At 37.5% G+C, this 142,491-nt stretch overlaps 15 protein-coding genes, 1 long non-coding RNA gene and 1 pseudogene across 28 annotated transcripts; 3 read left to right on the forward strand and 14 right to left on the reverse strand.

Moving 5' to 3' along the window:
• Positions 1-1,722: 1,722 nt before the first annotated feature.
• LOC116197667 (leucine-rich repeat-containing protein 1-like) lies at positions 1,723-2,805 on the reverse strand. The gene has a single exon (XM_031527861.1). The coding sequence runs from the start codon at positions 2,803-2,805 to the stop codon at positions 1,723-1,725; it is 1,083 nt and encodes a 360-aa protein (XP_031383721.1).
• Positions 2,806-9,079: 6,274 nt separating this feature from the next.
• Positions 9,080-10,135, reverse strand: LOC116197680 (ctenidin-1-like). The gene is made up of 2 exons (XM_031527880.1): positions 9,930-10,135; positions 9,080-9,477 (listed from the first exon to the last, which is right to left on the reverse strand). The coding sequence occupies exons 1-2, from the start codon at positions 10,036-10,038 to the stop codon at positions 9,080-9,082; spliced, it is 507 nt and encodes a 168-aa protein (XP_031383740.1). The 5' UTR covers positions 10,039-10,135.
• A 1,636-nt stretch (positions 10,136-11,771) lies between these two features.
• On the reverse strand, positions 11,772-16,749 carry LOC116194655 (TMV resistance protein N-like). 8 transcript variants are annotated; one of them, XR_004154492.1, is made up of 5 exons: positions 16,421-16,749; positions 15,810-16,321; positions 14,178-14,381; positions 13,506-13,546; positions 11,772-12,105 (listed from the first exon to the last, which is right to left on the reverse strand). XR_004154492.1 is itself a non-coding variant. In XM_031523518.1 (4 exons), exons 1-3 carry the CDS (start codon positions 16,610-16,612, stop codon positions 13,540-13,542), a joined length of 711 nt encoding a protein of 236 aa, XP_031379378.1. In that variant the 5' UTR covers positions 16,613-16,749; the 3' UTR covers positions 11,773-12,155; positions 13,502-13,539. The 8 variants fall into 8 exon arrangements, 5 of the variants coding, with proteins under 5 accessions (XP_031379378.1, XP_031379379.1, XP_031379380.1 ...); XR_004154490.1 differs by having other exon boundaries at positions 13,502-13,546; XR_004154491.1 differs by having other exon boundaries at positions 11,772-12,155; positions 13,502-13,546.
• Positions 16,750-18,188: 1,439 nt separating this feature from the next.
• On the reverse strand, positions 18,189-19,406 carry LOC116197683 (putative adenylate cyclase regulatory protein). Its single transcript, XM_031527883.1, has one exon. It carries the CDS (start codon positions 19,404-19,406, stop codon positions 18,189-18,191), a length of 1,218 nt encoding a protein of 405 aa, XP_031383743.1.
• A 3,759-nt stretch (positions 19,407-23,165) lies between these two features.
• Positions 23,166-23,828, reverse strand: LOC116197702. The gene has a single exon (XM_031527911.1). The coding sequence runs from the start codon at positions 23,826-23,828 to the stop codon at positions 23,166-23,168; it is 663 nt and encodes a 220-aa protein (XP_031383771.1).
• A 2,237-nt stretch (positions 23,829-26,065) lies between these two features.
• On the reverse strand, positions 26,066-27,787 carry LOC116197705 (leucine-rich repeat-containing protein 40-like). Its single transcript, XM_031527915.1, has 4 exons — positions 27,776-27,787; positions 27,394-27,667; positions 26,443-27,333; positions 26,066-26,298 (listed from the first exon to the last, which is right to left on the reverse strand). Exons 1-4 carry the CDS (start codon positions 27,785-27,787, stop codon positions 26,066-26,068), a joined length of 1,410 nt encoding a protein of 469 aa, XP_031383775.1.
• A 5,246-nt stretch (positions 27,788-33,033) lies between these two features.
• LOC116197719 (TMV resistance protein N-like) lies at positions 33,034-39,706 on the reverse strand. The gene is made up of 3 exons (XM_031527950.1): positions 39,348-39,706; positions 34,587-35,694; positions 33,034-34,501 (listed from the first exon to the last, which is right to left on the reverse strand). The coding sequence occupies exons 1-3, from the start codon at positions 39,704-39,706 to the stop codon at positions 34,379-34,381; spliced, it is 1,590 nt and encodes a 529-aa protein (XP_031383810.1). The 3' UTR covers positions 33,034-34,378.
• A 9,748-nt stretch (positions 39,707-49,454) lies between these two features.
• LOC116196275 (toll/interleukin-1 receptor-like protein) lies at positions 49,455-53,972 on the reverse strand. 2 transcript variants are annotated; one of them, XM_031525921.1, is made up of 3 exons: positions 53,463-53,972; positions 52,809-53,329; positions 49,455-51,998 (listed from the first exon to the last, which is right to left on the reverse strand). In XM_031525921.1, exons 1-3 carry the CDS (start codon positions 53,616-53,618, stop codon positions 51,989-51,991), a joined length of 687 nt encoding a protein of 228 aa, XP_031381781.1. In that variant the 5' UTR covers positions 53,619-53,972; the 3' UTR covers positions 49,455-51,988. The 2 variants fall into 2 exon arrangements, with proteins under 2 accessions (XP_031381781.1, XP_031381780.1); XM_031525920.1 differs by having other exon boundaries at positions 52,809-53,332; positions 53,463-53,971.
• A 2,433-nt stretch (positions 53,973-56,405) lies between these two features.
• Positions 56,406-58,442, reverse strand: LOC116196276. Its single transcript, XR_004154796.1, has 4 exons — positions 57,711-58,442; positions 57,220-57,466; positions 56,918-56,995; positions 56,406-56,834 (listed from the first exon to the last, which is right to left on the reverse strand). It is a non-coding gene; the product is annotated as an uncharacterized LOC116196276 (long non-coding RNA).
• A 5,057-nt stretch (positions 58,443-63,499) lies between these two features.
• On the reverse strand, positions 63,500-72,684 carry LOC116196274 (TMV resistance protein N-like). Of its 2 annotated transcripts, none has more exons than XM_031525918.1 (5): positions 72,350-72,684; positions 71,739-72,271; positions 65,892-66,996; positions 65,513-65,800; positions 63,500-65,423 (listed from the first exon to the last, which is right to left on the reverse strand). In XM_031525918.1, the coding sequence occupies exons 1-5, from the start codon at positions 72,536-72,538 to the stop codon at positions 63,933-63,935; spliced, it is 3,606 nt and encodes a 1,201-aa protein (XP_031381778.1). In that variant the 5' UTR covers positions 72,539-72,684; the 3' UTR covers positions 63,500-63,932. The 2 variants fall into 2 exon arrangements, with proteins under 2 accessions (XP_031381778.1, XP_031381779.1); XM_031525919.1 differs by having other exon boundaries at positions 63,505-65,423; positions 71,739-72,250; positions 72,350-72,683.
• Positions 72,685-73,413: 729 nt separating this feature from the next.
• LOC116194714 (phosphatidylinositol/phosphatidylcholine transfer protein SFH3-like) lies at positions 73,414-77,778 on the reverse strand. Of its 2 annotated transcripts, none has more exons than XM_031523601.1 (15): positions 77,625-77,778; positions 77,435-77,493; positions 76,808-77,063; positions 76,614-76,713; positions 76,252-76,518; positions 76,033-76,110; positions 75,832-75,933; positions 75,692-75,741; positions 75,490-75,589; positions 75,307-75,399; positions 75,102-75,173; positions 74,858-74,984; positions 74,350-74,606; positions 74,015-74,092; positions 73,414-73,931 (listed from the first exon to the last, which is right to left on the reverse strand). In XM_031523601.1, the coding sequence occupies exons 2-15, from the start codon at positions 77,457-77,459 to the stop codon at positions 73,887-73,889; spliced, it is 1,650 nt and encodes a 549-aa protein (XP_031379461.1). In that variant the 5' UTR covers positions 77,460-77,493; positions 77,625-77,778; the 3' UTR covers positions 73,414-73,886. The 2 variants fall into 2 exon arrangements, with proteins under 2 accessions (XP_031379461.1, XP_031379462.1); XM_031523602.1 differs by having other exon boundaries at positions 73,414-73,914; positions 77,625-77,758.
• Positions 77,779-81,952: 4,174 nt separating this feature from the next.
• On the reverse strand, positions 81,953-85,076 carry LOC116194838 (protein HYPER-SENSITIVITY-RELATED 4-like). Its single transcript, XM_031523736.1, has 3 exons — positions 85,023-85,076; positions 83,841-84,922; positions 81,953-83,598 (listed from the first exon to the last, which is right to left on the reverse strand). Exons 2-3 carry the CDS (start codon positions 84,858-84,860, stop codon positions 83,221-83,223), a joined length of 1,398 nt encoding a protein of 465 aa, XP_031379596.1. The 5' UTR covers positions 84,861-84,922; positions 85,023-85,076; the 3' UTR covers positions 81,953-83,220.
• Positions 85,077-85,923: 847 nt separating this feature from the next.
• Positions 85,924-86,598, forward strand: LOC116197735 (annotated as a pseudogene).
• Positions 86,599-92,480: 5,882 nt separating this feature from the next.
• LOC116197741 (GDP-mannose 4,6 dehydratase 2) lies at positions 92,481-95,178 on the forward strand. Of its 2 annotated transcripts, XM_031527974.1 has the most exons (4): positions 92,481-92,708; positions 92,824-93,325; positions 93,900-94,182; positions 94,522-95,178. In XM_031527974.1, the coding sequence occupies exons 2-4, from the start codon at positions 92,856-92,858 to the stop codon at positions 94,891-94,893; spliced, it is 1,125 nt and encodes a 374-aa protein (XP_031383834.1). In that variant the 5' UTR covers positions 92,481-92,708; positions 92,824-92,855; the 3' UTR covers positions 94,894-95,178. The 2 variants fall into 2 exon arrangements, with proteins under 2 accessions (XP_031383834.1, XP_031383833.1); XM_031527973.1 differs by having other exon boundaries at positions 92,481-93,325.
• A 16,948-nt stretch (positions 95,179-112,126) lies between these two features.
• On the reverse strand, positions 112,127-113,280 carry LOC116194303. Its single transcript, XM_031523085.1, has one exon. It carries the CDS (start codon positions 112,938-112,940, stop codon positions 112,242-112,244), a length of 699 nt encoding a protein of 232 aa, XP_031378945.1. The 5' UTR covers positions 112,941-113,280; the 3' UTR covers positions 112,127-112,241.
• An 11,814-nt stretch (positions 113,281-125,094) lies between these two features.
• LOC116198123 (40S ribosomal protein S25-2) lies at positions 125,095-126,801 on the forward strand. The gene is made up of 4 exons (XM_031528467.1): positions 125,095-125,240; positions 125,359-125,433; positions 125,727-125,861; positions 126,438-126,801. Exons 1-4 carry the CDS (start codon positions 125,238-125,240, stop codon positions 126,549-126,551), a joined length of 327 nt encoding a protein of 108 aa, XP_031384327.1. The 5' UTR covers positions 125,095-125,237; the 3' UTR covers positions 126,552-126,801.
• Positions 126,802-127,962: 1,161 nt separating this feature from the next.
• Positions 127,963-130,681, reverse strand: LOC116194366 (GDP-mannose 3,5-epimerase 2-like). 2 transcript variants are annotated; one of them, XM_031523173.1, is made up of 7 exons: positions 130,639-130,681; positions 129,793-130,206; positions 129,578-129,671; positions 129,317-129,446; positions 129,087-129,219; positions 128,662-128,869; positions 127,963-128,568 (listed from the first exon to the last, which is right to left on the reverse strand). In XM_031523173.1, the coding sequence occupies exons 2-7, from the start codon at positions 130,203-130,205 to the stop codon at positions 128,410-128,412; spliced, it is 1,137 nt and encodes a 378-aa protein (XP_031379033.1). In that variant the 5' UTR covers position 130,206; positions 130,639-130,681; the 3' UTR covers positions 127,963-128,409. The 2 variants fall into 2 exon arrangements, with proteins under 2 accessions (XP_031379033.1, XP_031379034.1); XM_031523174.1 differs by having other exon boundaries at positions 130,671-130,678.
• Between the last annotated feature and the right edge of the window lie 11,810 nt (positions 130,682-142,491).

Genomic DNA, 142,491 nt, shown 5'->3' on the forward strand with positions numbered 1-142,491 from the left:
GTCTCAGGTACCCCTTTGAACTCCAAAACCTCTTCTACCGTTGCCAGCCAATCTAGAAACTCTTCTGGCTGCAAACCCCCTTGGAATTCGGGAATATCGGTCCGAATGCATGTCTCCCATCGCTGCCTGTCTTCCTCGATTGGGTCCCTTTGCCGTCTTGGTGGAACATCAGCGAAAAAATTCTCCCTTTCCGACCCCGCTTCAGTTTCCTCTCGATCAATGTCAGAATTCGAATTGGGGTTTCTCCGATTCTGATTTTCCATAAGTGCAGCCACCTGCTGTGTTAGCTGCTCCATCATACGATCCAGCCTCTGATCCCTCTGCTGATTCCTCTGATCCTGCTGATCCAGCCTCTGCTCTAGATGTCGCAGATTATCACGGTCATAAACATCTTCCACACGATCCCTCCTCCTAGGCGGCATCTTTGATCCAAGAACGAACGCGGCTCTGATACCAACTGACGCAGCGTACAACGCGAGTAACCGTCACAGACCCGTTGATTCGCGCACGAATACCGGAACTACGACCCTCTATACCTGTTGATTCTACGAATACCAGGAAATAGGCATCAAACTCGAATTCAAGGTTGGACAAAGCACGAAAGTTCTGAATTTTATTGATAATTCAAAAGACGACTCTCTTGCCCTAGGGCTTACAGAAAGCTTAAATAGGGTATTAATAAACCTAAATTGCATAAAAGAACTAAACTTTTCAAAAATTGCAAAAACACCATAATTAACATAAATTGCCTGTTTGAGGCCCTAAACGATGGAATTTGCCTTAAATATCGAAAAATCACGGCGAATCTGTGAGTTTTGCTCCGAAGGCCATTTCCTTCAAGATAGGGCCGTCATAACCTATTTTTTTTTCAAGTACCGACTTGTCAGGTCTTTTGCCGCATCACCATACCCCTGTGCTCAATCGAGTCGTAAGAGCAATTGAATGTCTATTTTGACATATTTACACTCATAATTGTTGCAGGCTTTGAGGAATCAAGAATTCAAAGCAAGCTAATGTTTGAATCCCAACCTTGAGACCACAAAAGGTCTCTGATTTTCCTTGGAATAACATGAATAACTGGAAAATAAAATTGCCGAAAGTGCAACTGCGGAACGCAAATGGGTTTTCAATATCCTTAGGAGCCAATCCATGTCAATGCCTAGTCCACCAGGCCTCCACATCATTTGTTTGCTTTGCTTGGTCATGGATATCACCATTGTCAGTATCTGTTGTATTGCGGCTGTTTGTTCCTCTGCTTCAAGAAACTCACTCATCAGAGCGGAGCTAGTGTCAATAAAACCATTTACAGGAGAAGCACATAATTATGGTGAAAGATCTACATTTGTCAACTCGATTCACTCTATAATCTGAGTAATAAATAAATCACAAATCGTGTCCAACAAGGTTAACTTTTAGATTAGACAGTTGTGGTATCTCTTGTTTTTTGGTTGAAAATGAGCCCAATCGCTTATAGGCCAGGTGGAAATTTACAAGAATTTCTTGGTTATCAGGTGGAGACACGTTTAAATTAATTTTTAGACTTATTGTCTCTGACTCTTGTACTATACATCAATTCAACGACACATATATGTATATGTACACACCCTGATGTCGATCTGAATAAGAACAGAAAGTCAAACGCATAAATGCCTACAGACATAAAGACAACTAAACTAGTTAGATACCCTGCCCCAGTTGGTATCTTATCTCCGATAATCAGACTCATAAGAGTCTAAGAGTCGAATCCTTATAGATCTGCAGCCCGTTACTCTGCTGCTTTGAAAGATCGGGTAACTTAAGTGCCTTGCATCCAAAGGTGTTCAACTCCCGTAGACTACTCAGCTCTTCAAGTCTTGGAATTTCCACGATGCTCTCACAATCTCTCATATTGAATCTCTCTAGCCTCTGCAAGTTTGATAGGTTCGGTAACTTCCTGAGCGATCGGCACCTGTTTATATTTAACTCTTGCAGTGACTTCAATTCTGCGACCGCCTCAATTTCGCTAAATTGCACGCAATATCTAAGGAATAATTTCTCCAAAGAGTGTAGTAGTTCGGGCGAGAGTTCGAGCGAGCTACAGTTGTCGATACATAACATTTTCAGGTTTAGCAAACTGCTGAGTCCTCCAATCTCAACTAGCTTCCTGCTACCCCGTACACTTAGGGACTTCAAGTTCTTCAACTTGAATAAGTTGGGAAGTCGTTCAACTTCAGACCAAGCGGCGGACAAAGCAGTTAAAGACTTGAGCCTCTCCGACTTCGGACGGTCTAGCTTAGTTAGAGGGCAATAATCTGTACGCAGATCCTTCAGGGACAGGAGATCGCCAAGACCTTCAATTTCCCTGAGCTTGTGGCACTGCATAACCTCTAATATCAACAAATTCTTTAGGTTTGAAAGGTCTAGCAACCTCTCAAGTGAGTTGCACGTCCCAATTCTCAAAACTGACGGACTTGAGGGAAGTGTGGGGAGGCTTTTAAGTTTGTGCCAATAATGAATATCAAGCTCTTTTAGATGACGAAGAAATGCACCTATCTTTTCTGGTAAGGTATATATCTTCAGTGAGTGCAAAGTCATTTTCTCAAGTTTCCTTAGACTAGAGATGCTGTCCAGCTCTTTGAGCTCTGAGGCCTCAGACAAATGCAATGTTTTTAGATTCACTAAGTTCGCCAGATTCCGGGAAGTCAGCTTCGACGAAGCTTCAACTGTTAGACTAATTAAGCTAGATGGAAGCTCAGGGAGGGTCTGAAGATTCTGGCAGTCACCTAAATGAAGGGTCTGCAGGCGTGAGAGTGCACTCATACTCATCGGTGTTGGAAGGATGGATCACTCACTGATCCATGTTAATGTCTGTCTGTATTTTTCTTAGTTATGTTGTCTGTAGGTTGGTTATTGAAGTCAGTTGGTCTCTTGTAGACAGTTAAGTGGATGTTGTGTTTTTGAATTTTTAAATGTAACTTGCCGAGAGCAGTTACTACCAAGTGTGTTATGTATGTTCTGTCAATGAATGATAGTCTGTGTTCATTTTTCTCCTCTATCTCTCTCTTGCAGTATATTGATCTATGCTACTGCAGAAACCGAAATCTATAGAATTCTGGTATGCTTAAGAGACCACAGATCTCTAAGTGCATTTGAGTGTGTGAAGTAGACTTATATTCGAGAGTAAGAGAGTTATCTGTTTGAGGGAGCGTTAAAGTTCTTAACAGTGGTATCAAAGCTTTAAGAGGATCTTAAGGGCAGGGTTGATGGATACGACAGTGGCAATGCCCAGTTTCTCAAGTATTACTCCACCAGTTTTTGATGGAGAAAACTACCAAACATAGGAAGTGAAGATGAAGGCTTTCATGGAGGGTGCAGACCTATGGGATGCAGTGCTGGAAGATTACGAAGTTGCTCCCTTGCTTGCAAATCCTACTCTTAACCAGATCAAGATTCACAAGGAGAGAGTTACTAGAAAGGCCAAAGCTAAGTCATGCTTATACTCTTCTGTTTCTCCTACCATTTTTACTCGCATCATGAGGCTTGAATCTGCAAAAGCCATATGGGATTATCTGAAGGATGAATATGAAGGAGACGAGAGAATAAGGGGCATGAAAGCACTGAATTTGTTGAGGGAGTTTGAGAAGTTGCAGATGCAGGAAGGGCAGGGAGTGAAGGAATATGTGGAGAAACTGGTGCAAATTGCGAACAAAGTGAGAATTCTGGGATCCAACATAAGTGATGAAAGGTTGGTCCAGAAAATCTTAGTGTCTGTGCCTGAGAAGTTTGAGGCAACAATTGCCTCACTCGAAAATACTAGAGAACTGTCAGATCTGAAGCTTTCTGAAGTTCTTAGTGCATTGCAAGCACAGGAGCAGAGAAGAATAATGAGAAAGGAGGTGCCAGTTGAGGGTGCCCTGCAAGCAAAAGTGAACAGGAATGCTGTTGAGAAGCAAAAGAAGTGGCAGCAACAGAAGAAGTTTGGAAGTGAAGCTGGGAAGCAAGGAAACACCAGAAATTGGAATTAGGAGAGGAAGTGGAGTTCTGGTTCCTGTAGGCATTGTGGAAAGAAAGGTCATGCTCACTTTAGGTGTTGGAAAAGGTTGGATGTTAAGTGCAGGAAGTGTCACAAGATTGGACACATGGAAGCCATCTGCAAAGAAAAACACACTGAGCACCAGGGAGACAGTCACAATGCTGCAAATACTGAGCTAGAGCAACTCTTTGTTGTGACTTGCTTTATCTCAAAATGTTGTAAAGGATGGGTGGTTGGTCGACAGTGGATGCACTAATCACATGACTAGCAATGAAGCTTTGTTTAAAACTCTAGACAAGTCTGTAAAGTCCAGAGTAAGGATTGGAAATGGAGAGTTCATAGCTGTTGAAGGAAAAGGTGATGTGATGCTCGAGGGCCCAACATGCACCAAATTGATTTCTGGTGTGCTACTTGTGCCAGAAATAGACCAAAACCTGCTAAGTGTAGGTCAGTTGGTCGAGAAAGGCTGCAAAGTTGTGTTTGAGAATGGGAAATGTGTGATTGGTGATGCTGAGGAACAGGTTCTATTTGAGATTCCCATGAGGGAAAAGTGCTTCTCATTCAACCCTCTAGAGGAGAGACAGGTTGCTATGTCAAGTTAGGAAGATGAGGAAGAGATTTGGCACAGAAGGCTTGGTCATTTCAACAGCAAAGGGGTGAAGTTTATGTAGCAACATGGAATGGTCGAAGGGCTACCTTCACTGCATAGAGAACTGAAGAACTGTAAGGTTTGTATGGAAGGAAAGCAAACGAGATTGCCTTTCAGGAAGAACCACTGGAGGGCTACTGAGAGGCTTCAATTAGTTCACACTGATGTTTGTGGGCCAATGTCAGTCAAGTCTCTGAATGGCAGGAAGTACTTTGTTACTTTCATTGATGATAAAACCAGAATGTGTTGGATATTCTTCATGAAGGTAAAGTCAGAAGTTAGTATGGTATTTCTGAAGTTCAAAAGGCTCGTGGAGAAGGAAAGTGGATGCAAGATACTTGCTATAAGATCAGACAATGGAGGAGAGTATATCTCAGCCAGTTTCAAAGAAATCTGTGAAGAGGCTAGTATCAAACACCAGCTCACAGTCTCATACTCACCACAACAAAATGGGGTGAGTGAAAGGAAGAATAGAAGCATCATGGACATGACCAGATGTCTACTGCAAGAAAAACATGTGACTAAGAGTTTTTGGGCTGAGGCTGCTAATATTGCAGCATTCCTGCAGAACAGGTTGCCAACTAAGGCAGTGGAGATGAAGACACCACTGGAGGCTTCGAGTGGAGTTAAGCCAATTTTGAGCAACCTAAAGGTATTTGGCTGCATTTGCTATACTTACATTCCTTCTGTCAAACGAGATAAACTCGACTAGAAAGGAGAAATGGGAGTATTTATTGGGTATAGTGAGCAGTCAAGAGCTTACAGAGTTTACTAGCCAACAAATGGGAGAGTGATCATCAGTAGAGATATCAAGTTTCTTGAAGATGAAGAGTGGAATTGGAATGTAGGTACTCAGCAGAAGTCAGAGTTGAAGAAAACTCAATTGAGTGTGCCACAGATCACACTTACTGAGACACAAACTGAAGGAGCTTCAGTCGAGGAAACAGGTGATGATCCACCAGTAAGAGGAACAAGGTTGCCGACTGATGTTTATCAAAGATGCAATGTGGCTGTGCTTGAACCATCCAGTTTTGAGGAAGCTAATGCAGATAGGAGATGGGTTGCTGCAATGCAAGAGGAACTCAAAATGATTGAAAAGAATGAAACATGGAAGTTGGTTGAGAGACCTCAGAACAGGAAAGTCATTTGGGGTAAAATGGGTTTATAAAACCAAATTCAACTCTGATGGCAGTGTAAACAAGTATAAAGCAAGGCTAGTAGTCAAGGGGTATGCTCAGATATGGGGAATGGACTACTCAGAAACGTTTGCACCAGTTGCAAGACTTGACACAATAAGGCTTCTCTTGGCTATTGCTGCAGAAAAGAACTGGAAGATATACCAGTTGGATGTGAAGTCTGCTTTTCTAAATGGGGTGCTCAAGGAAGAAATTTATGTTGAGCAACCAGAGGGGTTTATAGTAAAAGGAGCAGAGGCAAGGGTCTATAAACTCAAAAAGGCCCTTTATGGTTTGAAGCAGGCACCTAGAGCTTCGTATAACAAGATAGATACTTATCTGCAGAACTTGAAGTTTAAGAAGAGTCTGAGTGAATCCACACTGTATGTGAAGAAGGAAATGGACAGTAAAGTGATTCTCTCGTTGTATGTTGATGATCTTCTAGTGACTGGTGAGAATGAGGATCAGCTGGTAAAACTGATGAATGATCTGCAGAAGGTGTTTGAGATGACAGACTTAGGAGAGATGTCCTATTTTTTGGGAATGGAGGTTCAGCAGAAAAAGAATGGGGTGTTCATCTGTCAAAAGAAATATCTAAGGGAGATTCTAAAGAAGTTTCAAATGGAAGAATGCAAGAGTGCCTCGACTCCCATGAACTTGAAAGAAAAACTGAAGAAGGATGATGGATCAGAAGCCACTGATGTAAACAGATACAGAAGTTTGATAGGGTGTCTGATGTACTTAACTGCCACAAGACCAGACATCCTGCATGCGGTAAGTATGCTCTCGAGATATTTGAGTTGTGCAAGTGAAATTCATATGGTGGCAGCAAAAAGGGTGGTCAGGTACTTGAAGGGAACTCAATCATTGGGAGTGATGTTTTGCAAGAGTGACCAGTTTAACTTGCATGGTTACTCTGATAGTGACTGGGCTGGCTCAATGGATGATATGAAGAGCACATCGGGTTATTGTTTCTCTTTGGGATCAGCATGTTTCTCATGGAGTTCGAAGAAGCAAGACATCATTGCCCAATCCACTGCAGAAGCAGAATTTGTTGCAACAACTACTGCTGCAAATCAGGCAATTTGGTTGAGAAAGTTATTGAATGATTTAGGTTGTGGTGCAGAGGAGGATACTACATTGTATGTGGACAACCAAGCTGCAATAGCAATCTCACAAAACCCAGTATTTCATGGGAAGACAAAGCACTTCAAAGTCAAGTACTTCTACCGAAGGGAAGTACAGCAGGAAGGTGAAGTTAAGCTGGAGCATTGTAGCTCAGAGGACCAATTAGCAGATATGTTCACTAAGGCTTTTAGTGTTGGTCGATTTAATCATCTCAGACAGAGTATTGGTGTTTGTATCAGCTCCTGATCCAAGGAGGAGTGTTGGAAGGATGGATCACTCACTGATCCATGTTAATGTCTGTCTGTATTTTTCTTAGTTATGTTGTCTGTAGGTTGGTTATTGAAGTCAATTGGTCTCTTGTAGACAGTTAAGTGGATGTTGTGTTTTTGAATTTTTAAATGTAACTTGCCGAGAGCAGTTACTACCAAGTGTGTTATGTATGTTCTGTCAATGAATGATAGTCTGTGTTCATTTTTCTCCTCTCTCTCTCTCTTGCAGTATATTGATCTATGTTACTGCAGAAACCGAAATCTGTAGAATTCTGGTATGCTTAAGAGACCACAGATCTCTAAGTGCATTTGAGTGTGTGAAGCAGACTTATATTCGAGAGTAAGAGAGTTATCTATTTGAGGGAGAGTTAAAGTTCTTAACAACCGGAAGGCTCTTTATCCCTCGAAATCTCAGGACCCTCAAGGAGGATAGACTCAAAACTTCATCGGATATAGGTACTTCACGAGAAAGCCATCTATTCCTATTACCTGATAGAACTTCAAGCTTCTTCATACCTCTTGATATAGGTACTTCTTCCAGTGGTGTATCATCAATGAGAAACTCGATTAGTGACTCCAAGGAGTCCAACTGTTCTGGCAACTTCTTCAAGCTCCAACAGTTCCTCAAATTTAGAAGGATCAAATTCTTCAAAAGCCTTATGGATGGATCAACCCAAACCAGCAGCTGGCAGGACTCGAGAATCAAGCTCTCTTAGCTCGGAAACGCTGAGAAGTCAGGAGTTCTGCTTATTCAGCACTCTGTGAGATTAAGAACTTTGAGTTTCGACCCGAACTGAAGTACACAAAAAGAGATGTAAGTAAATTATTTAAATGGAATAATATTGATAGAAAGCATTTATTGTTGAAAGTAAGAGGAGAGACCTCGACTGAACTCTAACCGATCTAGTTGTCATGAATTAAGCTCCTCGACAGATCAAGAACAATTAAGTTCCTCAGAATTAAATTTGTCGGCGGACATATGTTCTCTCTATGCCAACTCAACCATCTCAGCTGATGGAAAAGATGTTGAAAGTTCCCTTGGAGTATTGCACGGGCGAGTTCAAGAACTCTTATCCTCGGCAAGTTCCTAAACATGTCAACATTAAGACTATCTTCTTCCTCCATGAAATGATATCCTTCTAGACTGATGGCTTCACTTTTGATGTTCCCTATACTCATCAAAAAGATCAAAAATGGATGTGGTTTCAAACAAATTTCGTGATCTGAAAGCCGATCTAAAATACATCAAAAATGTCATGCCTGTTGTCCCACTAATACAATCCCTGCATATTCACCGTGCCACAGCCTGCTTCGCTGTCCCGGTTCTTTGTCTTCTTGCTCAACGATACTTCTGCCGAGATCTCCGAGGTGATCATGCATTCATATCGTATAGTCCTCCCCGATTTTAATCAACGACTTTAGTTGGAGAATCTCAAGTCCCACTTCCGGGGAAAATTTAGCATCTTTTCATCTTGACAAAGACTAATTACTCAAGGGATTAAGATTCTTCTACACAAGAAAGTTTCAAGACATCTCTAAACAAGAAAAATTTGAGCGCTTCATGGACTCACTACATAATTCTCGAATTTTCGATCTTATCATGTCCGGGACTGGGTCATCACTAAAAGAAAAGGAAGTGCTAACGAGCGCTTAATATTGAAAACCTGAATTACTTCAGTAGACTGTCTCCATGCATGCCAATGGCATTACAGAGCTTATTTTACCATACAAAGGCCTTTTATGAAACCACATACGTCACGGGCACACAGAGCACATAATACCAACTTCCATCACTCCTATGATTTCTCATAGATGGAGCTGGAAATTTTTGTCTCATACTTATTTATTAGTTCCCGGCTTCGGTTTCCTCCGCTGCACCGTGGCTAGGGTGCCCGCCGTGCCCACCGCCACCATGCCCACCGCCACCGTGTCCACCGCCATAGCCACCACCGCCATAGCCACCGCCGCCGTGCCCACCACCACCGTGTCCACCGCCATAGCCACCACCGCCACCGTGTCCGCCACCATAGCCACCACCGCCATAGCCACCGCCGCCGTGCCCACCGCCACCGTGTCCACCGCCATAGCCACCACCGCCACCGTGTCCGCCGCCATAGCCTTCGGTTTCCTCCACTGCACCATGGCCAGGGTGCCCGCCGTGCCCGCCACCACCGTGCCCACCGCCACCGCGCCCACCACCATAGCCTTTGCCCCCGCCATATCCACCATGTCCACCAAAGTCGTCTACAAAAGTCAAATAACAATATGCAAGAGATGTCATATAAATCTTCGTGTATCAGTTTCGTTGCACTTGTTTCCAGTCTAGAATGAAATTTCACATATACGCAAGAGATGTCATATAAATCTTCGTGTATCCGTTTCGTAGCACTTGTTTCCAGTCTCGAATGACATTTAATATGTGATGCTTTCTTCACTATATACATGTCTGACTGCGTCAAGCGTTAATTATGTACAACGGCTACAACCTATACCCGAAGCAGAAGTACTATCACCACTCCCCGTCATCCACGAGTAATATTCGACCACTTGATGATCAAAACTCGATTGTGAATACATTTATCTTAATTAACTCCACCACGCCATTAGATAATAATGATTTCACAGGTGCAGGAGGTGCATGCGTATTCATATGCTGCATGTATATGATATCCTGAGAAAGGGAAAATGTAATTTACCAGTCTGGGTGGTTTCAGCAAGATCACGAGCATAGACCGCCTTAGATGAGATGAGAACGACCGCGAGGAAGGCGAGGCCGAGGAGAAGAATGACCTTTGAGGAGGCCATTGCTAATATTCTCTCAATCACACAAGGGGGAAATCAAGAACTAGAAGTAGTAGTAAGAGCTAGCAATGCGAGATGTAGTGATGCAAAGTGATGGAGGTGCCTGCCCCTATTTATAGAGAGATCACTGAAGAGAGAAGATGTCGGATAGAGATGTAAGTCCAAAGTGTTGGAGTGCCAATAGTCAAGGTTTGCATTACATGTGGGCCCCAACAATCTTGTTTGTGTCTGATATTCTACTTGTCATATCTTACCTGCATTCCACTTTGCCTTAATTTACTAATTTTCACATAGGACTCTTATCCGAATGCACCAAGTTCGAATGCTAAACCTATGTATATAAGTGTTTGTGCGTTGCTATATATATACATAAATATATTAATTTCAATGGAAGCCATTTTTCACACTGTCAGTATTATATTCAACAGATCATTTAGACAGATGCCAATGACGCTTTAACACCACGCGTCGCCATTCTCCATAGCATACAAAACTCAAATTCATGAAATTTTCTTTCGAAGAAAAATAAACGACATACACAACGTGCGATAACTCCATGCACATTTAGTTTATGAAATTGGATCAATCAAGGCAGAGGCTATATAGGCTCGGATACCAAATGTGGGAGTAAACCCGAAAGTCTCACTGAATATATAGAGCATAGGATTAATAGCGGAAGCAAAATTTAGGATTACCTACAGTCATTGATTCTAACCATGGTATTCGAGAGATCGAATTGTAATTTGCACAGTCATTGAATTGTAATCTTCCAAGCTCTCGATCATCTCACATATGACCTCATGATCAACTGATCTTGGTCAATACATATTTATAACCATATAACCACTCTCCCATCAAAGTGGTAATCACTAGGTGAGTTGTGGAGAAAATAATGGGCAATTATGGATCGAGGGGTTACTAAAATTGAGGTGCCAATTCAGTTACAAACGTGGGTTCTAAATATCGAGAGAAAATACTCATTTATCCCACTTAATTGCATGTGGGAATATTTAAACTCCAACAGTTCCTTCATATATCAAATTGTTCCTTCTACACATCAATTTAGTCCCTCCGCCTGTAATTTCTCCGCCACGACATCCTCGTCGCTGTCTCTCCCTTCACCTCCTCCTCCGGGAAGCTCTGTTATCGTGAAAACCTCTTGGGCAAGTGGTTCATCGTCTACTTATTACCTATTCATGTAAGTGAGTTACGTAGAGGTTTGGCAGTCCACGAAGTGATTGATTTTTACTTCTTCTTTTTTTTTTTGTGTGGGTATGCCTTTGAGATCGTTATTGGCGGAATGGAACTGAGTGTCCGCTAGTTTTGGCTGATTTGGAGAAGGGTTGAGGTTTTCAATGAAGCGGCGGTGAGTTTTGGAGGGGTTGAGGAGGTTGGTATATTGAAGGGGAGTAATAGTGTGATAAGCTTCCGGGTCAGGTTCATATGGGAGTGTTCCAGCATTCTACTTTGGATGTGTTTGGTCCAGTTAGGGATAGATGGGGAGCTTTGGCACCCTTCTTCCTTAACAAGGTTTCAAATCGATTGTCTCACTATCCATTGCCCGTCGTCATCCAAGATCCTTGCAGTCGCCAGTTGCAGCTAAGCTCCGCTGGAGCCATTTGATAACAGTGTGAGCATGACGGACGCTGGGAACTTGAGCATAGACGATGATGAGGCTGAGAAGCTACGATGAGTGATATGTTCTCTCAGCACATGAATCCTCGCGGAAGATAACAAGGTAATAATTTGTTGTCACGACCTGAAATTTCAGCTGAATTTCCCCTATATTTTCTCAATATCCATTATCACATAAACTATTCATATAAAACCTAGTTTCCATAACTCTCAACAACATATCACCAATCTAGCTAGCTCTCTCACACACACACATATATTTATATTCTAAGAGAGCCACTTCACTAAACCAACTAAACAAAAATTTCAGGTCGTAACATATTCAAATACGTTATATACAAAAAGAATACTTATCAAATAACTAAGGTCCCTACTTAGTTCTCCGAGCTGATCCCCGATATCAAAAATGGTTCTCCCGCGCAGCTAGAAGCTTATCTGGAAAATATATGCAGGGTGTGAGCTGCATCTCAGTGAGCAAAAAATTCCTGAGTGAAATGAATTATTATTAACTAAAAATATTTTTTAAAATAAACAAAGATAATATTAGCATACCCAAGTCTATCATTTAATTCACCAACACAGCATATTATGCAATACATACAAATAATTACCAAACTCATTCGTAACCAATCAATTATCTTTATAACCATATAATAATATTAAAATTAACTATTAACTCGGCATCACCTAACAATCACACACTAACTAAATCAAGCATTAGCAAACAACACGATTTTCACATAACAACTGTAGATAATCTCAACAATCATCATATTTACAGCAATCAAACCAGACAAACAATATACAACACAACCAATCAATATAGCCATAGGGTTGCATTTCCTCGCAACAGAATTATGACAGTACAGTGACCCTGCACATCTCATTCATATCATCCCCAACTCCCAATATCCATGTCTCATAAGCGAGGGCCGCCTATTAACCTCTGGCGGTAAGAGTTGACCTCAATTTATATTCCGCCGGTCAAGCGGCCGATCAGGCCCCTTTTTCTATTTCACCGGGTCCAGTGGCCGATTAAACCCCTATTTATATTCCGTCGGGTCCAGCGGCCGATCATGCCCCTATTTATATTCCGCCGGGTCCAGCGGCCGATCATGCCCCTATTTATATTCCGCCGGGTCCAGTGGCCGATTAAACCCCTATTTATATTCCGTCGGGTCCAGCGGCCGATCATGCCCCTATTTATATTCCGCTGGGTCCAGCGGCCGATCATGCCTTATTTGTATTCCGCTGGGTCCAGCGGCCGATCTGTCCCATATTTATATTCCACTAGGTCCAGCGCCCGATCAGACCCATTTTATAATCCGTCGGGTCCAGCGATCCCATGACTATAGTTAAACAACAATAGAAGCATAAGCAATTGCAACATGCATTCTCACCTCATATATCATCATACACAACCACAAGCCCAATCACATTACAATGGTAACATGTTATCATAACATATTTCATACACAATCAACATACACAATCAAACTGTATATCTCAACTCAAGACGAAACATAAAAGGGCAATATCTCTCAAATCAATTCACACAACATAGCAAGACCGATTTCTTAACCTACCTATCACAATATTCTTCTTAAATAATTTATATAACTATAATACATCATTTCACAAGGGGATAGAGTACTCACATAACATATATATATATATATCATTTCACAAAGGAATAGAGTACTCACATAACATATATATATATATATATCATTTCACAAAGGAATAGAGTACTCACATAACATATATATATATATATATCATTTCACAATAGAATAAAGTACACATAGATAGTTCCCAAAAATATGCTCACCCACTTGAGTCATCGGAATGCAAAGCCTCTCAGCCTCCTCAATTCCTAACATAATTAATATAACAAAAAAAACCCAAATTATAAACAAATATCACATCATTATATCAACAATCATGCTCTTTGACAATCCATTTGTTCCCCCTAAAATTACAGATTCGCAACAAGACTTAACCTGAACAAAAATAAATTATTCATAACTCACTCTCCCCAAAGTTTTAAATACTAAAACAATAAAAGCAGGTAACATCATTCAATAAGGAATTTAACTTCAATTTCAAGCAATACTAGATACGCAACAAATTTCTTCTTAAGTATCACCATCCATGAATAATATACCCTTATTTCGAAAAGAACCTCAAAGTCCGCCAGATGGACAATGCTGAAGATATTCTTTTGAAACAAAGAAAAGTTTCTTGTAAAACATTCATGGCTTTGAAGCCACGTACTGAGGTGTTCATTGTATCACCGATACCAAAACACAATTAAGAACCCCTTTTTTTTCTTTTTCGAAAAATACTAATTATTCCCGAAAAATCCAGAAAATTTACAGAAAATAGCAAATTTCGATACGAATTCATAGGCGCAAAAGTCATTCAAATTGGAGATCGGAGCAAGCTGAACAAGCCCTACAAAATGATTGTTCGCTGCGCAGAATTTGCAGTTGCAGGTAACTCACAATCTCGACTTCCTGAGCTTGGTTCTCCCTCTCCTGACCTCCAAATTTAGTGATTTTGGTGTCTATAGAAACCTTGGATAGCGAACTCTACATTAGAATCATAATCTTGCAAAATGATGAACAAATGAGGTCGAAACATTGCTCCAAATATCGCTGTTCATCAAAGGATGAAAATGAAATCCCTTCCTCCTCTCCTCCTTATGTCTGTGAGCGTGAAAATGATTCATCAGAGAATGAAATCCCTATATTTGAAGAAGCATTTTAATTCTTACCCATAATACTTTCTCCTTTTCCTATTAATACGTTCGCCAACCAATTTTAACATTGAGTGACTAAAAATTCCTTCCAAGTATTCTGCCCGTTTCAATTCTTCCTTTCTCTTTCTCTCACCTGTTCTCTCTTCTATTTCTATCTTCTACAATTCTAGCTAGAGCTGCAGTAAAAATCCCTTTTCCTCACTATCTTTGTTTCCCATTGTTCCCGTTTCCGAAATCCCAACCAACAAAACAAAAAAATGTAAACCCCCCCCCCCCCCCCCCCCCCCCCCCCTTCTTCTCTCTGTTTTCTCTATTTCTCTAATGCTATGTTTCTTCCTTCGACTTACCCAGCAGAAAACAGAGCCAAGGAAAAGAAGGAAGAAAGAAACAAAATTAAATGGAATAAGAAATGGCGGTGGCCGGATGGCTTAAAGGGGAAATGAGGGCCACGTGGGGCCCTTTTCACCCATTTCTTTTTTCTTTTTCTTGTTTTTTTTATCTTCTCAGCCACATAAATTTAGTACGTGATATGCATGTATATTACGTAATCATGTATATATATATATATGTATATATACATGTCGGAAAAAAAAAATCAACCCGTGTCTCACATTTGTCCACCTAGTGATAGTCCAGTCCTCCTGGCTCCGAGTTTGCTCATGGAGGTTATTTACCTTTTTTCTTTTGATATTTTTCTTGTTACGTTCATTTTACCCAATGCATTTCATCATCATTCGATGAAAAAGGGGGTGGTGGTGATGGTGGGCGCGAGCTAAGGAGTTGAGCTCGTCAGCAAGGGAGGAAGGAGGAGGAAGGGAAAAAAAACTGGAGGAGGTCGGGCTGGTCAGTGAAAAAGGGGCATCCTCCTCCTCCTCCTCCTATGCTCTAGGTTGCAATTTGCAATTTCTTTTAATATATCTTCATGTGGGACCAGAGACATTGCCCCACCCGCCAACAGTTAGGTGCACAACATCACTCTCGATCTGAGACCAAGAGATTGCTCGATTTTCACCGGTATGACTTCTCATATCCTTCTATTTCTCCTCATCCTATTTATTCGCATCAAGGCCATAAGTCTTCTTTGTAATTCAAGAAAAGAGAATGAGACCTTATTCAATTCAACCAGATAGAATATTCTGGAACCAACAAGGAGTTAGACTTGCTGGTAAGCTGATAATAAGTAGTAGGCCAGGTCCAGGGTTCGATTCTCTCGGGGGTCGGCATTTGGGATTTAATTGGCGGGCCCCAAGCCATACGATACACCGTCCGGTGGACTAGTCGGTTGCTACGGCGCCGGACATCATCAACAGCAAAAAAAAAAAAAAAGATAGAATATTCTGGAAGTGAAAGACTTTAAGCAGCAGCAGAGAGTTACCCGTTTGCCACTTTATCCAGTTCAAGACCCTTCAGCTCCACAACTTCCTTCAGCGCATCCCTCCATGCTTGGACCTTCTCCTGACCAAACCTCTCCTCGTGCTGGGAGAACGAATTGGCATAAGTCCCTGTCTGGTGTTGGACGTCATCGGGCGTAATGTCCAGGAATATTGGCATGATCAGCTGTTTGCTCTCCTTCATGCACTTCACCATCTCCGCAACCTCCATGAGGCACCACTTGCTCGATGCATAATCTGCGGAGAAGATGGGGATCCCAATCTTTGACTGCTTGATTGAATTCATAAGGTTGGGGCAGATCTCCTCCCCTACATGGAGCTCCTCATTGTCCCTGAAGGTGCAGACCCCTGCGTCGATGAGGCTATGGTAGAGATAGTCCGTGAATGTCTTCCTGATGTCAGTTCCCCTGAAGCTCAGGAAGACTTCAAACTCACGACCCATCTCAGTGCCATCCGAGGACGAGGATGATGGATCAGTGCTGCTTCCATCTGTCTCCTGCAGATAGAGGACGTCACGCTATACCCATTGAGATTATGTTTGGAGATAGACATACCAAATCGAACTGAACACAAATATATGAGTGAAATCTCATACCGGTGATATATTCTCGGAGTTCCTGCCAGAACTAGGATTCTGCTGCCTCTTCTTGAAGAAGAAACGGGTACCAATGAAAGCAGAGATGATCACCGATGCTATTGCGCAGACTGCAATAGGCAAAGTGTTGCGCCGAGGAGAACGCTTATCCATAGCTGCAGATGCAAATGGAGTTCTCGTACAGCAAAACATGTATGTGACTATTAGGGAATATTTTCTAATTCCCTAATAGTGATGATACAGAAAACAAAGAGTTGGGGATCATGTCATTTGGTCAGTTATTTAAACTCCACATTAAAATACGAAATCGTTGTCCTCTTCTGATATGTAGTGGGATATACAGTACTTTATATGACGAGCTTATCCTGTGTTGAATTCGTGCTAAAAGATCCTTGTTTTCATCTTTGCTTTTCCTGTCATGCTTTTCCTTTTTGAAAAGCAAAAGTGGGGTAAGGCATAACATTTTACCAACATATGATCCAGCGATGGTAAGCAGTTGAGTGGTTATAGGAGTGGACACCTTTGTGAGCTTCGTGGACTGTCCACGACTTGCCTACACTAGCTTTTGTATGCCTAGGACGTATAAACCATGGAATGATTGAAAACTATGTCCCTTATGATAATAATCCGCAAGAATCACCTTTGTATGGAAACCCTTCTAAGAGATCTCATAAAATAAGTGGAAGATCTCAAGTGAACTCGATTGCTGAAGATGTTCTGGTAACATTTATTTCGTTCTTGAGACTAGTGAAAATAGAAGTTCTGGTTTCAATTTATTTTTATTTTGTATTGCCAATTCTTATCCATCTAGATGTCAAATGGTATCTTGCCTTGTCTGTCTCCAGAAAAAAACATCTGATTTTCCTTGGAATAACATGAATAACTGGAAAATAAAATTGCCGAAAGTGCAACTGCGGAACGCAAATGGGTTTCCAATATCCTTAGGAGCCAATCCATGTCAATGCCTAGTCCACCAGGCCTCCACATCATTTGTTTGCTCTGCTTGGTCATGGATATCACCATTATCATTCTCTGTTGTATTGCGGCTGTTTCTTCCTCTGCTTCAGGAAACTCACTCTTCAGAGCGGAGTTAGTGTCAATAAAACCATTTACAGGAGAAGCACAGAATTATGGTGAAAGATCTACATTTGTCAACTCGATTCACTCTATAATCTGAAAAAATAAAAAGATAAAAACAAGAGATTTCTTTATTGAGTAATAAATAAATCACAAATCATGTCCAACAAGGCTAACTTTTAGATTAGATGGTTGTGGTATCTCTTGTTTTTTGGTTGAAAACGAGCCCAATCGCTTATAGACCTGGTGGAAATTTACAGAAACTTCTTGGTTATCAGGTGGAAATAAGTTTAAATTAATTTTTAGACTCATTGTCTCTGACTCTTGTACTATACATCAATTCAACGACACATATATGAATATGTACACACCCTGATGTCGATCTGAATAAAAAACAGAAAGTCAAACGCATAAATGCCTACAGACATAAAGACAACTAAACTAGTCATACACCTGCCCCAGTTGGTATCTTATCTCCGATAAACTACACAATAAAAATACACATTTCCCAATTCAAAAATTTTAACTTTAACTTTAACTCAACACACTACACAACAAAAACACATGTTTCTCAATTCAAATTTGTAATCACATCTCATTTGTCATTTTCCACAATCAAAATTAAAATCAAAATCAAAGTAACTTTAACTATGAATCCAAACGGCCCTTTAAGAGTCGAATCCTTATAGATCTACAGCCCGTTACTCTGCTGCTTTGAAAGATCGGGTAACTTAAGTGCCTTGCATCCAACGGTGTTCAACTCCTGTAGACTACTCAGCTCCTCAAGTCTTGGAATTTCCACGATGCTCTCACAATCTCTCATATTGAATCTCTGTAGCCTCTGCAAGTTTGATAGGTTCGGTAACTTCCTGAGCGATCTGCACCTGTTTATATTTAACTCTTGCAGTGACTCCAATTCTGCGACCGCCTCAATTTCGCTAAATTGCACACAATATCTAAGGAATAATTTCTCCAAAGAGGGTAGTAGTTCGGGCAAGAGTTCGAGCGACCTGCAGTTGTCTATACATAACATTTTCAGGTTTAGCAAACTGCTGAGTCCTCCAATCTCAACTAGCTTCCTGCTGCCCAGTACACTTAGGGACTTCAAGTTCTTCAACTTGAATAAGTTGGGAAGTCGTTCAACTTCAGACCAAGCGGCGGACAATACAGTTAAAGACTTGAGCCTTTCCGACTTCAGACCGTCTAGCTTAGTTAGAGGGCAATAATCTGTACGCAGATCCTTCAGGGACAGGAGATTGCCAAGACCTTCGATTTCCCTGAGCTTGTGGCACTGCATAACCTCTAATATCGACAAATTCTTCAGGTTTGAAAGGTCTGGCAACCTCTCAAGTGAGTTGCACGTCCCAATTCTCAAAACTGACGGACTTGAGGGAAGTGTGGGGAGGCTTTTAAGTTTGTGGCAGTAATGAATATCAAGCTCTTTTAGATGACGGAGAAATGCACCTATCTTTTCTGGTAAAGTATATATCTTCAGTGAGTGCAAATTCATTTTCTCAAGTTTCCTTAGACTAGAGATGCTGTCCAGCTCTTTGAGCTCTGAGGCCTGAGACAAATGCAATGTTTTTAGATTCACCAAGTTCGCCAGATTCAGGGAAGTCAGCTTCGACGAAGCTTCAATTGTTAGACTAATTAAGCTAGATGGAAGCTCAGGGAGGGTCTGAAGATTCTGGCAGTCACCTAAATGAAGGGTCTGCAGGCATGAGAGTACACTCATACTCACCGGAAGGCTCTTTATCCCGCGAAATCTCAAGACCCTCAAGGAGGATAGACTCAAAACTTCGTCGGATATAGGTACTTCACGAGAAAGCCATCTATTCCTATTACCTGATAGAACTTCAAGCTTCTTCATACCTCTTGATATAGGTACTTCTTCCAAGTGGTGTACCATCAATGAGAAACTCGATTAGTGACTCCAAGGAATCCAACTGTTCCGGCAACTTCTTCAGGCTCTAACAGTTCCTGAAATTTAGAAGGATCAAATTCTTCAAAAGCCCTACGGATGGATCAACCCAAACTAACAGCTGGCAGGACTCGAGAATCAAGCTCTTTGTTAATTCTCTTAATTCAATCCTCACAATAGACCAGCATAACTCAATTTAGAGAGAATGAGAGAATGCAGATTTGACAGAGAGAAGGAAAACTATCTACTACTGAAAACTTCAATACAATGCTCTAAAGAAAACCAGTTAAAGCTTAAACATAAAGCTGAAAAATAACTGCACCTAATGTGCAAAAACTAAGCACCTAAACACCAGTTAACTGACTCCTTAAAAATAGCAACTAAGAAACAAACAAAACTGACATTTGACTAACAAAAGACAAAAGCAGCTCTGATGCATTTATCTCCAACACTCCTCCTTGGGTCAGTTGCTGCTGCACACACCAATCTTCTCCCTTAGAAACTCAAATCTCTCAACATGAAATGACTTGGTAAAGATGTATGCAAGCTGCTCATCAGTTCTGCAATACACAAGCTTCACTTCACCATTTTGTTGCACTTCTCTGAGAAAGTAATACTTCACCTTAAAGTGCTTTGTCCTTCCATGAAAAACAGGATTATGAGAGATAGCTAAAGTAGCTTGATTGTCCACGTATACTTCAGTTCCTTCCTTTGAACTCAAATGCAAATCTTGCATCAACTTCCTTAACCAAAGTGCTTGATTGGCTGTTGCTGTTGCTGCTATGAACTCAGCTTCAGCAGTGGATTGAGCAACTATTTCCTGCATCTTTGAACACCAGGAAAAACATGCTGAACCAAGACTGAAACAATAACCAGAAGTGCTTTTCATGTCATCTGCACTTCCTGCCCAGTCAATGTCTGAAAAACCAGACAACTTCAACTCCTTACTCTTTGTGAACTTAACTCCATGACAAGATGTTCCCTTTAGATACCTTACGACCCTCTTTGCAGCAATCATGTGAGATTCTTTTGCACAGTTCAAGAATCTTGACAGAACACTTACCACATACAGAATATCTGGTCTGGTTGCTGTTAGGTACATGAGACAGCCGACCAAACTCCTATAGTGTGCTTCATCAGTTAGTTCTGTTCCATCCTCCTTTTGCAACTTTTCTTTGTAACACATAGGAGTCTTCACACTTCTGCACTCCTCCATATTAAATCTCTTTAAAATCTCCTTCAGATACCTTCTTTGACAGATGAAAATGACCAACTGAGTCTGCTTTATCTCCATGCCCAGAAAGTGGGCCATTTCTCCAAGGTTTGTCATTTCAAAGACCTTCATTAGATCTTGCTTCAGCTCTTTGATTAGATCTTCATCATTTCCTGTCACAAGTAAATCATCCACATACAAAGAGATAACAATTTCACTGCTGCAAGCCTTCTTCACATATAGAGTAAACTCACTCAAACTTCTTTGAAAACCCAAATTCCTCAAGTACTCGTCCATCTTGCTATACCAGGCTTTAAGAGCTTGCTTCAAACCACATAGTGCCTTCTTCAACTTGTACACTTTGTCTTCCTGATTCTTGACCCAAAAACCTTCAGGTTGCTCAACATAAATTTCTTCTTTGAGCATACCATTAAGGAATGCAGACTTAACATCCAGCTGGTATACTTTCCAGCTTTTCTCTGCTGCAACTGCAATTAATAATCTGATGGTGTCAAGTTTGGCCACAAGAACAAAAGTCTCTGAGTAATCTACTCCCCAAACCTGTGCATAGCCCTTTACCACAAGGCTGGCTTTGTACTTGTTGACAGAACCATCAGAATTTAATGTGGTCCTGTACACCCATTTCACTCCTATGACCTTCCTGTCTTGAGGCCTATCAACCAGCTCCCAGGTTTGATTCTTTTCTATCATACTCAGCTCCTCTTTCATTGCAACCATCCACTTCTGATCTGTCTTGGCATCTTCAAAACATAAAGGCTCGAGCACTACAACATTGCATCTTTCATATATCTCAAATAATGGTCTGCTGCCCCTTACTGGATAATCATCAACAAAGTCTTTTATCTCTACCATTTTCTCACTTGATAGTTGTGGTGACCAGCACTGTTGAGTCACACCCTTCTCACCCTGACTACCTTCTTTCCAGTTCCACTTCTCCTCTTCCTAGAAGGTGGCATCTCTGCTAATTATCACCTTCTCAGTTTGAGGTTGAAATACTCTATAGGCCTTAGATTGTAGGCTATACCCAACAAACACACCAGGCTCAGACTTCTGATCTAGTTTCCTTCTCTTTTCCTGAGGTACATGTGTGTAGCATACACAACCAAATACCTTTAAATTCTTCACAAATGGCTTCATCTCGTGCCGAGCCTCATATGGTGTCTTCTTCTCCAAGGCTTTTGTAGGGAGCCTGTTGAGCAGAAAGACAACAATATTTGCTGCCTCTGCCCAGAACTTTAGTGGCATGTCCTTCTCCTGCATAAGATACCTTGCCATTTCCACTATAGTTCTATTTTTTCTCTCACTTACTCTGTTTTGCTGTGGAGAATATGTGGCAGGAAACTGACGTTCTATGCCTGCTTCATCACAAAGGCACTTAAACTTGTTTGAGGTATACTCAGTACCATTGTCTGATCTGAGTACCTTGATCCTTCTACCACATTGATTCTCAATCCAGCACTTAAATTTCATAAACACCTCAGCAACTTCTGACTTAGCTTTCACAAAATAAATCCAACACATTCTAGTGAAGTCATCAATGAAAGTTATAAAGTACATGCTTCCATTTAGAGAGGCTTCTGACATGGGACCACACACGTCTGAGTGCACCAGTTCAAGCTTCTCAGTAGCTCTCCAGCTTGCTCCCTTGAATGGAATTCTTGCTTGCTTGCCGAGTAGACAGATTTTGCAGGTGGAATCTTGTTCCTCCATGACTGGCAGCCCTTTAGCCAATTCATTCTTCTGCATATACACCAGGCCCTTATTGAGATAGTGCCCCAGCCTTTTGTGCCAAATCTCTATAGCTTCAGTTTGTGTCTTGAAGGCAACTTGCATCTCTTCCAAAGGATTGAAAGAGAACATTTATCCTGCATAGGTATTCTGAACAGCTCCTGGCCACTTGCATCAGAAATCAAACACTCCTTTCCTTCAAACATGACCTTATACCCTTTCTCAACCAGCTGACCAACACTTAATAAGTTTTGGTCTATCTTGGGCACATAGAGCACACCTGTGATAACCTTAGCACCAGTATAACCTTCAATCACCACAATTCCTCTTCCCTTCACGGCAAGGTAATCTCCATTCCCAATCCTCACTTTTGTAGAAAAAGAGCCATCAAACTCCTTGAACAAGCTTCTGTCACTTGTCATGTGGTTTGTGTAACCACTATCCACGAGCCAACCACTACCTGCAATACTTGAGGCATAGCATGATGCAACAAATAAGTGCTCAACTTCCTGTGCTGCTTGAGCTTCATTTTGTTGCCGTGTGCTCTTCTCCTTGCAGAACCTGTCAATATGGCCCATTTTATGACATTTTCTACATTTTACATCAGGTCTTCTCCAGCATCTGTAGTGAGGATGATTTGTTTTCCCACAATGCTTGCAAGTGGTCTGCTTTCCCTTCTTGCTTTGATCTTGAGCACTGGAGCCTTCTGATCTTGCTACTGACTTGAAGCCTTCACTTTCTCCTTTTCTTTGGTTCCATTTCTTCCCTTTGCCTGCAGCATTCAGCTACAACTTGGCCTGCAATGCCCCTTCTATGGGCTCTCCTCTCCTTATCATCCTCCTTTGCTCTTGTGCCTGTAATGCACTGAGCAATTCTGCCAATTTTATTTTTGACAGATCCTTTGTGTTCTCTAGAGAAGCTATGGTAGCCTCAAATTTTTCAGGCAGAGAAATCAATATTTTATGCGCAATTCTATCATCCTTTATATCTGTCCCAAGCACCCTTATCTTATCAACAATCTCAATTAGCCTATTTGCATATTCCTTCACAGTTTCTGCATCATCCATTTGCTGCCTCTCAAACTCTCTCAAGAGGTTCAGCACTTTCATTCCTCTCACCCTCTCATCTCCTTCATACTCAGACTTAAGAAAATCCCAAATAGCTTTAGCTGATCCATACCTCATTATCCTTGTGAAGATTGTTGTGGAGACAGCTGCAAAAAGACAGGACTTTGCCTTGGCTTTCCTTGTTGTCCTCTCTTTATGGTATTTGATCTGATTCATGGTTGGGTTCTCAGGAAGTGGAGCCACCTCATAGTCATTCTCCACTGCTTCCCATAAATCGCACCCTTCCATGTAAGCAGCCATCTTCACTGCCCATGCTTGATAATTTTCTCCATCAAACACAGGTGGCACCATACTAGGGAAGCTGCTTGAGCCTGATTCCATCTTTTTCTGGCCTTCACTGGATGCAAAGACTCTCGACCAAGCAACTCACAACCCCTTAAGATCAATTGCGGCTCTGATACCACTGTTAATTCTCTTAATTCAATCCTCACAGTAGACCAGCAAAACTCAATTTAGAGAGAATGAGAGAATGCAGATTTGACAGAGAGAAGGAAAACTGTCTACTACTGAAAACTTCAATACAATGCTCTAAAGAAAACCAGTTAAAGCTTAAACATAAAGCTGAAAAATAACTGCACCTAACGTGCAAAAACTAAGCATCTAAACCCCAGTTAACTAACTCCTTAAAAATAGCAACTAAGAAACAAACAAAACTGACGTTTGACTAACAAAAGACAAAAGCAGCTCTGATACATTTATCTCCAACACTCTCTAAGCCCGGAAACGCCGAGAAGTCAGGAGGTCTGCTTATTCGGCACTCTGTGAGATAGAACTTTGAGCTTCGACTCAAACTGAAGTACACAAAAAGAGATGTAAGAAAACTATTTAGATGGAATAATATTGATAGAAAGCATTTGTTGTTGAAAGTAACAGAAGAGACCTCGACCGAACTCCAACCGATCCAGTCATCTTGAATTAAGCTCCTTGACAGATCAAGAACAATTTAAGTTCCTCAGAATTAAATTTCCCAGGGATATGTTCTCTCTACGCCAACTCAACCATCTCAGCTGATGGAAAAGATGTTGAAAGTTCCCATGGAGTATTGCACCGGCGAGTTCAAGAACTCTTATCCTTGGCAAGTTCCTAAACATGTCCTCATTAAGACTATCTTCTTCCTCCATGAAATGATATCATTCTAGACTGATGGCTTCCACTTTTGATGTTCCCTATACTCATCGAAAACATCAAAAATGGATGTGGTTTCAAACAATTTTCGTGATCTGAAATCTGATCTAAAATACATCGAAAATGTCAAGCCTCTTGTCCCACTAATACAATCCCTACATCTCCACCGTGCCACAGCCTGCTTCGTCGTCCCGGTTCTTCTTGCTCAACGATACTTCTGCTGAGATCTCTGAGTTCATCATGCATCCATCTCGTATTGTCCTCCCCGATTTTAATCAACGACTTTAGTTGGAGGATCTCAATTCCCACTTCTGGGGAAAATTTAGCATCTTTCCACATTGGACTCACTAGCCTGACGTCCATTCCGATGAAAAGGCATGCAATGTCAAGGAATATTTCCTTTTGCTCACTTTCCAACGACTCATAACTTATCTTGGACGTTGACCATGTCCAGTTTAATTTTCAACTTCTCTACTGTACCATGCCACATAATATTGATATTTGACCCTGAATTTTGGGGTTGGATTTCTAATTTCTACTTATTTTTATAGTAATTAGGAGAATTTGATTTAGGTATATGAATAAATGGTGTTCTATGACGACCAGCAGCTGTCTTCTAATTGTAGGGGAGAGTTATTGATGGAGAAGATGAATTATATTGCTTCGATGGTCATGGGGGGTGCTGCTTTCTGTTTCGAGAGTTAAAAGTATACAGCGTATCTCACGATTGCTTATGAAAAGTCTTCCTCTCTGTAAGGAAGATCCTCCACATGATTGAGTTTTGGTTACAATTAATTTAATCTTTCATGGTATCCTCTCTGTTTAATTTAATTGGTTAGTTAGTAGTATGTTCCTATATTTTAAGTGTAATATGTTGAATGTCATTAATGCTAACTACCCTTTAAGTTAATCCAAAAGAGAACAGGTGCCCATTGTTACAGGTTCAATTTCTGAATTTCTGATTTGTTCAAGACCGTGACAGGTATGTGATTTATTTTAACTTACAAAAGAACTACGTGGGCTCTAATTCTCGGAAAAACAAGATACGTAGGCACCCCATTATTGTGGAGTTCGAGTCCAATTATTTTACCAACTCGATCTTTTGGTTATTGTTATTCAAGATTTGCATATGATTCGTATGAATATTTCCTAATCTATTATTGTTGAAGGTTGCTTCACAGAACAGCCCATACTAGAAGAGATTGCGGAAAATCCAGTATTTTTGTAGGTTGATGAGATTATTGAGAAGGGGCACTGAAACCACATAAGAATCGGATTTATATAATCCAGATAATTTTGTTCGTAGAATGTAGACAGATGTTTTACCTTGAAAGAAACATTATGAGGATTTATGGATTTAATTCAGGTTTATTTATCTATTTATTTGGGGCCGTTATGCAATGGTAACAATTTGAATCGGTCCTATTTTAGGATTAGGTTCGGAGCGTTACACTCTGCTGCTTTGAAAGATCGGGTAACTTAAGTGCCTTGCATCCAAATATGTTCAACTCCCGCAGATTACTCAGTTCCTCGAGTCCTGGAATTTCCATGATGCTCTCACAGTCACTCATGCTGAAAAGCTCCAGCCTCTGCAACTTCGATAGGTTCGGCAACTTCCTGAGCGATCTGCAACTGCTTATATCCAACTTTTGCAGCGACTCCAATTCTACAACCACCTCAATTTCACTAAATTGCTCGCAGCCTCTAAGGGATAACTCCTAGGGTGGTAGCTCGGGTAAACATGTGAGCGACCTGCAGCTGTCGATACATAACCTTTTGAGGTTGTGCAAACGGTCGAACCTCTAGAGACCGTCCAGCCTCATTAAAAGGCAGCCATTTGTATTCAAATCCTTCAGGGACAGGAGATTGCCAAGGCCTTCGATTTCTCTGAGCTTCAGGCAATCCATAACCCATAATTTCGACAAATTCTTCAAGTTTGAAAGGTCTGGCAACCTCTCAAGTGAGTCACAACACCAGATACTCAAAAGTAACAGGCTTGAGGGAAGTATGGGGAGGCTTTTAAGTCTCTTGCAACCCTCAATATTCAGATGTTTAAGACGACAGAGAAATGCACCTATCTCTTCCGGTAAGGTAGATATCTCCACGGAGTACAAAGCCATTCTTTCGAGCTTGCTGAAGCTAGAGACGCTTTCCAGCTCCTTGAGCTTCCAATTCTCATCCAAAATCAATTCTTTTAGATTAACCAAGTTCGCAAGGTTCAAGGAAGTCAGTGCTGATGCCAGTCGAACTGTTAGACTAATTAAGCTAGATGGAAGCTCGGGGAGGGTCTGAAGATCCGTCTTAAAAAGATAAAGGGTCTCGAGGCATGAGAGAGTGCTCATATCCGCCAGGAGGCTCTTTACCATGTTAAGTTTCAAGACCCTCAAAGAGGATAGACTCAAAATTTCATCGGAAATTATTTGGTATTCTGTTGCCATCAGTGGAGACCACGAGGCATCGAGAACTTTGAGCTTCTTTAAGCTTCCTAGGTTACCCGGTAAACAACTGACATATGTTCCATCGATCATGAGCAATTCCAAATCATGTTGATCTCCAACGAAATCCGGCAACCTTCTGATGTCAGTTCCCGTCAAGATCAGTTCAACCAATGAGGTTAACTGCCCAATGGAGTTCGGAAGTTCCTCGACCCCACTATGCGATAACGAAAGTCTCCTGAGATTCACGAGGGATCCAACAGATGCTGGAATTTCATGAAGATGTCTACATCTATCAGCAGATAAAACTTAAAGCTTTCTCATACCTCTCAATATAGGTAATTCTTTGACCCTTGTATCATCAATAAGAAGCTCGACAAGTGACTCCATGGAACCCAATTGCTCAGGCAACTTCTCCAGTCTCCAACATCTCCTCAAGTTTATGAGGATCAGATTCTTTAGAAGCACTATTGAATCAACCCAAACCAACTCCCCGCAGGACTCAAGAATCAAGCTCTCTAAGCTTGGAAATGCTGAGAAGTCAGGAGTTTTGCTTATTGAGCACTCTCTAAGATTGAGAACTTTTAGCTTCGACCCGAACTGAAGAACACAAAAAGAGATGTAAGGAAACTATTTAGATGGAATAACATTGATAGAAAGCATTTATAGAGTTAAAATTAACTGGTCAAACCTTGATTGAGCTCTAACCAATCCAATCATCACGAATGAAGCTCCTTGACAGATCGAGGACAATTAAGTTCCTCAGAATTAAATTGGTCGGCAGAGATATGTTCTTTCTATGCCAACTCAGCCATCTAAGCTGACGGAAAATAAGTTCAAAGTTCCCATAGAGTCTTGCACCGACAAGTTCAAGAACTCTTATCCTCGGCAGATCCCTAAACATGTCATCGTCAAGAGTATCTTTGTGAGACCTATCATTTTTATTTTAAATAGCATACATATACATGTACTTACATATATGTATCTATATATAAATTATAGACCTGTTGCTGGAGTCAAAGGAAAAAAAACAAAAAGAAAAGAAAAGAGAGAAAAAAAAAACAAAAGGAAGTGGTGTCATGGACGTGGCCCATCATTCTTCCCCCAGCACACCCCATTTCCACCGCCATGCCATTTTGCCATTTATTTCTTCCATTCTTCCTTTGTTTTGTCCTGCTCTGTCTTCCTCTACCATTGTTCTGCTGCTGGAGAAAACAGAAAAACAGAGGACGAGAGAAGAGAGAGGCAGAACAGAGTGAGATGAGGAAGAAATCAAGGAGGAGAGGAAAGCTAGGCTCGGGTTCTTGAAGTAAGTTGATTCTTCCCACCTTCGACGTTCCTATTCATTGGTTTAGATGCGGATTAGGCCATTTCCCTTCGTTCTAGCTCGGTTAGGACCTACGACTGGTGATGCGGGTTTTGCTCTAAGTTAGCTTTCCACGGTCTTGATTGACATAATTGCTAAGTTTAGTGAAGTCTAGGATTTTCCTCTTCATTTAGATTGAATATGGTTGTCTTAAAATGAAGTTACTTAAGCTTATAGGGATCAATGGAGGATTTAGTTCGTGTGTTGAATTTATGTTTAATTATTCTATCTTGATGTGCCGATCGGGATGAAAGATAGATGTATCTATCGGTTTGGCTCTATTTAAATTTGTTTTGGGGAAGAATTTGATTAAATGAGATTATTATGCTTTATGGGGGTCAATGGAAGAATGAGTTATCTGCTAATTTTTACTTGATGATTGATGATTCCAATTGATATGTTTGCTTAGGTGCTGAGTTGAAGAAATTGGTTTAATAGTTGATTTTAGGATCTCTAACGGTGGTTAAATGACTAATATAAGCCGACCTTTGTTGAGTTATTTAGCTTTCATTTGTTGCCATAGATTGGGTAATATTAGTTATGTTATTAAGTTGGAGGTTGTTGATTGATGATTTAATTAATCATGGAAATGCTTTATTGGGCTTGATGATAGATTTAATCTTTTACTGACCTAGCTGTCTTAGCAATTTAATCTCCACTAACTAATTGTTTGACATTGTGAAATTAAAATGATGATTTGAGGAAATGATTAAGTCAGTTATCGATTAGTTCTTATTATTGCAAAAAGAATAATGATGGGAAGTAAATAGGATGGAATGGAGGTAGAATGATTGGAAGCTATTGTAATAAGTTCCTAAGCTTAAGACTTCTATTTTAACTTGGGTGAGTTTATAGGATTTCAGTATGTTGAATTATAATGATTGAGCTGTTAAGTTCATTGAGAAGAATTTGCCGCCTTAATATACCTTTTGATTTGTTAACCTTTTTATTGATTATATGATCGACCATTATAGCTGCATAAGTGCTTAGAATTTAAGAGCAAATGGGTTTGAATCCCTCTTCTCTTGAGAATTTCAAATGGTTAGGCATGCGATATATATATATATATATATATATTATATGAGATATGATCTATTTTCTTGTTATGCTTGCAATTAATAGGGGCCGAGGACACCAATATTGTGCATCCTGAAAGTCAAGTTTGATGAACCATTTTGGATGTTCGATGAGTACTTCATTCCATTATTGTCACAATCCGAAATTTCAGCAGAACTTACCCTAAATTTTCTTGATACCCATTATCACATAACGATTCATATAAAAGAAAACCTACTTTCCATAAACTCTCAAAACATATATATCACCAAACCAGTAAACTCTAATATGTATACATATACTTCTCAATAGATTTTTTTTCTCCTCACATCAATAATTCAACTAAATAAAAAATTCAGGTCGAAACATATTCAAATACATTCTATACAAAAAGAATCCCTATCAAATAACTAAGGTACCTACCTAGTCCTCTGAGCTGATCCCCGATATCAAAAATGGTTCTCCCATGCAGCTAGAAGCTTATATGAAAAAAAATATATGCAGGGTGTGAGCTGCATCTCAGTGAATACTAAATTCCAAGGCAAAATGAATTATTATTAAATAAATATTTAATTGCAAACAACCGAATATTCAAATAAATAATACAATCATATCCAATCCAACTATCAGCTCACCCAACATACATACACTGTATATATATTCATACAAACTATAATAATAATTATATCCAATATAATAACTAAATTTAAGTTCTACTAACCAATACACACAACCTTTCCAACCTTTTCCCTAATATCCAATATTACATAAACGTCAAATATTCATTCATTAGCGTTCCATAGCAACTCACAACACAATCAATTGACAGAACAAGCTCTAGCAACAACACGGCTTTCATAGAGCAACTTCAAACAATCTCAACAATCATCACATTATCAACAATCTCAACAATCATCACAACTCCAACAATCTCAACAATCATCACATCTCCAACAATCATACCAGCCAAACAGTATACAACACAAACCAATCAATAGAGCCATAGGGTTGCATTTCCTCACAACAGAGTTATGACGGTATCGTGACCCCACATATCTTACTCATATCATCCTCAACTCCCCATATTCATATCTCATAAGCGGGGCCGCCTATTAACCTCTGGCGGTAAGAGTTGACTCAATTTGTATTCCGCCGAGTCTCAGCGGCCGATCAGGCCCCTTTTTCTATTCCGCCGGGTCCAGCGGCCGATCCGGCCCCGGTTTATATTCCGCCGGGTCCGGCGGCCGATCACGCCCCTATTTATATTCCGCCGGGTCCGGCGGCCGATCTGGCCCATTTTGTAATCCGCCGGGTCCAGCGGTCCCATGGCTATAGTCAAACAACAATCACAATCATGATCAATTGTAACCATACCATCTCACGTCATACATTATTATTCGCAAGCATAATCCCAATCACATCACAATGGCAGCACATTACCATCACATAGCTCATACACAACCAGTAAACACAATCACACCGCATTATCTCAACTCAAAGTGAAACAGACAAAACAATATCTCTCAAATTCCATCACGGAACATAGCACGACCAATTCCTTAATCTAACTATCACAATATTCATCTTCACAATTTATATAATTAGAACGCATCATTTCACAAAGGACTGGAATATTCACATAACATACATACATATATATATATATCATTTCACAATGGAATAAAGTACTCACCCAACTTCCAATATAATATTTAAGAAAGACAGGCTTTCAGAATGCAAAGTTCCAGTTTCCTCAGCTCCTATAAATCATAAGCATAATAAGAAACGATTACAAAATATATTCGTTTTCTTTATATATTCCTTATAACAAGCAATACCGCATTTGAACCCGAAAGAAAGAATTTATCCAGACTTAATTGCCCCTGAAAACCTCGAAACCTAACTGGCTTCAACTGTTATTAATATGCAACAATTAAATTATTCCAGTTAAAAATAATCTTAGAGCAGTAGCTAGCTTTTTTTTCTAAACAATTAACTAACCTTATCTAGCTAATACAAATTAAACAACAATCATTATTCTTCATCTACCTCACCAACTCACTGCTAGCTAGCTCCCAACTTCCTCAAATTTCCACCTCAAATAACCGTCTTTCTAAAACTCGATTTTTAATCCATTTCATCTAATTCCCCATATTCGTTAATTCATTCAAATAATAACGCTCAAGCAAATGCAAAGTGTTCTTAATTACTTCACAAACACAACTTCAATTTTAACTTAATAAACTAACTATAGAACACTAAAGCTGCAGCTAGCAACAAAGGAAAACCCAATGCCTCAAAGGTCCTAAAACCCTAAATCAACTATAAATCCGACTTATTAACTAACTACTTGAACATATATATATATATATATATATATATATTTTACTTCATAGCCCACATAAACAATTAAGTAAAATAAAGATCTCACCAAACAAAAGAAAACAGGAATTCAGCTATATACATACCCAAACTCTGTCAATATTCAACCGAAATGCAATACCCACTCTTGCTTGTGAGATGACTTCTATCTCTGTAGTTCTCTCTCCCTCACTGTTTTCCATTTCAATAAGACTAAAAATACTTCCATGAAAGGTCCATTGCCAATCTCTACTATGCTTCTATAACAATACAAATAATAAGAATGAAACTTCCCCTACCTTCCACTAATCTATTTACAGTACTTTATCTCAAACAAATCTAAAAATTGCTTCTTGCAATAACCAACCAAATTAATATCTAACTCACAAATTTCAGCATCATCAATGTGGCCTAGCTTAGTTCACTAAACGTTCAAATATACTAGTCTAAGTTACTTCATCAATTTCTCTAATTTACTCATCCAACTAACTTGTTTCTAAATCCATAGCAAGGACACAATCAATTAAATAAGGCTCAATCAAGAAAAATCTGCAACATACCTAAGCTAGTCCGTAACAAACTCAACCCAGAATGCATGCTGGAGAAAGACGAATTCGAACAGAGAGAAGAGAAGGGTCATTGACAGAGATGGGGCAGAGGACAACGTAAGACCATCGCCATCACCCTCACCGTCATCGTCCCTCTGATCTCCCTGCTTTCCGAAGCTCCATCTCGAGCTCTCTGTTCCTCTATTTCTCTCTCTCTCTCTCTCTCTCTCTCTCTCTCTCTCTCTCTCTTTCTCCCTCTGTTCTTCGATTTCTTCAGCTAACCCCGAACAAAGAAGAAAAAAAAATGAATTACTAAAGTAAAGAAAGAAGTCAATGGCGGTGGCAAAATTGGTCCTTAGTGGAAAATTTTTGGAACACGTGGGGGGCCATGCCAATTTCCTCTTCTTCTTTTTTCTTTTTAATTGTGTAATGCTCAGCCACATAAACATGTGGTATCTAATATACATATATAAGTGTAGCTATGTATGTGTGTATATATATATATATGCATGTTTAGTAAAATCAATACCGGATCTCACAATTGTGAAATGATATATATATATATATATATTATGTGAGTACTATATTCCCTTGTGAACTGATGTAGTATAGTAATATAAATTATTTAAGAAAAATATTGCGATAGTTAGAAATTAAGAAATCGGTCTTGTTATGTTGTGTGAAATGATTTGAGAGATATTACCCTCTTATGTTTCATGTTGACATGAGATATGCGGTGTGATTGTATATATTGATTGTGTATGAGATATGTGATGATATTGTGATAAATTGGGAATAGGAAATTAGTATGGATATATGAAGTGAAATGGCATGGGTGCAATTGTTTATGCTTGTGATTGTTGTTTAATTATAGCCATGGGACCGCTGATCCGGCGGTATATAAATAGGACGTCTAGACCGCTGATCCGGCATATTACAAAAATGGACGCCTAGACCGCTGATCCGGCGGGATACAAAAATAGACGCCTAGACCGCTGATCCGGCGGGATGTAAAAAAGGACGTCTAGACCGCTGATTCAGCGGGAAAAAAAAAATGGACGCCTAGACCGCTGATCCGGCAGGATATAAAATGGACGCCTAGACTCCTACTGCTGGAGGATAATGGGCAGCCCCCGCTTATGAGACATGGATATTGGGAGTTGAGGATGATATGAATAAGATGTGCGAAGTCACGGTACCGTCATAACTCTGTTGCGAGGAAATGCAACCCTGTGGCTATATTGATTGGTTGTATTGTATATTGTTTGTCTGCTATGATTGTTGGAGATGTGAGAGTGCTGGAGATGTGATATTGTTGAGATTGTCTGAAGTTGTTCTATGAAAACCGTGTTGTTGTTAGAGTTGAATCTGTCAAGTGGTTGTGTTGTAAATTTCTATGGAATGCTAATGAATGGATATTTGATGTTTATGTGATATTGGATATTAAAGAAATGGTTGGAAGAGTTATGTGTATTCATTAGTAGGACTTAATTTAGTTAATATATTGGATATAATTATTAATATAGTTTGTATATATATATATATATTATGTGTGCGGTGAGTTGATAGTTGCATTGAATGTGATTTTATTATTTATTTGAATATTTGGTTGTTTTCAATTAAATATTTATTTGATAATAATTCATTTTTGCTTTGGAATTTAGTACTCACTGACATGCAGCTCACACTCTGCATATGTTTTTCAGATGAGTTAGGAGCTAGATTAGCAGTACAGGAGAACTCTTTTGATATTGGAGATCAGCTCGGAGGATTAGGTAGGAACTTTAGTTATTTGATAAGTATTTTTTTTGTATAGAGTGTATTTGAATATATTATGACTTGAAATTTTTGTTTAGTTTGGATTAGTGATTGATTGAGAAAAGAAAATTACTCTCTTTTGAGATGTATATACATATTAGAGCTTACCAGATTGGTTTTATATTTTTGAGAGTTTATGGAAAGCCAGTTTTAGGCGAATAGTTATGTGGTAATGGATATCGAGGAAATATAGGAAAAATCCAGCTGAAATTTCGGGTCGTTACAATCTTCTTCCTCCATGAAATGATAGCCTTCTAGACTGATGGCTTCCACTTTTGATGTTCCCTACAATCATCAAAAACATACGGAAGCAGTTTCAAACAATTTTCATGATCCGAGAGCCGATCTAAAGTACCTCGAAAATGCATACCTGTTGTTGCACTAATACATCAAATGCATCTTCACCGCGCCACAGCCTACTCCGGTGTCCTGGTTCTTTATCTTCTTGTTCAACAGTGCTTCTGCCAAGATCTCTGAGTTGATCGTGCATCCATATTGTATTGTCCTCTCTGATTTTAATCAACGACTTTAGTTGGAGGATCTCAATTCCCACTTCTTGTGAAAATGTAGCATCTTTCCACATGGGAATCACTAGCCTGGCGTCCATACCGATGAAAAGGCATGCAATGTCAAGGAATATTTCCTTTTGCTCACTTTCCAATAACTCGTAACTTATTTTCAACTTATCTCGGACATCGACCATGTCAAGTTTAATTTTCAACTTCTCTATTGTAGCATGCCACATATCCTTCCTTCCACCATAGACGGATAAGAATGATCCCATAACCTCAAGAGCTAGAGGAATCCGTCCAGTTATGTTCACGATCTGCAATGCTTCTTCAGCCAAGTCAGGTCTGGGAGACTTATCTCTGAATGCGTGCATGCAGAAGAGCTCTAAAGCATGACCTTCTTCCAGTAATGCGACTTCATACAAATCTTGCACTTTAAATTGATCCAAGACTCCCTTTTCTCTGGTCGTGATGATGATCCTGCTTCCTCGGCCAAACCAACCAACGTCTGCTGCCAGAGCTTTAATCTGGTTGATGTGGTCGACATCATCGAGAAGAATCAGGACTTTCTTATGGCAAAGCCTTTCCCTAAGCACATTGATTCCTTCCTCTACATTAGCATAGGCCTGCTGCTCACGCCTTATTATGTCAGAGACCAATTGACTCTGTAAGTTTTGAAGGCCTGTATGATGCCGGGACATTTCCTGGATATCTTTAAGGAAAGAACAACTTTCAAAATTGTCCACGATTTGGTTGTAAACAAACTTGGCTAGAGTTGTCTTCCCTATGCCGCCCATGCCCCAAATCCCGACGACCCGAACATGATCATCTATGCCAACTTCTGACTTTTTCAAAAGTTCTTCTGCACGATCTTCGATTCCAACTAGGACAGTACCCACTTCCAAGTAAGACTTCTTCAGTTCTCTAACGACGTTTGCAACGACTAATTTTATAAATTCACCTTGATGTCTGCGAAGACATATTATGTTGTCACTTGTACGTATATAGTTAAAAAAAGGCCGATGCATGAATTAAAAAAAAATACAAAATATTGCTGAACTTAATTAATTTTTATGGATTCACTTACCTAAGAAACTTTCGCAACTTTCATATATATATATATATATATATATATATTTGTACATATAGTCTATTAATATCCATAATCATTTCTGAATATATTCGATTCCAAGTGGATTTTATTTTATGTTGGAATATAAACAACATTAAAAAAGAAAATGTAAGCATTATTTTTATTTAAAAAAATTCTATAATTTTATTTTTATATTAAAAAATTCAATACTGGACTTATATATGTTCAATATATATAGTTTGCATGTGTATTTCATAGATACTAACCCGTATGGTGCATTGATTGTACTTTTCAATGTGAACTGTAAGCAATATTCTACCTACACAAAAAAGAACATGTAAGCATTATTTTAATCTTTCCATATCTCATTATCCTGTCAACTTTTAAGAGTAAAAGCATACAAATGTATCAAATTAACTATAAGAACATCTATTACTTTAATAGATATTTTTCCATTCATGCAATTTCTTACATAGTAATAACTTTTTGAATAAAATGTGTACATAGTAAACATAAACTTAAGATAATTTGTGGTTTTGGATGAAAAGTAAAATTCCATAAAATTTATAAAAATAGACTTTGAAAATTATTAGTTACTTCTAAATTACCAGTACTAATTATACTAATCATGTTAATCCATATATTCAAATTAATTTATACTTTTCCCTATCAATGCCCCTCATTAAATGCACAATTCTCCTTTACTTATGCACCAGTTTTTTTGTCTGTCCGATGCACGGATTATTGGTTAGTATAGTTATTCTTTGATGAATTTTTAAAAATTTCGACACCAGAATTTAAATGTTCATTAAGTTATATATTTTAAAATTTAAACCATTCAAATATTAGTTCGTACAATAACAAACTAAGGATATTTAGAAATGAATTATAATATGAAATATGAATGAAGAAAACGATATTACTTAGAAAACATATTACATTTTATAAAAAATCAAATTCGAAAAAAATTGTAATAGAAAACTTCCATATATATTGTATAAAAAAAGAAGTGCAAATAATCCACTTTTAATAATTTTTAAATAAATTTATCTTTTACTATTTCAAAAATGTTCAATATTTAGAAATGCTTATTGCATACTAGTGGATTTTTCTTTTAGTTATTAATTATGTCAAAAATTTTTTATAGATGTTTATTTTAAGAAATTGTACTTTTTCTAAATAAATTTTATAATTGCATTTTTTAAAAATAAAAAATGTTCTTGTGTAATAAAATTATTAAGAATTTAATGATTTAAATCCATTTGCTAATTTAATCCTAATTGTATGCACATTGAAGTTATTTGTTTAGACATAATAAAATTATGAAGTATTTCATTATTTATATGCATTGATTAATTTAATCCTAATTGTATGTATATTTATAATTGTTTGTTTAGAAATATAAAACTATTAAGTATTTAATGATTTATGTGTATTTACTAATTTAATCCCAATTATATATACATTTATAATTTTTTATTTAGACATTTACCTTTATGACTTTATTCTATATATAAAAAATACGTTTTGATATTACATTTTTTTTGGATCAAGAATGTGCTTGTATAATGAAATTATTAAGTATTTAATGATTGATATGAATTTACTAAGTTAATCCTAATTGTATACATACTTATAAGTTCTTTTTAAAGATAATGAATTTATAAGAATTTAATGATTTGTATGCATTTACTAATATAATTCTAATTGTTATATAGTTATAATTGTTTATTTACACATTTACTTTTATGGCCTTATGTAATATATTAAATTACTTTTCTACCCCGGGGCGATACAACTATATATATATATATATATATAAATAGATAAGAATTTAGAGCAATGACATTTATTATAAATCAAGTCATAATTAAGATTGACTTTTATTTCCATGAATACTATCTTAATGGCGCGTGCGAGTATGGCCTTTTACTTTTCAATGCAAATGCAACATTATTTTTCAGGTAGTGTCTAGAGCTATTTTTAACTTTTACATTTTTGTTCATTCATTAGTTCTAATAACTTTTATAAGTATAAAGCATGCAACTATGTAAAACTAATTATAAAGATATTCAATTCTATAATCCCAATACAGATGTAGGTCCATTCATGCAATTTCTACTTGGTTGTATAAATTAATTTTATAAGTAATAACTTATTTACTTAATTTTTATACTTTTTGATAAAATATTGTTTATAGTAAACAAAAACTTAAAATAACATGTCTGAACAACAAATAAAATTTCATACAATTTAAAAATAATAGTCTTTAAAAAGTATTAATTAATTTTTAAACCAACAATGTTGATTATGATATTTCAAACTATATTCTTCTAAAGAATTTCTAATAGTTCATAAAAATACTCTTAAAAAATTATTGACAAGTTTTTAAGTCACCAGTACAAATTATACAATATTATGATATATTCTTCTACTCTGAGCGCCAATAGTAATTATTATAATTTTCAGGTAATATAGTACATGTGAACCTTGAAATTTCTTATTATTGTTACTTATTTATCAATAAAAGAAATGGGAAGAATAAGGAAATGGAAAGAAATGAATTGATTGGGCGTTTCATTTCCTAACATTACATTTGCCCGCACCTAATCCCTCTTCTGTCTCCTTTTCTCCACTGCTATATTAGTTGTTTTGATACCAGTTGTAGGAGATTCCGAACATTATACGAGTAATTTTTGCTTTGGGTGTAGTGGGGTGAAGAAATAAGAAGAAATAATATTTGTTAATTTCGATAATATTTATACAAATATATGTCAGTGAATTTTGCGGCCACATTCCATTGCCCTAACCTAATGCTTCCATTACCTTCGACTTCTATCATCTTCTATTGCTTCCCCATATTATTTTCCTGTCTTTCTTTTCCTCTAGATCTTTCCGGTTAATTCTACTATAGTCCTCATACTATCTAGATTTTCCTCCCTTATTTTCTAGCCTTTTCCCAAATAATATTTAAGATATTATATATTCCGTAATTATCTTCTCCTAGATTTTTCTATATTTTTCTAGACACTTTCTTAATAAAGAATTAGTCTTGATTCTAAACACTCCTCTTCAACACTAACTCTTTATACATAAGTCGTCCATGAATATGGTCACTTCCTTGCACCAAAGCCATACAGATGTCAGATTTGGCTTCCTCTGTCGACTTGATCTTCACAGCTATGATTGTGGCTCTTCCTTTGGTTTCTCTTCTTGTGAAGTTTCTTTTTCATCTCTCTATCTCTAATACGCACCAATTTTCCATGGATTTGCCTTCTTTTTGAGTGATTGAATTGCTGATTGTATATCTTCAACTTCTTTCTCTTCTGGTTGCTTGCCCATCTTTTCCTCTACCCAATCCTTCTTGCCTCTGACTTGGGTAACCCCAAATCTTCCCGGCATCTTCTTAGCATGTAATATATTTTGGCATACTTCTGCAAGGTGGTGGTTCTTCCTTTCTGCCACCTCGTTTTGCTGAGGTGTACTTGGACACGTCAATTGCCTCCGTAACTTGCACCATCATAGATACTTCGTGAACTCCTGGGATATGTATTCTCCTCCATTATATGTTTGTAAGCACTTTATCTTCTTGCCAATTTTGGCCGCAACCGTCTCCTTGAACTCCTTAAATGCTAGGGTCTCCGATGTCTCTTTCATGAAATAAACCCTGACGTGCCTGGAGTAGTCATTGATGAAGGTCGCCATGTACCACAAGACTCCAACTAACGGTTTTTTCAAATGCCCGAACACGTTTGAGTGGATAAGCTCCAAAGGGTCATTTATTATGGCCAAAGACTCCTTATATGACAATTGATGAGCCTTCACGTAGTGCCATCGTGGATACATCATATCCACGCGCATCTGGAGCTGAGGCAATCCCTTCAACATTGACTTGTTCATCATTATTTTCAGCTTACGATAATTCAAATGCCCGAGTTTTACAGGCAACAGATCTGTGGTCACATTCTTCTGCACTTTGTCTGCATAATTCTTCTATGCTGACATTACGTAGACAGAGTCCGTACGCTGTCCATCCATGATTGATGTATCGAAAATCCTTATTTTTTGAAAATCCTTATTTTTCGATACACTTTCACGCCCTTTTTTTCCAAACACCACATAATTGTTGGTTACATCAATTGCGTTACTGAAAGTAGGTTCTTCTTCATACCTGGAACATGGTAGACATCCTGGAGCTGCAACTTCTGCTAGTTCCACGGGGCTAACGGAAGCGTAAAAGGAACAGAAATTCAAAATTTCCTACCCGTGAAACTAATTCCAAGACCTACTAGAAGAGTAAGAGTAAATAAAAGCGTACCTGGAATATTTAAAGTTGTCGACCGAGCGTCCCACGCGTGACGCCTCTACTGGTATCCACACCGACTTTGTCGACGAGTTTTCGAGATCGGCGGTGCTAGCGACCAACACTCGAAAGAAACACCCCGATGCGACACCCGAAATTTATTAGACTAGTAGGATTAATTCAAATTGAACAATTCAACTTGAATTTCCTTACACTTATACACGTACACCCATATACATGTATATATATATCTCTTATATCTAAACATGCATGCTGCCCCTTTTATAGGCAATATGGGGAAGACAAATTCAAAGCCCCACCGATGTGGGATTAAGGAGAATCAAGGCTCCAAGTGACATGTGTAAGTCTAGGTGACATCATTTAATTAGTCCATGTGTATAGCTAAGTGTTATCATACAATTGGCCCATGTTTCTTTCTATAATTGGCTCCAAGTGGTTCCATAAAAATAACCACTTAGCACACCATTAAATCTAATAAATCGGGTCTAATTAATCGGCAAATTTAATCTCATTAAATATCCGATTAATCGGTCGCACCATAAATCATCTAATCTTTATTAGACAATTTTGTTGTTTCAAAATATCTCGTCAAGTTAGTCGTAGTGTGTGACCCTGTAGGTTCCCAATTACGTTGATAGTAATATCGAAATCTCTATTTTAATATTACAAACAGTGAGCGGCATCTAGCAATGCATCACTGTTACTCAAGTAATCGGAAAGTCAATTTCTCGACGAACCTCGTGACCTATATTACCGTGTAATATAATCCATTGTCCTCTATATCTCTATTGAGCCCAAGGCATGGTCGATGACATCCTTGTATGGCTTAATATCTCTCTTTCTTGATTTACCGGGTAAGTCTATCAGAGCAAATGAGCTCGATATCATTATATCGACTCATTTGGGTATGCATACACTTTTAGACTTAACCACCAAGTGGCCGTGAGATATCGCTCCCGTTTCGTAGGAGGGACAAATCCTATCTTGATCACTCATATTCCTCTCCATGCTCTATGATATACCCAATAACTGTCTTTATAACCAGCCTGTTACGGTGGCATTTGACAGTATCAAAGTATATGACATTACATGTAGGAATCCATGGTGACCTCAAGTCAAAGGACCATTACACTATAGTCACTTTGAGATATGCTAATGACAGTCACGTAACAACCCATGTAGCAATCTCATGGCGGATCAGTCCAATACACATTACTCTTAATGTATACATGTGGTGTGATTTGATATCTCCATATCCATGACCTATGAGATTTGGTCATCAATCAACACTCACACTAGTCTAACCGTATTACCGTTGTCCTAATTAACGATAATACTTTGACTATGGACATTTAGGAATAATGTTCAGTAATTATAGGATCTCACAATCAAGTCACACTTGATGCCTATTGAACCTACTATTCCAAGGACATTATTGTGTAAAATCATATTTAGCGCAATCTACACAATAACAGATATGCCTCGTTTTATAATGAAATAGATATCATATTACAAAACTGATTATAGATTGCCTCTAGGGCATACACCAATTCCCAACAACTTCTTCGTGCTGAACTTTGGAGAAATCTCGGCCTTCCTGGAGTTGGCAATAGGAAGTTTTGTGTTGTCTGTCAAAACAATGACAACGTCACCTCTATAGGTCAATGTACTCTGAAACTTCTTCTGGTCGCCACTCATGTGGCTGGAGCAGCCTAAGTTAATGATCTAGTCATTGCTATAATTGACCCCATTGGTCTTTGGAGCCATCAGTGCCAGCTTCTCTGCTCCCTTTGCCACTATTCTCATCGTTGCAATTACTTCCTTTCCTTAGGATGACGTTATGCTATCATCATCCCAGTGTTCCTCCTCTTCATGGCCCGTAGTTGCTGCATAACCTTCAGTAACTTTCTTGTCGCAATTGTAATAGACAAGGTTGCACCTCCTAGACACGTTCTCTTTGCCTTCTTTCAATGTTGTGGTCTCTTCGAGCTTGGCCTCGACAAGCTCCTCTGCTAGGAAGCTCTTTTCGTAGCACCTTGGTTTGTAGTTCCTCCTCTTATTGCCATATGATGCTCCTCCTTCATTTTCAAAGAAATTCTAGCCATTTGTTGTGCTAGAGTCTCGTGATTTGCCAAAAGATTTTCCAGATCCTCCTCTAATGGCTAGGAGAGAGAAGGATGGAGATGTTGTGATTCGACCAAAGGATTCGGTAAAGAAGAAAATGGGGGAGCAACTAGAAGAGAAAGAAGTTTAAGATACAGAATTACCGGTAAATCACTCAAGAAGAAGGTAAATCCATGAAAAACTGGTTTGTATCAGAGATCACGAGATTAAGAAAAAACTTCAAAAGAAGAGAAACCAGATGAAGAGCCGCAACTAGAGTTAGAAGATCGAGTTGACAAAGGAAGCCGAATCCTGAGTATGTCAATATGCTTTGGTGAAGGTTTGGTGAAGGAAGTGGCCATCATCATAGAAGACCCCCAGTACAAAGAATTAGTATCAAGGAGGAGTGTTAAAAATCAACACTATTCCACCTACTGGGATTGATTCAAGTAGTTCAGCACTTATTCTTCTTATGCAAGTTCTCATGTTCGAGTCTATTGAATAGAGAAAATGAGTTTTATCCCTTAGTGGACTGATTCAGTTCGAACATAATTAGTCAAGGTCCATGAAAAATGAAATCAATGCTAATTCTTAGATATTGCTTCGGAAAAGCCTAGAAAAATAAGGGAGAAAGTCTAGATATTATGAGAGCTAAATTAGATTAACTATAGAAAGCTGATCTAGAGGGAAAATTAAGAGAAAGAAAAAAATTAGGGGAAGCAATAAGATAGTAGAAGTAGCAGGTAACGCAAGAATCATGTTAGGGCAATGCAATGCTGTGGTGAAATTCAACGACATATACACCTCTATATATATATATATATAGGCGGTGTGTATAAATTTTTTGTCTAAGCACAAAAATGTGAGAGTAATAGGCAAGTGTCAGAGAGTGTGCTCCATTTGTGAGTGAGAGTGTGGGTGAGTAAATATTTTAAAGACTAATAAAAGTTTTTCTCAACGCATCACACACGAAAAGACTACACGAGTAGTGTTCGGGAGCTCCTACAAGTGGTATCAGAGTCCCTAATATGGTTTATAAATATATTAAATACATATATATACTTGTTTATTCGAAAATTAATATTTGCTTAACAGTTCGAATGATTACTACTGCTTGAGTTAACAAGTATATTGTGAATTGTATAAATTAGCTATACGCTAATGAGATAAGTGGGTTCTAAATTCATTTGTGTGATTTACATAGATATCTATTCGTTTTATAATAAATATCCAAGTAAAAGGCATTTTACCCCCTGACCTTTAGAGTTAAGCAACCTTTGCTTCCTCTCCTTTAAAAATTTGCATTGTGCCGCCTGACCTTCAAAAGGATAGGCACTTTGCCCCACGATCGATTTTCCAGTCAAATTGAGTCACGTGAGCAACATGCGACATTTTCAAGGGAAAATTAAGTCATTTGACCTGATTAATGAATAATCAAATAAAAAAATTTAATTAAAAAAACCTAATAGAGATCGGAAAGGGGTATACTGCTCCGACGGTTTGCTCAATCTCTACCTCTAAGCAGCAGATGTTCGACAAATTCGACAAATTCAAGAGGTTGATGCTCTATGGCCAAGTTTCTGAAACCAAAAACCCTCAAACTGAACAGGTCGGTGCCCTAAGACAAGCTCTGAGTAGGAGTGAACCCCTCCACCGTCACCAAGATCCAAAATTCCGAAACCAGGAAAGGAAAGAATCAATGAATAGGGCAACCACCATTCAATCGGGAAGGAGGGATGTAGGTAGAGTCTCCATAGTTGTAAGTGTTGTAGCTTGAGATGTCCCCGTACATCTTCCTTCTCCTGATTCCGATCTCCTCTATCCATTCCTCCCCCAGTTTTTTTTTAATTTATTTTTTTATATTTTTTATGAGATATAATGACAATTTTACCCTTGAGAAATATCATATGCATGGCACATGACACGATTTGGCGGGAAAATTGATTGAACGGGGTAGAGTGCCTATTTTTCATAAAGGTCAGGAGGCATCATGCAAATTTTCAAAGGTTGGGGGTAAATGCTTCCTACCCCCAAAGATCAGGGGCAAAGTGGCTTTTACTCTAAATATTGATTTGATACTTCATTTTATTTTGAAATTTTGCGTTCATGCAGTTCAGTCTCTGCATATGATTCTTTTTTTTCATATAAGCTAGAGGACAACCTAGCTGCATGGAGATCCACTTTTGACATTGGGATTTAGCTTGGAAAACTCTTTAGCTAAACATTTTTAATATACACATATAATATATATATATATATATATATATTCATGAAGTTGCATCCCCTACATTAAATAAGGCCATAACTGTAAATAATTGTACAATATATATAAAAAATAATATGAACAGTTATAATATATAAAAGAATAATATGAACAAGTATATAAAAATAGATAATAAGTAATGGACAAAAGACAAAATTTTAATATAATATATGTTTTCATACTATACAAATTTTAATACAATAAAACGAACATTTGCATCCTCAATAATCCTATTCAACATAATGTTTTTTCAGTTAACAAACAATATGTTGGATAAGAATTTGGTTCTTGGACTGAGGAGGGATTGAATGATTGTTAACTGGACAAGAGGTTGGTTCTTAGACCGGACCGTAGGGCACAATTACATGGTTATCCTTTCCAATTAGATTTTAAATCAGCCAATTCATGAGAAGGTAATCAAGAGGAAACTTTTCAATGACAATTAATTTTGGGGCAGAGAGTAATCAAGAGAAGAAAGATAATTTTATCTCATTCCCACAATCAATCCACTATTAATTGGAAATATCCGGCCAATATAAGACTAGAAAGATAATTTTATTTCCTTCCCACTATTAATCCACTATTAATTGGAAATTTCCGGCCAAATGGCCCAAGTTGGCAATTTCCAGCAAAACTAAATTGGAATGGGATTTCCTTCCCAAAGCCGATTTCCTTTCCTTCCAACAATTAAATCGGTATTAATTGACAATTACTGGGCAAATTAAATTGGAATAGGAGCAATTTTGCCTAATTAAATTAATTGCGATCAGATTTATTACTATAGGTAATTGGATTTAGAGATGTTTCATTCAGATATTAATCCTAATACATTGGGCAAATTGTAACGTAAGCATTTTATTTGGGTGGCCGCGCTGCTGTTTGCAAGCTTGGTAAGATCCTTCTCATGGTACTCGAAAGCCATAAATGACGATTTTAGTTTTTCTGAAACATTTCCAAATTATTACACGAATAATGTCCCATTGAGATTCTTATTCCGTTACCATTTTTCGCATTTATGCAGTATTTTTGCAAGTTAGTTAAGGGTAATAAATGTTGTTGCAACGGGTTCATGTGCCAAAATGTTTAAGGACAAGGAACCTTGTAGACCTTTAGCTCCACTTTGCAAGGATGGCTAAATCCAATTTTGTGATTTTCTTCTGTAGACTTTCATATTGAAAGTTCAGACAGTAATAGATCATGGTTAATATTTGATTGGAACCACCAGGATTCTTGGAGAAGTCCGGATTTGAACCAATAAAGAGGAAACACCCTGCAATCTCTTTGGATTTAAATTATTTGCCTATGAGTTATATAAGTTAAATTATCTGTTGAATTCTTGATGTAAGTTAAGTTTGATTTATAATATTATCCTTTCAATGTTCAACTTTCTTCTCGTCATCGTTACATGTATAAGGAACCAAATCATCTTATACAAATGACAAGATTATTCATGTAAGTTAAATTTGCTTTATAATATTTTTCTTATTTTATCATTTGCTCACATTAAGTTGTTATGTGTGTATTTTTTTTTATAAAGATTTTGTCGCATTACTCTTTACAGAAATACACCGAGTCGAAATCTTGAAGACCAATCGCAAAGAGAACAATAAAAATTTGGATAAGCAAGTGGAAAGGATGATAGCTACTAGCTCTAAGATCAATGTAATTTTCGTTATAGATCCATTAAGAATAAAGTACTTTTTTCTTTTGTATTCAATTTTATGTAGTACATGATACATATAGCGGAGTATTATATATAGATGATATATATTCCATTCTTTTATGCATTACCATATTGTGTTAATTATGCATTAACTATTTTATGATATAACATCTTTCTATTTTCATTTTAGGTGATGATGCTAGATTTAGCATATAAATTTTGTAATTAATTTTTTTATAATAAATTATATCATCATTTAAATATGGTGAATTCCATAATTCAAGAGGTAATTTAGAAAATATAGTACTTTTCCTTTAAATGCATAGAATAATCAAAGTACAATCTTAAAGAAAAAACGTGATAAATATGATGCAGGAAAAAACTTAATTTTGAGAAAAAGGACATTCCATACAAATATAGAGACTTAAAACTTAATTTCAAAAAAACTTCATTAATGATATTTAAATATATGATATTTAATAGTTTATTTTGAAATTAAATTCTTAAAACTTTAGGTTGAATTAATTTTCATATGTATATTCTTTTATCATAGTGTGCATGTGCATATAAAAGTTATTATATAAGAAAAAATCTCGTGCATCACACGAGCAAAAAGCTAGTATTATATAAGAGAAGTTGTAAACTTGAAAATTTATTTTAGTAACTCGGGATGTTGTGAGAAATATGTTGCAATTTCTTCTGGAGATTCGATATTTCTCAAGTAATCTATGAATGAGGTGGCTATTATAGTTGTCAAGTCTTGAAGATTTTTATGGAAATAGATATTTAGCAGGTTTGCATTATTGAAAATTTAGGGCAAATATATTGTCTGGATTTTTATCTCCGACACTCAAGTCACTTAGGGCAGGTTTGGTTCGCACGAAATGATAAGGAACGGAATACCTATTTGGCACGGAATTCATAGGGAATTTGAAAGCCCCCCTTGAATGTCCGGAATAGCCATTGCTTATCCGGAAATAAATGCGTAAAGACGAAAATGCCCTAACAATTCCTCTGAAATTTCAATCCTCTGCCATCGCTTGTCTCTCTGTTTCCCCGAAATTTTGTTTTGCAACCCTCTGTGATTCCTCCTCGAAGCCCTAGCTTTCTCGAGCCCTCCTTCGACTGCGATTCCTCCCTCGAAGCTCTGCGCCTCAATGACTCAACTCATCGAAGCTTTGTGCCTCTCCCTGAACTGGGTACAGCCCACCTGGGAATCCCACTTCTTGTACGCGGAGAGTAGGTCGGTGAACGGGTCCGGCGTGGAATTAGGGCCAGAGAGGAGGGCCGGGTCCATGAGGGAGGGGAAAGGGGCGGAGAGGGAGGGGACTTGGAGGAGGTTGGAGAAGAAGAGGGAGAGGAACGTGAGGGAGAGCATCAGGGTGATGGCGCTGGAGTTCGGGGCTTCAAGGGCATGGTAGAGGGGAAAAAGGAGAAGAAGGAGACAATGGAAGCTGGGGTTAGATCCTCGATTCTTCTGTTCGATTGCTGGTTCCGTTTCCTTGTAATTTGGGCCTGAATTCCTCGGTTTTTCTCGGAGAAGATGGCATCTTGCACAACTCAAATCAATTTCCAAGGTCTAACTGAAGCTGGGTCATCCTCCAAGATTCCGAAATCAGGACGAGAGGTGGCGTCAGAGGTCGCCATTGGAAAAGTAGGAGTCAGGATCAGAGTGCGGAAGCTGTGAACTCTAGTTTGAGTTCCCGAAAAAGATGAACAGTAACTTCTTTTATTTTCTTTTTATTTTTAATTTAACATACTATTTTAATCATTTTATTTTATGTTATTTAATATAATAAGAAAATATTTTTTTATTAAGAAATTTATTTATTAATTATTTAGATAATTATGCTTATTAATTTATTAAAATAGTTATTTCTAATAATTACAATTAAAAAAATAATATTATTAATTCATTATTAATAAACATTTAAATATTAATAATTTTACTATTTTTAATTAAAATAATTAATTTTATTAATAAGCACAATTTTCAGTAATTTAATTAAAATTATTTATTTATAAAATTTATTTACTTTTGAATTATTTAAAATGTTTATTTTTTATTAATTATAAAAATTGTCATTAAAGTTATCTATTTATCCTATAAAACCTATTAGATTTAACATGAGGGGCATTTTTGTTTTTTCGTCCTATATCTGTTTTTTCCATTCATTATTCAAGCCAACCAAACATCAGAATTATAATTTTCAGTTTTGTTATTCCCTCCAACCAAATAAAAAAAAATATCAGAATTTCTATTCTATTATTTGTTTATTCTATTTCTTGTCTATTTTATTCTATATCAATTCCATTCCAGCGAACCAAACATAGCCTTAGAGCTTATGAGAGGCAAAAATGTAAGTAGTTGGATTAATGAGAGTATGTGCCTTCTTATATACAGAGAATTAAAACATATATGTGGTTACCTATAGGAGATTCGCATATCCATATGGGTCGGTAATTAAGAAAATGAATAGGTCTTCTAAACGGAGAAAATCCACGCTATGAGAGCTTTATTCCTTAGTGGGCTAACTAAATTTGACTAGATTAGTCGAGACTCAATTGAGCTTCCGAATACCTAGATCCATACCCAGAAAAAGAAAATCTAATTCTTACTTCCAAGATAGATGAACTTATATAATGAGCTGCGTCTCATGAGGCCTCGTGGGTCGTGGGTCGTGGGCCGCGATGGGCTTAACAAGCCCAAATGGAACTTAGCCAAAATCCAGCCCCTAATAAATTTCCTTTTAATTGGGGATTCGATATTTTTTGAGATGCTCATGAATGAGTTGGTTGTTATTTGTAGAGCAAGGAGATGTTATGGAATATTTACTTTTCGTTTATAAAGGTGGTATATGGGTCTTGTACAAGTATATGAAATTAAACAAAATAAAAAGATGCATAAACGTTCTAGTGGTGAGGATTGAACTCAAAACCTTTTGGTCCCAAGTCACATCTTGGCCTCTGCATTAAGACTCGTTCCTCTTTTATGGAAATATTTAGCAGGTTTGGATTATTTAAAACTAGCAAAGTACCCGTGCGTTGCACGAGGAACCATAAAAATAACTTCTTAATTATTTGGTAGAGAAAAATATTATAAATATTGCATTAATTAAAAACTAATTAAAGAAAATTGAGGAAAAGAACAAAATTGAATTAAAATATGTGAGCAAATATATCAATCAAAAGAAAATAAAAATATTCTCATTCAAATGCAAAAAGATGAATTGAAGAAAATAATAATTTCTCAGAGCAAAATATCATGATAAAATAAGTGAAGAGAAACCTAATGAATCCTTTTTGAAATGATCAAATTGGCATACATCGATTGGTGTTGGTAGTGGATGAGCACGCAACACAATTGTAAAATTCTAGAAATTATACAATAAAAAATCGAGAAATACACGTAAATTTCCATACAATTGAGGAATATTCAGAAAGTTACAAATGCGACCGAACGAGTAAAAATCCCGATAAATGTCAAGAAGTCACTGCTAATCTAACCTATAAAACCACTGATAGAATATATTTGGGGGTGAGCTTGACGCTTAGTAAATAACCACAACCTAAATTAGTTAGATTATATCACGAGTTCAGTAATATCATAAAAATATCATCGACATTTCAAGAACTCAGATCATTCATGTGCCCCTTCCCAGCTCCAGACCACAGTTTCGGCTCCACATTGGCAGCCTCACTGCTCCAGTCAACACTTTCATGCTACTTCGCTTACGACTGGCTTAGGGCACCGCATGACTCACCAATTTCCATCGATCTCAAAACTTCAGTATCTCTTTTTCAAATATCGTAATCGATAGTATAAAATACAATGCATTTCTGAAAATACTAATATAACGATAATAAAGTTTAAAAATAGGTTACTCACCATAACAAATCCCAAATCCCAGAACATCCAACAACAATCTATTTCTAATTTTTCTCCCCTCAAATTACTCTCACTCTCTCCACTGTTGGCCCCTTTCTCTTTGTGTTGTGAAAATTGGACTAAGGAATGCAATGGCCGAGGGAAATAAAATGGGATTTTAAACGGAAGATAAAAGTTTGGCGGTGGAAATGCGTTGGCAGAACATTAAACAATGAAGCATGCTAAGCTTTCAACCGAAAAAAAAAAAATGAAGCATGCTAAGCTTGACAAATAATTTGACACCTGGAAAGCAACTTGCTCCATCATATCCAAAAATTATAATAATCAACATTTTTTTTATTTTGTTTTTAAGAACTATAAGCACCGAAATTTAGGATGCTAACCAAATGCAGTGAAGATTGGTAAAATGGGAAAGGACACTCGAAAAATCTGGGATGTTACAACGATATACATACAAAGTCCATAAAGACACCAACACGTCTTTGCAAACGATAATATAATGCTAAAGGCTTCGGTTAAAAGTGCGTCTATATATATGTGGCTCCAATATAATTAAAATCTCGCAAAAGAAAAATCTTCCTTTACCTGCCTCTTTTTGTTCAACTCATGCAGTAGGTGTGTATATATATATAAACGACAATATAAATAAACAATATTATATACATGGGAATTTGATTATGGCTAATATTATAAGAATATATTTGCCCATAATGCAATATTGCTTTCCAACTCTCAACTTTGCTACAATATATATAAACAGGCTATAATATAAAAAATTTCCTAAATAGAAACTAATATATATAATATAAATTTTGTTGGGGTACATGCAAATAATATATATATTTTACAGCATAATATATATATATATATATATATATTTTTAATGTGACGGCGTGAAAATTCGGCTCGGACTTTGTTTTAATATAGATATATAGATAACGATAAAAAATTTTTTTAATACATGAGATGACATAGCAAACAGAGAGAGTTCCGATTCTTATTTTTTATGAAGTGTCGACATGAGAATTCGGCTCGGGTTTTGTTTTAATATAGATATATAGATAGATATATAATTTAGGGGAAATGGACCAAAATTTCATATTGAGGCAGATTTATAGGGAAAATAAAAGGGAAAGATTGAGAAAGAATTTTATTTTCCCTCCTCTCTATTTCTTTGATGAAACAAGGGAAAATGTTTTTGCGTAAATCCACCCTAACGGAACTCTTTGTTAGTGCATAGAAAAAAACGCTAAGGTCGAGGTTTCAGAAAAATGACGGTCTTTGATCCTTTTTCTCCAAATCCCTCATATTGAGATGTGACTGGTATTCAGCTAGGAGTGTAAATGAGTCGAGTCGAGCTCGAGTACAAGTAAACTTGACTCGACTCTTTAAAAAAATGCTCAAGCTCGACTGGAGCTCGAGCTCGGTCGAGGTTCAATATGGAGGCTCGAGCTCGAGTAATACTCGAGTAGCTCAAACTCGGCTCATTAGAGCTCATTTGATTGCTACAGGCTCAAAACCAAGATTAGCTTGATTGAGCTCGATTGAGCTCGGCTCAAGATCGAGCTCGACTCTGTGGCATCTTGGGGTCACGGACTTGCCGAGCATGAGAGAAAGAGAGAGACGATTTCTATTTTATTTTTAAATTTCAATTTCTATATTATTGTAAGAGTTTAGGCTAAAGAGGATAATGAGAAAGCCCAGTCCAGTCCATGAATTATGGGCCTGGGGCCTTAGTTCACTAATAAAAGGAGATATACGTAATTTTATGTAGAAACTTGTATGCTCGTGAGCTGAACAAGCCGAGTACCACCGAGCTTGATTCGGCTCGCTTGGAAGAAAAGCTTGGCTCGAGCTAGACAATGTCGAGTCAAGTTCGAGTTATCACCGAGTCGATCTCAAGTAACTCACGACTTGGCTCGTCTCATTTACACCCCCCTATATTCAGCAGCGAATTAGAAGATCCAAATATGATAACAAGATTGGACGAAAAAGACAAGTGGCAAGATCACAAATTCAATTGAAATTATATTTCTTATTTTGTTGGGACTTCATTATATCTTTTAAATCTTTAAATTTGAGATAATTCTAGAATATTTTAAAGGGAGAAATATCCTAAAATTGTATTAGGATATCTCTAAGATATCAGGAAAGTGTTGTATCTTTAAGAAAGTTTTATGTAACATATCATATGTATGATCAGGAAATCAACTATAATCCTTGGGGTCTTTTTCTTAGAACCGTTTCAAAGAACGAGAGTGAGAATTTAGAAGATTGTGAGGTTTTCCTCACATTGGGTCTTTGTAACAGGTGTTAGGAAACACGAGTGTAATTTTGAGTGTGTCATCTCCGGTTTATTTATCTAGTGGAATCTTCATGCTTTGTCCTAGGATGTTTCCTTACTATGCAAGTTTTACCACATATATTCCGGTATTCTTTCTTCTCTCTTCTCAATCTATATTCCTCACCACCTCCAAATACAGGTGAGTTGAGATTGATTCTAGGATATCAAACCAGGCCCCTTTTTGAAAAAAACGGGGTTCTTTGCAATGGCATCATCACTTTCTATGTATAGGATCAAGAGATCTTGGGTTTAATTTTCACCGGTGTGATTTCCCATGCCCTTTTATTTTCCTTATTCTATTTATCCCTATAAAAGCCTAATTGGAAAAAAAAAAAGACTGTTCAATTCAAATAGTAGAAATAGAATAGCCGAGAAGTGAAAAACTCGAAGCAGCAGAGAGTTACCCGTTCGTCACTTTATCCAGTTCCAGACCCTTCAGCTTCACAACCTCCTTCAGCGCATTCCTCCACGATTGGACCTTCTCCTGACCGAACTTCTTCTTGTGCTGGGAGAGCAGTTTGGCATAATTTCCCGTCTGGCGTTGGACCTCTTCGGGCGTTACGTCCAGGAATATTGGCATGATCAGCTGCTTGCTCTCCTTCATGGACTTCACCATTTCCGCCACCTCCATGAGGCACCACTTGCTTGATGCATAATCTGCAGAGAAGATGGGGATCCCGATCTTTGACTGCTTGATTGATTTCATGAGCTTGTGGCTGATCTCCTCCCCTAGATGAAGCTCCTCATTGTCCCTGAATACGCGAATTCCTGCATCGATGAGGCTATGATAGAGGTAGTCCGTGAAGGACTTCCGGATGTCGGTCCCCCTGAAACTCAGGAAGACTTCATACTCATGGCCTATCACTGGATCGTCTGAGGATGAGGACGACAGTACATTGTGGCTCCCATCTACCAGCTGCTGTTGCTGCTGCAGCAGGACATGTCATAGTAAATACGAAGACATACACATGACATCGAAAGGTTACAGAATCAAAGCTTTAAGTGGTTTTCAGCATGAAATCCCCAATATCTACCAGAATAAATATAGACTGCAATACCTGCGAATCGTTCACATTTATCCTGCTGGAAATGCCACTTTGCCATCTCTTCTTGCGCCGGAAATGAGCTCCCAAGAAAGTAGTGACGACGATCAATGCTGTCGTGCAGATCACAATAGCCAAAGCAAGGTAGGTGGGATGCTCGTCAGATGCCATAGCAGTATTAGTCCTTTAGTTTCCTCTTCTTCCCTTTCTTGTTACCAGCAAACAGATAGATGGGATGGCTCGGGACTCGCTCTGACAGCAAATTGTGTATGCTAGGAGAATGAAGTAGATGCAAATTTGTTTTCTGTATCATCACTCGCCCCATCGATGTTTGCCAAAAATCACGCAAGAATCTCCCTCGCCACTTTTTCTTTTTCTTGCTTTCTCCCTCGCCATTATTTGTCGTTCCTGCTTTCTTTCAGTGAAGGTGAATGATAAAGACCGACACAAACAGAAGAGTTCATTAAAATTCCAAAACATCTCATGGCAGCATATTATTAATGCGACTCACGGCTCGGAGAGCTTTGGTTTCACTTCTATATCTAGATAAGGAAGTTGCCAGCTTTTCGTTATTTTCAAATAACACGAAAGAAAAAGCAATAGACAAATCACTTTACTTTATTCTCCTTAACCAGACTAATCACTTAAATTGATCACCTTATTTTACTCGCACGTCACTTTAACACGCATTAATACTTTTAAACTAGGATCTTGCACTCTCTTCTTGAAGAAGAAACGGGTTCTGATGATAATAGAGATATTGACCGAGGCTATTTCACGGACCGTCTTTCCATAATAGCAGATGCAGACATAGTACTCGTACGGCAAAACGTGTATATGTGATGATACAGAAAACAAAGGGCTGTTATCGGATCATTTGGTCGATTATTTAAACTACATCCTAAAGTGCGAAATCGTATGTCGAATTCGCACTAAAGTGTCCATCTCTTTCCCTGCTTTTCCTGTCATGCTTTTCTTTTTTGAAAAGCAAAAGTAGATTAAAACATCGCATTTTCCCAACATAGCATCCAGCGACATCATACTTCCTGGGAAAATTCTTGTATTTCCTGGCTGAATATTCCTTCGTGCCCCAGTACAAAACGTTTTCTGCCGGAGCTAGGATTTTGTAATCTCTTCTTGAAGAAAAAACCGGTTCCAATGAAAGCAGAGATAACAACCGAAGCTACTGCACAGACTGCAATAGGCAAAGTGTTGCGCCGAGGAGAACGCTTATCAGAACCTTCCATAGCAGCAGATGCAAATGGAGTATTCGTACAGCAAAACGTGTATGTGATGATACTGAAAACAAAGGGTTGTGATCATGTCATTTGGTTGATTATTCAAACTACATACCGAGTGCGAAATCATTGTCTGCTCCTGATATTTAGTGGGATAGATAGTATTATATATGAGGTGTCCATCCTGTGTAGAATTTGTGCTGGGGAGTTTGGTTCGGCAATTGTTAAATTAGGGGAAATGTGAAGATTACAAGGAAAATTTAATTACGAAATCAATTTATGTCAGTTAAAGGTCGAAAAGTAAGATTGTTGGGTATATATTGAAATACATGGGACGCGAATGATAATATAATGTATGATTTATTTTTATAGAGATAAAATGTGGAACGATCCATGGCCATAATCCGAGAATACCACGTGTTTCGACAGTGAAAACTTTCCCAACTGCACCTGTAAAATCCTAATCCGGAAAAATGATTTCCTAACCACACATGTAAAGACTTTACGTTCAAACGACCTAAAATTATGGATCGTAATCTTCAAATTCTCCTAGGAATATCCGAAGAATTCATCGATCCAAACGGGGTCCATCTCTTTTCCTGTTTTTCCTGTCATGCTTTTGCTTTTTGAAAAGCAAAAGTAGAGTAATGCCTCACATTTTCCCAAGATAGGATCCAGCGATATCCTACTTTTGGACTTTTTGTAACCGGTCGAGTGGTTAGATGAGCGGAGAGCCCACGACTCGCTTGGATTCACCAGCTTTTACGCCGAGGATAACGGAAATGTCCGTTAGTGGGGGGACTAAAAAGAAAACAAATGCATTCTCCCTCAACAAATTGAGCTTTCCTTGCTTCTGCTTCCTTCAGTTGCCTCCGTGTACACGACAGCAAACTACTGTCTGTTCGTAAATTTTGCATAGGAGTTCAGCAAAAAACGAAAAGGCTCCAGATTGAAGAAGTTTCAAGCAGAGCTTTTCGTGTCTCGAGTCCCCCTGATTGCTTCATATTTTTTAATTTCATTGTATTTGATCAATGGTACCCATTAATACGAAGTGCGATGAGTTATTGCAAGTTAATAGAGTTTGGTGGACATAGTTCACACGTATGGCTTCAATTTTGCTGAAGCTTTTTTCACCTGGTCGCATCTTAGTCAAGGGCTGTATAAATTACATGATTGAAAACTATGTCCCTTTAGGGTAATAATCCACAAGAATCACCTTTGTACGGAAATCCAACTGAGAGATCTCATTAACTAAGTGGAAGGTCTCTAGTGAGTACAATTTCTAAAAATGTTCTGGTAACATTTATTCCGTTCTCGAGTCTAGTGAAAATAGGAGTTCTAGTTTTCAATTTTATTTTTATTTTGTATTGCCAATTCTCATCCATCTAGATATCAAGTGGTATCTTGCCCTGTCTGTCACCAGATAAACATTGATCCGTCGACGATGAAACTCCAATTATGTTGTGCCACTGAGGAAAGGAGGCTACTCAAAAGTGAGGTGAATTCAAAATGGGATATGAATTTCCCATTATAACATCTCTGAGTGGTTGAGAATGTGTGCACATAGTAGTTTGCAGCAAATGCCGAATCTGTCTCAGTATCACATCCAACAGGGAGGAGAAACGCGAAAAAATAAATAAATAAAATACCAACTGAAGCCAAAAGTTTCACGAATCCGGGAAGTACCAGAGACAACATAGTTACTTATGTCCATATTTTCTCAAGATTCAAAACCCGTCTCAGAGTACAAGATTTCATTGATTCCCGCTTCATTTCATAAATACAGAAATTAGAGTTAAACCAGACCTCTCAAGCAAAACCAAGCTACAGCTATTATAATCTTGCCCCACAGTTCTAGAAAGACTGTAGTCTTCTCTCCTCCATGGAGTTTCACCATTGGAAAGCTCACACGGAGCAGCATCTCATTAGAGCATCTCTCGGACTCACTTACATGACAATCAATGTCAGCATACATGGAGATGACGAAAGTTATCGAACATATCAGGCATGGGTTATGGGGATGATCACCACTGTTGCAGAGAATTTCGGTTATTTCTAACACGAACATGGTGATGGGCTAGTTGAGTGGGAGTTCCCCCAGGTTCTACGCCGCCTTACTTGAACGGGGTCCTCTGCATAATCCAAAACACTGCAAAGCATGATATACTCTATGGTTGATTTAAACATAAGGGAATAAAATTAGTGCCGAGCGAGAGGTGCTTATTGACTCACCAGCGAACCCTTCTTCTTTTTCTTCTTCTCGAGGTATGCTATGAGCTCCTTTTGCCGAGCCATGGAATTCTTGAGTGCCTGAATACAAAAGACTTGTTAATGCAAAGAAAGATCCTGAACGGGGAAGCGGATATTAAACCTTTTCCTGCCAGTTCTGCATCATTTATATCCGCAAATGAATCCATTTTATGTAACTTGATGCTGTAACTAACATGTTTCGGACTAGTATAAATTGACCTTTAATTTCAAGCCAAAAGACGGGTTCATGTTAGAATCTAATCAACTTCTAATCATGGAAGTACCTTTTGAGCCTCTGCTCCAGAGCTTCCATTTGGCTCATTGCAGAAGACAGTATCTGCTCCTTATCGGTAGGTATACCCGCCTCTTTCTTGCTAAGGGACACCATCCTCACTTCCAACTGAGCCATACGCTTGACCATTGTCAAGAGCTCGGCACCCGATATGGCTGGGCCCATCAGTTCAACTTGAGCACCCTTGCTCATTGCTGACGTATCGACATAGAAGAGCTTGCTATTGCTGAGGCTGCCTTCTGCGGTTCGTTTTTTCAAACAAAGTTTAGGATGGAAAAACCATTGCAGCAACACTCAGTGCACTCCTTTTAACATTGGACACATTGCAATTTCATTGATGAGGAATTCTCACTAGAAGTAATCAGTGAACTTGCGGAAACACATTGTTCCAAGCTGGTGTTGGTGCAGTATGCGAGTAGCTAAATAGAAGATGCTAGAACTCTGCATGGAATTCCAAGTGTTCTATGGTATAAGGAGACATACCTTTCGTGAGGGCAAAGTTCTTTGATCGATACAGTTTTAGCCCAAGCTGCGTGAACAATTTTTTCAACCACAGGGGTTGTTATTATTGCTTGAAATATCGAAGAACTCGTACGGTCGCATCCCATTGTCCTTAGCGGGGTCGCACATAAACTGAGATAAAATGTGAAAGGAGTAGCATAAATCAGGACGTGTTAGAGTCAAATATATGTCTTCCAATGAGAAGTGGATAGCGTCTTGGATCAGATAATTGAGATCCAGCCTCCTGATAGAGATGATGCTGCTACTCCATAGGAAAATAGGCTGGGCGACACTCGAGCATACCATATTCGGTGAGGATGTCAATTGCGTATTTCCTCTCACTCAAGAATAAACCATAATTGCGACGAGTGACTTCAATTCCGAGAAAATATCTATAACGGATCCAAGCCCTTAATTCGAAACCACAGTTGAAGATACTTCTTAAATTGCTGACATTGATGAGTCTCGTTGCCAGCACAAGAATCATATCGTCAACATAAACGAGGACAACTAGGAAAGTACTACCTCTCGAGAAGGTAAAAAGAGAGTGATCCGCCTCAAATTGCTTGAAACCTTAACGAATCAAAGCAATGACAAACTTGGAGTACCAATTATGGGAAGCCTAGCATAGTCCATATAAAGATTTCCGTAAAGGACATACTTGATGCTCATGAGAAGATGTAAATCCTGGTGGCAGAGTCATATATACCTCATCGTCCAGGTCACCATGAAGAAATACATTATTAATGTCTAGTTGATGCATCTCCCATCCTCGTGCCACCACAACTGTTAGTAGGCAATGAACAATGACCAGTTTGGCACAGGTGCACGTCTCATGAAAATCAATGCCTTCGGTCTAAGTAAAGTCCTTGGTAACCAAGGGAGCCTTGTAGTGTTCAATGGTGCCATCAGCCTAGCGTTTGATCTTATAAACCCATTTGCAAGCTATTGGTCGTCTCCCGGGAGGAAAAGACTCAATCGTCCAAGTGCCATTTTGCTCTAAGACACGAATTTCCTCAACCATGGCTGCACGCCATCGAGGATCTCTGGCAGCTTTACGTCTTTGGCTCAGATTCAGAATCAATAGCAGCCAAAAAGAGATACGTGTATGTTACGGGCACAAAGTTTGAAACCCGTGTGAGCGTCCAGGGATACGAGCATCGAGGCTTCCCGGACTAGCACTTCCCAAGATTGACAAGCTAGAATAGACATCCAACCTATATGGAGCACAACACCCGGAGTACGTACTTGTAAATGCCAGCCAATATTAGCCCACGTACAATGAAAGCAACCGATATATAGATAGCACAGCCCTATTGTCGCATTTGGGGAGGAACGAGAATGCCAACCCGTGACATATGCATCATCAAGATCAAAATAAGTAACCCCCTCCCCAGTGTTACTGACCAAGTCGACAACACGTGGAATGGTGACAGATGCAGAAGGGTGGTCGGCTCAAAATCGGCTGTGGACAAGAAGCAGTGGGGCTGAGGTGACGGATCAGCTGAAGTAGTTGACACGGGCTGGGCCGGCATCTCAGGAGCACGCGAACTGGGTTGCAAGTCAACTGAAGCATCCGAAATGGGCCTGCGCTTAACATCTGGGCCGACATAAGGAGCGGATATGTCAGTGGACTAAGCAGGGTCGAATAACTCCCCCTGAAGTGGAGGAACCGAATTATCGAGAAATTGGAGCCGACCCGAAGTGGCGTCTGAAGAATTTGACTTTCCCGAAGCAAAGGGGAAAACGTCCTCACAAAATCAAACATCACAAGATACGAAGATTTCTATCAGTCTCCATGTCATAAACCCGCCAACCTTTCCTGTCGTGAGGATATCCAATAGAGATACACTTCCTAGATCCAACTTTCTGGGTCAAGCTCCAAATCTATCTTTTGTTATTGGGTGATTATGCGCATAGCTAAGAGACCCAAAAACTCGGAGATGATCGTAATTTGGCGGCTTAAAGGAAAGGATCCCGACTCAATTAGTTTGAAATTTGATTAAAAAATTCATTGTACAAATCAAAATTCAACCAAAAAATAATAACAAATAAAACTACTAAACTCGAAGTTCATGGAGAAATAATTTTCATTAAATTATGAAATAAGAACTAAAAAAATATTCAATTGCTAAAGTAACAACCATAGTAAAATTGGAATAAAATTTTATTAAAAAAATCAATGTCCACGCAATTAGTTTGAAATTTGATTAAAACATTCATTCTATAAATCAAAATTCAACCAAAGAATACGAACAAATAAAACTATTGAACTCAAAGTTCATGGAGAAAAAAATTCTTACAGTTTTTGAAGTGATACCCGTAATGAAACTAGAATAGAGATCCTATCAAAACAATCAATATCAAAATAGCCAAACTCTAATTGAAATTAAAATTTATTCAACAAATCAAAGTTCAATCAAAAAAAATAAAAATTAGGAGAAGATCATGCAAACAATCAAAATATCGAAGAGGATCTTTCACTCTATTTAGATGAAAACTTTGAATTCAACTTCAAAGTTGCCACTGCACTTTAGAGTATACATACATACATATATATATATATATATACACACAAACTAAGGGGCAATTTTATAAACACACAATATAATATAAACGATAATTTGATTGTGATTAATATTATAAGAATATATATTCTAACTCTATATTTTGCTATAATATTTTTGAAAGGCAATTGGATTGTTACAATATAAAAAATTCCTAAATAGTAGCTAATTTATATAGTCCACCACATATTTTATTATGTTATATATATTATGTTTGGTTATATCTAAATAATATATATATATATATATATATTCTACTGCATTATTAATAACAAAAAATTTCCTTAATACATATGTACTAGATAACGTAGCAAAGTGAGAGAGCTCCGTTTCTTATTTTTTATGATGTGACGGCATAAAAATTCGGCTCGTGCTTTGTTAATATATATATATATATTTATTTATATAGATGTAGATATAAATTTAATAATAGTCGATGGCAGACTTTTCATTATTTTCAAACTTAGATGAAAGAAAAATCAATAGACAAATTATTACTTAACTCGATTGCCTTACTTTTCTCGAGTTGTTGCACTCCACTTTAACCCGCATTAACATTTTAAACTTTCACCAATAATTTATATTTTAGCAGAATGTAGAATGTATTGGTCGATGATTTCTTGTGCATATAATCTAGCCCAAGTTATATTGTGTACGATATGCATGCCTTGTCGAGTGTCGGCATTATATAGTCCAAACATCCGACTCACGGAAGGATAAAAGGAAACAGACATGATAGGTAGGTAGTTTTCCGTAAGTGACCTCCCCTCAAGTTAATATCCTGCTTTCAGGGATGTCACTGCCGTAGTTTTCCATAAGAATTCTTTTGGTAAATCAGATGCCCGACCTCTTGCAGAGCTCAATCACGAGTGACCATGTCATGCCCAAACTTTGGTCGCGCAATTAACGTTTGTTTCTGGATTTCGATGAAGGAAAAAAGGTAATTTCCGATTTCTCCTGAAAATTAGAGAATTTTTTTTTCCCTCCACTTAAAATCCTTGTGGTTCTTTCGGCATTCCTCTAAATTGAGAACTTCGTACGGAGAAAGGAAGATGCTGATGTAGTTTAGGCCCAAGAATCTCCAACTTGGGGGCGCTCGAACCGTCGAGGAAGGAATGAACTAGTACCACGTTGAGACGTTGAGATGAATGGCTGTGGGATCGAACTCTAACCTCCTGGAGGATTCGAACTCGGATGGACCAATGTCATTGAAGACGAGCTTAGCCGCCACTGGTGTATGATAGCCCAAGTCGTTGAAGACGAACTTGCCGCCACGGGGTCAATTGCTCGAGTCATTGAGGATGAAGATGCTACCGCCGCGAACAATCGTTGGCTCGAACCGTTGAGGGCGAGGCCCTAGCTGCCACGAGCCGAGGGTTATCTACATTACTGCTACTCCTACAATTAGGGCCGTGAGGGGCCCAAGATAAAAGCTACAAAGCAATATTGCGTGTTTGATTGAGTGTATCTCGAACATGTGGACGCCTCTTCTATTTATAGGCAGGGAGAAGATAAGAATGCTTGTAGTGGGATAACATGGGCAAACTGTCCCCCACTAAGTGGATAAAGTTTTTTGAGGCTTTGACCACATGTTTAAAAAGAAATTGAACATGATTCTCCCAACGCCATGTGTCCTTATTGCATGCATTACAAGTGATTCAATCGGGCATTGACATATGTCCCGAAACGAATTTTCTAGGAAATTAAATTTAAACCGGTAACAACGTGTGGGACATATCTTCAAAGAAACAATGCATGGACAGTTGAGTTTAAATTGCCCTCTTCGGTCGCAGGATTGACGTGTGGGATGGAAAACAGTTAGAGAATCCCATTTTTGTGCTACCAAACATAATGCTCTTTGAAACTTCTCCATTTTCTTCAGCATCAGAGGAATCCATTCAGCCAAATAATATCGATAGAATATGGAGCCCATCATGCGAAGTGCAAGTTGTGCGGTGTCTTTAAGCTTGGTATAGGGTAACTGGCCGAAATTAGGGAAAGGATGCTATTGGTTGTCCAATTTACTCGAATATTTAAGTCGTCATTATTCGACATCTGCTGCAGTGGTGTGAGAATGTCCGTGGATGGGGCTGACTTCACAGTGAGTAAAACTTCTTGCAGAAACAGATGATTGTCCGCTACCCGAAAAGAATTCATAATTCACAATTATAAACACACTGCTGCTCCATCACTCATCGCGACCGTTTTCAATTCTGGCTCCCTTTGCTTCTACTGTGGTGTGTCCTTAGATCAAATTACTCTGATAATCAATCTTTTGATTCGAACTTTGCTAGACTACAGTGCCATGATAAGAAAAATGTCTGCTTCACTAGCGGAATAGTGATGACTCAATTTGCCAGTTCATTCTGATGCAGAGTAGGAGATGTCTTCTTCTGGCACTTTGGAGCTGACGGATAATTGATCTAAGAAAGCTAAGAGAAGTGGTAGTATAAGAAATTTTCAGCCAATTCTGTTCGTGTCAAATGTGAACTTTGCCGAATAATTAAGCTTACGGCTATGATATAAATTACAAAAGGCTGATGATAGAAATCACTCAACCATTTAAATACTCAAGTTAGCAATACTCCCATACCCTTGTGCTTGATCGAGTCGTAAGAGCAATTGAGCGTCTATTTTGACATATTTTACACTCATCACTGTTGCAGGCTTTGAGGAATCAAGAATTCAAGCAAGCTAATGTTTGAATCCAAACCTTGAGACCACAAAGAGACTCTGATTTTCCTTGGAATAACACGAATAACCTTGCAAATAAAATCCATTTCAATGCCTAGTCCACTAGGCCTCCACATCATTTGTTTGCTCTGCTTGGTCATGGATATCACCATTGTCAGTCTCTGTTGTACTGCGGCTGCTTCTTTCTCTGCTTCAGGAAACTCATTCATCAGGACGGGAGTTAGTGTCAATAAAACCATTTACAGGAGAAGAACAGAATTATGGTGAAAGTTCTACATTTATCAACTCGATTCACTCTATAATCCAAAAAAAAAAAAAGGAGAGATTTCTTTATTGAGTAATAAATAAATAAATCACATCGTGTCTAATAAGGTTAACTTTTAGATTGGACAGTTGTGATATCTCTTATCTTTTGGTTGAAAATAGACTCAATCACTTATAGATCAGGTGGAAATTTAAAGGAACTTCTTGCTTATCAGGTGGATACGAGTTTGAATTAATTTTTGGACTCAATGTCTCTGACTCTTGTACTATACGTCAATTCAAGTACAAATAATGTCTATGTACACACGCTGATGTCGATCTGAATAAGAAGAACGGAAAGTCAAACGCACAAATGCCTACAGACATAAAGACAACTAAACTGGTTAGATACCCGGCCCCAGCTGGTATCTTATCTCCGATAATCGGACTCATAAGAGTTAATTTTTATAGGAACTTCTTGGTTATCAGGTGGAGACGAGTTTGAATTAATTTTTAGACTCAATTTCTCCGACTCTTGCACTATACATCAATTCAACGACGCATATATGTATACGCACACACACTGATGTCGATCTGAATAAGAACAGAAAGTCAAACGCATAAATGCCTACAGACATAAAGACCACTAAACTAGTTAGATACCCTGCCCCAGCTGGTATCTTATCTCCGATGATCGGACTCATAAGAGTCTAAGAGTCGAATCCTTATAGATCTGCAGCCCGTTACTCTGTTGCTTTGAAAGATCGGGTAACTTAAGTGCCTTGCATCCAAAGATGTTCAACTCCCGCAGACTACTTAGCTCCTCAAGTCCTGGAATTTCTGCGATGCTCTCACAATCTCTCATATTGAATCTCTCCAGCCTCTGCAAGTTTGATAGATTCGGTAACTTCCTGAGCGATCTGCACCTGTTTATATTCAACTCTTGCAAGGACTCCAATTCTGCGACTGCCTCAATTTCGCTAAATTGCACGCAGTATCTAAGGAATAATTTCTCCAAAGAGTGTGGTAGTTCGGGCAAGCGTTTGAGCGACCTGCAGTTGTCAATACATAACATTTTCAGGTTTAGCAAACTGTTGAGTCCTCCGATCTCAACTAGCTTCCTGCTGCCCAGTACACTTAGGGACTTCAAGTTCTTCAACTTGAATAAGTTGGGAAGTCGTTCAACTTCAGACCAAGCGGCAGACAAAGCAGTTAAAGACTTGAGCCTCCCCGACTCCAGACCATCTAGCTTAGTTATAGGGCAATTATCTGTACGCAGATCCTTCAGGGACAGGAGATCGCCAAGACCTTCGATTTCCCTGAGCTTGTGGCACTGCATAACCTCTAATATCGACAAATTCTTCAGGTTCGAAAGGTCTGGCAACCTCTCAAGTGAGTTGCACGTCCCAATTCTCAAAACTGACAGACTTGAGGGAACTGTGGGGAGGCATTTAAGTTTGTGGCAGTAATGAATATCAAGCTCTTTTAGATGACGGAGAAATGCACCTGTCTTTTCTGGTAAGGTATATATCTTCAGTGAGTGCAAAGTCATTTTCTCGAGTTTCCTTAGACTAGAGATGCTGTCCAGCTCTTTGAGCTCTGAGGCCTCAGACAAATGCAACGTTTTTAGATTCACCAAGTTCGCGAAATTCAGGGAAGTCAGCTTCGACAAAGCTTCAACTGTTAGGCTAATTAAGCTAGATGGAAGCTCAGGGAGGGTCTGAAGATTCTGGCAGTCACCTAGATGAAGGGTCTGCAGGCATGAGAGTGCACTCATACTCACCGGAAGGCTCTTTATCCCGCGAAATCTCAAGACCCTCAAGGAGGATAGACTCAAAACTTCATCGGATATAGGTACTTCACGAGAAAGCCATCTACTCCTATTACCTGATAGAACTTCAAGCTTCTTCATACCTCTTGATATAGGTACTTCTTCCAGTGGTGTGTCATCAATGAGAAACTCAATTAGTGACTCCAAGGAGTCCAACTGTTCCGGCAACTTCTTCAGGCTCCAACAGTTCCTCAAATTTAGAAGGATCAAACTCTTCAAAAGCCCTATGGATGGATCAACCCAAACCAACAGCTGGCAGGACTCAAGAATCAAGCTCTCTAAGCTCGGAAATGCTGAGAAGTCAGGAGTTCTGCTTATTCGGCATTCTGTGAGATTGAGAACTTTGAGTTTCGACCCGAACTGAAGTGCACAAAAAGAGATGTAAGAAAACTATTTAAATGGAATAATATTGATAGAAAGCATTTATTGTTGAAAGTAAGAGGAGAGACCTCGGCCGAACTGCAACCGATCCAGTTGTCATGAATTAAGCTCCTCGACAAATCAAGAACAATTAAGTTCCTCAGAATTAAATTTGTCGGCGGACATATGTTCTCTCTATGCCAACTCAACCATCTCAGCTGATGGAAAAGATGTTGAAAGTTCCCTTGGAGTATTGCACCAGCGAGTTCAAGAACTCTTATCCTCGGCAAGTTCCTAAACATGTCATCATTAAGACTATCTTCTTCCTCCATGAAATGATATCCTTCTAGACTGATGGCTTCCACTTTGGATGTTCCCTGTACTCATCAAAAACATCAAAAATGGATGTGGTTTCAAACAATTTTCGTGATCTGAAAGTTGATCTAAAATAGATAAAAAATGTCATGCCTGTTGTCCCACTAATACAATCCCTGCATCTTCACCGTGCCACAGCCTGCTTCGCCGTCCTGGTTCTTTGTCTTCTTGCTCAACGATACTTCTGCCGAGATCTCTGAGTTGATCATGCATCCATATTGTATAGTCCTCCCCGATTTTAATCAACGACTTTAGTTGGAGGATCTCAATTCCCACTTCCGGGGAAAATTTAGCATCTTTCCACATAGGAATCACTAGCCTGACGTCCATTCCGATGAAAAGGCATGCAATGTCAAGGAATACTTCCTTTTGCTCACTTTCCAACGAGTCATAACTTATCTTCAACTTATCTTGGACGTTGACCATGTCCAGTTTAATTTTCAACTTCTCTATTGTACCCTGCCACATATCCTTCCTCCCACCATAGACGGATAAATATGATCCGATAACCTCAAGAGCCAGAGGTAGCCGACCAGTTATGTTCACAATGTCCGAGGCCTGTTCAGCCAAGTCAGGTCTGGGCGACTTATCTCTGAAGGCATGCTTGCAGAAGAGCTCTAAAGCATGACCTTCATCCAGTGATGCGACTTCATACAAATCTTGCACTTGAAATTGATCCAAGACTCCCTTTTCTCTGGTCGTGATGATGATCCTACTTCCTCGGCCAAACCAACCAACATCCGCTGCCAGAGCTTTAATCTGGTTGATGTCATCGACATCATCGAGAAGAATCAGGACTTTCTTATGGCGAAGCCTTTCCTTAAGCACTTTGACTCCTTCCTCTACATCAGCATAGTCCTGCGGCTGAAGCCTTAATGTGTCAGAGACCAATTTACTTTGTAAGTATTGAAGGCCTCTAGGATACCGGGATGTTTCTCGGATACTTTTAAGGAAAGAATTACTTTCAAAATTGTCTACGATTTGGTTATAAACAAATTTGGCTAGAGTTGTCTTCCCTATGCCGCCCATGCCCCAAATCCCGAATACCCGAACATCGTCTATGCCAACTTCTAATTTTTTCACAAGTTCTTCTGCACGATCCTCGATTCCAACTAGGACAGTACCCATTTCCAAGTAAGACTTCTTCAGTTCTCTAATGATCTTTGCAACAACTAACTTTATGAATTCACCTTGATGCCTGCAAAGACATATATATCGTTGTCACTTGTCATTGCTAAATAAAGCCAATGTAAGAAATTTTTAAAAAAATATTGCTAAACTAAATTAATTTGCGCAGATTCACTTACCTAAGAAAATTTTGTAATCTATATATATGAAAACGAAGTACAAGCTGAATTCTCATGTCGTCACCTCATCAAACGGAGGTTTCTCGTTTTGCCAAGTCATCATTTAATTATTAATGAAATTTTTATGTTTAAGTTATCCAGTTTCCTTATTCATCAATATATCTCGAGATTCTGTGCGTATAAAATTGAATTTATATATATGTATAAAGAATATATTTTGATTACATATAGACTAAAGAACATGTTTGCTTATTTATAAAGAATATAAATATAGATTATATAAAAACAAAATATATATCATATGAAACTATGTACACACATATATATACGGTATTCCTTATCCCAATATGTATATATAGATTATATAAAACACATGCATATATACTGCACCCTTCAAAAGGAAAGCACAACCTAAGAATTCTGTGTATAATTCTCCAAGCATATAATATTATCTTTATAAAATCTTTATGAATATGAAGCCTACAGGGCATAATATTATCTTTATATATAGAGAGAGAGGAAGAAAATGGAAAGCACAATCGGAAAATGGCATATATAATTTTGAACCTCAAATGTTTGCTTATTTATAAAGAATATGAATATAGATTATATAAAACAAAATATATATCATATGAATGACTATATACATATATATATACGGTTTGCCTTATACCAATATATATATATATATAGATTATATAAAACATATATAAATTATACAAAACATATATAGATTATATAAAACACATGCAAATATATTGCACCCTGCTAAAAGGGAAAGCACAACCTAAGAATTGTGCATATAATTCTCCGAGGCATATAATATTATCTTTATGAAATCTTTATGAATACGAGGGATACGGGGCATGTAGTATTATCTTTATATATATAGAGAGAGAGAGAGAGAGAGGAAGAAAAGTGAACGCACAACCGGGAATTGCATATATAATTGTGATCCTCATTTTTCCGTTCTCCAAGTCTTTCTTTTTGTCAGTTTAATTTTGATTTGTTGATTGAACTTTATAACGTAAACTCGTTATTTCGATATTGATTGTTTTGATAGGATCTTTATTCTAATTCCACTATAGATGTCGCTTCAATAAAGATAAGACTCTTCTGATTTTTATGCGATGAATATTTCTTTGTTATTCTTATTTGACCATTAAATAGAATACTTTTCCCATGAACTTTGAGTCAATAAATTTTTTTTCCTTTGATTGAATTTTAATATGTAAAATGAATTTACCTCATTTTTCCCTTCTCCATTTTTTTTTTCTCGATTGAATTTTGATTTAATTCTTTTTTTTCTCGGTTTAATTTTGATTTGTTATAAGAGATTTTGAAGACCCTGTATTGTTGTGGTAGAGAGTTCATAATGAAGTGTACAAGAAAGGATTCAAACATATGAACCTCCATTTTCTGTAGCTGGGCCGCAATATCCCTTATCTTCATGATGTGTTCAGGCACACCCTTAACTCCGGTGAGTCTCATAGATGATAACAGGGTCATAAGGGTGCTAGTAAGGGCCTTATCTGAAAACTCAAACTGCTCATCTATGGCATTTAATAAATCCTTGATATTATTACGCTCCCCAATGGAACCATTTATGGTAGCAGGTAAACGTGTCCTCATGAACATCATGCAGATGCGATTATATCGCTCCCACATTTCATAAAGAGCTACCTCAGCCGGAGTGCTAACATCTGTAGGAGCAGGTGGTTCCTCTTTCCTTATAGCGTAATCCATATCCATGCACCCCAAATGAAGGAGAATCCTCTCCCTCCAAACTTTATAGTTATCACCAGTTAGTTCGGGAATTTTTATCTTAAGATCAGATTAAGTCATAGGAAGTACAACCGTAAATAAGCAAAATACGAGCTCAAAATTCGAACAGAGGCATAACTTTATGCATATTCTATCAATGCAAAACACACAATAAATAACAAATATGGATCAGACTACAAAATTGCATGGGCTAAGTTTTATTTCAGGATCCATATTTGGCCTTATTTTGATGAAACTGACAAAATTATAAACCTTGATTCCTGTGAGCAAGTCGAAAAATATAATATGTTATTCCATCCTAATTAATCACGGACATATGATAAAGAGTCCTGTGGGATAGAATTCATCATATTCATATGATTAATTACAATCTATGTCATTTCACCATCTGTGACCGGAAAACATTCATATTTAATTTTAACATAATCGGGATGGTGTGGCTACTCCCAATCAATCAAAATAATACAAATTACATTCCACAGAATATTACTCAATGACCACTAGTACAATAGGGGCTTATTGTCCACTAATAGCTTCTAATAGGACAAATGATTTTATGGGCGAGAAAGTTAAGACCGTCGGCCCACTTAATACACCCATTTTAAGAATGAATTCTCATCTACAAGTTCATATTCAACACATGATTCAGAGGCAAGCAGTAGATTAAATACCAGGGAGGTTCGAATGCAATCACGATTCAAAGTTGGTCAAAATCCGAATGCACCAAGTTCGAATGCTAAACCTCAGATTCAATGTATATAAGTGTTTGCGCGTTGCTATATATATATATATATATGTATGTATATATGTATTAATTTCAATGGAAGCCATTTTTCACATTGTCAGTATTATATTCAACAAATCATTTAGACAGATGCCAATGACGATTTAACACCACACGTCGCCATTCTCCATAGCATGCAAAACTTAAATTCATTAAATTTTGCTTCGAAGAAAAATAAACGACATACACAACGTGCGATGACTCCATGCACATTTAGTTTATGAAATTGGATGCAATCAAGGCAGAGGCTATATAGGCTCGGATACCAAATGTGGGAGTAAACCCGGAATTCCCACTGAATATATAGAGTGCAAGATTAATAGCGGAAGCAAAATTAGGATTACCTCCAGCCATTGATTCTAATCATGGTATTCGAGAGATTGAATTGCAATTCGCATGTAGTCACTGGATGATTCCCGAGCTTAGTGAACAATAACGAGCAGTGTTCTGAGCTCACTCGAGACTCCTAGAATTCTTAGAACGATCGGAAATCTTCCAAGCTCTCGGTAATCTCACAGGTGATCTCATGATCAACCGATCTTGAGGACCTCTGACCAATACATATTTATAACCATATAACCACTCTCCCATCAAAGTGGTAATCACTAGGTGAGTTGTGGAGAAAATAATGGGCAATTATGGATCGATGGGTTACTAAAATTGAGGACCAATTCAGTTGCAAACGTGGGTTATAAATATCGAGAGAAAATACTCATTTATCCCACTTAATTGAATGTGGGTATATTTAAACTCCAACAGTTCCTTCATATATCAAACAGTTTGTTCTATACATCAATTTAGTCCCTCCGCCTGTAGTTTCTCCGCCACAACATCCTCTTCGCTGTCTCTCCCTTCACCTCCTCCTCCTCCACTGTCGAGATCCTCCACCTCCACGGGAAGCTCCGTTATCGTGAAAACCTCTTGGGCAAGCGGTTCATCGTCTTCTTATTACCTCTTCATGTAAGTGAGTTACGTCGAGGTGTGACAGTCCACGAAGTGATTGATTTTTACTTCTTTTTTTTTTTTTTTTTGTGGGTATGCCTTTGAGATCGTTATTGGCGGAATGGAACTGAGTGTCCGCTAGTTTTGGCTGATTTGGAGAAGGGTTGAGGTTTTCAATGAAGCGGCGGTGAGTTTTGGACGGGTGGAGGAGGTTGGTAAATTGAAGGGGAGTAATATTGTGATAAGCTTCCGGGTCAGGTTCATATGGGTGTGTTCCAGCATTCTACTTTGGATGTGTTTGGTTCAGTTAGGGACAGTTGGGGAGCTTTGGCACCCTTCTTCCTTAACAAGGTTTCAAATCGATTGTCTCACTATCCATTGCCTGTTGTCATCCAACATCCTGTGCAGTCGCCAGTAGCAGCTAAGCTCCGCTGGAGCCATTCAATAACAGCGTGAGCATGATGGACGCTGGGAACTTGAGCATAGACGATGATGAGGCTGAGAAGCTACGACGAGTGCTATGTTCTCTCAGCACGTGAATCCTCGCGGAAGATAACAAGGTAATAATTTGTCCACCTAGTGACAGTCCAGTCCTCCTGGCTCCAAGTTTGCTCATGGAGGTTATTTACTTTTTTTTCTTTTGATATTTTTCTTGTTACGTTCATTTTACCCAATGCATTTCATCATCATTCGATGAAAAAGGGGGTGGTGGTGATGGTGGGCGCGAGCTAAGGAGTTGAGCTCGTCAGCAAGGGAGGAAGGAGGAGGAAGGGGAAAAAAATGGCGGGGGTCGGGCTGGTCAGTGAAAAAGGGGCATCCTCCTCCTCCCCCTCCTATGCTCTAGGTTGCAATTTGCAATTCTTTTTAATATATCTTCATGTGGGGCCAGAGACATTGCCCCACCCGCCAACAGTTAGGCGCACGACATCAATCTTAGACCAAGAGATTGCTCGATTTTCACCGATGTGACTTCTCATATCTTTTTTTTCTCCTCATCCTATTTTTTCACGTCAAGGCCATAAGTCTTCTTTGTAATTCAAGAAAAGAGAGGGAGACCTTATTCAATTCAACTAGATAGATTATTCTGGAAGTGAAAAACTTTAAGCAGCAGCAGAGAGTTACCCGTTTGCCACTTTATCCAGTTCCAGACCCTTCAGCTCCACAACTTCCTTCAGCGCATCCCTCCACGCTTGGACCTTCTCCTGACCAAACCTCTTCTCGTGCTGGGAGAACGAATTGGCATAAGTCCCTGTCTGGTGTTGGACGTCATCGGGCGTAATGTCTAGGAATATTGGCATGATCAGCTGTTTGCTCTCCTTCATGCACTTCACCATCTCCGCAACCTCCATGAGGCACCACTTGCTCGATGCATAATCTGCAGAGAAGATGGGGATCCCAATCTTTGACTGCTTGATTGAATTCATGAGGTTGGGGCAGATCTCCTCCCCTACATGGAGCTCCTCATTGTCCCTGAAGGTGCGGACCCCTGCATCGATGAGGCTATGGTAGAGATAGTCCGTGAATGTCTTCCTGATGTCAGTTCCCCTGAAGCTCAGGAAGACTTCAAACTCGCGACCCATCTCAGTGCCATCCGAGGACGAGGATGATGGATCGGTGATGCTTCCATCTGTCTCCTGCAGATAGAGGACGTCACGCTATACACATGGGGATTATGTTTGGAGATAGACATACCAAATCGAACTGAACACAAATATATGAGTAAAATCTCATACCGGTGATATATTCTCAGAGTTCCTGCCAGAACTAGGATTCTGCTGCCTCTTCTTGAAGAAGAAAGGGGTACCAATGAAAGCAGAGATGATCACCGATGCTATTGCGCAGACTGCAATAGGCAAAGTGTTTCGCCGAGAACGCTTATCCATAGCTGCAGATGCAAAAGGAGTACTCGTGCAGGAAAACATGTATGTGACTATTAGGGAATATTTTCTAATTCCCTAATAGTGATGATACAGAAAACAAAGAGTTGGGGATCATGTCATTTGGTCAGTTATTTAAACTCCACATTAAAATACGAAATCGTTGTCCTCTTATGATATGTAGTGGGATATACAGTACTTTATATGACGAGCTTATCCTGGGTTGAATTCGTGCTAAAATATCCTTGTTTTCATCTTTGCTTTTCCTGTCATGCTTTTCCTTTTTGAAAAGCAAAAGTGGGGTAAGGCATAACATTTGAGTGGTTATAGTAGTGGACACCTTTGTGAGCTTCGTGGACAGTCCACGACTTGCCTACACTAGCTTTTATATGCCTAGGACGTATAAACCATGGAATGATTGAAAACTATGTCCCTTATGATAATAATCCACAAGAATCACCTTTGTATGGAAACCCATCTAAGAGATCTCATAAAATAAGTGGAAGATCTCAAGTGAACTCAATTGCTGAAGATGTTCTGGTAACATTTATTTCGTTCTTGAGACTAGTGAAAATAGAAGTTCTGGTTTCAGTTTATTTTTATTTTGTATTGCCAATTCTTATCCATCTAGATGTCAAATGGTATCTTGCCTTGTCTGTCTCCAGAAAAAAACATCGATTCAGCGAAGATGAGACTCCGATTATGTTGTGCCACTGAGGAAAGGAGGCTACTCAAAACCGAGGTGAATCAATGCAGTGATGTGAATTTCCTGTTATACAATTTTTGAGGGGTTGAGAATGTGTGCACAGAGGAGTTTGCTGCAAGTGCCGAATCTGTCTCAGTTATACATCCATGGGGGAGGAGAAGCACAAAATTATTAAAAAAAAAAAAAAAAAGAAATTACCAACTGAAGGCCAAAATTTCACGAATCCGGGAAGTACCAGAGACAACATAGATACTTATGTCCATATTTTCTCAAGAATCAAAACCCGCCTCAAAGTACAGGATTTCGTTGATTCCCACTTCATTTCATAATTACAGGAATTAGAGTTAACAAGACCTCTCAAGCTCGGTTTTGGGCATTATTGACAATCCAAAACCAAGCTACAAATATTATAATCTTACCCCACAGTTCTAGAAAGATTGTAATCTTCTCTCCTCCATGGATTTTCACCATTGGAAAGCTCACATGGAGCAGCATCTCATTAGAGCATCTCTTGGACTTACTTACATGACAATCAATGTCAGCATACACAGAATCATTTTCACACGATGAAAGTTATCGAACATATCAGGCATGGGTTATGGGGATGATCACCACTGTTGCACGAATTTCGGTTATTTCCAACACAAACATGTTGATGGGCTAATTGAGTGGGAGTTCCCCTAGGTTCTATGCCGCCTTACCGGAACGGGTTCCTCTGCATAAGCCAAAACACTGCAAAACATGATATCCTCTGCATTTGATTTATCCATACGGGAATAAAATTGGTGCAGAGCGAAAGGTGCTTATTGACTCACCAGCAAACCCTTCTTCTTTTTCTTCTTCTCGATGTATGCTACGAGCTCCTCTTGCCGAGCCATGGAATCCTTGAGTGCCTGAATACAAAAGGCTTGTTAATGCTAAGAAAGATCCTGAACAGGAAAGAGGATATAACCTCTTTCTGCTGGTTTGGCATCATTTATATCAGCAAATGAATCCATTTTACATACATCAAATTCATAATTTCATATCCACTCATTCATCAACTTGATACTGTAACTAACATGTTTCAAACTAGTATAAATTGACATTTAAGTTCTAGGCAAAAGACGGCTAATGTTAGACTTTAATCAAGTTCTCAGCATGGAAGTACCTTTTGGGCAGAAGATAGCTCCTGCTCCAGAGCTTCGATTCGGCTCATTGCAGAAGATAGCATCTGCTCCTTATCGGTAGGCATACCCGCCTCTTTCTTGCTGAGGGCCACCATCCTCTCTTCCAACTGAGCCATCCGCTTGACCATTGTCAAGAGTTCGGCACCCGATATGGCTGGTCCCGTCAGCTCAACCTGAGCACCCTTGGTCATCGTCGACGTATCGACATAGAAGAGCTTGCTATTGCTGAGGCTGCCTTCTGCAGTTCGTTTTTTCAAACACAGTTTAGGACGGGCAAACCGCCGCAGCAACACTCAGTGCATTCTTTTAACCATTTAATGGGACATATTGCAATTTCACTGAGGAGGAATTCTCATGAGAAGTGATCAGTGAACTTGCGGAAAAACGTTGTTCCAAGCAGGTGTTGGTGCAGTATGTGAGTGGCTAAATAGAATACGCTAGAATTCGGGATGGAATTCTAATTGTTTTATGATATATAGGGAGACATACCTTTTGCAAGTGCAAGCTCTTTGATCGGTACAGTTTTAGCCCAAGCCGCATCAACAATTTTTTCAACCACAGGGACACACTTGTCATAATCGAAGGCGCCCTGGTTGTTATTCTTGATGATGGGAGCCTGCAAATAAATCCCCGGAAGTTAAAATTTTAACTGGAAGTCTTTTAAAGGAGGCCAAAGGATAGCTTTCTAACTGCTACCGGTCATGAACACGATATGGAAGTGAAGAAGACTTACTTCTTCCTTAACCGGGGGAGGCTGTGGTTTCAATGGGTTTTCCTCTACGGACTTGGTCTCCGAGTTGTCCTTCTGCAGGCATAGTATCAACAGATAACAGAGGAAGTGTTGGACAGATTCTTGAAATATCAAGAATAAGAGACGGTGGAAGAACTGAGAACATAAAATACTTGAAAAGGAAAGTTTGCAGGATGGCCTAATTTACCGTTTGGTTCGCAGTCTCATCTTCAGAGATGGTCTTCTCTTCAATATCTGATAATGTCATTCGTGAACGTCTAGCTTGGCGCTCATGAACCATCTGCTTATGGAGATGATGATAAAAACCAGTGATCAGGAATATGTACATTCACATCCATATTTTGGGAAATCAAGAAGATAAGTAGATGACCTTCAAGATTTCTGGGTCGTTCCAGGGTCCCTTATCGGAGCGCATGCAGCCACCTTTATCAGCACAAGTACAGGTACCGCCCAGAAACTCGGGCAGCTGACTGGTAAATATATTCCAGTAAACATGGTGTCGTAAGGTCTAACATCAATGATTATGATGTGAGAGGAAAACAAGAAACAGAACTGTAAAAGAGTTTACGCACTCTGCCTCGATTATTTCGAGCAGCTTGCTCTGGTATTTGTTGCCAAGAACCTGTTAAAGTAGGAGACCTATGTGTTTAGTAAAAGTAAGGATGATATGTATAGCATTCGTATAAATATATGGGAATTCGATCTTCTTTACATGGATCTTTGAAGTTGTCTTTGGATCAAGGAAGGATTTAACTGTGTTCCAGAGGAGTCTGAATCCCGAACCGGCATTGATAATGAACATGCGGTTCAGAGTCTACAGTAAAATTCGAGCATTTCCGATTAGAATCCTCAGGTAATGAAAATTCCAAGGTTCAGGTAATTAAGGTAAAGTTGGGATGGTTTAGATAAGTACTTCCGGGTAGTTGTTGCCATCAATCTGCTGGAGGCGCTGAATGAGTTCCCGTGCAGCCTTAGTGAAGTTCTTAAGGCCCTGAAATGCCGATCACAACATATTAAACAGTCATACTTATACTTAGAAGTAATACAACGAAGCCGACTGTATATCTGTAAAATATTTATTCCATAAACCAGTAGTCAATCAATGGACATGAAAAAAACTGCAGCGACCTACCACTCCTTGGACATCCAAGATGGTGGTACTCTGGTCAATGTGCTTCTTGGCAGCTATCGAACAAGCTGGGAACTTGACCACAAATGTCCTCTCAAACTCCCGCACGTGATACTTCACGTATCGGTCCATTGTGGTGACTTGCATCAGCTTGTTCGGGTCAACTAGCCCGAGCCTCTCTATGTAGACGGGCCTCCCGTCTGTGTCCACTCCATGGTGTCCATGCGGATAATAGTTGAGCACTTCATCAATTTCCTTGAACTCAAAATCCTGAACAAAAATAACTCCGAAAGAGAGAATGCATTAGAAGCTGTGATTCAGAAATGATTCTAACCGGTCCCTAAGCTTCCCTAGGGAACACCTACCTCCATGATCGTATCGGCACCGAACTCCTTCCTCCACTGGAGCATGTCCGCCCACATTTGCTTCGTCTTCTCGATATCAAACTTTCTTGCTCTCAAGAATCTGCAACCCCATGTAACTATGTCAGTTTCACACAGAATAGGAGCTTTGTCTAGTTTTCAAGTTCCCTAACACAGAAATGGACCGACTACTTAACCTCAGCATCATGTGATGACTGTCATGTTTTGCGGGCAACAGCTCTTCCAGAATGAGAGCTTGCCGGAAGGCATCCACGGCCTGCAGCTCTTCAGCATCAATTTCATCTTCCCCAATCGAGACGGACATAACCCTGCTGCTCCTTCGGCTCCTTCTTGTGAAGGAGTTTCTGAGCTTCATTGAGGCGCTGCTGGCCTTCTTCTTTAGGGAATTGAGTCTCGTCTTCCCATCCTCAGAATTCTCAAGATCGGGTTTATCTAAAAACAAATCCAGGCAAGACAAATCAAAAGCTGAAAAGGCTCCTATGAGCCAAGTTTGTCGATTCCGAGATAAGTCAGACTTTCCTAAGGTTCCATCTATATTCTCCCCCATTGAAATGACATTAGCAACAAAAGGGGCATCAAATCTCAACGTGCAATCAAGTTGAAATCAGTTTCATTTCGTAAAAGATAGAGATACAAATCTACAAGAAAAAACCGAGAAACAAAATTGGGTCAAAATTCAAGACACACTCAACAAATCTATTGACAAATATTTCAAACATTGCCCTAAGTATTCATGAAAACATGTATAGAGTTCAAAAACGATAGTGCACATTGTCCCAGGAAAGATAGCTTAGGTAGCTTACCGGAATGATCGAGCGTCACCGACATGGTGATCGACCTCTTCCAGGCAAAGGCCCTCGAACTGAGAAAAACCAAAAAAAGGGCAATTCACGATCAAAGACTCGAACGCATGTCGTAGAATTTGTAAAAAATAAACCTGTACCGAGTTCAATTGACCTGCCAATGCAAATCAATGGAATTAGAAAGACTTACCTTGGGGGGCAAGAATGTAAGTGGGGCTAGAGAGAGAAACAGAGGAGCCTTTAATATCAGACAAAGGTCCCGTTTTCTGCTCTCTTCTCCCTGTTGAGGGGACAGCCTGTCACAATATCTCGATGAACAACAACTTATAAAGACAAGACAACAGATAGAAAGAGTCAGACATAGAAAGAGAGAGAGAGAGAGAGAGAGAGAGAGAGAGAGAGAGAGGGCCCGAAGAAGTGTTTTTTTTTTCTTTTTTTTTGGTGTCATTGACATGTCCTAAGAGATTGGATAGAAAGAATCCGAAATGCAAGGCACTCCTTTCATATCAGAAGCTCTCTCTCTCTCTCTTTCTGCAATGGCTTCTCTTCGCACCAAATTCAGACTAACTGAACTAATGGCTCTCTGCCTCAGATGTGGATGTTTTCAGCAAGCGTAACCGTGGACACGTACTGTACGTTCGTGTTTTAAATCGTATTAGCACTGGCCAATGATCATGATGATCTCGATTATTGGGTTTCACATGGATGAGTGGTTTCGTCTACTGCAGAACCTAGATCCACCGATTTCATTTTTAAGGTATACTAGTGGAACAGCACGTGCGTTGCATTGGTAATGGTCCATTATAAGCAATATATATTATTGAAACATGCAATATATATGACAACCGCAACACAAGAAGATTGAGTTATAGAGCGTTGTGGCGTTATTAGTAACTTGGCTCCCCCAGCAAAGTTTCAAGGACATTATCCATTGTTTCAAGGATACCATGAACTATATATATATATTTCCACAGCCAAATTTCGATTTGCTGCCTTGTCCATTCTTGTATGATGCCTGTAAAATATCCATTGGGACTATAAGCGATTGGGTTATCTCCAACTCAAAAACTCGAGCTAATAGATTGTGGTACCTAATCTCTTATAATCCCATTAAATTCTTCTTAATTTTTCCGTGTGAGATTTTTTACTCTTAATACCCGCCCTCACGTGCCAACGTGTGGCTTTGACATTCACCTTTTTTACTCTTAAAACCCGCCCTCACGTGCCAACGTGTGGCTTTGACATTCACCTACACGTGCCACGTGGACTAGAACAACCTGCCCTTAAGAACTAACTACGAGCCGGGATTGGACTTCCGTGCTCGGGAGGAGGGGGAGACGACAATTGAAAATGAGGCCACACTTGGGCCAGACTAATATAAGGCGGGTTTTTTTTTCTCCGCACTCATATTCAAAGAGACCACGAGTTCCACACTCGGGCCAAACACGAGCACACTTCGGTTGCCTATCATCAAAGAGACTTTTCAAATGGCGTGATGTAAACCCACACACATGCGTGCGGAAGCATAACTCGCTCTGATACCATGTAAAATATTCATTGGGCCTATAAGCGATTAGGCCCATCTCCAACCCAAAAACTCGAGTTAATAGATTGTAGTATCTAATCTCTTATAAATCCATTAGATTCTTCTTAATTTTTTCGTGTGGGATTTTTTACTCTTAACAATGCCCCCACAGCAACGCAGACAAGATGAATCTCTAACAAAACAGACAACTCGACTCCCTTAAATTGAACAGTACAATCTGAACTTTTAGTATGTCCAGCGAAGCATCTGCAAAATTTTTGAAATGCACAAACTAACATATGAGAAGTTGCTAGAAACAAATGGCATATTGCCAGAAAGCTTACTTTTGTTTATGATTTACCTGATCAATATAAAAAGAGAGTTCACTTGAAACGGCGTCTCTTCTCCAGTATCTTCTGAAAAACTTGCCATAACATCTCCATTCAGTATTAATTTTAATATTTGTGACCTTGAAGTAATATAGTTAGGAAAAATAAGAGCAAGGATTGACATTAGGCATCACCAAAGCAACTCAACTTGGAAGGGAACATCAATAACACATAAGAAAAGTAGCTCAGTCCTCATGCCTGATCACAGATATTAAGGGCCTCTATTGGTCAAAATTATCACGGATCTTATAGATGTAAGCTCCCTTTATTTGTTCCTTTAGAACTGATTTTAAATGCTTCTATATGATTCGAACACCCTCAAGCTTCCCCCAAGTAACAATCGAGAGATGGATATTCCATGATTATAATATTATCAATATATCTTATCTCCTTTCCAAGTAAATATCATGCCCGGAAGTCCTTTTACACCGATGCAAAATTATACAAACAACGAACCATTTTCTTCTAAGTATAGCACTAAAGACATGCTGTCCTCAATGTACACTTACCCATCCATATTCTTCTAAAGCCTTAGAACTATGATCTCTTGTCATGGCCGCAAGCCAATTTTGACTGATTCAAGAATAACCACTTGGAATCAGAGGTTTCGCAACTCTTAAATAACAAAATGAGACCCCAAATTTAGTAGAAATAGCTACAAAAACACCAAATGGTGAAAGGAGAACTCGCAATGAAATAGCTCTGAGAAAAAAGATACCAACTTCAGAAAGAGAAACTATGTCACAAAATATGTTAAAGCATCATCTCTCAAGAAAAGCACCGGTACTTTCAGAAGAACCTAGAAACTATTTACACTACTAAGCAAACAAACACCACCAAGATTGTAGAAATAATCACAATAAACATCAAATACAAGCCAAGACAATACTCCCTCGTTTAGTATTTTCAAGTCCTACCCAGGAAAAGAAGGGAAAATCCATGAGGCTAAAAGATGACACCAGGCATTGTGAACAGACATAATCCGTGGCCTAGTTACTAATACCAGTAACAGTATCATTCATTTCATGATTGAGCACAAATGCAAAAATATGGGAGTTGTCCCATTAATTTGTCCTCCGACGAATATAAATAAGATTCTTTTTTTTTTTCGGAATGCAGAATACAATGTAGAAATGATTTCTTACTCTTATGGCCTGAGCACGAGCCCCAATCTATCTCAAATTTTATTGCTTCTTTTCCTCTTTTTTCAAGGCGAGGGTGTCTGAATCGATGAGAGGCATTCAAAACCAATGTCGCTTGCTCAAGGAACAAATAAAGTGACCAAAAAAGGTTTAAAAAAAGGTGAACAACAAAGTTAACAAGTTTCAACTCTCACTCTGAGCCTGTTGACAATTTGTCAAGAATAAAAACGATTCTAACTAATATTGTCTGAAATAAATAAATCAACATACTTGCAGAATGCAACATATAGGCAAGAAATTTATACAATTAAACAAATGCTATTTCACATTTGTACCCATATAAATGGTTGGAAATTAACTTAATTAAACACTACTATAAAAAGAGGGGTTGGAGGAATCATCGCAGTCGTCACTGGAATGGCTTCCACCAGCTTCCAAGTCCCACCTTCGCCAGTACAACAACCCTTTAAGGCTGCTAGCATCCATTTTCTTCAATTGCTGGCCGCAAGAGCGATGGCACCATTAGAAACTTAGTCTCTTCTTACACAAAGATCAACACAGGTACTACCATCAGAAAATCGACCGACAAACTCCCATTAAAATTTATCATATATAGATGTCATTGTCTAAACAGAGAGAAATACCAACTGATATTTGTGATTTGAAGGTTCATCAACTGGGGCCTAATTTAGTTTGTTGAAGAAAATTGAATAGTGTGTTGTAATATTCACAGCAAGTTTGCATCACCTCCCATGAAAGATAAATTTTTTATTGTATTAGGGTACATAGGCAATTTTTGCACAAAGTCAAACAAGTAACCTCAAGAAAAATGATATCGAAAGCATTTTATCACAACATTGTGTTCAATGACATCTATTAAATAAGCCCTATTTTGTTCGCCCATTGTATATCTGACGAACGCCACCGCTCACGATATCATGGTGTCAATCCCATTCAAAACAATCTAAGGAAACTGAAAATGGCAAATCAATCATCACTGAATATAAAGTAGAACTTTTATCTTTTGTGGCCAATTAACCAAGTAAAACTTTAGCACATGATCCAGTGCGCGTGTATGCACATATCTAATGATGTATTTTCCTTTTCTTCTATCTTAGGTGAAAAAGAAAGTCAAAAACTTCTATTGGTCCTTCTTGTGTGGCAAGACAACTTATATACAAGCCCGTCTTGATTTCCATAAATCAAATGCGTTGTGCTGCACAGATCGAGCAACTTCAACCTCGGCTTTTTGTAATCTTTGCAATATTAGATTTTGATAAGTCGGTTTTGAGAAGAGCATTTCTTTCATCCTTCTGCAAGCACGTAAGTAAAACTCTCACAACATTTTTGGTGGAAAATTTTCATATGGGCATATCAACAAACATATGGCTGACAGCATAGTCTCAAGAACATGGTGCAATCTAGAAAAATTAAATTTAGACAGAACAGGGGAAGAGATGAAGAACCGGGAACAAAGCTGACCATGAAAATATCGAAACTGAGGATGGACGGAGAGCCAAACCATAGATTCGACAAGTTGTGGTGCATGCCGTTGTGTTTTTAGTGAAATCTCGGAGACCGGCATGACTTGAACAACAGCAAGGGCACCGGAACAATAGGAGAAATCATTGTCTATATCTCTAATATCTAAATGAAAATTGCTAAAATGTTCAAAGGTGGGATCAAAATGGTGGTGGAGAGCACCATTTTGGAAGGCAAGTGCTAGGGAAAGGCGAGGCTGGTGACTGTCGAAGGAATTTATCCATGACTGTCCGGCATTGGTGGATTTTTTCCGGGTCCAGTGGCGAGCCGACGAAACAGCGATGACGAGTATGATGGCCATGATTGTAGGCGGCTGGGTAAGCAATCCATCAACAGGCACGCCAGAGTACAGTAGAATCCACCAGGAGTATGGTGCAGATGCGTTTTCGCAGGTAGTGTGGCCAGCGGAGGGCGCGGGCAGCGGTGAGGGTGGCGGGAAGGGAGGAAGCGATGTCAGTGGCGAGGGCTCAGTCAAAACGCGGGCTCAGCCCACATGTCAGAGTAAGCTACATATTGTGGGACACTGCTAAGTTTCATTGGAGCATGGTAACCGTTGCTTTCTGTCCAGGTGTGGTATCACATCGATTGTGCGAGGGGGAGATCTGGTATTTATATAGCAGTTAACACTTTTGAGTGTGAGCCATGAGAGACAGAAACTTATACAATTCCAGAGATCAGATCTTAGGATAGCTAACCAAGCCATGGTAACCGAGTTTCGACTTATGAAGATGCCGACTCGTAATCCGGCAACTCTTACAACAAATGGAAGGACAACAGATTTACTTTGACTTATGGTGCTCCACTACATATAGCTATTGATTATTTAATTTCGGATTCGTGGATCAATTTGTCCATTTACCCACAATCGATTGACATAGCTAAATTCCCAGCTTGGCAACATCAGAAGCTCGCCCCAGAAGTTCTGCCAAGCCGCTTATCAAGCCGGAGCGAAGCCTGCACAAATCGCATGGAGATCTTTTCTTCAGTAGCTAGCATTGAGATCTTTCGTTATAATTATTATTAATTTGAAGAAAGAGCTACAAATAAAGTAGATATCCTATTTTTGGAAGCTTTAATCATTTGCAGGTTGGGCTAGATCAAGGTCATTTTAAATCTTGGCCTGTCTCCAGACCGGCCACTAGGATTGCTTGCTGTGATCAGATCTTCGGATCCGGCTACTAGGCCAGTTCAAGTTTCTGCAGGTTCTGCAAGGCTTTCACGCTTCTTTGCTTGGAGAAATTCGACTAGTCCTCGGAGGGTGGTATCAGGTTCGTCGCCCTTCAACAGCTGTTCTCCGACTTCTGCTGGAGTCATAGACACACTTGCCATCAATTCTTCGATCTTCGAGAAAAGGGGATGCTCTGTTACTCCTAGGTAATTAGAAGCCAGTTTTCTGAACCCGCAAGGGGTGCAGTAGGACATGTGAATGTGCATGTCCATTCGTCCCGGACGCAGAAGGGCAGGGTCTAGCTTATCTTTGTGATTGGTGGTGAACACAATAATCCTTGCATCTCCACAGCTTGACCACAACCCGTCAATGAAATTGAGTAAACCGGATAACGTCACCTAAATGAAGAGAAAGGAAAAATCAATCAATACAGATTGGGGACAACTAGAATTTGCTATGCGATTAACCTCTGAAATCACTTGTTCTACAAACTATACAGACTCCTCAAGCAAATACAATACTCAACAGACAGAACCGATCTTTGTTCGACATTAATTTTCTGAATTGTTAGATATGAACTTGAGCAAGTTCAATGCCATGCAGAAGGGTGTCCTATAATTTACTCAACTGCTTTTATTACCTTGTTGGTCTTTGGAGCATGCCTGCCCGGTAAGTTCAAAGACTGTGGCTGTGTCTCGGCGTCTTTACCTTCATTTAAGTCGAGGCTGCAGTCTATGTCCTCGACCACAAGGATGGAGTAATTTTCCGTGGAGAGCAACACTTTTCGGAGCTCGGCATCATGGTGTATGCTTGACAAGCCCAAGTCATATATGGAGAAGTTCAAGTAATTAGCCATCGCCGCTACCAGGCTGGACTTCCCAGTTCCAGGTGGGCCATACAACAGGTACCCTCTCTTCCAGGCCTTCCCAACCTTCGCGTAGTAATCCTTCCTACTTACGAAACGGTTGAGATCGTCCATCACCGCCTTCTTCAGGTCATAGTCCATTGCCATGGTATCGAACGTGGCAGGGTGCCGGAGGTTAATCGAGCTCCAACAGCTGCTCCCGCTTAAGTATCCTCTGTATGGATCGTGCTGCAAGGTGTGGAGCTTCAAGGCCTTCCTCGATTCTTGCACGTTATAGCCTTCCTTCAGTATGAAGGGAAAGTAGGTGTTGAGCACAAACCCCTTGTGCTTCTTATGAAACTTGAGCTGGAAATGCCGAACTTCTGCCAACTTCGTGGGTTGGCCTAGCTCTTTCGACTCGACGACTTCTCGGGTCACTTGCCTCCATTTGAACTGCAATCCCTGGAAGATGTCAACAATCTCTTGGTTCCTCCCCATTGTTATGCACATCTTGCTCTCCTTCACAGGAAGGCTCACCCTGTAGATCTCAGTGTTCGGGGAGATCTTGTTCCCCAAGTAGAGTTCCGCGGCTTTGTATATTTGGTTCCCTGCAAGCCCATCGAACTCCTCTATTATTATTGTGACTTCAGGCGAGAAAGACCTGAAGAAGCCCCGGATGCTCCAGAGCAGGTAATGCTGCATCTCATGGGGCAACAAGTCGCGGGCGACGGACCGGATGACCATCGCTGAGGCAGCGACAGAAGCGGCCGTGGACACAACCGTCTTGGCGGAAGGCATGTTCACATCAGAAAACATTGTGCTCTGATCCGAGGAGACAGAAATTTTCGATCTACTGCAGCCCAAGCTTTGGGTTTGCTCTAGAAATCGTTGATACGATCCAGGACAACGATAACGAAGCTGTCAGGATTGGATTAAACAAATTCTGGATGATCAAATCATCTTTATAGAGTACTTTACCTTGGAATTTCCGATGATCCTAGCCAATTTGCTTTTTGTCCTGGTCTCTTTAATTCTAATCCTACGAATTAATATTATTCTTACGTTTTATATATATATATATATAGGCCAAACATTATACAGACAGATATAATAAGCAAATTACGTTTGGCAATTCTTCACCGATCTCTCTTCTCTGTAGCTTTGACAATTGCATAGAGAACCAAGGTGGCAAAATGACAAAATTGGTTGTTTAATACTTTCCAATACGGACTATTAATATATCTGAGTTTTCTATGAGGTCTTTGTTGGAATCAAAGAAAGAGTAAAAGGCATTTTACCCCCTGACCTTTGGAGTTAAGCAACCTTTGCCTCCTCACCTTTAAAAATTTGCACTGTGCCCCCCAACCTTTGCCTCCTCACCTTTAAAAATTTGCACTGTGCCCCCCAACCCTCAAAAGGATAGGCACTTTGCCCCCTCAGGTAGATTTTCCGGCCAAATTGAGTCACGTTAGCAACATATGACATTTTCGAGGGACAATTAAATCATTTGACCTGATTAATGAATAATCAAATTAAAAATTTTAATTAAAAAAAAAAAAGAACCTAATAGAGATCGGAGAAAGGTATCCAGCTCCAACGGTTTGCTCAATCTCTACCTCTAAGCAGCAGATGGTCGACAAATTGGACAAATTTGAGGAGGTTGATGCTCTGAGGCCAAGTTTCTGAAACAAAAAACCCTCAAATTGAACAGAAACAGAGCCGTAGAGACACCACAATACGGCCAAGAAATCGAAGCCCTCTCTCCTTCTCTCTCTCTTCGGGCTTTAGACGAGTGTGTGTCGGCAGAGGGCCTTCGATCACTATCCCCTTGGTATCTCCGCCACCTGAGCCGGCACGACATTGTATGGCACGCACCACTATGCAGTCGCAGCGCCTCCGCAGGTCCGGGCTATTTTTTGGGTTGTGGGCTCTGATCGTGGTGCAGAGCACTCTGCTGGTCCCGGTACCGGCGCAGCTAACGCATGCAGCCTCTGCCAAGTCCAACCAATTGTGGAAGCCGGCCACTGCCACTTAGTATGGCGACCACGAGGGCGACGGCAGCGACGATAAGAACTAAGAAGGCACTAAACCCACCTGCATTGTGCCCTGCTCACACCAAAACGCCATTTTTTTAAATAGAAGTTCATCAAAATCGTAGCTTTATGTGGGATTTCGCATGCATGTATATAATCATTTGCTTGAACGGTCGACAATGGCGTTACAGTGGGGTCTAATTTGAAGGTGGGGCCTGCGGGTACGGGTCGCTGGTGGACATTAAGCCGCTGAGGGCCCGGGTGGGGGCGGTGAGCCCGGTGATGTTCATGTATGGGGAGGGCTGTGGCGCCTGCTACAAGGTCCGGTGCCCTGACAGGAGCATCTGCTTCCGGCGGGCCGTCAACATCATCGTCACCGACAAGTGCCTGGGGGGTGGGTCCACTTCGACCTTAGCGGGGCCGCATTTGGCTGCATGGCTGTCTCCGGCGAGGGCGGCCAGCTCAGCGACCGAGGCGAACTCCCAGTCATGTACATGAGGTCCGTTCAGTGTCCTCTCTAGCCGATGCTTTAAGGCAAGCTCTGAGTAGGAGTGAACCCCTCTACCGTCACCAAGATCCAAAATTTCGAAACCAGGAGAGGAAAGAATCAATGAATAGGGCAACCATCATTCAATCGGGAAGGAGGGATGTAGGTAGAGTCTTCATAGTTGTAAGGGTTGCAGTTTGAGACGTCCCCGTACATCTTCCTTCTCCCGATTCCAATCTCCTCTATCCATTCCTCCGACAGTTTCTTTTTTCTAATTTATTATTACTTTTATTTTTTATGAGATAAAATGACGATTTTATTCCTGAGAAATGTCATCTGCATGGCACATCACACAATTTGGCCGGAAAATTGACTGAATGGGATAAAGTGCCTATTTTTCATAAAGGTCAGGAGGCATCTTACAAATTTTTAAAGGTTGGGGGGAAATGCTTCCTAGCCTAAAAAATCAGGGGTAAAGTGTCTTTTACTCTCAAAGAAATAACGATTTCTTTTCTTTTTTTTTTCTCACGAGATCACGAGAATTCTTCATCTTATTAGCTGAAATTACTCTTGTCTCGATCTTTGATTTGTCTTAGTTACGAAATGTTACCAAATTGTGAAAGGTTAATTTGTTAGATACGATTAATTTATTTGCTGACACCCCTTCATGTTTGTGCTGAAATAATTTGAAGGCCCATCTCATGAAATTAAAAATGGGATGCATATGCTGCGTGGCATTTCGAATCTGTGCTATAACATCGTATGACAATTGACATGATCACGACCATTTGCTCTAACCTTGCTAGATAGAATGTGATTTATTCCCATTTTTAAAAAGCTGTAATGATTTTTCAACTGTGAATACCACATGGATGCTCCGAGGCATACAACAAACAACTGCTGGAGACTCCGAGGCAAACTACAGGAAATGATCGATGAGAACAAGCTCTCCTTCAACGAGATCAGGCCACCGAAAGTCTAGGCCAATCCTCTTTCTGACCACGGCTCCAGCTCAGGCTCGACTATCAACATGATCGGTGCCTATCCAATCGGAGAGGACTAGACCAAGGAAAAATAGCTGGCCTCCCCAGGAGGCTACTACACGTGTATATATGTTGCCCGCGTGTCAACGAAGCTATGAGCCACACGGCAGATAAGGGATCTCCTCTAAAAAGGATTCAACCAAACCTCAGAAAACATAAAACTCAATATCAAAGAATGACTAAGCCACAGAGAACAAATTTAAAGTTGAAACTACTTAATTTAGCAGTAGATAGAATCCTAGACCGATTAAAGAGGAGCATGGTTCAATCCACGTCTAAATTCAATCAATAAGAGTGTCTAGGGTAGGGAATATCAACTTACAATCAAGAACTCCAATCTTAACCCTTTTCCTCTTAGACTTTGGTCACCTTAGTTCTCTCTCTCTCTTCCATTGTTCTTCTCTGTTTGTCCCGATTTCTCTCAACCAAAAACGGGGCAAAGGAAAGAAGGAAGAAAGAACAAATGAAATGGAAAAAGAATGGCGGTGGAATTGCCAAGGGCAAGAATGAAAGATACGTGGGGCCCTTTCTATAGTTTTTTTTTTTGTTATTGCTCAGCCACAAAAATTATAGTATATAATTTTACAAAAAAAAATTATAGTATATAATATACATGTATATTACATAAGCATATGTATGTATATGTGTATATATGCATGTTTTAAAAAGTAGATACCAATTCTCACAGGAAGCATGATCGACACAAATTTGCTCATCAATATCCTCAGCGACCCGAAGATGGTTGAGAAGCTAATGAAAAATTCTGCGGGGAGCTTCTCTTTGCCCAAGTCAAATCCGACAGTTTCCATGCCAGTTCCGGACATCAAAGCGCCAAAGCTGGACATGCCTCAAGCCCCCATGGAGCCAAAGCTGGACATGCCTCAAAGCTCCCTCAGGGCGAAAGCTGGACATTCCATCTTATGTGTCGGATCTGATCAAAACCCCTCATGCTCCAGGTCTGCTTCCGGTTCCTATTCCTGTTACTGCTCACGCTAATGGTCAGTTTCCATTTTCAAGATCAGCAGTCCCCTTCCCCGAGACCAACCCGATGAATCTAACCCCCGTGGTTGCTTCAATTCCCGCTCTGGTGTCCTCTGCTGAAGCTGTGAAACCACGGCCTGTGAAAGGAATCGACTACTATAAAAAGCTTATAAGGCAACATGGAGAAGAAACACAACAGGACATGGTTCAAATCAATATTTGAATAGATTACGAAATCGATGGGCGCTATCTTGGTTGAAGCCTTTCCGTAATTGTTCACTGGAAAAAGAAAATCTTTCTGTGATTCACATATCTCTATTCATCCCGAATATAAAATAAATATTATGGTATTTTTATTCATAACGAACATAAAAAGGATTGTAACATGACAATTTAGTTTATTGAGATGGTAAACGCTTCTTGAACTGAATTAGTCAAAGTTTATTGAATTTTCGGATATTAGAGTACACATTGAAAAATAATAGTAAGAGTTTATTCAATTTTCGGATATTAGAGTACACATTGAAAAAAAAAAGGAAGAAGCTCGGAGTATAGAAAAGAAAAAAGAATACAAGAACGAACCGTGGCAAATTTAATACATGGAAAAACAAATGCATGGAGCTTCTAGCCAAACCAATCTCCACAGGAGCATTCATTCTCTGACACCTCAAGATATTAATTCCCAACGATCTTTTCCCTAGCGAGGCTTTAGGTTACGCCCACTAAGTAGATTGGTATAATAAATGTGCATTTTATTTTCCTTTTCAATTAAAAAGGAGATTATAAATCTTTTAAAAAAAGATTGAAAAAAAATAAAGAAACAGGAGATGAAAATCTCTCAATTTGACTTCAATTTTTTGTTACTTTACTCCTCCAGTTCAATTTCCCATTAGAAAATGCATTTTTCGTCCAAATTATATTTATTAAAAATAATATAATTTTAAAAAATTAAAAGTTACAAAAAAAATGTGTCGTTGGGGCAGTGGGGGGCGCTTGTCGGCAGCCATCCTCCAATTGAGAGATCATCGATGACCCCAACAGGGTAGTGGTGGCTGCCAACATGGACTGCTCAAATTTTACATATTTTTCTTTTTAAACAAATCAAGGCTGAGGGAGGTGGAGGCCTCACCGGCAGCATTGCCCCTCCCAAATGGGATCTTAATGGATCCTGATTTTAGGGTTTTTGGGATCCTAATTTGGGAGGGGCAATGGCCTTATCGATGATCACCATCCCTTCCCCCCAAATCGGGTTGCCGACAAGGGCTCCCTATCGCCCCTCCCCTTTTACTATTGATGTCCTTCCTTTTTTTAATAAAAAAAACTCTTGTAATTTCTTTTTATTTTTGAAAATTATATTATTTTTCAAAATATTTTTGGACGGAAAATGTATTTTTAACGGAAGGAGGACTAAAGTGGCAAAAAAGTGAAAGGTTGAGAATGAGAACGACAAAAAAAAAGGTTTAGAACCAAAATGGCAAAAGCGGCAAAGGTTGAGGACTAAAAGCGTCTTTTTTTCCAATATTAAATTAAGAGCGGTATTTCAAGAAAAGCTTTTAACATCATAAAAACTAGAGCAAGTCCCGAGCTATGCACATAATCAAAGGCAATTTTAATTTGAAAATTAAACCAACGTGAAATGTTATAGATTATTTTCATAGACGCATTATATATATAATTTATTATCAAATGCTACATAAATTAACCTTGCCAAAATTACTGATATTGAAAAGTTAATAGAAAAATGATATATTATTTTGTAAAGAAACATAAATAAGAGAGAATGGTGGAGGATAGTAAGGACGGGATGAGAAAGGGGGAGAGAGAGAATTGTGGTAGCATTTGAGAGTTGCTAACAAAATAAGTTAAATATGCATCATCTCCCTTGAACTTTCGGTAATATAATGGTTAGCAATCAACCTTCATATTTCTTTATGGATATTTTTGGCAAAGAAAATTTAGACAAACTAACTCCCTTCTCCAATTTGTAGTAACTACGCGCTATGCGCATGTTACCAGAATAAAATAATTTCAAAGCCTCACCATGTGGCCCAATCGAGTCCTTAGGCGTGTTGGGAGCATCTCCGCAGATTATGAAAGTCTGAGTTATTAGCGTAATATTGGCAGAACCCTAGAAGAACGACGTCGCTTTTGACACAGCAAGTAGATCCAAATTCTGAGCCTGTGAATAAGCAGAATCTGGACGTAACTGTGCATGGCGCTGCATGACTCAGACTCTGTGACTGACTATCTTCTAGAATCTAAACAGTGACGACAGCGTGTCTGAATCACGACAACCTTAGAGTCTGAGCAGTCACAAAGTCATCTCTAAGCCGCGATTATTGGGTAGTTATATATCGAGAAGATAAAGATTATCCGAGGTGGACTGGATGAAAACTTTGGATAATTATCATGTGTGGATATGATTGCAGTTGAAAGCAGTTAACAAAGAGCCCACGTTCTAAAAGGATCAAAGAGTAGATTTGCAACCGCCAAGGAGGCAGAACCAACAACTTATTCAATAGACAAAGTCTCTTTAGATTTCTCAGTACATACGAGCTTTTATCCTTAGGAGGAGGAGTAATTTAGATATCCCGAGCTTGTAGTGGCATGGTGATCCCCTCAACGATTCAAGTTTACAAGTCTATGGCGGTAAGATCATATCCTCAACGATATAGTCACGACTCCATCAAACTTAGCAAACTTTTGATTGAAGGTCTTGTCCTCGTCCCACGACCATTCACTCCAAGAGTCTCAACGTGATTGCAGCCCTTCCTCATTGTCATCAGGTGACCTCTCACTTGAGTTCAAAGCCTATGCCACGATGGAAAGCATAGAGGTCATCCTCTGTAGCTTCAGTTTGAGTTATTTGTTCATCCCTTTTCGTTGTAATTCCATCATTGTATATATTACCTTCATTTAATAAAGCATCTTTCCTCATTGATTGCTGGCTTTCATTGAGTGAATCTTTTTAATACTAGTAGTCCTTCTACGGAAGGCATTACTAAAAGAATCCGCCTAGGATTTGAAAGGAAAAGAGGTAAACTAATTTTCTCTTTTTATAGAGGGATTGGAACCCACTTTTCTCCCTTCACAAAAATCCGACAATAGTTTATTGGCATCCACAGTCAGAGGTAACTTTTTAAGTTATTAAAGACATACCACCTAGAAAACATTCTCGTAATCTTAACCAGGGTGAGGGTTTCATAGATTCCCATGTACTTGATACTTCCCACATCAATGAGGAATGAAATCAAGGAGGTCATTCTCCCATGGACTTAGTCATTGAACAACAAACAGAGTTTGCAGGTGACCAACTTCAGATCGATGAAACAACTGAGACTTTGATTGTTGGTGAACCCTCTTCTTAGAAAGATACCGAAAACTTCGTGGTAGAAAAGTTAGCAGAGCTTGAGGAATTCATTAGTCGAACGAAAACTAATAGAGATACTCAGACTGAACTTATCGACGTCCTAGAGAGGTTTAGGAAAGTCTTTGATACTTCCGTACTGAACAATGTTGCTTGTTGCCACAGCGTGTAGGGAGAAATTCAAAATATGTTTAGACAACTTGATGAGAATATAAGAACTCAGACTGAAAAGATTAGGTATGATTCGAATCAAATCTTATCTGAACACGTGGAAGAAGCAACTAGGCAAGTGGCCAATCAAGCCATTGCAGGCTCTGCAAATAGAAATATATGACCATCTACATTGCATTTGCCATATTAGGCCATTACTGACTGTGTAAAAGTAGTTGGCCCTTGCCATAATTGTGTTAGTTAGCTTCAGTTGTAATATCAAGTCATAAATGTTGGCCATTCCAGTTGGCCATGTAAAAACATCCATATGTTGTGATGTACCGAGCTTCGTCTATATAATGGTAGCTCCTTCTCTGTATTGAATAAATCGAAGGCAATCAGAAAACCTTTCGAATACATTCTCTCTCAATATCTCTCTCTCTAAACCCTCTTCTTTTGGGCTAGAATTCGAACTCGATACTTATTTAAGCGGAACAAGCATGCAACCGAATATATTAAACCCATAAAAGAGGCTAGGAGTAAAAATCTCACAGTCGCTACGTGGCACTGTCCCATTGTCTATTCTGCAGAAAACATACAAAAGCGCGTCTTCGACCATTTTCGCGCTCTTCTTCTCCTCTTCCATCTTCATCAGCTATAATAAGCTGCCCCGAAGTCCGCCATTGATTAACCCCTTTGATCTCTTTCTCTCTAATAGGGACATCACCGACACCCGGGAGATCACCGACAATGTCGACTGAGTCCGAGGCCCCCAGATCCAGATCCGAGTCTGATTCCCCCGCCGCTGCCAAAGGCCCGTCGGGGCGAGCCCACAAGGTGGCCTTGATCACCGGTATCACGGGGCAGGATGGGTCATACCTGACGGAGTTCCTCCTCGGGAAGGGCTACGAGGTCGTCGGGCTGATTCGGCGGTCCTCCAACTTCAACACCCAGCGGATCAACCACATCTACATCGACCCCCACAACGTCCACAAGGCCCGCATGAAGCTCCAATACGCTGACCTGACCGACGCCTCCTCCCTCCGCCGCTGGCTCGACACCATTCAGCCCGACGAGGTCTACAACCTCGCCGCCCAGTCCCATGTCGCCGTCTCCTTCGAAATCCCCGACTACACAGCCGATGTGGTTGCCACTGGCACCCTCCGCCTCCTCGAGGCCGTCCGGTCCCACATCTCCGCCTCTGGGCGAACCCACATTAGGTAATTCACTATCCGCAGTTTGACCCCATTGACGTGGGTCCACTGCCTCGTCTCATCTAGCAATCATTCTTCGTTTCTGCTAATTGCTCTGCTTTATTCTGTCTCTGCCGATTCATCTGAGTGATCTGAATCTATTTGGGCTCAATTCTTTCCTCTGGATTGAGGATATAGTCTGTCTGTTAATTAACAATTCCAGTCAGACATACGGACTGGAAATGCAATGAAACGGAACCATATAGCATATCGGAAAATGGTCGGATCATATATGGCAATGTCTTTCTTGCTCATTTCCTTGTCTGCTCTGTAGAACTTAGAAAGTTTCAGCTACGGTTCGTGATTCTTAGTACCGTAGTTTGATAGTTAGGCAGGAGAATAGTGCCTTTGATCTAATTATTCGAGTAAATGTTTGATAATGCATGAGATTCAGGCCTTGGATTCCAAGGCATGAGACCCTTCATTCTACAGTAGATGAATCTGGGACAGATCGGGCTGCTCTCGTCTCTCTCTCTCTGTTTTTTTTCAATCTTCTGTCGGATTTTTCTTACCAAGAGTAATGCTTTTATCGTGAATTCAGATATTATCAGGCGGGCTCATCTGAGATGTTTGGGTCCACACCTCCCCCGCAGTCTGAGACCAGCCCGTTCCATCCCCGATCTCCCTATGCTGCCTCAAAGTGTGCTGCCCACTGGTACACTGTGAACTATCGAGAGGCTTACGGACTGTTTGCATGCAACGGGATCCTCTTCAACCATGAGTCACCTCGTCGAGGCGAGAACTTTGTGACCCGGAAGATAACCCGGGCTGTGGGTCGGATCAAGATTGGGCTCCAGAGCAAGCTCTTCCTCGGGAACCTCCAGGTAGGATGCTTAGAAACGATTTTGAACTATCCAGTTTTAGGGTTTTTTGGGTTTTAGAGTTTCACTGGTCCAGAAGTATCACAGTTGTTCCTCATGGATAGTTAGAATTGGACTACCTTAGAAAATGTATAGTCAATCCGATCATTCAGTAAAGTAATATGAGGGATGCTGACATATCAAAAATGGTGACATCCCACCTCCTTCGACATGTGCGCCAGCCAAATAGAAGGCCATGTTTTGTATGAAGAAACAGAACCGACTTGAAAAACTAAGACGGATTTGAGTTACAGTTTCATTCCATTTTCTTTCCATTCTAAGTTGAATATTTGCTTGCTTCAGGCCTCTCGGGACTGGGGATTCGCCGGGGACTATGTGGAGGCCATGTGGTTGATGCTCCAGCAGGAGAAACCCGACGATTATGTGGTGGCAACTGAGGAGTCCCACACCGTGGAGGAGCTCCTCGAGGTGGCCTTTGGATACGTGGGCCTCAACTGGCGGGACTACGTGGTGATCGACAAGAGGTACTTCCGGCCTGCTGAGGTGGACAACCTCAAGGGGGACTCAAGCAAGGCCAAGAAGGTCCTGGGATGGAAGCCCAAAGTCGGGTTCAAGCAGTTGGTGAAGATGATGGTGGACGAGGATATCGAGATCGCAAAGAGGGAGAAGGTGCTCGTTGATGCTGGTTATATGGACGCACAGCAGCAGCCCTGATGGTTCTTTCCGTTCTAAGTTAAGCTTTTGGTTTGTTCGTTCTTTCGGGGGCTGGGCCAGGGTAAGTTTAATAGGGCAAGTCGGGTGGGCCACAGAATTTTATTATAGTTTCCGTGAGATGAGTATAGCTTGCAAGGGAATATGATGGGATTATCGGGTATTGTTTGCTGGTGTTAGTCCTTGGTCTTGTGTTATCTGTTTTGTTTGACTTCACTGTAATAAATTCCAATTCATTTAATTTCCGTCAATGAGAATATAAGAGATGATCCCATCTGTTCCTCACTTCGTTTGATAAACGGACAGTTATTTATTTATTTATTGGGAATTGGACAAAGAAAATGAGCATCTTTTTCTATATATATATATATATAACATTATGGAAAAGAAAATGTTGGAATATTATGGTGGCATTTGGTAACGGAGCGGAGTATGATTTTACTTAATTCCACGGGATGAAAACAAAAGTAGTCGAAAAATTTTATTATTATAAATTAATTGTAATAGTGGTTAAAAAAATATGTGCGATAATTTATCATTAAATTGAAGAAAAAAATTTAAAAAAATGTAATAATTGCATTATTGAATTAAGAGAAAAGTAAATTATAGTTAAGTAGAGTATGATTTAACTCCATTGCATAAGAAAACTTCATTGTTGGCAATTACTTTCAAATCTATTTTAATGTTTCAATTGTTGCAAAAATAGGCTTATAACATGTAATTTTTGCTAATATGGTATTACTGATTTTAGTCAACTTTTACTCTCTCTTTTTTGGCATTTTAATGGCTTAAAATTGCATAAATCTAATGAAAATGTTAAAACTACTAATATTTTAGTAATTTGAAAAAAATTAATTGTCCATTATATCAAATGTAGAGTATCATGTTGATCACTACTGTCTAATTGAATTTTCGGAAAGGTCGTTAAAGATGTTTGCGGCCTCAATAGAGACAAAAAAAAAAGGGCCAGAAATGTCAGATGCGAACCATTATAAACTTCAAAGACTTCAATTTGAAAAATATGAATCGAGAAAAGCAAAAGGAAAAACATTGCCGATAGTCCAGTTTTATCAAACATTTAAAACGTTACAACCAGAGATAGATATATCGGTAAAAAAAATGATTGAAACTGATTGCAAACACTCTGTCTTTTTGCACAATTAAGTTATCAACCCTTCATAAAACTTATTTATGATGAAAATTATGCTATGTTTATTCAAAAAAAAAAGAAACCAGGGAAACAGCAATGTGAAGGAAATTATTTTTGGGGCATGGTTCTTTTGGCATGAAATATGTTTAATTGCAGATTTGAATAGGGAATGAGTACTCCTACTGGAACCACAAAGATGTTCAACCCTAATCAACTGTAAGACCTACTTGTAGTTTGGTATGATACAAAATCAAACACACATTTAATTAATCGACATGAGAACCATAATCTTATAAGTCAGACCCGCCTTGCCGGGTGCAAGAATCGAACATTCAAACAATTACATGAGAGGTTTGGCTTTTATCCAACAGAAGCTCTCCTGGCCTAACTATACAGACAATAGTCCATACACCAGAACTTGAAGACAAAGTTCTATCTACGACCCAAAAAAAAAAAAACAGTGGAAGTCATTCAAGTCAATCTTGTTTGGGCTCTGAGGAAGGTGAATTCCTATCATGAACTCTCTGAACTGAACTGGCATTATGACTAATCTCCAAGTTGGCTGCAAACGGAGTTATTGATGAACGGAGAGATTCGGGACGTTCCGAGGCTATTCTCTTGCACAAAGCATCACAATTACTAATAACTTCGGTCAGCCGCCCTTTGAGTTCCCCGATCTCAACCTGCAATGCATGAACTGTACACATTCGTGAAGGACAGAACATGGAACGATGAAGCTCTGCGATTGCAACTCATTAAAGTGTGTTTCATAATGGTCAGGTTAAGAGCTTTTCATCAAAAGGATCATGAAAATTAAGCTGCTGACAAGAAAGTCAAATTGTTACGGCAAGAACCCCTACTCTTCCCTTCAGAACCAACTGCACTGCAAAATAAACAGTATCCTGCCCTGCAATCTCTTAACATGGTCTCGGTCATCAAGAATACTACGACATGGAGAATCATCTCATAGTATCTATACTGAGGCAGAAAAGAGGGTGCGTATTGAAATTGCAGATGACATCTTCACATAATTAATAAACTAGTCACAAGGGCTTCACGGTACTTATTTGCTAAGGTTGTCAATTCATGTCAGAGATCATACATGATTAATCAGTTGGCCCAAGGTTAGATTTTTCTATACATTGCATAATCAAACCCGACCTCCATTATAAAAGGCAAAGGGAGGAGTGAAACAGGAAAAAGAAAAAGAAAAAGAAAAAGAAGAAGAGCTTTAAGCTTGATTGTCAAGCTCTAGTTGGCTGAAGAATTGAAGATGTGAGTTGATTGTTACATTTACCCTCCTAATATTGCTGTTCCAAGTTCTAACTTCCTAAATAAAATGTTGTCTATAGTACAGTTCAAATTTGTTCAGTTAAAATTGTGTATTGATTATTGACCACCGGAAAAGGCAGCAATTCTTCATGTGCTAGCCCTCATAAATTTCAAATTGTCTGTGCCATAAAACGATTTGAACTTGCGACATGCTTGCATTTAAAAAGATGATCCGAACATTCAGACCAAAAACAGCAAGTAGAATAAACCAACCAATTATGTAAAGCTATGTTCTACCTTCTGATAAATGTTGTGAAGTTGTCTTCTTTTTGACGGATAATGCATCTGCAAGTTCTATCTTGTTTTCTATATCTTCCCGCAGATCGCAAACAATCTAGGTCAAACATTTCAGCTTTCTGGTCCAGTAGTTTACCAAAAACCATCTGATATAGACGCATCCTATAATGGAAGAAACCTCACAAACAATTGAAAAATCTGCAGAAAACACAAACACAAGATATCCTTGTAGCTTCTCCTTCCATGACCAAGGCCATAATATAACGACTTTGTGTAGTTTAAGAGGCAATTGCTGGTCAAAAAGTCAGATTCAACATTAATAGTACAGTGCTACAGACAGTCAAACCCGTTTCTTACTGATCTTTTGTGCCTTGTCCTCCTGCCAATCTCGGAACATAGAAAATAGCTCCAACAACAGCTTTGGGTTGACAGTACCTAAATTACCGTTAATACAAATTTCTGGTTAGGCGGTTGGACCTTCACCATCGGCAGATGCCATATAATATACTAAAGATGTTGTTTGGAGAAAAACTCCAAAATAAATACTCTTATGTTGCTGCCGGGGGGGGACCACAACCAAGGAAGCATAACGTAGAAAATTTTGCCCATAAGGCTATAGAAGCATACACTTTCACCCATGAAGGGGAAGGGTGACACAACATGGGAAACACTTGTGGAAACTACTTCACTTTCTCCCCCGATTCATCTAAAATTGTCTAAGCAACAGATGGAAAAAGAACTGCATGGAGGTAACTTTCCAAACTGTAAGAAATGTAGCAAATTTGCTGTTTTGGCCGAAGAATCCCTCAGTTTCTTAACCAAGTTGATTGAGTCACATACACATACCTAAAAGATATACCTGATCATTCTCCGATATGCCCATCCAACTCTCAGGTGCCATAAATTACATTTTTTTTTTTGAGTGGTGGCGCGAGAAAGTTACGGACATGAGTGATATATTCAAGCCTTATTATTCAAACACCATAGCCTTCGCTACAACTTGACTTCATATATAAACACACAAACATATAGCATCGGCTTTTAAGTATCTGCATTCATTACCCAAAAGATTAAGTTTGCAGTCACCAAACTCATAATCAGGTTTTAATCATAATTTGTATTGCTACCCATTTCAAAAGCCTTGGTTGTATTTCAATTGACACCTAACTGGGGATTCCCAACTGATTCAGTAGTATTTCTAGTATCCTAGTTTACAAAGTCAAGTAGGCAATGATCCAATTGAGATGACTCTCATGTTTGTGGAAATAAGAGGAGGAGTGTACAGACCTGAATGTGCTCTCGTCGGGGCCCGCATGCGTGCGCCTTTGCGCGCGGTTTGGGAATGTCTACTTTCCTGGGGATGAGTGACGAACACACGTGAGAAGGAGTCGCCACCTATCATTTTACGATCCAAAGGTCAAGGGCCGATAGGTTACTGGGTCTAGAGGTAAATGATACACCTAATTTTGCTAAGGTACTGGTCGTTGCGGAACCAAAAATCCGAGTTCGGGGTTCATGTTACGTGCAGGCCTATATCCCACATGCCATTTCGGTACTCTAACTCGCTAGGCTTGTCGTTTTATTTATTTACCGCGTGGATTAAGCTGCACTCGACTTACACGTTTTGACACCGAAAATTCGATGAACTAAAAGATACAGATTGAGAAGCTGAGAGAAAGGTAAACCCCGTACGTCGAGGAATCGGTTCACCCTCCTCGCGTTACAATTCATTAGACCATGATGGTCGATTTACCGTGCGAACCAAAACCGCGAAAACTCGAGTTTACTTTCCTCCGGGCAAGCATTGGACCGACTCGATTAGTTCAACTTTTCGACCATTCACTCGCCGACCGGGATTCTTACAAAAACGAACATACAAATTAAATGCCCTTACAATGTGCTCTCGAAATAATAAATACAAATTACAAATGGTTGAATCACAGTCAGTTTGCACTCGGTTATTATTCCGTTCAGACACACCTTGAGTTTAAGAAAAAGACCAAAAACTGAATTCAACTGCGCGCTCAGTGAATGGGACGATGGATCCAGTGATCGATGGTTAGGGCGTTGGACCCCAAAGTGCAATGCGACCTATAGGTCGGGCTCGACCCGCATGGACAAGCAACGTGCATGATGTAATATGGAAATTGCATAAAAATGAAATCTTGTAAGTAAATCATGCTTGAAACACCTAGTAACTCCCTAAATACAACAAAAATGTAAAAGTCCTAACTCCTCTAAGTCGGGAATGGTTATACCTAGTCCCGAGATGCGGGATGGGACCGCAAAAGTCAGGTTAGACCACTGCTAGATCAAGTTTCGGGCTGTTTTGGCTTGAACAGACGTGAATGGAAGCTACAGACCCAACTAGAGCTGTTTCGACCTGACTGGACACCTGAGAGAAAATGAGTCGGTTCAGACAGCTCAGACGGCTTCTCGGAGAGTACTCAACTGTTCCGGAAAGCCAAGAGGATGCTTAACGTCCCTGTGGTTTCGGGAGGAGTGCACGAGTAGATTTTACGAAAATCAAGACCAAAGTCGGTTAGTAAGTAGAAAAATAGACCCAACTGGGCCAGAGCAGACCCAATTAGCAGTCCGGAAAGAAACTGCTCTCCTGGAGGCTCTCGATGGTATTTTGCTGTAAGGTCGGTGGCTCCCGACTCCTAAGAGACCTCCAAAGGTGGCTGTGTGGTCGTTTGGCGAGAAGAGCTTCGAGTTGACCCGTATAACCCTGCAAAGATCAAACAAAACAGAGCACGCCCAGGAACAGACCCGATTGGCAAGTTTCGGGTCGAACGTCATAACGGTGGCTCCTGATGAAATTTTGATGCAAGGTCAGTAGCTCCAGACTTCTAAAAGACCCCCGGAGGTGACCATGGTAGTCGTTTGAAGAAAAGAGTCTCGGGTCGACCCGATCTATAAGGAAAATCGCAAGTGAGCCAGAAAATTCGACACGATTGGATAGTTAGGTTGTTTCTCCTTGCTGGGTCAAAACTAGCGGGTTTTTTGGGATCTCTCGACTCCTAGACACCCTTAGGTCATGTATGGAGGTGGTTGATGGGTTTTGACAACTTAAACCGAACCGTAAGGCTAGGAAACCTGGGTTGAAAAATTTGACCCAAAATGGCCAAAAAACAGTTCGGTTCTATGGTGGGCCGGTTCTATGGCTTAGAGGCTTCAAAATTAAAATCTAACTTCTGAAATGGATTGAGAGGGTCGAAAACATATGGGATATGAAGTTTGGTCAAGTTTGGATTTAAGCTGGGATGGTGATCACCGTGATTCCGACTTAAATTCTGGAGGGTTTTGCTTGGTTTTTGGGTGTTGAATGCTTGCTGCGATTTTCTGAGGTTGAGAGCATTTGTTTGAGTGAGAAATGCTAGAGAGATGATGCTTGAAGGTGTGTGATTAAGTAATGATATTTGGGTAATATATAGGCAAAGGTTAAGTGCAATTAAGGGCAAGGATTAGGGGAATCTGAATTTGCTAATGAGGATGGGGATGAAGACTTCTTCAAAATACATTAATGAAGAAGGGATGGGTGCATTGATGAAGATGGAGTGTTGAAGTAAGATTGTAGGCTTGATATTTTAGGGGAAGATAAGGCAAGTTGCTTGGAGGAAGAAACCAAAGGAGGAGGGCGGTCTGGGCAAAGGGGCGGCTGCCCAAGGGCAGCCCATGGGTCCCACGGGTCATGAGGGAAGTTCGGGACGAAATTCGAATCTCGATTGATCGCGTGTTCAAGGTTCGTAGCTCAAACGAACATCGAATTGTCATTGTGCGCGCAAAAACAATTCAAATGAGCCTAAAGTCATCCATTTTGCCCAAAAAAATGCTCGTGTGATTTTTACACTCGGAAGTCGGTTTTGCTCATTTTAAACGATCAAAGCAAAGTTAGCCGTTTCTGAATGCGCATCTCATGTCTCCATTCCGCGCTGGTCATTTTGACGTGCATTGTCAATTAGACCAAATAATTGACCAATAAGCTGATATTGCCAATGTGAAGCCAGAGATGTCCTAGGGGTTCGAAGTCGGATTTCTCAGAATGTTTTCTGAGTTGCTTGGGCGAGCCGGAGATCGTTGCGATCTCTGTTTGTTGAGAACATATCTCGAAGGATTGAAAAAACTGCATCTGAAACCCTAAAACACTGTTTTGAGGGCCTAGGTGGATTGTGCAATTCCGTCTGAGGATTTCACACTGAGCCTTAAGATGAGTAGCATTGTGTTGGCCAATCATCTGACATCAAGTTTCCATGAAAATGACCTCCGGTTATGAATTTCTATTAAAAATGGTCTTTTCTACTCTTCGGAGGTCATTCAGGAAACTTAAAGGTATTTTGCAGTCTGATTTGTCCAATTGCGTCTATCCACTATAGTTTTCAGGGCAATGCATGGCTAACTTCGTTTGCCGATGTTCTGTTAGACCAGTCTCCGGATATGGTTTTCCGTTGAAAAGTATGCTTGTTCTGTCACTCGGGAGTCATTCGAGGAGTTTGTATAACTTCCGAGAGATAATCTGAAGCAATGATCATGCTCTGTATAATTGCTGGGTATGACTGTATCTGACATCGGGTATTAACTTTTCTTGGATGAATCGGCGTTTTTGGACTTCTATTGAAAAATTATTAGTATTCAAAAAATTGCTCTGTATAGAGCAGATGATCTGCGAAATGTGTTTGAAGACACTTTTCATACGTTTGGCACTACAAGGGATTTTTTGAGTCCAATATTGACTTATCTTCTGATGGTCGAGCGAACCAGCGAAAAATAGCACTGTATGTGTTGTATTTTGAAAACACCTATTTGGATGCTGTCTAGGCTCTCTGTTTGCTCTGTGTATCACTGAATGATTCTGTAAGTTCTTATGTCATGTGCTTGAATCATCTGCTTGTCTCTATTGACTTGAGAATGAATAGTAATTTGCTACTCTGTCGAGCACTCTCATGTATCGATGCTCAAGTCATGATTCAAATTGTTGTTGATGGACATCGTATGAACTGGTGCGTTAAAATGGGATGCTGGCAATCGCGAATAGTTTTTAAGATATTTGTACCGAATTACACTGTCACTTATGTTCTTAACTCCTAAGAATGAAACATTCATTAAATATCTCCTGACTTATTCTTATGAACAAATACAATATATGAATAATAGAATAATATTATTATCATAAATAGGAATTATCCAAAATACACATATCGGTTTTAGGGCATATCACTAACAAATACAACAAATTTACAGCATATTTATAGTTGCAACATATCTTTTTTAATATTTGGATCCATAGTTTAGGTAAATTACACAATTTAAAATCCAAAACTATAATTATATTCAAAAAATTAAGTATTGAAATTTTACATTTGTGCAAACGTTCAATAAAATTTTGTAGAAGAATTATATGTGCATCACTCGGGCGAAAAGGGACTAGCCTATATATAATATATAATGGCAAGATGATGGGGAGGATTAACTTCAACACTCAAAATTTATCAAAAACTCCACTCCTCAGTTCTTCATTGTCTGATCCCTCACAAAGTGCCAAGACATTAGTTAAGTATTTTTATTTATTACATGATTGACGTTATTAACCAATGAAATTAATTAAATCATGAAAATCCTGAAAAAACATTAATAAATATTTAATCTAGGCGCAATTCAACAAAACTATTATGCAATAACCTATATAAAATTTAATATAAAATAATTTAAAACATTTATTAGAATCAACCAATTTGCTTAAAAATTGTACCTTGACTTTTTGGTCAAAATACAAGTTAAAATTTAAAACTAAAGAATGAAAAATTTTAAGAACGAATTTTGGTTTAGATGATGAAAAATAATTATATTTGAAAATAAAAATCTTTATAAAATAATTCATTATGTTATTTATTATTAACAATATTGAAAATAAAAACAAAAATAAAATCAATTCTGGTAAATAATCAATCCATTTTTATGTATTTCACTAGCCTTAAAAAATAGGCATTAATCTGACGAAAATAATATTTCTTCAATAAAATAATTAAATAAGAATATTAATAAATGGCATGAAAAGACAAATTGTTGCAGAATTATTTGAAAATAAATGCATCAATTCTGGTTTTTCAAATCAAAATACCTTAATGAAAATATCATCCAGACCATACAATTAATGTATGCAATAACAAACTGCGTAATTCTAATAAAAGTAATAAGTAAATTTTAATTAATTTTAATTGAAATTTTAAATTCTAGAAGTGATTTATTATGTCTAGAAAATGTAAAATAAAGTCAGAATAACGAAATGTCTTTAGCTTTTATTTTAAAAACTAAAGTGTTCTTTTAGAAACCATAAAGAATGAATATCCTTTTGTTAAAATAACTTTACTAATTTGATTTTATAATTCTATTTCGTAAAATGCATAAATTTAGTATTACTTTCATACCTTCATATAAATAATGCACTTTAGTAGTTGGCGAGAAACAGTCTTTTCGTAAGAATAACTGAAGAATTTTGTATATTAAGAGGTGATTTAAAAATTATAAAGAGTAAATTCTATAATGATATATAAATTACTTATAAATAAGAACAAATTGTATTAAATAATTAAATATAATAATTTCTGTTATGAATAATAATTCCGCGCTATGCACGATAGAGTAGTTGGCTAGTTTGATATAATATATATATATATATATATGTATATAAGTGCTTGAAAAGTATCACCAAAATGTAATAGCAACAATTTAGTTTTTTTCATTCTTGTGGGATCGGGATGGGATTTAGATACAAAAAGAAGACAGAGAGGGAAAAAAAAAAAGGAACAACAAGAATTTTACGTGGAAAATCCATACATTCGTGATAGTTGAACTCATGATTTATTAGTTTCAGAATCAGTAGCAATGTGATGTCATTGCACCAAATTTAATTTCTCATCAAAATGCATATTACTTTTAATATATTGACAAAGGTAATATTAAAGTTCACTATCCTCATGCACAACGTAGTATTAACTATTATTCGCTCTTTAGGTAGATGAAATTAGTATGAAGTGTTATTATTCGTATTGGCGATTTAAAAAGTATTTTAAAATATTTTAAAAAATATTTTTGCATATTACAAAATGTTGATTCTTTGGTATCAAATAGAACATTATATGTACTATGTGAAACAATTTTTTGTTGAAGGAGAGGGAAAAAAATAAGTTGTTTGAAGGGTTGAAAAGGGATCAGCTTTTAGAATCAGTATGATGTGATTGAAGAAGAAATTGTATGAAAGGGTTAAATTTATCAATTATTTGATATCATTACATATTATTTTTTACACACTTATACAGTTTATATTTACCCCAACCGTTGGTTATCATAATAAAAGACAAAATTATATAGATCAATAATATAAAATCAAAATATAACTCGAAAGTGAGGGAGAGTATATAGTGACGCTCGATTAACTTATTAGTTAATAATTAGTTAATCCATGCCCTTTTTTAACTGGCGGTAGTATATAAAGGTAACCAAGCTATTTAATAGTAATAGGGCATGCACGGGCCTGGCCAGGTCAGGCCTGAACCTAGGCGTCCCTCCAAGTCTAGTCCAATTATTGACGGCCCTAAAAATTTTTAGCCAGGCCTGCCTAGGAAGGCCTGATAGTCAGCGAGTTTTTGGCTTTGTTTTTTGAAGCTGAGAGTTCTTGAAAGAGTTAAATAACATCTGCTAATGACAATATGACACATTATCACAGTAGCTTTTCATTTCAAAGATATACTATTGGCAACAAGCTTTGGAGAAATGACATCGATCATTAATGCTTCGAACTATTGGGAGGGAAGCTGAGGGTAGCAGGTTATTGATCATCAAAATTCAAAATTCCCAAAATTACAACTCAACCTAATGTGTAGGGGTAAATTGCCTTCACTCGAATTTTAAGAGGGCGTGTCGATGCATAATCGACAAGACCCACTCTGCTACCTCTTAAACCAAAGTCATCAATACCTTATCGACAAAGCTTTGCGCAAAAAATTAATTCCCCCCAAATCCCATCAGTCAATTGTAATATATAAAACCGAAACGTGAGATGTGATTGCATCACCTTACCCAAGTTCTGCAGCTATTACCTCGTGATTGATCGTCTTTTGGCTGCTCGGATGATTAATATCATTGACGAAAAGTTCTCAAATATTTAATAATTATTTAAATAGAAAAAGTTCTCAATCAGCAAATAAATATTAAATATTTTCTTAAAAATGAAAAAATTTATAATTACCAAATAAATATTAAAATAGTTGTCTTAGAAAATCAAAAGTTTCTCCACAAATATTAAGTAAATTAAATTTTATTAATTATTTACAACATGCACACCTGCGCCGAGTTCTAGTAATTTTCATCGGAAGATTAATTGCAGGAACGTATTAATTTAAATATGTAAATTATATATGTTCATTTCTTCATACTATATTATACATATAAACAACACACATAAAAGCCAATGATTCATCTGCTTTAGTAGATTCTTTTTTCTTTTTTCTTTTTTTTTTTGTTGAAAGTATGGCTTTGGTAGATTCAAAGAGTTGATATGTATTTATCAAAAAAAAAGGAGCTGATATCCATGGGAATAAGGTAAATAAAATATGAATACGTTTTTAATTAATCTTTTAGCTTATTCCCTTCTTTTAAACAGGTGTGCTAAGTTAATTAGGTCAACACAAGCGGTTTATTTTCTTTTTTTAAGAATTTATATTTAATGATTGGGTTATATGCGATGGATAGTGCGCACTGAAGGACAGAAAAAAGATTAGCGTTTCCTTTTTTTCTTTTCTTTTTTTTCCCTGAGGTGAGAGACAGCACACCTTGCAAAAGGAAAGGAAACTAATTCTAAGCCCAAGTTTGGTTTGGTTTTATTCTTTCATTATTAATTAGTTTAGTTTAATGGAAATTGTCTATTGTTATTTTATAGAGATTCTTGATGATCATCAGGTAATGACCTTAATTTCTAGAAGAATTTGATCTCAAATGACATAATAAGGCTTTGCTTTGATTTGATAATATTTGCGAGATAATAAAATGTTGTGTATCCTCCAATTTGGAGGAAATGATGCTCAAATTGTGTTGCGCTTTTATCGGCCTTTAATAGGTCCAAGGACTCACTTTTGTTAGGGTTTATTTTGAGAACATTGGCTGATTTGTAGAAGAGAACAGAACAGAAAAACAGCACCAACACAATTTGTTGGGATGGTTTCTCTCCTATATGAAGAATGACGAGTGTAGATGTTGGAGATAGTCCCACATGGAAAAGTTGAGAGAAAATCTACAGGTTTATAAAAGACAAAGGTCTAGCAACCCATTGACTTAAGCTTTTGGATTGCGGATGGGCCCGAGTTTAAAGTAGACCTGTGAATTTTACCTAACAAGTGGTATCAGAGCCCAAGGTAACGATTTTAGGGAAGTGCACGCGCTATGCGTGGAAACCCACACCACACCAAGGCCCGAGTGTGGAACTCGTGACTAGTGAATGGCCTAACAATTGGTATCCGAGTCCGGAAGTGGAAGCCGGGCTCGAAGTTCTCCACATAGTCGAGAAGGGAGAGAATTGTTGTGATGGTTTCTCTCATATATGGAGAATGACGAGTGTAGGTATTAGAGATAGTTCCGCATGAAAAAGTTGAGAGGAAATCTACAAGTTTATAAGAGACAAGGGTCTAGCAACCCATTGACTTAAGCTTTTGGGTTGCGGATGGGTCCGAGTCCAAAGTAGGCCTATGAATTTTACCTAACATAAAATCCTTCGGAAAAATCAGCTCTCGAAGAAATTTCGCGGTTGAAAAACCCACTTTAACCCTTTTTTTCTTTTTCTCTTTTTTTCCTTCCGAGGTTTTCCAGCAATTCTTTCATGCTGAAGCTTTGATTCACCATCTCTAACCGAAAATTGAGCGTGATAATTATTTTTCAGATGATCTAATATAGCATATTATGTCTATTTTCACTACCGGTAATTGCAGTCATTTTGTTATATGAAAGGAGGCTTAAGAAAAAATTTCATATCGAATTCATTAAAATGGCTCCCAGACCACCTTTTTCCAGGTATCTTTTCTATTAAATATAGAATAAATTACACAGCATAACCCAAGACTTGATGATTTTCTTAAATCTAACATTTTTTAAAAATTATCTAAGAATGCTTGACGTTTTATTTCCGTTTTAATTCTAGTCCACCATCAATTTTTTCCTCCAACATTGACAGAAAATCGAATGTGTTTTTTTTATTTGTTTGATTGAAAAAACTAAATAAAAAAAGAAAAAAATATCTACCCTCGATCCTCATAAGGAGTGGTGGCCTCACTGGCGGCCACCATATCCCTGGATGAGGTTATCAGCAAGCTCAAATCTCATCTCCAAGGTGATGGCCGACGGCGAAGCCATCAGGCCCCGAATTTGGCCGAGATTCCAAGATCTCAAGCTCCTCCAAATTTGCGATGTTGTGGCTTCTTCAACAGCCACCACCCCATTGGATGAGGTCTCCGGCAAGTTCTGGGTTCATCAATGATCTCATCTCGGAGTTAATGGCAGTCGGTGAATCAACCACCCCCGGATTTGGCCGAGATTGAGATTTTAAGTTCGCCGATGGCCTCACCTAGGGAGTGCTTGCCATTGATGAGAGCACCACCCCTCGAATTCGCCAGGGGTAGGTGCTTTGCCAAGTGTGGTAGCCTCACAGGCAACCACCTCCCCAAGATGAGGTCGCCAACAAGTTATTTGTGGTAGTGGGTGGCTTTTATTTTTAATTTTTTATATTTTCTAATTAAATATATAAAAATATCTTTTTATTAAAGTGGATCCCACAAAAAATCTCACATCAGATTTTCCATTAATTTTGGATTGAAAAAAATAAAAGGTGGGCTAAATTGAAACAAAAACGAAACGTCAAGCATTCTGAGATGATTTTTAAAAGATGTGTTATTTTTTAGAAAGCTGTTAAATGTTGAGCTATATGGTGTAATTTATCCTTAAATATATATATATATATATATGTATGTATGACTATTAGTTGTTTAACTTTTTATTGGAAATTCTTTGTTTACTCGGTATTTAATTTAATTTAATTGGTTATACTATAAATGCTAAAGCACGAGACGTGGGAGCTGTATTTGCTCTTAACTCATGGGTGAGTGTAATGGGTAACGTGCGAGCTCCATTTGCTAACTCTCAGTTCATGGTTGAGTGTCTTTTCAGCTTCTCATATAATTTTTTTTTTTTGAAAAGAGATTCATCTATTCATATATGTTGTCGTATTTTGGTGAAGGGAGAAAAACGGTTTCCAATCCCTTTATAAAGAGAAAACTGGAAAACATCTTTTTCTTTCAAATCTTAGGTGGATTCTTTTTGTAATATCTTCCTTAGAAGGACTATTTATATTAAAGAGATTCATTCAATGAAAGCAGACCATCAATGAGGAAAGATGCTTCATTAAATGAAGAAGATGTATACAATGATGGAATTGCAATACAAAAAAAGAGGGATAAATAACTCAAATCAAAATTACAGAGGACATACACTGCTTTCCATCAAGGCGGGTAGTTTAGGTCTGAACTCAAGTGTGAGGTCGCTTGTAGACGAAGTCGAAAGAATCCAACCACGTTGAGACGCTCTGAACGAATGGCCATGGGATAAGGGCGAGACCTTCTATAAACAAGCTAATAGAGTCATGACTGTGTCATTGAGGATATAATCCTGCCGCTACAGACTTGTGAACTTGAATCGTTGAGGAGAGCACCATGCCGCTACAAGCTCGGGATATATAAATTACTCATACTTCTAAGGATAAAAGCTCATATGAGCTGTGAAATCCATAGATATTCAGTCTGTTGAATAAGTTATTGGTGTCGAAATCCTGAAGGATCTTCCGATATTAGATTTTCCTCATACCTTGGCGGTTACAATCCCCTCTTTGATCCTTTGAGAAAGTGGGCTTCTTGTTATCCAATTGTTTTTAACCGCCATCTTATCCCCATGTGATGATAATCCAAAGCTTTGACCTAATCCACTTTGGATGAGCTTTTATCTTCTTGATTTGTAACTGCCCAGTAATCATGATTCAGAGATGACGTTGTGACTACCCAGATTCTGAGGCAACTATAATTCAGATACAACGTCATCATCGTTCAAATTCTAGAAGCCAGTCAGTCATAGAATATGAGTCATACACTGCCATGCATAGTTACGTTCATATTCTGTCTATTCACAGGTTTAGAATATGAATATGTTTACTGTGTCAGAAGCGACGTCGTTCTTTTGGGATTCCATCAATATTATGCCAATAACCCAAACCTTTGTAAATTACAGAAACTCCCCCGACGTGTCTAATGATCCGATTGGGCCACGTGGCGAGGCTATGAAAACTATTTTATTCTAGTAACAATCTAATTTTATCGTTTATATTTTATTTTGATAAAGAAGCTTTTAAGTTGATTAAAATGTCCTTGCCCACTATTATTATATGTCATGCTCACCCTACTACCATATAAATGCATTAAGAACTCATCCTCTTCAATTCTTGGAATTTGTCTAATTCTTTCATTTCTTTATGGACCTATAATATATAAATATATATACATATATATAACCAAAAGAAAAACTAATATGTAATATGGTACAAGCCCGAGACCAGGAACCAGGACCACAAAGCCCTTCCTTCCGGCAGAAATTGATCTTCTTTCTTAGAAGCAGCAAAGGATTGTTATATTCAAATATGTATTGGTCAGTTTCTTAATTAGGCCATCATTTGTTGATTCAAAGATCATCACTTATTGACTTACAAAATATCCTTCCTAAGCTAAATATTTTTCATAAGCTAAAGAACGAAATGCAGGAACGCCCACCTCTCTAGATTCTCTCTATTTTTGAATATTTCAATCTTGATAGAAATGTAACAATTAATTTTTTATGGATAAATTATAAACTTTTTTTATATTGAAAAGTGCGAATAAACATATTTTTTCTATAAAACTAGAAAGTTTTTGTGTTTTTTCAATAGATATTAACATTTTTTTTATAAAATATAACGTTTTCTCAAGAAATCAAATAATTTCTTCACACATATATATATCAAATAATTATATTTTGTTAGTTTTTCTATTCGCCCGCGCAGCGCAGGGGACTATACCTAGTTTAATTTACGGTAATACTATACTCACAAATATATATTATAAAAAAAAAAGGATATTGAAGGGGGAAAATAAGGAAACATCTTCCAGCTCAATCATTCTCTCCATATACAGATCTGAAACGTGAGACTATTTCCAACAAAAACATAGCATAATAAACAGCATCAAATTAAGCATGTGATTCTCACAGAACAAGCCCAAGAATACGATCCAATTCCACATATACAACATGGCTAATTCTTATATTTCAACAAGGAATATATTTGCCCCCTATATATCAGTCTTTTTTTTATTTTATTTGGTGACATGACCTAAATATCTTAGTTTAATAGTTCTTCTGCATCATCCAATTTTCTTGAACTGGCCAGTCTTTTTCTCTCAGATTTGGAATTTATTCACCTGCGTATACCTAATCTAGCAGGGATTTATGCTACGAAAATTACATCACCAAATTATTCCGGCCCCCACTCTCGTGATGCAGCTCGATTTTAACAAGTCCAGGTATGCTGGTCGCATCATATTCTCATTCCATTATCCATTATCGGATAGCTATAGCATTTATATCTGGAGATGGTTTCGTGGGCAATAATCTTGAAGCCTAATGGGTCTAATCAGACTCATAAAAGTGATGTTAAAGTCACTCTTTTCTTCTTCTTTTTTTAATTTCAAAGAAAGTTATTGGCATAATATAGAGGAATAACAAGTTAAGAGAATAGATAGTTCTTATGGCAATTATCGAATCTAAGTACCTCTTGAATAATAACATCTTGAAAGTATATGCCGCTGCATTGCATTCATTTTCTCAATGTTAAAGTGTTAAAATGCAATTATTCAACTATTTGACAAAAAAAATCATATCAATTTACGCAGAAAGAACAAGACTTGGCTCTATGGGTCCCTTCAACAATGAAGTTCACTACAATCGATCAGACAGAGTGGCTAGTCCAGTTCAATTTAAACTATGACAACAATTTATCTGTTAATTAGAACTTTGAAATTAAATGAAATCAAATAAAAAATCAAGATTTTATAGTAAGCTCATGAATAGAAGTAAGAAAACTGGTATAAAAATGAGAAAATTCATGATCGTTATAGCAACTATGACAATAATTTATCCTCTAATTAGTACTTCAAAAATAGATGAAATCAGATAAAAAAATCAAAATTTTATAATAAGCTCATGAATAGAAAATGCCATAAAAATAAGAAAATTCACGATCTGTATAGCTTTAGTCCATAGTGGACCAGTTTGGTTCGAATCTTGATTGGTCAGGAACCGTTAGACTTTTAGATCTCGAATGGTAGACACCGAAAGGAAAGAAAGGGAAATGCTTTTTCAATGAGAAAAATTTCCATTGCTTGGGATGATAATTTAACATAAAAGAAAAAAAAAACATTTACAGAACCCTTGACTCTGCAAGAAAAACATTATCGGACTTAATACTAATTAATATCCCACCCGAAATCTTTTGGGGAATTTACATGACAGAATACTACTCCTCGCCCCTTAGGAACCTCTGCTGCCGAGCAATGAAAGCCTCAATGGTTTGCCGAAATTCATCGTTGCTCATAGAGTCCTCCGGGAACGGACCTTCAATCGAAAGTTTCTCGCTGAATTGGAACCTTTTCACACACTTTTCTGTGACTGATCGCTTCAGTTCACGTTTCGGCTTCTCATTCTGCCTGTGAAGGATTTTATCCGACTGGCTCCTCCTGTAAGCAGCAGTCTTTGTCGCCTCTGAATAGCTGGAACCATTGACATCTTTGGACGGGACAACTTTCTCGAATATGACTTGCTTGTCCTGGTAGTCCGAATCCCTGAGTTTCAGAATTGTACCATGATTCAAGCGTTCGCTCTTGCCAATGAATTCATCGTAAAAGTCATTCTTAGAGCCAGTGTCTTTGCCCGAGAATCGCCCTGACTTTGCCAAGAGAGTGATGACTATCACATTCCCGAGCACAAAGATGAAACAGGGGCTCAAAACCGCGAGCTTCAAGTCCGTGAAGTACTTGCCGGAGCTTTTGACAGCTTCAGGGAGTTGAGTGGAGAACCTCGACAACAACACCAACACGACAAACAGCTCCATCACCCGGAACAAGTTCGCGATCTTCTTCAGATGGAACAAAAAGTTCTTATCACTTTTCTTGGCTCGTGCGACTTTGAGCGCTGCCCCGTAACGAAACGACTCCATCAGATGAACCGAATCGAAAGCAGAGAGATCGAGAGCTGAGGCTGAATATGATTTACAGATCTGTGCTTTTCAGGCCTCCTCACTCAAACACAAACTTGTGTGCGGTGAAAGATCGGGCAGCAATAGCATCGCTTTCTCGGATCGGAGAAGAGGGAGAGACTATAGCCATAGTAGTCAGTGATGAGAGCTTGCTGTTCAGTTTCATAGAGGGGAATCCAGGCCGTGCCTTAAATGAGAACAGAGCAGACAGCAGAGGAGTTCAAAGGCAGAGTGTTCTGTTTTCTTGTTGGTTCTTCTTTGGTTCGCAAGTGAGGAGTGTTGAAGTTGTTGAAGGTTTCATGCAGTGTTCTTTGCTATTTATGGGAGTGGAATGTGATTCTTTTTATTTTTTATTTGTATTATTTTCTTCTTCTTCTTTTTGTGAATTATTCTTTTCATTTTTCTATTTTTTAATTTGTCAATTTTTTTTTGCCCTTTTGCTTTTCCTTTTATTCTTTGAAATGTTTTGAATTCTTTATTGGAGACCTACAAAATGAGGGGTCAATAGGCTTTATTTATGCTTTATTTTGCTGTGCTCCGTGCTTCAGCATTCACATCGGGGTATTGGGAAGTATAGTGAAATTAGGGAAAGAAATATGAAGAATTATTTAAGTGTGCATCCTAATATCTGCAAGTCCAACAATCCCAACTATAATCCAGTTCGAACCGGATCGATCCGTTACTATGAAGAATTTGAATTGAATTCATTGATGAAAAATTAAGTTTACAAGAAACTTTAATGAGCAAAATATATAAGTTAGTAAATAACTATCCTTTTTCATTGTTTTATCCAGTTACAAGAAAGAGGCACTAGACTTAAAAATAAAAGAATAAAAAAATAAATGGACATGGCAGCTTCATTGATAGATATTGAATCTATAACATCGTGATTTCGGATAAGAATTTATAGCGTTGCACTACAATCCATCATTTGGTATTTCTTTGCGGTCTCTTCATTGATTTTAACTATTCTTTATGTATATTATTTTAAAGCATCACGTTTAAGTCCTCGCATATGCAAAATAATTAAGAACACACTAGAAAAAGGAATTGGTCTCATACCCACTTTTCATTTTTGTTTCTTTGCCCTTTATATTTTTCTAGTCAGAAATACTAATAATAATAATAATAATAACGCTTGTTTCATTTTGCAATCTGCAGTGAAACCTTCGAGGCTTCTGTTCGTCTTTTTACTTTATCACAAGAGGACTTTAAGTTTATTCATCTTCTGGTCATACAAAAAAAAAAAACTTACCCCTTAGTGGACCGACCCGATTCAACTGAACTAGTCTGGATCTAATTGGGCTTTCAATACTAGGGTTCACATCGAAAAAAAAGAGATGAAATTTCAAAAAATGATGCACGTTATTTTCTATTTATAAATAATAAATGCATATTCAAATAATTTAGAATTTGAAATTAATAAATTTAATAAATGAAATTTTCAATTCTGATCCAGTTTAATTCTCGCCGACGGAACATTCTTAGCTCCTTTACAACTTATTCACATATCTTTTGCTAGGTCAGTAAATCTCTGTTGTGGCAGAAAAAATAAATAGTAACAGAGGCATCATAGCAATCCCCATCTTTCTTCTTTGTTGACTCGAAGATGAAGTCTTTTTCAGTTCTTGACTCAATTTTGCATGTAAAATCAAATTGAAATACTTCCTCAATGAAAAATAAAATATCCTTTATATATATGGGGGCTTATTAGTCGGACGCCAACTAATTACACATATTTGATAAAAAAATTGATGGTAATTATACATAAATTCATAAACCATATGCCGTATCAAATAATACTTAAATCTTTGGAACATTTTTTCTCGAATCAATTGGGTAGAAAATTCCTAGGAAATATATATAGAATGGAATCAGGCTAGAATGGAACTAGTATTCCGAACTCGATTCATTGTTCAGTATATAACTCATCAGCTTCCATCCAGTCGTGGGAACAATATAGTGTGCCAAAAAGTAAAATATACATCAGACTGGCCTATGGCTTAAGAACGTGCAAGTCGCATAATGAAATTTTCTCGATTTTTTAATTTTTTAATTTTTTTATTTGAAATTTCATTTTACAAATAAATAAAATTCTTAAAATGTGATAATATTCTGAATATTTACTAAGATTTAATTGATATGGGTATTCTCTGAATTTTTTTGAATTTAAGTTCTTCAAACAAAATTAAGTTTATAAGATATGGGTATTCTGGAAATTTTTGTGAATTTTCAAATTGTTTTCTAATTTAATTTCAAAACAATAAATGATAAAATGTTGCAATCTATAAAATATGGTATGAAATTTTAATTACTAAAATTAATTTAATCTAACAAGATGTAGGTATCTACCTAATATTTTTATTTTCGAAATTTTTAAATAGCGTAAACGTCTGCTAGCCTTCTATCTAGAATCTTTTTATTATTTAAAATCTTATAATATTATCTAATAATTATGACCGCTAAAATTTTAATTTTCAATAATATTTTATGAGAAAATTTGGTTAGGTATAAAACATTTTTGTAATACTTTTTGCATATGAAATTTGAAAAATCTTTTGAAAGTTCAATTTTCAAACTCTAAATTTTAAATTTTAATAATAATATTATAAATATGATGTCACATTTTTCACTTTCATATTACTATTCTTTAATTTAGAAAACTGAAAATATTCTTCAATATCGATTTTAGTGTACTTACTCAAAATGCAAGTGATAAAAAATTAAGATGACAAAACACGGATTATTGATATATTATTATTAAATCTTGAAATTTTATGACGTTTAAATTTTTTTCATAATATTGTTTACTAATTTGGAATTGTTGATTATTATTTTAAATAATTTTTTTTATGAAATATGGTTATTTACATGATGTGTTTTAAAATTTTATACTTTTTATGATTATAATATTTTGCCCTTGTCAAATTTTTAAATAGTATAATACTTTTTTGGTTTATCAATTTCTCAAACATGCGCATTTTGCGTTATCGTGCCCATCACGCAACATGGTGGTCAAGTACTAATTAATGCGCTTAAACTCAACTTGAGATTTTACTCGTATATTTTATATCTACGAGTGAATTTACACGTGTGTTGCTCGTGAAACCTTTTTTGAAAAGGTTAAAATGCATAATACTCGAACAACATGATATATAAGAAAACTTCTTTAAAAAATAAATATATAAATTATAAGTAAATTAATAGTATCTCCTTTTGAATTATTTGGCGACCGTTTCTAGTCAGAAATTTATTCTTATTTTAATTTATAAATAATAAATAAATAAATAAAATATAGTTAACAATATCTATGAGGGTTGATGACACAAAAAAGTAAAAAATTGGCCTTTTTATTATTTATAGCACGAATTCTTTTAATTGAAAAAATTACAAATTATGAGTTTCTTATAACATCTAGCGTGTCATCACTTTCCTGTTAATTTTAATGAATTTTTGTAACATGGCACTACCATTGTGAACATGGCATATGGAAATCTACCAAGTGGATCCCACTGGTATTTAAATATTAAATTTAAAACAAAAATTATTAAAGGAAACTATTAATATTCACAAAAAATATTTCTATTTTAATTTTATAATAAAACAAATAAATAATATTAAATTCAACGGAAAATGTATATATATTAATAATAGCATTTACATATGTGTAACATAAAAAAGTATATACAAAATTAATATACTAATGACAAATCACTATATTTAAATATATGTATTAGTTCTTGTACGATTTTACGAAATTATCCCCATTATTTTTTACTGTATTGAAGAAAAGTAAAATTGAAGGTAAGAATAAAATTATAAAACTGCTGAAATTTTAAACTTATATATATTATCTCGCTCTTCCATCAACTCACACGTGGTCATCTTCCGCTCTACTTATTACTTATTTTTCTTGAACCTCCACTCCATCTCTATCTCAACCTAAGTTATTTTTCTTTTCTTTCACTAAAAAAATTATTTTTTTTCAATTTTCATCATAGTTTTTTTAATTTTTTAATAAATAGCACAACTATGTAGAATTAAAAATGGTATATAAGGATGAACATACAGGGGCAACGTTTTAAACTATGTTTTTTTTTCCACAGTGTACATAGTGCTGGTGCAGTATCTAGTGTATGAATAATAAAATTTTGGTAAGAAACATTAAAATATTGGAATTTTAAAAAAATGAAATTAATGCAATTTAAAAATAATTTATTTCATTAAAAATTTTCCAGTTGATATATTTTTCTAACTTGATCTTTCATTTTAATAAAATATCCTAAAGAAAAAATAGAGAAATGAATTTAAATTTTTATAAAAGTTTACAAAATAATTAACAGAAATATTATTTTCATGAATAGTCTTGCAATAACATCCATAACTCGAAAATTCAAAAATAACAAACCAAAATCAATTGAAAAAATTCTAAAAATTAAAGACCTTAAGGGTCGGGTTTAAATTTTAAAGAAATAAAATTGGATGGAAGCTAATTAGACCCAGATTGATGTATAAAAATTTATTTTAGTAATTCATATTATAATTTATAATTTATACTTGACAAATAAATTAAAATAAAACAATACACTTTAGATCCTATCTAAGGTACAAGAGTAAATTTAATTTCAGTTATAAACTGATAAGTTGTATTAATAATCGATATTAGATTTACATTGGAATGAACTTATCTCTCACTTTCTACATACGTACCTATGAGAAGCAAGAACAAAAATGTATCAAGAGCTTGTGAATGAGGACATTGACAGCATAAGAACTTTAAGCTTGTGCAACATTGTTAGCAGGTGGTGGTAACAAGCACTACAGTGATAATGGATAAAACAGTAGCCGATGTCTATCGACAGAAAAAAAAAGAAAAAAAAAAGAGAATAAGAATTGGGAGAGAAGAAGAAACCTAAGATAAGAGAAAACGAAATTAAATAAAAAATAAATTAATTAATGATATGGTATCTTTTTTCTTTGAAAATCTTCTTCTCTTTCTTTTTATTTTATTCTCTCATATGCGTACTTTTGTATCCATAGAATCACATAAAAAAATTGATCAAGACTTTGATAATAAATTACCGATGGCATAATGTCTTAAATAATTTTTAAATAAGTTAATATAAATTTTGAAAAATTAGTCAAAAATATAAATTTTTTAATCACAGTATATATGTCAGTAACTCATTAGAAATTATCCATCTATAAAATAAATTAAGAAAATTCTTAATAAAAATTTTGAAAATCCATCGATACAAATGTAAATAGGAAACATGATAGAGGAACCGTGAGTGTTGAATGGAGAAGTTATTTTATATTTGATACATTCGTCAGAGTGAATAATTATGAGAAATAACATGCTAGGTAGTTTTTATAGTGAAAATGTATGATAGGGTGCCTTAAAATCGAAAAGTCATGAGAAAGATTAGGTAATAAGTTGGTTTTTGAAAATTGAAAAAAAAAAAGGATTATGGTCGAAGAAAGAGAATACGGGAAATTTTTTCCAACAATTAGCAAAGTCAAAGAATAAGAATAATTAAAAGGATAAGCAATTAAAAATCGAAAGAGAAAATACAAAAGATACAAATGTGAATAGAAAATTGGAAAGAGCAATCGTGAGCGTTGAATGGGGAAATTTTTTCATGTTTGATGCGTTTGTCAAAGTGAATAATTATAAGAAAGAACATGCTATGTAGCTTTTATAGTGAAGAAGTATGAAATGGTGCCTTGAAGTTGAAAGGTTATGAGAAAGAATACATAAAAATTGATTTTTCTATTAAAATAAATGAAAGAATGCCATGCTATTGAAAAGATGTGATATTTAGTAGTATTCATATTATTTGAGTAAAGAGTAAAATAGTAATTTTATTAATTTATCGAGAGCAAAAAGGAAAAAAAAAAGTTGGAGAAACATTTTGGGAATTGTCGTACTTTATAATAGATGTACAAAGTTTAATTTGCTGAGGCAATATATGATAGAACATGTAAGACAATAAATGTTGAGAATGAACGATAAATACAGAGTTAAAAGCGCGTGAGAAAAAATCATATTAACAAAACACACTAAAAGTGTGGGAGTAGAAGGTACGAAAAAAATGTAGAAATTATGAAGGATACGATTATTTTTGGTATAAAAATTGGGAAAACAGAAAATTCCAAAAACAACCACGTGATTCATAGCAATGAGACAAAGAATGTATCAACCTGTTAGGACAATAGACATTGAAAACAAATATATAGTGCAATGAAATTTTGAAACTATAAATTGTTGTGAAATAATAATAGAACAAACACACTTGTGATGAAGGGCTAACTCGGTTGAGAAAAACGCGAGGCAATAAAGTATCAAAAATGAGAAATGAATAGAAAGAGTCGGTTTATAAATATAGTGAAAATGCGCGATCAAAAGTCACGAGATGAAAAAAGTACGAGGAAAAGTCACAAGAGTATAAAGGCATTGTAGAAATATTAAATTGGAAAAACTTATCGTACTTTTTTTTAAATATATAGTATAGAATAGAATTTGAAAATTGCGGAAGTGGAGAAATGAAATTTATGAGGTTGAATACAACATGAACTATTTCTATTATCTATTATATCTATTAAATTTAAGAGAATTCCTCATTTTAAAACTACCCTATATTTTCTCTTTTCAGATGATACGACCTATACTTTTTTTTCTATAATTTTACTTTATCACAAAACTATTTCAAGTAAAATAATGAAATAATATATATGATAAAATTGGCAAGAATTACTGCCGCATATTTCTATGTGATGTAGCCAATTTTCCATGAAAAGTAGGCAAAAAAAATCATTTTTGTATGGTAAGTGGAAAAAAGCTATATCAATATTCTCAATAATTTGGGATTTCATTTTGCAAAAATACGAAAGCAACTCTGCATGCTTGGAGCACGTGCGAGAATGTTAGTATATGAGAAAAAGAAATATGAATAGAACGACGAGAATTTTTGGTATATGTCCTTCTTCAGTCATATAGACATGACTTGCCAAATTAATATGAGTGGGGAGTCATGTTTATAATCTTAGTAAGCTTGTTTAAACTATCAAGCCTATTGAGCGAGGTACGATTAAGGTCATCCCGAGCAGTTATTATTAATGCGATCCAAATAGTTCGGGAGTACTTAGCTCGGCTTGCTCTCACCCTAGGCTTCAACTTAATTTATAAGGTATGGAAGGTAGGGACATGATGAATCAAAGTCGAAATCACTTGGGATTCTCAAAACCCCTTTCTTCCTAACTAAGAAAATGCCACGTATATATAGCAAAATTAGCTTTAGTTTCCCATCTTTTTCCTTCCTTTATTTAGTTATTAGATCTTTCACCCTTTTAACGGGCATTTCAGTTCCCATGTAGTGCGGTTGAGTTGAGACCCCACCCCACATCAATCACCAAGCATGATAGTTAATAATTCATGTGTCCATTTCCTAGCTACTTTTGCTTGATCTTTTGATTTTTGAAAGGTCTTCAGCCCTCCCTAGATCTCACTCCTTAAGGGTTATTTGATTGAGACCCCTCCCATGGAAGAAGGAAAGTGTGACAATGCATCCACATCCATCAAAGAGATCTGTAGTGAAAACTCTTAAGAGGCTCTAACTCATCGGAGATTAGATCAAAGTGCGTGATTCGAATTAATAAGCATACGCATCTTATAAGTGGTTAGGATGAGTCATCTTTTTAAGTGCACAACAATATTTCTATTGCTTAAACACAATTTTGGCTCAGTCACGTTTCACTTCCTATTATTTTGTGTCCATGGGAAACCACCTACCCTAAATAAATTTTGTAAGATGGTTAATACCAGCGGAAAGTTACTAGCACCAAACCGATATGCATATATTATTAGTGGAGAGAGAAGGCAATTGATCCAGTGTAACGGCACCTGCGATTGATTTGGAATCATGTCATGGTTCCATCTTCTTATTGGGATTTTTCGTGCTCTTTTATATTCACTCTTCCTTACGAGATTCAAAACATTGTTTTCATTGCATTGGCAAAGCGTTAGAGCTTTTCGCAAGGATAAGCAATTCCTCTCGATTATTGGTTCAGCTTAGCAAACTCTAATCCGATGGTCTCCTCTCCTGGTTGGTTAGTTAGACCATCAAGGCATTAACCCATAACATATAAGATGACTAGCTAGAGAGATAACTACAAATCAAAGGTTGTCTTGTTAAGGAAAACATAAGTGGGAAGAAAAGGAATACATGGACTCCTTTATAAAGTCGTCCTCCTATAATAATTTGTAAAAATCTTAATTCTATATCGAGCTCATAGCCACTTGGAGGGACAACGGAGCTGATAAATAATTGCTTTTATTTTCTAATAAAAAGGATATACATGACGTGACCTTTAACGGCAAATGTCGGCATCTTTGGGCTCCATCTTGCGAATTTTATTACAATATATATATATATATATATATATATAAAGTTAACTATACATATTTGTTGGTATATATCGTGTATTTTATGCATATGTATGTTATGCAAAAGTTTCATATTTAATGAAATTAATCCTACTGTATATATCAAAGTGAAATAACATATGATCAAATTCTATGCACATGACTTTCGATGTTATTCCAACCCACCGATGAAGGAAATTTTCCGTTAGCAAATGATAGGAACATGCCTTTGTCTAGACTAAATACTAATATTAACCTTTTGTCAGAATAGTTGCTTAATTTCTTGTTAATATATATCTTAACGGGTGGAACTTTCTCTACAAACCACTTATTAATTCGATAACTGAAAACCACAACATTGGTATACTCATTAGTAATGTGGTATACTCAAATATGGTTTTAATATTCCACACATACGTAACTTGCCTAACTTTATGTCTGTAATTCATTATATCTTCTGGTATAGTTCAATATTTGGTTCACTTAAGATTAAAAACAATATTGAAAAATCCGGCATGTTAAATTATCAATAATATATATTGTCATGCTAAAAACATATATGCAAGTACAATATAATAAATTAATAAAAGTAATTTTACACTGGCGGCTCAAACTTTTATAGTTCAGTGGGTCAGCTGGGTTTTATATAAAATTTTCTATAATTTATATGTTTGGGCAAATAAACTTTATTTTTCTTTCTTTGCTATTACAGGGAGTTGATACGATGTTTTTAACATTATATTTGTGGTATTGGACTTGATATGGTATCCACCAATGGAACTTCATCCGCAACATAAAAGCAGATCGAATCAATCTGACATCGATCACTAAATATAAAAAATACAATTTTAAAAAAAAAGAAGGGAAAAAAATAATATATAGCATATTGCCAATTTGCCATATTTTCTTTAAAAAAATTGGAAAAGGAACCCAGAAAGAAAAAAGAAAAAGAAAAAAGATTTCCTCCATTACGAAACTTCCTCACGAGTTTGCTTTATCTATTTATACTTTGCCATCAAGTGAGAAAACTCATGAATTTTTTTCTCCATCCCTTAGCTAACTCGTGTCCTCCCATTGGCTACTGGGAGATTCTGGTAATCACACACAATATATATACATATATATAATTATAATTATAAAAGTAAGAGTGACTCCTTAAAGAGACACCACATAGAACGCGTGTTACTTTAATTTAGAACTTCCACAAGTCATAACAGGACAAACATGTGCTATTATCAAGAAAATATTAGTATATTGACTCGTGGGTTGCACGAATTGATTTCAAAATTGATTTCAATTTTTAAAAATAAATTTATTTTTAAACTATAATAAAAAATTTAACAATAATTGAATATTTAGAATTATAAAAATTATATATTAGACTACGTTTAAATAGTTTAGTACAAGTTTGCTACTAATTTTCCTATTTAATTACATTGCATATTAATTTAATCATTAAGATTACTCATATTCACTATAAATATGAAGTGCAAGTATACAATTTAATTTTATTATTACTTTTAAATAATACATTTGTTAAATCCTTACTTTCATTAATTAAATTATTACTTTTTATATGACCCTCATTCGTAAAATTAGAGTCATGTATTAATTTTTTTTTCGAAATCATGGGTGTAGATAAGTAAGCAATTTATTCAACAAATATATATTGAAGACATCATGTTTAGATATATAAATTTTATTTTGCATATCTTTTAAAATATTGCGATCAAAATCCTTATTTTCACATGATTAATTTTATTTTGTAATGTGCTAGTAAATTTATATAATTAGTGTCCTAGTAATAATTTGTATATATGATTAACTAATTATTTTCAAATATAAAATATTCTATATATATTTTAATATTTGTTTATTAAATTATTTATTGTTTAAAAAATTAAGTTTAATTGTTACATTTATTGATAGGATTTATTGTAAAAATTAGTCAATTTTACATATGCGATATATCTTTAAGTAGTATTTTAATTTTAGAAATTACAAAATAATTTTTTCTATTTTTTAATTGCATTAATTCAATAGCATTTATTGAATATCATTTTTTGCTACTCAAACTTATATATATAGATGGGTTAGGAGAGACTAATATACTAAGGTAGCATATGCAAGTTCCAATTGAGTGTTAAAAAAAGAAGAAGAAATGGTTTGTTTTGGTACATAACTACATGACAAATCTAAGCAGCCACTTGCACACCACAGTGTATAAGTTAGTCACATCTAATATTTTCTCGCTATAATCGGACCACATCATTTATGAAATTCAAAAAATTCTTCAGTTATAGAAGTTGAAAAATTTTATACATACATATGATATATATGTCAAAAAATATAGAAAAACTCAGTATTTTTGGATATGCGTCTGCGGAATCTACACAAGAACAAAAGAAAACTCTGTTACCCTATGAAAAGCGGGGATCTCCCATTGTTGTGAAGTATAGAAATGGATATACAACTCATATTTTTAGACATTTTCCGTCTCACGAAAAAAATGAAGAAATTATAACAAAATATGATTAATAAGAAAAAAAATTTAATCAAATATGCACAAATGAAATTAAATCAAAACTAACTTCTCAATGGACAGATTTTAGCCATGGGCAAATTTTTATCTGATCTATACGCTCTTTGCAACGATGTCATGGGTCCCTTTGATATGCCCATCAATTATAATCCGTGCGTACCTTCGAGAGCTTAGGCTCCAAAGCCCTAATTTCACCCACAATATAACTGATCGTCATGTTAACACGAAATAATTAGCGTACTCTAGCATATATACGCTTTAAAAACTTATAATGTAAATCCTTAACAGTACTTCAATGAAATTAACAAGTTGCAGCGTATATATAGATAAAGGGATTTGCTTTCGTAGTTTGATTTGCGTTTGCTTTAATGAGTTCAGAGGTTATTCCGGGCTAGTGTCATACCTATCGAGGCGAATATGACGCTAGCTCTCATGTACCACTTAATAATTTAATACGGTGAATTTTTGGCACACTGTAATGTACGTAGGATCTACTTTCCGATTGTTCAATGTGCTTATTATTACCAAACGAACTTAATCAACGATTTCAAAGAGGTCCGACGACTGAAACACTAGTTTGTATATATACCGGTGTAGTTGGGCTTTTCCTTTGGATGGGCTTGCAGAGGGCCCAAATTTAGTGGGCCCAACACCAGAGCCATTCCACTCTGGTCCATACAACAATTCCGGCCCATGCTGGGGCCCTTTCATGTCATTTCCAAAGAGAGCAATTTTCTACGTTTTGCCCTGAAGTCTCACTGTCATCCTCTTTGCCCCCATATTTATATGTAAGATATAACAGAACTCCTTTCTTTCTTTCTTTTTGCCAGCTTATAAATAACCAGATGTACATCAAGAAGTTCGAGGTTTCATCAAAAGGCTTGCCTCTGCCTTCAAGTTTCGGTTTTCAAGTGCAACTCCACAATAAGAAATGCCTGTCAAGATGCAGTTTTGACGGCTTGTTCTTCAATAGGTGAGAGGAGATCCCCGCCATATCGACTGAGGGTACAATTGGGCTGCATGTGAACTGTGGGTTGTTCATGCCGATTATTTGGACCAAATGGCCAGGTTCCAGGGATCAAATTGATGATGTGTAAAACTACTGGGTGCACAAATGAAACAATGGCAAAACTTCGGGGTGTTAAAAACAATTATCCCCGTCAAAACCCTAGAGTAGATAAAGACCCTGCACTCCCCTTGCTCTGCTTCTTCCTCTGCAGCGCCTCCGTCCCGCCACCGCCTCCGACCCCGACCCCGACCCCGACCCCGTCTTCGCCTCTAGGTTGATCAAATGGTGCGTATGAGCTGCTTCAAAATCTCTGCTTTGAATCGGAGGAGACGAAGGTCTTTATCTTCTACGTGATTTTCTGTTTTGAATCTCTCTCTGACGTTGATTGGTGTTGCAATTGCAGGCCCCGAAGAAGGATAAGGCCCCACCTCCATCCTCCAAGCCAGCCAAGTCCGGCGGTGGCAAGCAGAAGAAGAAGGTCGTCCCAAATTCCAGGCTATGCTTTTTGACACCATATTCCGATTGTTCTTCATGTCAATTGTTGCCCTTTCACAATTGCTAGCTCCGATTAGTTGAAATAGAGGGTGGTGGGATCTGTTCCGTATTTGGAAAATCTGATCTTGGTTCGCCATTTTTGAGTATTAAGCCTTCGATAGGATGCTTTTCGATTGCTTGTTGAGCTTCCTGCTGTTTGTAGTTGTGAATTATTGGTATTTGAAGCTGTGATTGTGATGACTGATGCTACTGCTTGCTGTCATTGGTGGGGAGTAGAAGTGGAGCAAGGGAAAGCAAAAGGAGAAGGTGAACAACATGGTTCTCTTCGATCAGGCAACCTATGACAAGCTCCTGTCCGAGGCACCCAAGTACAAGCTTATCACTCCCTCCATCCTCTCGGATCGCCTAAGGGTACCATCCTTTACTTGAGGCATTTTGTGAATTGCTATTGACCCTCTTGGTATGTGAGCCATCATCATGTCCTGCTCGGGTAGAGTTATCGTTTTATTTGAAGATTGGCAGGGTAGCCAGGTTATTTCTAGCCGACACAGATGTAGTCTGAAAATCTCCCTGTCTTTTGCTTGAAGTAATTTATGTTATGAGCTTCCTTCCGACCATGAGATTGCTTTAACTGACTAGATCAATCACTATGTGCCCGGTGGGATGGTTACTTGACAATCTTCTATCGTGATAGAATATAAGTTGTAAATACGGGAGAGAGACCAGTAGGTTACAGTAGACAGTATGATCAACTTATTGCTGAGCCCTGCACTTCGACCTACCATGTCATTTTTCAGTTCTTATTACTCGGGTATGGTGTAAAAACCTGTTTGTGATATATAACATTAAACAGCTGCCGGTTGTAGCCAAGTCTAATTTAAAGTTTTGGAATGTTGTCATGACATATAAACCACATGCTTGTTCATATTTCTTTCAATGAGAGAATTAATGCATTTCGGTACAATCTCGATTGATTCAACACCACAGATTAATGGGTCGCTTGCGAGGAAGGCAATCAGGGAGCTGATGGCCCGAGGTCTGATCAGGATGGTTTCTGCCCATGCAAGCCAGCAGATCTACACCAGGGCCACTAATACTTAGATTATTATTCCTGGGGACTTTCCTCAGTGTGTTTTCGGTGCATGTTTATTCGGTTACTCGGTAGCATAATGTTCGACTCGACTTTCGGGTCCATCAGAGATAGGACTGGCATCACTGGCCATTCTTTGGAAAGTTCTGTAGTATTTTGTTATCTCCCATGCTGAGAATCAACTTTTTCGTTAGTGATTATATGTTGACCATCGTTTATTTCAGACTTTGTCATTAAAATGTATTAGGTTTATTGGTGCAAGATCCTCTTTTATGAATCTTTTTATTCGGGGGAGATTCAATCAAACGGTGACTGGATCTCCGGTCCAGTATCGAGTGGCCGGCTGTTCAAATATCAGATGAGTAGAGAAGATGATGTAATCACCAACCATTGACGGAAATTCCATACCAACTTCAACTGAGGGATCCTCTTTCACCCCAGTCTGTGATCGGTTCCAATCATCTTAAATCACAAAGAGAAGCTAAATCGGCATGTGATGGCACCATTTTGGCACGTACGCCAACAGCCACCATACGTCGTCGAGAACCTGCTCTCACAACAAGAGCTCAGACTACTCGATCTGATCACACCAACATTACGAGCAAATACGCCCCCAACTACAAACCGTCTTCATTTCATAAGTATCCACCTGATGCTGCAGATCCGATCACACCAATATGACGAGCAAGTCCGCCCCCAACTACAAACCGACTTCATTTCGTAAGTATCCACCTGACCCTGCAGCTTCAGGATTTCCTTCAAGGCCTCGGCATCCGGTCTTGTCGATCGCAAATCCAGCTATTCCTTATTTAATTACTCCAGCTATTTTAGTAAAATTATGCAATATATAATATTTCCTTATCAGAAGGAGATGTCTTATTGCAGGATCACCATATATATGAAGAAGCTGATAATGAGTTGGATATGTGATTTCGAGGTCCAGAAAAGAGAAGATTAGCACTATAGATGTATCGAAATGAACCTGCAAACAGAAAAGAACTGCTGCTAGCGCCGTGATCTTTCTACTGTGAAGAAGGGGACTCCGACTTGAATAAGATTGGTTCAATCAATTCTGTGTTTATTTTCATTAAATAAGTTATTTGATGCGAGTCGAGAAAATCCATGATCTGAGGAGGTTTACCTCTTACTAGGCCAACCTCTATCGAACTGGGCTATTGAGGATACATTCGGCTACTGAATATCACACCGAAGAAGTGAGAGGGAGGGAGGGAGGGAGGGAGGGAGGGAGGGACCTCGAGGTCACTTGTTAGAATGAAGTGCAGTTATCTATGTTATTTCCAGTTGGAGGCAGAAACGCTCGGATATCACTTGTTAGAATGAAGTGCAGTCGGTCTGATACCATATATTGGAAGCATGACAGGATTAGTTCGAACGGATATTGAGATTTGTTCGTCCAAAAGATAGCGAAGTCTGGAAATGAAATTTATTCCAACTATCCTGCCCATGCTATGGTTGACACTTACACTCACAAACTGATAATAAGTCGGTGCTTGAAGACCCAAACCCGTGACAAATAAAACTTAGAAAACAAGCAATAATGACATCTACTTCCAAATTATTTGCCTAAGCCAATTATTTCAAGATCTCACTAGATACCAAGACCAATAAATGATCTTAGTTTATCGAGAAATCTTTTATATCCAGCATTCGCTATACTAGTTCACGGACGCGGATCTGTTATTACAATACGGGAATACAGAACATCAATAGAGGATGCAAAGAACTCGCTTGATCTATGTAGTAGCTTCAGGACCACCCGATGATTGCACAACAAAAGGCATTCTCTCAACCGGAAAGAACAACTAGTTGATTATCCCAATCTTCTGGTTGAAGTGATCACTGCACTTATTAGTTGCCATATTGATCAGCGTCACCGAGGGACCCAAGCTGAGCAGGCGCTTGAGTGGCCAACACCTTGGATGACCCATAGATCGACAGATCGATGCCATGAGCCTTTTCTTTCTCGATCTGGTCCTTTATCCAGAAGTAGGTGATCCTCAGCCCGTCCTGTAAAAGGAAACCGATCAATGATAAAAGTGAGATCACCATTCTATCATGAGTGTGAGTTTCGAAAAGCAGTGAAAGTGTTCTTTTCCCTACACTCAATTTCATCGAGGGGGCCCATCCAAGCTTCTCCTTGATGAGGGTGTTGTCAGAATTCCGACCGCGCACGCCCTGTGGACCAGGAACGTGGTGGATGGGGAGCTTCTTTCTCTCAAAGCTCAAGACTATCTCAGCCATCTCGTCCATGCTGACCATCTCATCGCTTCCAATGTTCACTGGCTCTCTGAAATCGGACTTTGTCAATCTGCACAAATTAATAGGACAGGTTTATTAGATCTTCAGGAATATATTCACTCAGAACTCCTATGGAGATACGACAATTATATTTCGAACCAACTTGTTTGGGATCGCCGGTTATGGGAGGTTATGGAGGGTTTTAAGACTTCTTATACAAATTCTAACCCATTCCCTCTATAACCCCGGACATAACCTGCAGTCCAGACAACAATAGCCTTACTTACCTGAGGACACCCTCGACGCATTCATCAATGAAAATGAAGGAACGGGTTTGTTTCCCGTCGCCCCATATCTCAAACTTATCGGTGGAAGTGATGGCTTTTCTGCAGAAAGCAGCCCCGGCGTGCTCCCTGCCACCTGCAATGGAAGTTACAAGCCAGGTTTTAAGGTTATCTCTTAGTATGAGGAGTAGTTATGTCGTCATGTCAAACATGTTCAGTGACCGAGAACTTACCCTTCCATAAACCAAAAGGTCCGTAGACGTTGTGGATTCGGCCAATACGGCACTCAATCCCAAAGTCCTTAGTGTAGTGCTTGCACAGCTCTTCAGTTACGAGCTTCTCTAACCCGTAAGCATCTTGAGGCTGCATTGTAGTAGGTATAATCAATTTTCGCTTCGAAAGCATTAATCCAGATATATATATATATATATTTAAAATTTAATGCAGATAACTAAAATGGCTCAGTCGGCTTAAAAACTCCAATACGAACGAACCTGTGCTGGCCATGCATCAGATTCCTTCAGGCTAACATTGGTCTCTAACTGCCTGAATTCAGGGTAACAGCAAGAACTTGAGGAATAAAAGAACCTGTTTCCAATAAGAACCGATCGATGATGGAATCCCCTAAATTAATACTGTCCAACAATACTATATGTACCAATGAGAAGGCTTAACAAGAACTATGTATTAAGGAAAAGGTGAATCGAACCGCTTGACTCCATTGATCCTGGCAGCCTCGAGCATGTTGAAGCTGATCATTGTGTTGTTATAGAGGATGAGCGAGTGGTTCGACTGAACAAAGCCCAAGCCCCCGAGTTCAGCCGCGAGATTGAACACATGGTTGACCCCAGAAGTGACCTTCAGGCAGTTATCCATAACTCTAAGGTCCATGAGGTGGAACTCATGGCAGAACATGTCCTCTGTCATGTGCTCATTTTTCTTCCAGTCCGAGGCGATGATGTAGTGGCCCTCGCTCTTGAGCCTGCGGGCAATGTGGGACCCGATAAAGCCTCCAGCACCAGTGACGGAGATCCGGAGCTTCTTGGAGGGCCAGTAGGGCTCCCTCTCGAGGTTCTCATAGGTGAACTCACCGTAGACGCTCTCACCACCACCACTTCCCATTCTGCACATAAGAAAATAGATCACGAAACGAGAACGCCCTTCCAATATTGAACAAAAAGGAAACGGCAAGAAGCGCAATATTGAACAAAAAGGAAAACGGCAAAATTAGAGCTGAAAAAAGTTTTCATCGAGAAAATATCAAATGAGACCAGCAATCTTTTTTCTTTTTCTGTGTGTGACCGATATATATATATATATATATATATATTTTCAGTTACAAGATTGACAATCTTTATAAGCTCCACTAGATATAGCCTGCCGGCCAATAATTGGAAAGTTGAATAACACAACATATTTGGAAGTCCTATCTTGTACGAGTAGTGGATAAAGGCTTTAAAACCATAAATGGGGTTTGTCAACCAGGACAAGGAAATGATTGCTAGAATCTTAACGAACTTCAAAGGGCAAATGAAATAGGAATATTGAAACTGACAAATCAACAAGCAGAACAAGCAATTGCAGGACCGTGAAAAGCATCATCTATCGATCAATATATATACATGTAATGTCTTACCCCATACATTTATTTACGTAATCAAATTTAACTTAACTTAACTTTAATTTTTATGACCTATAAAAAAAACTTTTCAACGATACAATCATTATTTTTTGATCTTTTACTTCAAATTCTTTCTCGTAATTTTTCTTATCTATTATTACAATTAATTTTTTAATATTAAATTTTCTCAATTATTTAATATTTTTTTTTCAATTCAACAACGCAATCATTACTTTTTTTTATCTTCTTTAAATTCTCTCACATATTTTTCTGAATTACTTTTGTCTTCATCTTCTCAAATCTAACTAAATCAAATTAAATCAAACTTGACTACATTACTAAACGCAGCGTTAAGATATTTAGAAAGGTACTTGTCAAAATGTTATATAGTTTTAGGGTTCGACGCTTGCTCTATTTAAATAAGGTCTAGGGTTCGAGTTCTTGTGAATGAAAAAAATCTACGACTGGAAGAGCATTACCCCCTAGTCGAGGTTCATTGGGCTTTTGGAAATTAGGGTACACACTGAAAAAATTGCTATATGGTTAAAAGGGTAAATATATAAATAATATATATAGTCTAATGAATAATGATATAATTGTAAATATTATATATTTAGGATTAAATGGAACTAAGTTATTAAATGCATATAAAATATGAATCTATATATAATTATAAAAGATGGGGCAAATCATCAGAATGTACCACATATGATGAAATAGGTCTCTACTTGCATGACCTTTCAGTCACCTCTAATAAAAAGGTGACAACTGGTGCAATTACATACCACCACCCTACCTCGGGAAGTCAAAAGACATTCATTCATTGTAACCGATAAAAGATATGCATCTATGAAAGATCATAAACATATTTATTACTTGCATTTATAATGGTAAATTTATTATTTGAGATTTAATGGAATTTTGTGTTTAGAAAAAAATATATCTATTTACAGCTTTGTTTTCCACATGGGAAGATCGAAATTTGAGAATGAAGTTGTTCATAAACTATCCTAAACATAACTGTAAAGGTATTCTCGAATCATGAGGTTACTCGACATATTTTGAGGTGTGTGAATTGATATTCTATATTAGTGATTTTATAATAAGTAGCAACCTATTTTTTTTTTCTAGGACAACCAATAAATTTTTTATTATTGAGAGAAGATATAGTGATACAATACATAAAATTTGATATATTTTACATTATTGTTTATTATTGTATGGAGGGAATAATAGATTTTTATTGAATTTTTGAATTAGGGAGGACTTGATAAGATTGCTGTTATGGATGAAATATGAAGGCTGCTTCACATCTTGAGGTTAAGTATTGCATATGTTACTTACCCAGTTGGTTTTTTTTTTCCGTAAAAATTATCGGTTATTTGATTGATTAAGGCATAACTATTGCCCACACAATGTGAGCAGGCCTTTCCCCAACTAAACGTAATGGTCAATCCAAATCCATAGAAAAGAGAGAACCTTCCAGTGTTCTTGTAAATTGTAATGGCAAATCTCGTACTTATAAATCATGTCCACCTTCTAATTTCGATATTTTAAATTGCATATTTTCGACCCGAGCAAAAAAATTTTTTTTGCATATTTTCGAGCCGAAAAAGAAAATTAAAATTGCATGTCATTGAGGATTTGACTGATTTTGTGCCATGGACGTGACAAGGGGTGAGTGCATGTCAACATGTGTACTTTGACGCTGACATACTCCTTGTAGTCTGGTGTTCGGCTTCTAACAGTATTTCCCTTTCTCGAGAGATACATTCCCCGCTTTTGATGGAAAATCCAACCGTAAAATGAGAAAATCCAATCAACTTTATTGATGAAATTCCGAACCCTTTCAGGACGTTTCATCCCATTTGTTTCCATTTGCAGTTCTTTCGATATTCAAGGGCCTGGCACGACCTGTGCTCGAAATTGTTTCTGTTCATGGACAATTTACGAAATATTTTTATTGGATCCAGATTTTTTCTGTGAGACCACCTGCCCTAGTGGGCTCTGGCTTGACATTATAGCAGCTTCAAATATAGAAAAGAAAAATTTGCAGGTTAATAATTAAAAAAATCTCAAACTTTTTAAATTTTAACGATTTTATCCCGAATTTTTTTCTTTAATCAATTAAATCATAAGCTTTCCATTTTATAACAATACTAGCCCTCCGTTAAAATGTCCATTAATTTTAATCAGAATTGCTGACCCGTAATTGACGGTGTCACGTGACTCACGGTGATTGGTCTTGTAGATCCCACAGTTTATAAAAATTTTACAATATTGGAAAATTTTAAAAAAAGAAAAAGAAAAAGGAAAAAGTGACTGTGAGGCCATAAGGGAGGGGGAGGGGAGGTGGCCGACAATGGAATTTGGGGGGTTTTCGATTCCGACCATTGGGAGCCTCGACGCCGGCCCCTACCACCACGATTGGGGTCACCGGCAACCATAATCAAGAGGATGGGGGCCGACGTCGAGCCCCCACCGTCGGCCACCTCCCCTCCCCCTCCCTTTCGGCCTCGCAACCTCTTTTTTTTTTTCCTTTTTTGTTTTATTTTTTATTTTTCCAAAATGTATTTTATTTTTTAAAAATATGTGGAACCCACTCGACCAATCGCTGAGGACCACGTGGCACTGTCAATACACGTCAGTAATTCCGGTTAAAATTAACATACATTTTAATGACATGCTAATATTATTATCAAATTGAAAGTTTGTGATTTAATTGATTAAAAAAAGTTAGGACTAAAATCGTTAACATGTGATAAGTTTGGAATTTTTTCGGTTATTAACCCAAAATTTGTTGGAGGAATATCTTATCTAACGTGGCATGAATAACTAATCAAACATAAATATATATATATATATATATATATATATTGCTAAGAGGTAAAGTATATTCATTATAATCTATCGCAAAAGCGGACAGATAGGAACAATGCCCAGTTAGATATTACAAGAGCGGAATCAAACGACTTATCCGCTAGGCAAACAACAAAGGGAAATAAGTGAAATAATCACTTCATAAAAAAACAAATGCAATTATCATTTGCCATCTTGAAATAGTTATATCCAATCACGACCTTCTAGCTGCATTTTATCATGGACCTCAGTTAAAAACCAAGATGAAGGAGATAGTCCAAAATCCACGATGAAATTCTACTCCATTACAGAGGGAGTTCCACCACAAAGTAGAGTAGATGGAGGGAATTAGGCCAGTATTCGTGCGCAATATTCAATTACAAATCCAAACCCCTAGATCAAACATCGATGGCCCTAGCCATAAAAGGCCCAAACCCAAGATAATCAAACCAAGGTAATCAACGTTATTTTTTTGCCTGAGAAATCCCAATATTGCTATTTTTGTTTTACCATCTAGTCCCCTGGGGATAGATGGTGACATCAAACTAGCAACATTGGGATACCTCAGGCAAAAAAATGACGTTGGGCTAAAACTAAGAATCCCTTCAAACGTTAGGTTATATGGCGCAATTAACCCAAAATAAAAATACCCTATAATTTTAAGGATTAATATAAAAAAAAACTCAAACCTTTCACATTTTATTGATTTTACCATGAACTTTTTTCTTTCATCAAAAAATCATAAACTATCGATTCAATAACGATGTTAACACGGGGTCAATATCTTCATTAATTTTAACGGAAATCATTGACATGTGCATCAGAGTGTCACGTGATGATTGGCCAATATTTTTTCAAATAAAAATAAATTTTGAAAAACAAAAATGAAAAAAATTGAAGGAAAAAAGGTGGTTGATGGTGGAGGTCTCGGCGACGGCCACTGCCACCCAACTGGGGTCACTGGCAACGTCAATGGTCACTGGCAACCCCAAATGGGGGCTCGGTGGCCAGCGTCGAGGCCCCCAAGCCGGAATCGTAGAAACACTGAATTTTTTTTGCTCGAAAATAGGCAATTTTAAATATATAAATTTGGGGGTTCTTCGATTCTGGCCTCTCCCCCAAATGGGGTCGGCAAAAACAATGACTCAAAGTTAGTAATTGCATATAAAGTAAGAATTTATAAATACAAACACTTAGTAATTTGAATATATATGCATAAATATACTTGGACATGAAATATTAATATGATAATATAAATGTCCTCGAGACTTATGCATAAATATGATGACTATATAAAATATATTTGGAGATGATATATTTTAATTTTAATATATCCTCAAACTTATGCATAAGTGTGATATATAAATTTATACTCAAAATTTGTAATTACTAATTTTTTTATCAAATTAGAAAATTGATAATTTTGAAACAGTACGCCACTACTTTCCTTTTGCTTCTCCAATATAGAATTAATACATGAATTAGTCATAATTTTCAAAAAATTTGGATATAATTATTCTATAATGATTTACACAGGAAAAAAAAAGAAATGGTTTCATGAGATTAAAGAAATTTAACTAAAACAATTAAGTTTGAATTATGTGAAGATACAAATATATATTTCGTAAAACTCCTGTGTAGGGCAAAAAAATCTAATATACATATATATATATATGTATACTAAAATGAATTCACCTTAATAAATAAGGGTAAAATAGTAAATGTTGTTAATACGTTTAATATGCAATATATAAATTAAATAATAATTATTACTATTATGAATACCGAAATAAATATATCCAAAGAAATATATTAATCACTTATCGTTATTTCATAATAAATAGATATTCATAATTTTAAGGAATTCATTACTAAATAATTATTCATAATTCTACGATAATTGAGAATTATCTAAAATTTTTAAATTCATTGTTAGGTTTATAAAAGTTCAATTAAGAAATCTCACATCGAAAGTTATTTAAACTCATGAAACTTAATATATGAAATGTGATTGAGAAAAAAATAGTTCAATAAATTTAAAATTTTATAGATTTTATGATTATTATTCTTTCATTAATTAAAACTAAGAATTTTAAATCTTTCTATATGTTATATAGATAATTGAGGTTATGTATATGAAGTATTTTACATGAGCATTTAGCTTGAGCTCTTCAATTAATATTATTTAGTGCAGATTTGAAATTTTACCTCGTTGAAATTTATATAGCATCAACAGTAATTTTATACATGATAATATAAATTATAAAATGATAGCAATTAAAGTCTTTATATCTAACTTCTCATAGTAAAATTTTCTTTATAAATCTGTGCAATGCACTAGTTCAATTACCTAGTACATATGCATACATATATATACATTAAAGATAATAAACGAAAGGCCAATGGGAGGAAAGAGTTTAGGTGTAACGGCACAAGGCACAGACTCGAAATCAAGAGGTCCCGTCTTCGATCATGACCAATGGGACTTATTTTTCTCTGTTGGAGGTGTCTCGCATCAAGTCCGGATGCCTGTAGACCCGTAGACAAGAACGAAGATCAACTGAAGACAAGAAGATGCAATTAATGAAATTTGCCGCAGTAAAATACCAAATGTGCCATGGCAACTTTAACATAGATCATGTAGCAAAAGTGTCGCGACAAGAGCTACAATGTGCCTCTGCAAGTTTTGCTGAGAAAAAAATCTTGATATTTAGTTTCTGTTTTAGTGTAATTTCGTTGTGACTCAGAATATATTTTTTTTAAAATATATTCTAAGGGAGATATTAAGATCTCTTTGGATATATTATGATACATTCTCTTGTAAAGTCTATATAAGGTATTGTACGAGAGTAAAAGGTGGCTTGGTGCCACGAAACCTTGGGGCCCCTTAGGGCCAGTGAGAGAGAGTCTGGGATTACGGGGCTGGTGATGGTGAGATTTTCTCGATAAATTCTCTTGGGTGTTATGTTCTTGAAATCTAAGTTTAGAGTAAGACGATTGAGAGAATTGAGAGATCTTGTTTAGACTCTTCTCGATATGGGTTTGTAACTGGGGTGAGATTGAGAACATCTCTAAGGGTTGTAATATTTTGTTTATCATCTACTGGATTCTCCCGCTCCGCACCGTGGACATCTCCCTCTTTCCCGAGAGTTTTACCACATATGTGAGGTGTTTGATCTTACTTTCTATGTTATCTCATCTCGAGTTTTAGTGATCTTGTCACAACAACCTCAATATTTCGTTTTAGTTTCCTATTATTATGTTAAATCCATAAATCTCTCTTAAAAAAAAAAGCCAAACTAGTAAGCAAACAACAATTTAGGAAACATATATATATCAATCGAATATTATCTTTATTGCCCCAAAAGAAACCATTGCGTCGATTATAATGACAATTTAGTTTCCACCCTCGTATAGTACGGTAATTCTTTAACAGTTTTTTGTATAACCGAAAGTAGTTGATTAACACATTGCTTACAATTGAATACATATATAAAAGAAAAGGATATGTATACATTTGACCAAGCAGACACAATAAACACTATAAATTGTAAGTGCGATATTTTGTATAGTTGTACAGGTTATTGGAAAAACTATAGTGAGTAAAAAGATTTTAAAAAAAAATTTAGTGGCTTATATTTATAAGGCATGTAACACATTGAATATAAAAAAAATCAATCCCCTAACTTTTATATATTTTAATTGACCTTCTCATTATTTCCATAGAGTTTTTCAAAAGTAAAAATAACTTAAAAATTATCACTATTTTATAATTAAATTTTTTCGATTACAAAGAATGCTCAAGATTAGAAAATAAAAAATCTAATATTAAGACATGACGAGTGTTGAATTTGTAACTTTTATATTGTCGGGCAAAGAACGTGTTTTATAGAATTTTTCTGAATAATTAGTTTATTTTATTTTATTAAAAATTTGTTTAATCTCTAATTTTAGATTGTCTTTTGAAGTGCATTTATATTTTGTATGAAACATCATCCTCCTTTCAAAAGACGTTTTTCTTCGAATAGGAAAATATTTCTTATGAACCCCGGCTAACTAAGTCAGCCGCTGGATCGAAAATTGCCCCTATCATTAAGCACTGTGGACGACACCACCACCCCTTTATTGCGCCGCCCAAGTTGGCGATATTTAATTAAGAAATCAAAACGTATTTGACATGTGTCCGAAAAATCTTCTTTCGCAGGCAATAAGGCATTGAAATGCTCCTAACTCATTAAATGGGAGTATTTGACATGCCGGCATTTATCTTCTCTCTAGGGATTGTCGGCAGAATGATTAGGAGGGAATACCATTTCTGTTATAGTCACCGGTGAATTTAAACATGCATTACATGTAAAAAAGTTTTTTGATTAAATTATAAGATGTAATAACTATAAAATACTAAAAAATAAATAAAATTATAAATTTTATTCAAAAAAATATAATTAATTATTATCATTAATTATCTTATTGGTTGATTTAAAAATATCAAATCAATTAATATTGAATTACTTCCTATAATTAAAATATATTTTAATTTCTACAAAAATACAACACTATTCTCGTTATAAAAATTGTAAAATAATGAAATCGATTTTTTTACTAAAAGTAAGTCGATTTACGTTAAAAAGAATTAAGGTTAATATAAAAAGTGAATGTATAATCTTTTAATAATGCAATTTTACAAACTATTATATATTTGTGTCCCATAATTCTAAACTTTTGCAAAAATAGAAATAAGTTGGAAACTAATGAATAATTATAATTAATCTTTCTTTTACGTGTAAAGTGGGTCTAAATGCATAGACAAAGTTACAAACAAAGAAAAATTCTTGGCAGGCCGTACCACACCAAGACAAATTTGCATTTGGTAAGGAAATACCAATGAGGGTTTGCCAAATAAAATCAACAATCAGTTGCTTTTCCTTCATTAAACTGCATTGTAACTTTATTTACATGCATATATTCTATACAAAAGGAAAAAACGCAAATCTCTCTAGTTATCAAAAAATAAAGAGAAAACTATTTAATTTTATACATGTAGTTGTCCGCAACTCACTTAAAATCCTACTAAAATTTTGCTCGTAATTTCATACACATACTATTGCTATACCAATCAATTTGCCCAATCGCGAAGTTGCTCTCACGGTCCGACATGGCTCAAACGGTGTTTGCTAATCGGACCTGGCATCAAAAGTGCTCAAACGACAGCGTTTTGAGAGCCGTTCTTATACACGAAACGACTAACTAGGACGTTGTTTCATCCACTTCCTCTGCCGTGCTGCCCTGCCCTGCCCTTGGAACGACACCGTTCCATCTATGTCCGACACACATTTGAGCGCCAAATTGTCTGCCCTTCTTCCCCCCAATTTTCCCAAATACTCTTGCATATTAACCTAACGTAACACTGAAAATAAATAAAAAATAAATAAATAAATAAATAATCTATATAATTCTCTCTCCGATTAAAGTGCAATCAAAGGTGTATTCAGTCTCCGATTAAAGTTCAATCGAAGGTTAAGATGCATTCGAGGGTTTCCGTGTTGAGTAGTGAACTGCGTGTGAAGCATTTACCAGGTAAAGGCGTAAATTTGTAAATTTGTACTGTGTGAATGGTGCTGTAATCCCCTACTTGGATAGTCTTTCGTTGATTTTATGGTCGTGGTCCCCTGATATTCCTTTGTTTGGTGTTATGTTTGTGTTAGGCTTTTATTCCCCTTACTGTCTGTGGCCAAGAACGAAGATCAACCGAAGACAAGAAGATGCAATTAATGAAATTTGCTGCGGTAAAATATCAAATGTGCCATGGCAACTTTAACAGATATCATGCAGCGAAAGTGTCGCGACAAGAGTTACAATGTGCCTTGGCAAGTTGTGGTGAGAAAAAAAAATCTTGCGATTTAGTTTCTGCTTTAATATAATTTCGATGAAAATCAGAATGTATTTTAAAAAAAAATATTCTAAGAGTGATGTTAGGATCTCTCTGGATATATTATGATACATTTTCTAGAAAAGTCTGCATAAGGTCTTGTACGAGAGTAAAAGGTGCCTCGAAACCTTAGGGCCCTTAAGGCCGGTGAGAGAGAGTCTAGGATTATGGGGTTGGTAATTGTGAGATTTTTTAGATAAATTATCTTGGGTGTTATGTTCTTGAAATCTCAGTTTAGAGTAAGACGATTGAGAGAATTGAGAAATCTTGTTTAGACTCTTCTCGATATAAGTTTGTAGCGAGGGTGAGATTGAGAACATCTCTGAAGATTGTAATTTTCTATTTATCACCTATTGGATTCTCCCGCTCCGCACAGTGGACGTCTCCCTCTTTCCCGAGAGTTTTACCACATACGTGAGGTGTTCGATCTTACTTCCTATGTTATCTCATCTCGAGTTTTAGTGATCTTATCACAACAGCCTCAATATTTCATTTTAAGTTCCTATTATTATATTAAATCCATATATCCCTCTTTAAAAAAAACAAAGCCAAAGTAGTACGCAAACAACAATTTAAGAAACATAATTTTTTTTGTCAACCCGACATTATATTTATTGCCCCAAGCTGGTGATATTTAAGAAACCATTGCCTCGATTATAATGACAATTTAATTTACACCCACGTATAGTGCGGTAATTCTTTAACAGTTTTTTGTATAACCAAAAGTAGTTAATTAACACATTACTTACAATTGAATATAGATGTAAAAGAAAAGGATATGTATATATTTGACTAAGTAGACATAATAAACACTATAAATTGTAAGTGCAGTATTTTGTAATGTTGTACAGGGTATTGGAAAAACTATAGTGAGTAAAAAGATTAAACAAGAAAGGAATTTTTGTGGCTTATATTTATGAGACATTTAACACCTTGAATTTGAAAAAATCGGTGCCCTCACTATTATATATTTTAATTAGCCTTCTGATTATTTTCATAATGTTTTTTAAAAGTAAAAATAACTTAAAAATTATCATATTTTATATTAATATTTTCGATTGCAAAGGAGATTTAAAATAAGAAAATAAAAAATTTAATATTAAGACATGATGAGTGCTAAACTCGTAACTTCTAAGATACCAGGTAAAGAGCGTGTTTTATAGAACTTTTCTGGATTATTAGTTAATTTTATTTTATTAGAAATTTGTTTATTCTTTAATCATAGATTGGCTTTTGAAGTGCATTAATATTTTATATGAAACGTTATCCTCTTTTCAAGATGTGTTTTTCTTCAAATACTAACAAATTTCGTACGAATTCCGGCTGAGCAGTCAGCCCATACATCGAAAATTGCCCCCATCATTAAGCACTGTGGACGACACCACCACCATCTTTATTGCGCCACCCAATTTGGCTATATTTAATTAAGAAATCAAAAAGTATTAGACATGTGTCCAAAAAAATCTTCTTTCGCAGGCAATGGGGCATTGAAATGCTCCTAACTCATTAAACATGCCTGGATTTATCTTCTCTCTAGGGATTGTCGGCAGAATGTTTAGGAGGGAAAACCATTTCTGTTATAGTCAGTAGTGAATTTATATATGCGTTATATGTAAAAAGTTTTTTGATTAAATTATAAGATGTAATAATTATAAAATATTAGAAATAAATTATAAAATTCATTCGAAAAATAAATAAATTATTATTATTATTAATTATCTTATTGATTGATTTAAAAATATCAAATTACTTCCTATGATTAAAATATATTTTAGTTTCTACTAAAATAAAACGTTATTCTAGTTATAAAAATTGCAAAATAATGAAATCGATTTTTTTTTGCTAGAATTAAGTCGATTTACTTTTAAAAAATTAAGGTTAATATAAGAAGTGAATGTATAATCTTTAAATAATGCAATTTTACAAACTATTATATATTTGTGGCTCATAATTCTAAACTTTTGCGAAAATAGAAATAAGCTCAAAACTAATGAATAATTATAATTAATCTTTCTTTTATGTGTAAAGTGGGTCTAAATGCATGGACACAGTTACAAAATTGAAAAAAAAATTCTTTGCAGGACGTACCGCACCAAGACAAACTTGCATTTGGTAAGGAAATACCAATGAAAGTTTGCCAAATAAAATTTACAATCAGTTGCTTTCCTTCATTAAACTTGTTGAGATATGTTGTTCTAAATGAAAAAATTGAGAAAGAAACCACAAGCTTATATGAAATTTGGGTTTAACAACCTATTAGCTTAAGCTTTGAGGTTGCAGATGAGCTCAAGTCTTAGGCCCAATGGATATTTTACTTGGGGTCAGAGCGGGTTATACTTCCGAGCGCTTGTGTGGGCTCACACCATGTCAGATTCTGTTTCGAGGCAGCCAAGAGTGCGTTTTATGTTAATCAGGCCCGAGAGTGGCCCGATCCAGTTTCGAAGTAGCTCAAAAGGTGCACCTCTAGTTAGGTTCGAGTGTGGAGCTCGAGGTTAATTTGGTATTTGTCCCCCCTTACCCGAGCATGGAAGATGATGTCCGACTCGTGATCAGTTGTTAAGGGCGGGTGTTGAGATATGTTGTTTCACATAGAAAAATTGGGAAAGAAACCACAAGCTTATATGAAACTTGGGTACGATAACCTATTAGCTTAAACTTTTGGGTTGCAGATGTGTTCAAGTCTGTGCGGACCCAGTGGGTATTTTACAAAACTCTTGTAACTTTATTTACATGCATATAATCTATCCAAAAGGAAAAAACGCAAATCTCTCTAGTTATCGCGTTGCTTCATCCATCCAATGACATCCCGCCACGAGTATCTCACAACGGCTAGTTTATAAATAAAAATACCCTATAATTTTAAGGATTAATATAAAACAAATCTCAAACTTTTCATATTTTAACGATTTTACCATGAACTTTTTTCTTTCATAAAAAAATCACAAACTATCGATTCAATAACGATGTTAAGAAATTTTCGATGTGTTCATCAGAGTGTC

Source organism: Punica granatum, chromosome 2 (assembly GCF_007655135.1).
Source record: "Punica granatum isolate Tunisia-2019 chromosome 2, ASM765513v2, whole genome shotgun sequence".
In the NCBI taxonomy this organism is placed as follows: domain Eukaryota; kingdom Viridiplantae; phylum Streptophyta; class Magnoliopsida; order Myrtales; family Lythraceae; genus Punica; species Punica granatum.

Bases quoted from the DNA above. Each gene is read 5' to 3' on its own strand.
- LOC116197667 (XM_031527861.1), bottom strand. From the start codon at position 2,805: ATGAGTATGAGTGCACTCTCACGCCTGCAGACCCTTCATTTAGGTGAC.
- LOC116197680 (XM_031527880.1), bottom strand. From the start codon at position 10,038: ATGGCCTCCTCAAAGGTCATTCTTCTCCTCGGCCTCGCCTTCCTCGCG. The intron at 9,478-9,929 runs GTAAATTACATT...TGACTTTTGTAG, and splicing joins TGCTGAAACCACCCAGACTG to ACGACTTTGGTGGACATGGT.
- LOC116194655 (XM_031523516.1), bottom strand. From the start codon at position 16,612: ATGTTTTGCTGTACGAGAACTCCATTTGCATCTGCAGCTATGGATAAG. The intron at 16,322-16,420 runs GTATGAGATTTC...CTCTATCTGCAG, and splicing joins ACTCCGAGAATATATCACCG to GAGACAGATGGAAGCAGCAC. The intron at 14,382-15,809 runs GTAACTCTCTGC...TCACGCTCACAG, and splicing joins CTGGATAAAGTGGCAAACGG to ACATAAGGAGGAGAGGAGGA.
- LOC116197683 (XM_031527883.1), bottom strand. From the start codon at position 19,406: ATGGTACACCACTTGGAAGAAGTACCTATATCAAGAGGTATGAAGAAG.
- LOC116197702 (XM_031527911.1), bottom strand. From the start codon at position 23,828: ATGGAATCAGGCTCAAGCAGCTTCCCTAGTATGGTGCCACCTGTGTTT.
- LOC116197705 (XM_031527915.1), bottom strand. The intron at 27,334-27,393 runs GTATGAGAAAGC...ATGAAATTCCAG, and splicing joins AGAATTACCTATATTGAGAG to CATCTGTTGGATCCCTCGTG. The intron at 26,299-26,442 runs GTCTCTAGAGGT...AGGTGGTTGTAG, and splicing joins CCTTTTAATGAGGCTGGACG to AATTGGAGTCGCTGCAAAAG.
- LOC116197719 (XM_031527950.1), bottom strand. From the start codon at position 39,706: ATGTTGAAGGGATTGCCTCAGCTCCAGATGCGCGTGGATATGATGTAT. The intron at 35,695-39,347 runs GTATCTATGATG...ATGTCTTCGCAG, and splicing joins ATATCCCAGGAGTTCACGAA to ACATCAAGGTGAATTTATAA. The intron at 34,502-34,586 runs GTATGCATTTTC...TGATGATTGTAG, and splicing joins ATGTATTAGTGCAACAACAG to GGAACATCAAAAGTGGAAGC.
- LOC116196275 (XM_031525920.1), bottom strand. From the start codon at position 53,618: ATGGCATCTGACGAGCATCCCACCTACCTTGCTTTGGCTATTGTGATC. The intron at 53,333-53,462 runs GTATTGCAGTCT...GTCCTGCTGCAG, and splicing joins TAAATGTGAACGATTCGCAG to CAGCAACAGCAGCTGGTAGA.
- LOC116196274 (XM_031525918.1), bottom strand. From the start codon at position 72,538: ATGTTTTCCTGCACGAGTACTCCTTTTGCATCTGCAGCTATGGATAAG. The intron at 66,997-71,738 runs GTAACTCTCTGC...ATGTCTTTGCAG, and splicing joins CTGGATAAAGTGGCAAACGG to GCATCAAGGTGAATTCATAA. The intron at 65,801-65,891 runs GCATGACATTTT...TGATGAGTACAG, and splicing joins TTGTATTAGTGGGACAACAG to GGAACATCCAAAGTGGAAGC.
- LOC116194714 (XM_031523601.1), bottom strand. From the start codon at position 77,459: ATGTCGGTGACGCTCGATCATTCCG. The intron at 74,985-75,101 runs GTAAGTCTTCTT...ATTTATTTGCAG, and splicing joins CTCCCCCGGTTAAGGAAGAA to GCTCCCATCATCAAGAATAA. The intron at 74,093-74,349 runs GTACTTCCATGC...TTTTGTATTCAG, and splicing joins AGCTATCTTCTGCCCAAAAG to GCACTCAAGGATTCCATGGC.
- LOC116194838 (XM_031523736.1), bottom strand. From the start codon at position 84,860: ATGTTTTCTGATGTGAACATGCCTTCCGCCAAGACGGTTGTGTCCACG. The intron at 83,599-83,840 runs GTAATAAAAGCA...CTCTTCATTTAG, and splicing joins ATGCTCCAAAGACCAACAAG to GTGACGTTATCCGGTTTACT.
- LOC116197741 (XM_031527973.1), top strand. From the start codon at position 92,856: ATGTCGACTGAGTCCGAGGCCCCCAGATCCAGATCCGAGTCTGATTCC. The intron at 93,326-93,899 runs GTAATTCACTAT...TCGTGAATTCAG, and splicing joins TCTGGGCGAACCCACATTAG to ATATTATCAGGCGGGCTCAT. The intron at 94,183-94,521 runs GTAGGATGCTTA...TGCTTGCTTCAG, and splicing joins TCTTCCTCGGGAACCTCCAG to GCCTCTCGGGACTGGGGATT.
- LOC116194303 (XM_031523085.1), bottom strand. From the start codon at position 112,940: ATGGAGTCGTTTCGTTACGGGGCAGCGCTCAAAGTCGCACGAGCCAAG.
- LOC116198123 (XM_031528467.1), top strand. The intron at 125,434-125,726 runs GTCGTCCCAAAT...GGTGGGGAGTAG, and splicing joins GTGGCAAGCAGAAGAAGAAG to AAGTGGAGCAAGGGAAAGCA. The intron at 125,862-126,437 runs GTACCATCCTTT...TCAACACCACAG, and splicing joins TCCTCTCGGATCGCCTAAGG to ATTAATGGGTCGCTTGCGAG.
- LOC116194366 (XM_031523173.1), bottom strand. From the start codon at position 130,205: ATGGGAAGTGGTGGTGGTGAGAGCGTCTACGGTGAGTTCACCTATGAG. The intron at 129,672-129,792 runs GTTCGATTCACC...TATTGGAAACAG, and splicing joins AGGATCAATGGAGTCAAGCG to GTTCTTTTATTCCTCAAGTT. The intron at 128,569-128,661 runs GTAGGGAAAAGA...TTCCTTTTACAG, and splicing joins CCCCCTCGATGAAATTGAGT to GACGGGCTGAGGATCACCTA.